Source organism: Phyllostomus hastatus, unplaced genomic scaffold (genome assembly GCF_019186645.2).
Source record: "Phyllostomus hastatus isolate PE091 unplaced genomic scaffold, TTU_PhHast_1.1 phas_contig_551, whole genome shotgun sequence".
NCBI classification, from domain to species: Eukaryota; Metazoa; Chordata; class Mammalia; order Chiroptera; family Phyllostomidae; genus Phyllostomus; species Phyllostomus hastatus.
Window position 1 is genome coordinate 662,878 of NW_025333909.1, and position 121,896 is coordinate 784,773.

At 37.6% G+C, this 121,896-nt stretch overlaps 1 protein-coding gene, 1 non-coding gene and 1 pseudogene across 2 annotated transcripts; 1 reads left to right on the forward strand and 2 right to left on the reverse strand.

Annotated features, from left to right (window-relative positions):
- Nucleotides 1-3,714: 3,714 nt before the first annotated feature.
- On the reverse strand, nucleotides 3,715-3,818 carry LOC123824412. The gene has a single exon (XR_006786691.1). It is a non-coding gene; the product is annotated as a U6 spliceosomal RNA (small nuclear RNA).
- Nucleotides 3,819-9,971: 6,153 nt separating this feature from the next.
- On the forward strand, nucleotides 9,972-120,988 carry TEX11 (testis expressed 11). The gene is made up of 29 exons (XM_045847378.1): nucleotides 9,972-10,029; nucleotides 10,530-10,651; nucleotides 13,149-13,233; nucleotides 17,354-17,433; nucleotides 19,236-19,316; nucleotides 19,409-19,528; nucleotides 26,468-26,548; nucleotides 38,189-38,274; nucleotides 51,778-51,832; nucleotides 53,221-53,316; nucleotides 58,033-58,114; nucleotides 60,257-60,335; nucleotides 65,866-66,017; nucleotides 68,066-68,151; nucleotides 71,716-71,853; nucleotides 78,911-79,013; nucleotides 86,000-86,124; nucleotides 89,102-89,187; nucleotides 91,869-91,925; nucleotides 95,210-95,250; nucleotides 96,397-96,483; nucleotides 98,023-98,093; nucleotides 99,524-99,640; nucleotides 105,150-105,222; nucleotides 109,816-109,965; nucleotides 111,207-111,315; nucleotides 112,215-112,335; nucleotides 119,869-120,033; nucleotides 120,911-120,988. Exons 1-29 carry the CDS (start codon nucleotides 9,972-9,974, stop codon nucleotides 120,986-120,988), a joined length of 2,784 nt encoding a protein of 927 aa, XP_045703334.1.
- LOC123824226 lies at nucleotides 114,532-115,258 on the reverse strand (annotated as a pseudogene).
- Nucleotides 120,989-121,896: the final 908 nt, after the last annotated feature.

The window sequence follows — 121,896 nt, forward strand, 5'->3', positions numbered from 1 at the left end:
TGGCTAGTGGCTACCTATAGTAGCAGTGCTGCTGTCGGGCATACATTTAGGTTGAACTGCTGAGTGTGCAACTGACAGTTCCAAAGCTGTCAGCGTCTTTAACTTTATAAATATTGCCAAATTGCTGTCCAAAGTAGTTTTAACAACTTATATTCTCTCTCTTTTTCCCCATAATCTTGCTAATATTTGGTATTGTCACACTTAAAAAGATTTGCAGATATGAAAGGTGTCATTGTTTTTAATTAACATTTTATTTTGGAATAATTTTATATTTACAGAAAAGTTGCAAAGATAGTACAGCATTCACATATACCCTCCAGCCAGTTTTATTTTCCCTGATGTTATCATCTTACATGGATGTTGTTTTAATTTCTATTTCCCTGATAACTATTGAAGTTGAATATATTTTCTTTTTAAGAATTTTTAAATCCTCACTGAAGGACATTTTTTCATTGCTTTAGAGAGAAACATTGATGTGAGAGAAAAACGTTGATGGGTTGTCTCCATCCAGTATGTGCCAGACAGGATCCTACTCGCCCTAACTGGGAATCAGGCCCGCAACATTTTGGTTACAGGACAGCGCCCCTGTAACCACTGAGTCATACTGGCCAGGGTGAAGTTGGGTGTATTTTCATAGGTTTGTTGGCCATTTGAGTTTTCTTTTTTGTATACATAACCTTTAGTCACGTTTTATAAAAATGAACCACAAAAGGCACGTGTGATGGCCCTAGGTCATTTTTTTATTTTTCTTCGTAGGGAGAATTGACATAACGTCCATCTTCTTGTACCAACAATTCCAATCAGTTTCATGGGCAAGAAGGAATAGAAATTGATTTAAGTTTTACCCACTGGGGCTAAATAAGTGTACCTCTTTTTCTGCATGTCAAACCTTCCACTATTTAAAGGTACTTACGTCCCCTGGAAAGTCTCCTCTTCAAATGAACCATTCTCAGTTTGCTTACCTATTCCTCATATTACATGGTTTCTAGTCCCCTCATCATGTTGTGTGCTGTTCTCCAAACATGCTCTTTTCTTTTCATGTTATTCCTTAAAGTGTGGTACCCAGAACAGAACACAGTTCTCTAGGTTTGTTATGATCATCACAAAATAATCTTTCTCTTCAGATTTGGGAGTGATCATCATTCTTGTGAGATGACGATGTAGCTAAGATTGAAATTTTTGGAAGAGGGCATTCATAACACACTGATGACTTATTTTGACCATTTTGCTTCTAAAACACTCTCATTTTTACAAAATACATTCTGCTGTTAAGCTACATCTTGCCTGGCATATATTGGTGCAGTTAGTTTTAAAGACTTAAATATAGGACTAAGATTTTTTATTATGTTAATCCCATTGCTGTGACTAGAGATTTAACTTTTGCTCCTGGTTATATCTTTGTTCTCTCTCAGCTTCTTCATCCAAATCATCGATAATACAGTTAAATAGGACAGGGCCAAGGACAGAATGTTATGCCATTAAAAATCTCACTTCAGATTGGCATCGATCCATTAAGCAGCATGTTTGGGTATGCTTGCTCAACCTGTTTTTTTTAAAGTTTTTATTTATTTATTTTTAGAGAGGGGAAGGGGAGGGAGAAAGAGATGGAGAGAAACACCAACATGTAGTTGCCTCTCGTGCACCCCCAGCTGGGGACCCAGCCCCTAACCCAGGCATGTGCCCTGACCAGGAATCAAACCAGCAACCCTTTGCTTTGCAGGCTGGCTCTCAACCCACTGAGCCACACCAGCCAGGGCTCTGGTTTATCTCTTTGAAAGGCTCTTGGGGTTCTATGTATATGCACTTCTGTTACCAACTCTCCTGTTCACCCCACCTCCAGCTTTTTTGAGATATAATTGACATGTAACACTCTGTAAATTTAAGGTATATGGTGTAGTGATTTTATATATGTATATATTATAAAGTGATTACTACAAGAATGTCAATGAACACATCCATTACCTCACATAGTTACAGGATTTTTGCAGTGGGGGTGAGGAAAATGGGTGAAGGTGGCTCAGTTGGTTAGAGTATTTCCAATATGCCAAGGTTGCAGGTTTGATTCCTGGTCAGGGCACATATAGGAATCAATTAATGAATGCATAAATGAGGAGAAAACAAATCTATGTTTCTCTTTTCCTCCATTATTCTCTCTCTCCAAAAGCAATACATTTTTTTAAAATTAAAAAAATTCCCTGGCTGGCATAGCTCAGTGGATTGAGCACGGGCTGGGAACCAAAGTGTCGCAGGTTCGATTCCCAGTCAGGGCACATGCCTGAGTTGCAGGCCATGACCCCCAGCAACCGCACATTGATATTTCTCTCTCTCTCTCTATCTCCCTCCCTTCTCTCTCTAAAAAAATAAATAAATAAAATCTTTAAAAAAAAATCATCCCGAGATAATTTAGCCCAGTTTTCCTTCTCAACATAAGGGCTATTTCTTCTTAAAGTATGGCAACAGTTTATTAAGCTTTGGAATCCCCTTTCCTATGATTAATTTGGAGATAATTCTCCTTTTTCTAGATTTCTAATATCTTTGTATTTGCTGTTATATAAATACTCTTATGGTCTATCAAAATATTCAATTTATACTTTCTTTTTTTAAAAAAGATTTTATTTATTTATTTTTAGAGAGAGGGGAAGGGAGGGAGAAGGAGAGGGAGAGAAACCAAAGTGTGGTTGCCTTTCACATGGGCCCCCACTGGGGACCTGGCCTGCCACCCATGCATGTGCCCTGACTGGGAATTGAACTAGCAACCCTTTGCTTTGCAGCAATGCTTAATCCACTGAGCCACACCAGCCAGGCACTTTCTTTTTCCTTTCAATCTATGATGACTGTTAGGGAGGTAGATATTCTCTAATTGGTGTCATTGAATCTTCAGCATTCAGTCACAATATATACTCTAGATAAGAGGTCCCTAAACTTACTGGCATCAGAGACTGGTTTCATGGAAGACAATTTTTCCACCGATCTGGGAGTGTATTTATAGTCTGCCACCAGATACAGCCTAATTGTCACTTGCTACTCACTGATAGGGTTTTAATATGAGTCTGCTAGCAGTTGATTTATTATGATCTCTGTGCAGTCAAACCTCTCTGTTAGTGATAATCTGTATTTGCAGTCACACTTCCCAGTGCTAGCATCGCTGCCTCAGCTCCACTTCAGATCATCAGGCATTCGGGTCTCATAAGGAGCTTCAACCTAGATCCTTTGCATGTGCACTTCACAGTAGGGTTCGTGCTCCTATGAGAATCTAATGCCTCCGCTGGTCTGACAGGAGGTAGAGCTCAGGCAATAATGCGAGCACAGGGAGTGACTGTAAATACAGATGTAGCTTCACTTGCTCACCCACCACTCACCTCCTGCTGTGCAGCCCAGTTCCTAATGGGTTGGGACCCCTGCTCTAGACCAGCCCTGTCCAGTAGAAATATAATGTGAGCCACAAATGTATTTTGTCAAAGAATTCTTTTGAAAAATAATGCTTTTTTTTTTTTTAGAGAGAGATGGGAAGGGAGGGAGAAAGAGAGGAAGAGAAAGATTGAGGTGACAGAGAAAACACTGATCATTTTCCTCTCGAAAGCCCTCAACTGGGAGGACCTGGCTGGCAATCCAGGGACGTGCCCTGACCGAGAATTGAACTGGCAACATTAAAGTTTGCAGGCTGTTGCTTAATCCACGGAGCCACACCAACCAGGGCTAAAGTGTTCTTAAAAGAAACAAACAGAATGCTTCATGAATTTGTATGTCATCCTTGCTCAGGGCCCATGCTAATATCTGTGTTGTCCCAATTTTAGTAAATGTGCTGCCTAAGTGAGCACCAGAACTGTAATTTATAAATAATTTCTAATAGCCACATTTTAAAACTAAAGAGAAACAGGTGCAATTATTTTTAATAATAATAACTATAATAATTCTAATACTATATTTTAACCCCACATATCAAAAATACTATTTCAACATATCATTATACAAAATTACCAATATTTTGAGTTATAAACTTATGGTTATTAACAATTACTGAGATATTTTACATGCTTTTTTCTTACTACATCTTTGAAATCCGGTATTTTACAATGATAACACATCTCAATTGGGACTAACCATACTTCAGGTGCTAAATAGCCACACATGGCTGACATGTTCAACTGCAAATGTAGGCTAAAACCTTTAGTAGAAAACCTCACTCAAGATAATAGATTTTCAACCCTGGCAGGTGTGGCTCAGTTGGTTGGAGTGTGGTCTCATAATCAAAAAGTTGCATATTCAATTCCTGGTCAGGGCACATACCTGAGTTGTGAGTTTAGTATCCTGTTCTGGTGCATGTGGTTCCCGAGTCCGAGGGTGGGATCACCAGTCCTCACACATAGTGGGTAGAGGAGGCAATTAATTGATGCTTCTCTCTCACATCTGTCTTTCTCATTCTCCCTTCTTCTCTTCTTTCCTCTCTCTAAAAAACCAATGAAGAAGTGTCCTCAGGTGAGGATTAAGAAAAGAAAAGATAATAGACTTTCATTGAATCTCAAAGAACTTTATTTGGAAGCCTCCCTGAACTATTTTTTCCCATGCCTTTAAATGCCATGATGGGATCCTCAGAGTAAGAATAGCAGAGTTGTTAGGAAATGTCCCAAGAGGGGGCCACCTAGTTCAAAGTCATAGCATAGTTTCTGTATGGCCTGTGCAGAAATCTCATTGAGATACGTGGTAGGGTCACCCGGTATGCACATATTAGGTAGCTATGATGCAGTTTATGAAATAAAGAGGTGGAATAACTAACTGAATTTAACCTTCATAGTATATCATACAATATATTTCAAGCTCTGACCTCTATGTACCTTTCCAATGGTGCTTTCCTGTAACCTTCCTTTACCCTTTTCTCCAGTCATACATAACTGTTTATGGTTATTTGAACCTGCTATGCTTTTCCACACCTCTCTGCTTTTTCCCTCTGGTATGTTGCTTGACAAATCTCTAACTTACCCTTCAAGATCCACCTCAAATAGGACCCCAGTGAAGCCTATCCATTATCCCTTTATCCCAAGTCTCAAATGGGAAGATTTACTCAATTCTTCCTTTATATTCCTGTAGCGTCTTGTATTCATAGCACTTACTACATTATAGTGCAAGTTTTTAAAATTTAAGTTCCTGAACTGTGTGGTCCACTAGATGGCATAGACTGCCTCACTTATCTTAGCATTCCTAGCAAGATACCCTGTATGTGCCTAATAGCAGGCATCAAATAAATGTGTGTTGAGGCCCTGCCTGGTGTGGCTCAGTGGATTGACTGTGGGCCTGAGAAGTAAAAGGTCACCGTTTCTATTCCCAGTCAGGGCACATGCCTGGGTTGCTGGCCAGGTCCCCAGTAGTGGGTGCACGAGATGCAACCACACATTGATGTTTCCTCTTTCTCCTTCCCTTCCCCTCTCTCTGGAAATAAATAAATAAAATCTTAAAAACTGTTGAATTACCTTTTATAAGAAGAAATGTAGACACCTGCCAGAGCAAAAATAATGCAGTTGTCTTGGATTCTGTTCATGCTGTGCTACCAATAACTTTGATCTTCGGCAAGACAGTTAACTTATTGAGGCTTTATTTTATTTTTTATTATTTTCTAAAAAATTTTTTAAAGATTTTTATTTATTTATTTTTAGAGAGGGAAGGGAAGGAGAAAGAGAGGGAGAGAGAAACATCAATGTGCGGTTGCTGGGGGCCATGGCCTACAACCCAGGCATGTGCCCTGACTGGAAATCGAACCTGCGATGCTTTGGTTCGCAGCCCGTGCTCAATCCACTGAGCTACGCCAGCCAGGGCTAAAATTTTTTAAATTATTTTTTCTTTACTTAAGTGATCATCCCAATAAATCTCACACCCATCTGACACCATACGTACTTATTAGAATATTATTGATTATATTCCCTATACTGTACATCTCCATGTCTATTCTATTACTACCAATTTGTATCTATTAATCTTTTCAACTTTTTCACCCAACTGTTCCACCCCCCTCCCATCTGGCAACCATCAAAATATTCTATGTATTTTTTTTTTTTAGAATTAAAAAAAAAAGGTTTTATTTATTTATTTTTAGAGAGAGGTAAGGGAAGGAGAAAGAGAAGGAGAGAAACAATCAATGTGTGGTTGCCTCTTGCACACCCCCAGCTGGGGAACCTGGCCTGCAACCCAGGCATGTGACCTGACTGGGAATCGAAGTGGTGACCCTTTGGTTTGCAGGCCCACGCTACACTGAGCTACACCAGCCAGGGCTATTCTCTGTATTTATGAGTCTATTTCTGTTCATCTTGTTCATTTATTTTGTTTTTAGCTTCAACTGGTGCATGTCACTTGTTCTAGGTTTTTCCCGATTGCATAGTATAAGTTTCAAATGAGGAAGCATCAGTTCAAGTCCTAGTTGCTACTTTCTTTATGTCACCTTTGAGAAGTCACTACTCTTTGTTAAATATCAGTTTCCATATCTTATAAAATAAAAATATCTCCCTCACAGAGTAGATTGATAAATGAAGATGCATATGAAAAGCTTTGAGAGTATAAACCACTATGCAAATGTTAATTTTATTGTCATTTTTTGGTTCTTTTCTCACTGAGGAAGTTGCAGATAATTGTTGTGACTGGAATGCAAATCTCGAATTGACCCTGGTAGGTCTTTGAGCTGCTTTGGCCTTTGAAATGACTGGTTGAGCTGATGGAAGTCACAGGGAGAGACTTGGCAGGACTGTTGATAGATTTTTTTTTGCCATGTTGTAGCAGAAGCGTACTTCCTCAAGGACAGGGAAAATGTTTATTTTTTTATTAATACTGCATCTACAATGCTGTGTGCCTAGTCACAATTAATTGGTATTGATTAACACAGTTGTCTTAATGGTGTGACTGCCCCCCACCCCCCGTTTTAACTAGGATGGATCTCATTTAAATTATACTGACTGAAGTCATGTTGTAAATCATAGTTCATTTCAGTAGCCAGGAAGATGATTTGATCATTTTCTTTCGGAATGTACAACCTTGCTTGATATAACCTTAATATAGCATGTTATCTTCAAATCTCAAGAATAGGCTGTATTTATAGAAACTCCTTTCTTAGCTTCTCCCAGAAACAAGTCTCCTGCATAGTGTAACTCAACCATTTAGCTATGTGATCTGTACTAGTTACCCAGCTTTGCTGACTGCATTTTACCCTAAAGATCTGCAGTGCTGTCATTGCCTCAGCTGGTGTCAATCAAATTGCTCAAGTAAATGACATTGAAAATATGTTTTGAAACTCCCGGAATTATTTTGACAAAGAATGAATTATATTAAACACTAAGAGAACATGCACAAATCAAAATTAATGTCTTCACAGTCTCATACTATGTGACCACAAGTTATAATTGGTATTCTACTAAACTATTTTTGGAATTTTTTGAAGCAACTCAAATTAAATATTTATATATGTTTTCTTTTCAAAATCATTTTCAGACATCTTTTTTTTTACACAATAGTTGGGTTTCAAAAAACATTTCAAAGCTTTCCTAATTTCTTAAAATTGAGGTGTAATTGCCATGCAACATTACATCACTTTCAGGTGTACAACATAATGATTTGATATTTGTATATATTGTGAAATGATCACCATACCAAGTCTAGTTAACATCCATCACCATACATGTTTACAAAGTTTTTTTTTCTTGCAATGAGAACTTTTTAAGATTTACTTTCTTAGCAACTTTCAAATATACAGTACAGTATTAACTATAGTTGCCATTTTGTACATTACGTCCAATGAATTATTTATTTTATTCCTGGAGGTTTGTACCTTTGACTCCCTTCACCCATCTTGTCTATCACCTAACCCTGGCCCTTGGCTACAATCAATCTATTCTCTGTCTCTATGAGTTGGTGTTTGTTTACTTGTTTTAAGATTCCACATATAGTTGAGATCATACAGTATTTGTTTTTCTCTGACTCATTTCACTAGCGTAACCTTTAAGGTCCATTATATTGTCACAAATGGCAAGATTTCATTTTTTTTTATGGCTGAATAATATCCTGTTAGATATATTCACCACATTTCTTTTATAATTAAATTTATTGGGGTGACATTGGTTAGTACATGATATAAGTTTCAAGTGTACAATCTTGTAATATATAACATGTGTATATTACATTGTGTGCTTACCACTGAAAGTATAGCCTTTTTCTGTTGCCATATCTTTGGCCCCCTTTATGCTCTTCTCCCTCTCCCCATTCCCCTACCCCTTTGGTAACTACCATACTTTTGTCCATATCTGTGAGTTTGTTTTGTTTGTTTATTTGTTGCTTTCACTTTTATATCCTACATATGAGTGAAATCATATGGTTCTTGTCCTTTTCCATTTGACTTATTTTGGTTAGTATGATAGTCTTAAAAGAGTCATCCATGTTGTCACAAATGAAACTATTTCATATTTTCTTATGTCTGAGTTGTATTCCATTATATATAGAAAGAGTATACCACATCTTCTTTATCCATTTGAAGGGCACTTAGGTTGATTCCATGTCTTGGCTACCATGAATAATGAATGCTGCAGTGAACATAGGGGAGCATCTATCTTGATGAATAAATGTTTTCAAAATTTTTAGGTAGATACCCAGAAGAAGAGTTGCTGGGTCATATGTAGCTCTATTCTTACTTTTTTGAGGAAGCTCCATAGTGTTTTCCATAGTGGCTGTGCTCATCGACAGTGCACAAGGGTTCCCTTTGCTCCACATTCTCTCCCACATTTGTGTTATTTCTCATCTTTTTGGTAATAGTCATTCTAACCAGTGTGAGGTGAAATCTTGTTTTGATTTGCATTTCTCTGATGATTAGTAATGTTGAGCATCCTTTCATGTACCTGTTGGCCTTCTGTATTTCTTCTTTGGAAAAATGTCTAGAGAGATCCTCTGCTCATTTTTTAAATTGGATTTTTAAAAATTTTGCTATCCCTGGCTGGCGTAGCTCAGTGGATTGAGCGTGGGCTGGGAACCAAAGTGTCCTAGGTTCGACTCCCAGCCAGGGTACATTCCTGGGTTGCAGGCCATAACCCCCAGCAACTGCACATTGATGTTTCTCTCTCTCTCTCTCCCTCCCTCCCTTCTCTCCCTAAAAATAAATAAATAAAATCTTTAAAAAAAATTTTTGCTATTGAGTCGTATGAGTTCTTTATATATTTTGGATATTATCCCCTTACCAGGCAGATGATTTACAAGTATTTTCCCCATTCTAAACTTTCTTAATTCTATTATCGATACAGGATAGGGCAAAAGTAAGTTTATAATTGTGAGTACGTGAAACAATTTATTCCTGTGTTATTTATTAATTATTGTATTATTTTCTATACGAACAAACTGTAAACCTACTTTTTGTTCCACCCTGTGTTTTGAGCAAGGGCTATAATATATATGCCTTTCAGCCTACTGCTTAGCTAATCTTAGAAGAATCAAGATATAGTATGTCTTTTCACAAAGTTATGGGAGTAAGGAAGCTAGAGATTTTTCTTTTTGTATATGTCTTATCACTTGAGGTGTATAAGTTGTTGGTGGTATGTTTTCCCTAATACTGCTGCTCATGGGTAATAAAGATTCCATGAGCTGTAAAACATTTTTGAGTATATTTTAACATAATTTGTTTTGTGAAATCTTTATGTGAATATATTTTTTGATGCTTAACTGAAAAATTTTCACTTAGTAGATTTATTGTTAACTCTAGCAGGTTAAATAGCAACTTAAAATAGCTTTCAGAAGTTGCTCTTATAGTATTTTTATGAATTTATGAACATTAACATCTTGCTAGTTGATGCTCAGATATATTTCAAAAATTACAGACATCTAGGTTGTGAACACTTCTGTTACATGAGTTTGGAAAACCCTCAATTTTGATAATATGAAAGATATTAATTATAATTCTATATCATGCTTGCATTTAAGGAATTCCATGTCTGAGTAAGATTCAGTACTATAGAATGTTGAGCTCAGACTGTTTAGAGAATGGTGACGTCATTTGTACAGATTCAGTAGCTGGCTAATGTTGTCACTAATTGGACATGTCATTTTTTTTTTCCACAGCATTAGGTCGAGACTTCAGAGACAGGATAAGTTAGCTATGTCTACCAAATGCTTGCAAGTATTAATAAGTATTTCAGTTTTACAGGGCACGCATCTAACTCTCCCTTCAGAATTTCTACATTTTCTAGTTTTGCAGACATTATTTCTATTTTATAGTTTTAAGATGACCTATAATAACATTATTGTTTGTGAAGGTAGTGCATTTTACTTATTGAGAATGAAAGTGATGATAGTTATAAACAAATGACTCCCAGAGAATATAAATTTTATTTGAAAATTATACTCTACCTTTAGCTAAAAGAAACTTTTTCTTTGGTTTTACTCTGAGGATCGTTCACAGTTTCTTCATGTTATATTCATTTGACCAAATATATAGGGACAGATTTTAAAGTGATTTGCTACTTGTAGCCAATGATGATAGCTCACAGTACTTTCACCATTCATTGTTATTTCAGAAACTGTCCAACTCCTGGTGAAAAGAGATAATTCACCTGACATACCTGAAGCAATTGAGAAAATCTTCATGGACATTGGAAATATCAACAGAAACTCAATGGCTGACCTACCGGATGCTCAGGTTGGTATACAAATAATTTTTTTCAGAGCTGGGTGGTGTAGCTTGGTGGGTTGAGCACTGGCATCCCAGTCAGGGCATACAGCTGGGTTGGGGGCCAGGTTCTCAGTTGAGAGTGTGTGATAGGCAACCAGTTAATGTATCTCTCACACATTGATATTTCTCTCCCTCTCTCTCCCTCCCTTCCCTTCTCTCTAAAAGTAAGTAAATAAAATCCTTAAAAATTTTGAAAAAATACTTTTGTTTGATAGCTTTTGATGATATTTAAATTAACATATAAGTAAAAAATGACTCTTGCTAAATACAAAGAAATCGAGGGAAAATAGTTTTAGAAACCAATGGAAAAATATATGCTTAAGTTTAATATTTAATGTGTGACCTCTCCAGGCTTCAGTTTTCTCATCTATTAAAGGAGAATAACAAAACCCACCTCCCAGTGTTGTGAACAGTAAACAAAATAACATATTTAAGGTCCTGGCTGCATAGCACTTAGTCACTAAATAATAGTTCTCTTTTCCTTTCCTTTGCAGTATAGTAATAAACTACCTGGTAGTGGGGAACTCAGTTAAATATAAGCCTTCAGGGGTGCTTTTGTTTGGGATATTTTTTATGGTGTTTAAATGAGGGCCTGTCATTTAATTTGGAAATTGTCTTGAGGTTGTGGGACACTTTTGGGAATGTTTACTTTGGGCTAATTCTTCCACTTTGGTGATTGCACATATGGATAGGGGAGAGTAAAGTTTATTCTAAATCTCTCTTTATCTTTATACATATAATAGCTTTATTTAGATATAATCACAAACCATATAATTGACCCATTTCAGGTGTACAGTTCAGTGATTTTTAGTATTTCACAGAGTTGTGTACCCATCACCACAATGAATTTTAGAACCTTTTCATCACCTCCAAAAGAAATCTTGCATCTGTTCAGAGACACTCTCCATTTCCTCCCCTTCCCAGTCCTAGACAACCTCTAATCTACAATGTGTGTCTATGGGTTTGTCTAGCCAGGACTTTTTCTATAAATGGAGCAATACAGTATTTGGTCTTTTGTGACTGAATTATTTCACTTACTGTGTTTTCAAGGTTCTTCAATGTTATAGCATGTGTATCTGTACTTCATTACTTTTTAAAAAATATTTTAAAATTTATTTTTAGAGAGGGGAAGGGAGGGATAAAGAGAGGGAGAGAAACATTGATGTGTGAGAGAAACATTGATTGGTTGCCTCTCATACACCTGCAACTGGGGACCTGGCCCAAAACCCAGGCATGTGCCCTGGCTGGGAATTGAACTGGCCACCTATTGGTTTGTGGGTCGATGCCCAACCCACTGAGTAACACCAGTCAGTGCATGTACTTCATTACTTATTTTTCTTTTAATTATATTTTATTGATTATGCAATTACAGTTGTCCCAATATTTCCCCTTTTGCCCCCTCCACCCAGCAACCCCCCCTCCCTCAGGCAATCCCACCACCATTGTTCATGTCCATGAGTTATGCATGTAAGTTCTTTGGCTACCCCATTTCCTATACTGTACTTTACATCTCCATGGCTATTCTGTAACTACTTATTTGTGGTTCTTAATTCCTTCACCTATTCACACATCCCTCCACACCCCCCTCCCATCTGGCAACCATCAAAATGCTCTCTGTATCCATGATTCTGCCTCTATTCTTGCTTCCTTTTTAGATTCAATTGTTGATAGATATGTACTTATTGCCAATTTATTGTTCACAGTTTTGATCTTCTTTTTCTTAAACAAGTCCCTTTAACATTTCATATAATAATGGTTTGGTAATGATGAACTCCTTTAACTTGACGTTATCTGGGAAGCTCTTTATCTGCCCTTCCATTTTAAATGATAGCTTTGCTGGGTAGAGCAATCTTGGCTGTAGGTCCCTGCTTTTCATCACTTTGAATACTTCTTTCCAGGTGTGTGCCCTGATTGAGGCTGGAACTTACAACCTCTGGTGTACGGCATGATGCTCTGACCAACTGAGTCACCTAGCTAGGGTTCAGACAGGATCTTTGATATCAAGGAGCCTGGTTTGGAAATAAGACTAACAACTAAAATAAAGAATACATTATACAAAACAGTATAATTAATTGCTTAATTATGTGAAACTCAATGAATATAGGAATTCAAGGAAGAGAGAGATCAATGTAAACTGTAGTGGTTGGCTGAAAGCATCACGGATATTCCTGGTGAGGCTGAACTGGATTCCAGTTATGTAAAGAGAATGGAGGGAGTTCTATCAGGTGAAGTCAATGGCATGAATAAAAGTGAATAAATAGGAACGAAGACGTTGTGTTCATGGGACAGTGAGACAATTACTGTAACAGTGGGCAAATTTGGGGGGTGGGAAAGGCAAATATGATTAGATTATGAGGGGCCTATAAATGACTCACAGTAGTCACATAAGTCTAAAACATGCAAGAAAAAAATATTGGAGGTGAACAGTATTTTGACTGGCTAAGAAAATGTTTCTCTTGTCTAGATTGAAGAAATGGCAATGAATCTGTGGAACTGGGCCATTTCCAGGAAAGTCGGATTGGATGTGACTGGAGAGCAGAGAGCTAAGTGTACGTATATATTTTGTGACTCATTGTGAGGAGTATTTTTATCAGATTGTGTTCCTGTAGTTTAAATAAAATTTTGACCAGTTCTTAGATGGAAATTTGTTAAAAGACAACTTAGCAAAACAACCCATAAACAGAAGTTTCTCTGTTTATGGCAAAGACCCTTCCTCAGTTTTATGATTTTTCAGAAATTAGCTCATATTAATAAAAATTTAAAAGCACTACTGCAAGAAATTGTCTGGTGGTGAACAACAAAGATGATTAAAGGGTGGGAAAATGAGAACTTGAGGAAGCGTTAAAAGACACGGATTATTTTCCTTGGAGAAGATATGATCTGGATTCTGAAGTACCATCAAATGGTAGTTTCCTCTCTCCAGTAAAAATAGAAAGGAAAATGTTGCTATGTGAGGGATTTAGATGGAAAACTCTGTAATGGTTAGTTTCCTCATGAGGTTGGTTGATGAACATTGGACTGAGTTACTGAGAAACACTAGACAAGTTTTTTTCTACCTGTGAGAGCAAACAACAACAGCAACAGCAAAGCAGAAACCCACGACCAGACTCATCTGCTTGGGTGCATTAAATGTGGTTCACTGGCAAAGTTCTAGTGCTTAAGCTAAATGGGTAGAGTCTAATGTGCTCACAGGTGCTGATTGCTAGCAAGGATGGTGACAGTTAATGCAGTTTTGGAAATGCTATTGCCCAATTATAAAGGATACATTGAGGGAAGAACCCAAAAGGGGAATCTCTGGACTGGTTTACTTCGTAAAGACAAATTTTATCGGTATGTGACAAATAGAGTTTATTACCAAGTATTTACCTTTATGAATATAAACCAAACTGTATACAGCTTGAGTATAGGTATAGGGTAATTAGTGGTTAATAAAGTCAATTATATACTTACTCATTAGTCCACTCCTCTATTAGGATGTTTTTAGAGAACAATTTCTACCTCTTTAACTCAGATAAATTGTTCAGATCATTGCTCCTAGGAGCCTTAGATCCTGTCGTTATGGTTATGGGGAGGGAAGAGTTAGAAATTTATCCGTGGAGAAACTTTTTACACAGGTGAACTGTGTAATATCAAAATGCATTAATTCTAAACTCCCACCATTCTGCATATTAAGGAATGTTGCTGTGGCTGATTTTCACTGCTTGTCATGTAGTAGGGATTTGGTAGATGAAGTGGGAACTGTAGGCCTAGGACCTCTCTCAATGTACTGACTCTGTGCGTGTTGCAGTTCTTAGTTCAGATACTTGGGTATATATACAAACACACACACATACATACACATATGTATGTATATACATAGTACTTTTAAGATACAGTGGAAAACAGCATGTAATGCAGGAAGCCTCTGATTTAAAAGTTTTATTTCAAAAGTATTATGTTGGAAGATATTTTGTCTCCTTAAAAACAAATTCAGTGTGCCTGGTTTATGTTATATGATGAAAAAAAAGTCATCAAGATTTATGGACTACCATTTTTATTACTGGGAAGACTTACAGAACAATGACAAGAAAGAGGAAAGCCAGAATAAAGGAATGACTTATAAATTTTCATTTTAGATGTGTTGCATTTGAGGTTACAGTGAGGTTGGAGATATGAGAAAGGTCAGGCTGCCTATATATTTGGTTGTTATTCACATGGAGGTGATTATTGAAGCCGCAGGTGTAGTTGAATTATCTAAGGGACAAAATAAAGAGCAACAGTTCTTTTTTATTTTTTTAAGATTTTATTTATTTATTTTTAGAGAGGGAAGGGAGAGGGAGAGAGAGACAGACAGGCACATCAATGTGTGGTTGCTGGGGGCTGTGGCCTGCAACCCAGGCATGTGCCCTGACTGGAAATCGAACCTGCGATGCTTTGGTTTGCAGCCTGCGCTCAATCCACTGAGCTACGCCAGCCAGGCAACAGTTCTTTTTTAAAATTGATTTTTAAAGAGAGAGGGAGACAGAGAGAGAGCACGTGAGAAATCCATTTGTTGTTCCACTTATTTATGCATTTGTTGGTTGATTTGTGTCCTGACCAGGGATTGAACCTGCAAACTTGGTGTATTGGGATAGTGCTCTAACCAACTGAGCTACCCAGCCAGGGAAGAGCATCGATTCCTAAATATTGGTATAATTAAAGATCACCTGTGGAGCTTATTTACCTATAGATGCCTGGGCCCTGCCATTGTCGAAAAAAATTCTCAGGAATTCTCATGCCTGTCAAATTTTCAGAACCAATGGTGTTGATAGAACAGAGTAGTGAGATTTTTAACCTTGAGTCTTTCGAGTCTTGGAAGAAAAAGAACAAGGGTATGAGACCAAAAGATAGGCAAAACATTCTCACTACCCATTCTCTAGAGGAGACTCACTACCCATTTATTGAATACATAGTTCCGATAGGGTTGTCATACCATGTTATGGGAGGCCATAGGTGAAAGGGAAAAGGTAAGACTCCAGAACAAAACTACCGGGCATACATTATGCTTGAGGATCTGGGAAGGAATGGGTCAATGAACAAGAAAAACAAAGAATTCACAAATGCCAGAGGAGACAACACATGTTGTCTCAAGTCAATTCAAATGTCAAGCTGTGGGCACTGATGGAGCAGAGTAAGGCAGATGTAAGGAGTCAATCAGCAGGCACCTATCCAAGATGTATAGAGGGGCCAAGAACGGGCTGAGAAGAAGACAAAGATAGAGCAACAGCAACAAAGAACACATCTTTATACTGAAGGAGCATTCTGTCTCAGCTTTAGCTGCCTTTGGCTGAAGGCTGGTTGGTGATAACTATAAAGAGCTGGCTCAAAAATGTGGGGATGGGAGCAAAGTTCTTAGGCTAAGACATTTCCCACAGAGGGACACTGCTCAAAGCTGTGAGGTCAAGGAAGTAGTATTTTTCAGAAGGGTTCTGATCACTGTGAAATGTTGCTTGTGAAGTCAGGGAAGGCAATCTGTGGGAGTGCAGTTTTAAGCAAAGTGGTACAGCTGCAAAAACATTGCAGGGGCTTAAGGAGATGAGCGAGTAGCAAGAAAATAGAGGTAGTAGATAGACCATTCAATTCAAGAAGCTTGGCAATGAAAGGAAGAGGAGAAATGGGATGGAAGCTTGAAGCCCTGTGGGGTTGATTTTTTTCAAGGAATGCAGATGGATATGTTTGAACGTAGAAAGGAATGCACTGAGAGGGAGGTGCTGACGGTATTTTGGGAGATGGGAAATAATGAAGAGATCAGGGTCCTTAAGAATACTGGCGAATTAGTGAACTTTGGGGAAAATAAAGGAAACATTTTAAAAACTGGAAATGCAAGACAGTGTACATATGATCATTAGTTATTATACTGCAAGATTTTTTTCAGGAATAAATTAACCTCGTTAAGGGGTGAATACATTTTACATTTCATGATGGATCATAAAACAATCTTTCTACTTCAGTTACCCTGTAATTTTAGCTGGAAATCTCTTTTCAACTGAATATGAATTAAAAATGGTTTTAGCATAGGTAGTGTGGCTGCTGAGACCTAACATCAAGGCAGCTAGTTCACTTATATGTGAAGACATCCTTTTAAAAAATTGATTATGTTCTGTGGTAAAAGAAACTACACAAATAAGGAGGTTACAGTTATTCAACCTTTCTATTTTCAGAGGAACTGAACTGTATCATGAAGATATCTGTGTTTTTTAAATTATATTCTAAGAACTTTTACGTCATCTACAGTGAAGAATATATTTAGAAAGTTTCAGTTTTAGGAGAATAATCCACAATTACCCTGTTGTTCAGAAATTTTGTGAGATGTTGAACAGTTTTAGATTCCAGTTCCACTGAGGATTATTTTGCTGCCCATACACAGAAGGGCATCATGTGGAACCAGCTGTTGTCAGTGAGTCTTTGGGCTTAAGACCTGCAGAAATTGAACTTTGAAAATTCAGTCTCTGTCTGACTACAGCCTTAAGTGAACGATTCATCTGATAAATTTCAGATCATTTGCTTTTGATAACTGATTTTTAAAAAGCCTTTCAAGTTCTTTTTTAACAACAGTACTTGTTTCACTTCACATCTCCTTTCTCTCTGTAGGTTTAGATAAGAGGAGAATGAATGCTTTGTGTTCATGGGTGTCTAATTACTGTTTTGCAGTACGGCACGTGGCTTGCAAGATGATGTGCATGTGTGAAGACGCAGATGCTCCACCGGAAATCATTCACAGACGGATTTTGGTAAGTCCTAATAAAGTGAGGTCAACGTGTAGATGCAGTGAGATAGTCACTACTCCTGTGAAGATGGTTGAAGTTGGGGTGAACCTGGAAGCAGGTTATATAGCCTTTAGTGTATCCATGTTCCATTTACGATAATTCTGTGTATTAAAATGAAAGGTCTAAGCAGGGCTATCAGTGTTATTAGAGTGATTCAGTGGACTAAATGTTGACCTTATAATTCAGGATTTGGGAAAAGTAATGAAAAGTCATAGTTTTCTGATCCATTCCTCCCTACCCTCTATTTCGCTCCCTGGAGGCAAGTATGTATTTTCAGTGGAAAGTATTTTTCCAGTGTTTTAAAACAATATTTTATTGAAAATATCAAATGTACACACAAAATTGACTGATTGCCCATTTACTCATTCAACTAGAGGAATCATCAGCACATGACCACTTTTGTTTCTTCTATATCTCCTCCAACAACAACCCCCCATGGATTATTTTGAAACAAATCCAAAATATATCATTTCACCCATAATTATTTCAATATATGTCTCCAAAGGATAAGGCATCTTTTTTATTCAAACTAACCCAATACCCATTGTCACATCTGATAAAATTTAACAGAGATTTTCTGAAATTATAAATATTCAGTATCCCCTACCCTGCCTGCCTTCTCCTTCTCCCCACCTCCACTTTGTTTCTTAGAATCAGGATTAAAGAAAGTCCACATCATATATTTTATTAATAGCTCTCTTTTATTTCTTTCTTTATTTATTATTTTATTTTTAAAAAGATTTTATTTATTTACCTTTTAGAGAGAGGGAAAGGGAAGGAGAAAGAGAGGGAGAGAAACAACAATGTGTTGTTGCCTCTCTTGTGCCCCAAACTGGGGACCTGGCCCTCAATCCAAGCATGTACCCTGACTGGGAATCAAACTGGCGACCCTGTGGTTCACAGGCCAATGCTCAATCCACTGAGCTACACCAGGCAGGGCTCTTTTTTTAAATCTACATCTCCCCCCGCCACACACACACTTAAAAAAATCTGTTGAATAAATATATTTGTTGAAGTAACCAGGTTCTTGGAGTTTCCTAAATTCTGTATTCTGATGACTGCATCCTCAGCATTATATAATGTAGTCCTCTATATCCTGTTTTTCCTGTACTGGTAGATTTAGAAGCTTGATCTGATTCAGGTTCAATTTTGTCAAGAACAATTCATAGACTGTATGGTATACTTCCATCAGAGCACTAATGTCTGCTTCTCCCTTCTTTCTTGTCTTGGTGCCCTTTGATAATTTTCGTTCCCAGATCCAGTATTTCTGTAAGGGTTCGCATATTCTGAATTCTGTATTTCTTTGTTTATTAACTGAAATAGAGAGAAACTTCTCCTCATCAACTATGTGGTTGCTCTGAAATATACTTTTACAGGAAAGACAGTCTTGATTCTTTCCTTTTATTTAGCATCTTCCAACTTTCTTCAAGTATGTGAGGCATTAATTTTTCAGAATTTTCATATCTAAATTATCCCAGTATTTTCTTTTAATATTTCCTTCGAAGATGCGTTTTCAAAACTGTAAATTTTTTATTATTGCTTTTCTCAAGACAATTTCTCTTAAATTACAGAGTTCAAAGCAGAACACAAAACTCTAATAAATACTGATTGTTGCCTTTTTGTTTCCTGTGGATTATACCACTGAATATGGACAGAAAATTAAATATTTTCTCCGTTACCCTCCTCAGCCAGTCTGGAGAAGGTGTGATTGAAAAATTTTTCTTTAACAAAATAAAAAATAAAAACTTCTAATTTCTCTTTTCCAGATGAATATGAAAACAGGAAAGGAATGGGTAGATGTTGGAAATGGTGTGATGGCTGATGATTTTTTTGAAGTTGCCATAAATGTAAGTTACCACTGATTTTTAAGCCATAGCAATTATTAATAACAGTTGTGGTGTTTCACATTATTACATAATATTGTGGTTTTATTTTTCAGGGTCTGGAGCAAATGTATGCCAAAATAATAGAAAATGGCCCTACTGATCCCTCAGTGGATATGCAGAAGTGTGCTGTGGACAAGGATCTTTTCAAAGTGCTTTCTTACCAAGCAGAGTCAGTAAGTATCATAGTCTCCATGACCTCACAGTGTGGCATTTTGTATATGTAAATGAAAAAATGATGATGTGTAACCTATTAGAAGAAGGTGAGGTGTCATTGGCCTTTCATAAGAATATATTTGACCTTTTTTTTCTCTGTTTTGTATCTGAAGGTAACATTACTGATGGTGATTGGTATCTGTGTCAGGGTAGATGAGGAGGGAAAGACTGGTATATAACTAAGCAGCATTTTAACCACTGTATGTATATCTATCATTTATTTATGGCAGTTGCCTCTACTTGAAACACCTAACTCTGTGACTCTTTTACATCCAGAGTGTGCCTACAATATGTGCCTAGTAACAGCCTTCTCATTTGTGATTGTTCTGGGGTTTTTTTGCTGATGTTTTTGAAAAGTCCGCTGCTATCACTTTGGCTGGTGTGACTCAGTGAGTGAGTGCCGGACTGCAAACCAAAAGGTTGCTGGTTTGATTCCTGGTTTGGGTCATGTTCCTGGGCTGCAGACCATGTTGCAGGTCCCTAGTTGCTGGTGTGCAAGAGGCAACTGATCGATGTTCCTCTAGCACATCAATGTTTCTCTCCCTTTCTCCCTCCTTTCCTCTCACTCTAAGAAGTAATTAAAATCTTTAAAAAGTACTAAAGTCTGCTGTTATCAGTGTTCGAAGTTGTACTTTGTGTCTGTTTGGCTTCTGGTTCCCTCCTTTAGTCACCATCAGTTAGGTGTGCATTTTCAGTTGACAAAATATAAGCCAGGATGAGTTTGTGCTCTGTAATTATGTAATTCTAGAAATGAAAGAGACCTTAAATATCATCTAGCATAATCCTCTTATTTTATTTTTAACATATTTATTGAGATACAATTCATATGCTATAAAATTCACACATTCAGAATGTACAGTTGAATGGATTTAGTAGATTCACAGAATTATACAGTCTTTGTCATAATCTAAGATTGAAGCATTTTTATCACCCCAAAATGCAACTCCCTATCTATTACCAGTTACTCCCCATTCCTCCTGATCCCAGTCTAGCAATCACTAATCTACTGTCTCTATAGATTTACCTCTTACGGACATTTCATATAAATGAAATCATACTATAAGTACGCTTTTGTGATTAGATCCTTCCACTTAGCATGTTTTCAAGGTTAATCCATGTTGTAACATTTATTAGTATTTCATCTTCTTATTACCAAATAATGTTCCATTCTATGGTCATACCATGTTTTGTTTACCCATTCATCCATTGATGAACATTTGGGTTGTTTTCAATTTTGAGCTATCGTGAACAAGTCTACTGTGAACATTCATGTACAGATTTTTGTGTGTACATGTTTTCATTTCTTTTGGACACATACCCAGGAGTAGAATTGCTGAATAACACAATAACTCTGTGTTTAACTTTTTATGAAACTTGATGACTATTTTCCATAGTGGCTGTACCATTTTACACTTCCACCAGTAGTATATGAAGGTTCCAGCTTCTCCATACCTGAGAACTTCATAGTTTCAGCACTTACATTTAGATCTATGATCAATTTCAAGATAATTTTCAGGTATAGTATGAGGTGGGGGTTCAGCTTCATTCTTTTGCTTGTGGTTATCCATTTGTCTCAGCACCATTTTATTGAAAAGACTATTCTTTTCCCATTGAATGGCCTTGGCACCCTTGTCAAAAATCAGTTTATCATACATAAATGTGAGTTTATTTCTTGACTCTTGATTCTATTCCATTTTGATCTTATGCTAATACCTCATTGTGTTGATTCTAGCAGCTGTGTAGTAAGTTTTGAAATCAGAAAGTGTGAGTTCTCCAACTGTTATTTTTCATGATTTTTTTTACACTATTGATTTTTAAATTTTATTTATTTACTTACTTTTAGAAAGAGGGAAGGGAGTGGGGAGAGAGGGAGAGAAACATCAGTTGGTTGCCTCTCGCATGTGACCAACCTGGCCCGAAACCCAGGCACGTGCCCTGACCAGGAATCAAACTGGTGACCTTTCAGTTTGCAGGCTGGCGCTCAATCTACTTGGACCACATCAGCCAGGGCTTTCATGATTGTTTTGATTATTTTGGGTCACTTACATTTGCAAATGAATTTTAGGATAAGCTTGTCGATTTATGCAAAGAAGCCAGCTGGGATTTTGATAGGAATAGTGCTTGAATCTATTGGTCAGTTTGAAGAGTTTTGCTATCGTAAAAATGTTAAGTATTTTGATTTATGAATATAGGTGGCTTCCAATTTATTTAGGTTTTGTTTAATTCCTTCAATATTTTTAATTTTTTAATTTTTTAAAAATATTTTATTTATTTTTATGGAGAGGGGAAGGGAGGGAGAAAGCAAAGGAGAGGAACATCAATGTGTGGTTGCCTCTTGCACAGCCCCAGCTGGGCAGCCTGGCCTGCAACCCAGGCATGTGCCCTGACTGGGAATCGAAGTGGCGACCCTTTGGTTCACAGGCTGGCACTCAATCCACTGAGCCACACCAGCCAGGGCAGAATCTGTTCTCCTATTATGTCTCTCTGACATCCTGGTCCCCCCCCACCCAAAAAAGTGATAACATGATATTTCATACAAGATATGAAATATTGGGAGGTACTGGTTTAGACAAGTGGTCTAAGAGTGTAGAAAGCTGAAGGAGATTATTGTGGACTGGGTTCGTCAGGGAAGACACATAAAAATGATATAGGATATGATTTGGACTTTGGAGGAAGGAGCAGATTTAGAAAAGTCAAGAAGGGGCACAGGGTATTCCAGGCAAAGCAAAGTCTTGAGCAGGAGCAAAGTTTATAGGCAGAAATGTGCATGTCTTACTTAAGGTATATTGAATGACCAGTGTATCTGAAGGAAGGTATTTGTACAAGGACTAAGCTTGGAGAAATAAGTTGGGCTAAATTGAGAAGCCCCAATATACCTCTTGGGAAAAAAGTGCTTTTTCTGTTTTCTTAAAGGCCCTGGGGCGATTGAAGGTTTTAGGGAAGAGGTAAGGTGGCATGAATTGAAGAGTAATCTGGCCATAGTGATTAGGATGGGTGGAAAAAGTGAATAGATTGGAGGCACGGTCTAAGTGTGAAATAATGAGAGCCTGGACTACAGTAGTAGCAATAACAATGGGAAGGAAGGGAGTAGATGTAGAAGAAACTGTAACGGAAGCAAGCAAGCATTTACACTCCGTGAGAAGGTCTGAATCACTCTGTCCTTGGAGGCAGGAAAGGGAGGATAATAAGAAAGCTGATTCATTCTGCAGTTACACATTGGGGAGGGTATAGTAAAAAGTAGAGCAAACAAAAAGGACAAGATGACATGAGAGACGAAGGAGGGCTAGAACAGTGAGAAGAGAAAAACATTTCAAAGAAAATGGGATGATCGGCAGTGGCCACTGTATCAGAGAAATAAAGGAAAATGAGGTGGAAGAAAGGGCTATTGGAAGTGGCATTTATGAAGATGATAGTGGCCACACAAAGCAGTTTTAGTAGCAAAATAAAATTGGAAGACAGACTGTAGGGAGTTTAAGGCTCAGTGGATGGTGAAGCAATTGAAAAAATTAGTACTCTCCTGATCCATTCATGTTGTCGCTGTGAGGTCAAAACTATTTTTCTTAATAATTCTAAGACATTATTTGCCTTTTTTTTTTGCTATGTTGGCATTTGTACTAGGGGTGCAAAAGCAATGGTAGGTAAAATTTCTGGCCCTTTTAACATGAACAAAGACAGTGGCACACTCTTTCCTAGTAATCATTGTGTTCTTCACTGCTACACACTTACAGCAAAAAGAACACCAGTTTTAACTTAAAAATATCCTTTGTGATTTAGTAAAATAATTGATTTTATTAAATCTTGAAATTTCAGTACATATTGTTTTAATATTCTACGTAAAGAAAAGGGAAGAGAGCACTTTGGCATAGTGAAGTCTGATGGTTGTCTTCCCTTATGTGATTGTTTGACATGTGAGCTGAATTAACTACTTCTGTTTTCACAGAATACCATTTTTACTGGAAAGAATGACAGGTAAATTTGTTCATTCAGACTTGGGTATCTAGCAGACATTTTCACAAAAATGAATAGAGTGAGAATGTGATGTCAAGGAAAGCACTGACAGTGTTTCTTGTCAGCAATAAAATTTAATTGTTAAGTAACAATTAGAATTTTGGAAAATTTGCATCTCCACCATGAACTTGACAGCCTCCAGGTATTTTTTTTAAAGATTTTATTTATTTATTTATTTTTAGAGAGAGGGGAGGGGAGGGGAGGGAGAAAGAGAGGGAGAGAAACATCAGTGTGTGGTTATCTCTCACATGCCCCCGACTGGAAAGCTGGCCTGCAACCCAGGCATGTGCCTTGACTAGGAATTGAACTGGTGACCCTTTGGTTCGCAGCCCGTGCTCAATCCACTGAGCTACACAAGCCAGGTCCAGATACTTAAACTTTTATGATAACAGCAATGGCGATATTAACTAATGTGATTTTTTAAATATTTTTTATTTTGAAAAAATTAGAGATTCACAGGAAGTTGCAGACATAGTAAAGAGAAGTCTGGTATACCTGTTGCCCAGTTTTGCTCAGTGGTAACATCTTGTATAAATATAGTGCATTGTCAAACTAGTAAATTGACATTGGTACAGTCCATGAACCTTATTCATATTTCACCAGTTTTACATGGCCTTGTGTGCGTTTCTATAGTTCTATGCAGCTTCATCACCTGGATAGATTCATGTAACCACCACAATCGAGACACAGAACAGTTCCCTTACCAAAAAGACCCCTTGTGCTTTCCCTTTGTAGTTATACGCATTCCCCTAACGCCAGTAGCAGGCAACCAATAACCTATTCTCCACCTCTATAAATTTTGTCGCATGGGAATGTTACATAAATGTAATGTATGTAACCTTTTGGTATTGGCCTTTTTAACGTGGCATGATTCCTTCGACAGTCACCCAAGTTTTGCATATCAATAGTTCTGTATTTGTAAGTAATATTCTATAGTGGTATAGATTTACCACAGTTTGTTAGCCATTCACTATTGAAAGAATTTGGGTTGTTTGAAGTTTTTGCCTATTGCAAATAGAGTTGGCATGAACATTTGTATACAGGATTTTTTGTGTGGACATAAAATTTCATATTGTGAATTCCACTGTGTGAATTCCACATAATAACATTGAGCATTTTTTCATGTATCTACTGGCCATCTCTATGTCTTCTTTGGAGAAATGTCTAATCAGGTCCTCTGCCCATTTTAAAATTAGGTTATTTTTGGTATTGAGTTTTGTGAGTTCTTCATGAATTTTGGATATTAACCTTATCAGATGTATTGGTGAATATATTCTCCCATTCAGTGGATTGTCTTTTTATTTTGTTGGTCTCCTTTGCTGTGCAAGACCTTTTTAGTTTGATGTAGTTCCGTTTATTTACTTATTCTTTTGTTCCTTTGCCTGAGGAGATATGTCAGAAAAATATTGCTACAAGCCATGTCTGATATTTTACTGCCTATATTTTCTTCTAGGATTTTTATGGTTTGGGGTCTAATATTTAAGTCTTTAATCCATTTTGAAGTTATTCTTGTGTACAGTATAAGAAGGTGATCTAGTTTCATTTTTCTGCACATATCTGTCCAATTTTCCTATCACCATTTATTGAATAAAATATCTTTAGCCCATTGTATGTACTTGCTTCCTCTGTCAAAGATTGACTATGAAGGTGTAGGTTTATTTCTGGGCTCTCTATTCTGTTCTATTGATCTATGTGTCAGTACCACAGGTTTGATTACTCTAGCTTTGTAGTGAGTTTCCAAATAGGAAAGTATGAGCCCTGCATCCTTGTTCTTTTCAAAATGGTTTTGCCTATTCTGCGTCCCTTCAATTTCCACATGAATTTTAAGATCAGCAAATCAATTTCTGCAAGGAAAGCCAGCTAGAATTTTGATGGCAGTTGTATTGAATCTGTAGTTCAATTTAGGGAGTATTGCCATCTTAAGAGTATTAAGTCTTCTGATCTGTGAACATGGGATGTGTTTCCATTTATTTAGGTCTTCTTTAATCTCTTCCAACAGTTTTTTGTTGGTGTACAAGCCCTAGTAGTTCTTTTGTTAAGTTTATTCCCAATTATTTTGGCTTTTGATGCTAATTTAAGTGGAATTAAGTTCTTAATATCACTTTTGGTTTACTCATTGCTAATGGAGAGACATACAATAGATTTTTGTATATCATACCCTGTAACCTGGTTGAACTTGTTTATTCGAGTTTTGTGGACTTCTTTGGATATTTTATATACAAGATCATTGTCATTTGAAAATAGGGATAATTTTATTTAGAAATTATACTTATAAATAAATTTCACAGAAGAGGTGCAAGACTAGTGCACTCAAAATTACAAAAATGTTGAAAGAATTTAGAGATAAGCTAGTACAGTGTCCTCATTTTATAGATGAGGAAATTGAAGCCATGAGAGCATAAGGTTCAAGGCTGTGCATAATAAATATCAGAGTAACTCTTCTAGCTCCAAGATTAGGTTGTACTAAACTGCCTTTATGGTAATAGCAGACATTCAGAGCAATTTAGACTGTGAGGTTATTGTGAGCCTGTTTTAGGACAAAAGACTGTTATTTAACATTAAAAATTCTTCTAATATAAGACCTATTCAATTCCAGGAAGTATCTGTTAGATGTGGCATTATATTGTAATAACATAGAGTTGTACACCAATTTTGACATTTCCACAAAAAGTAAATGACTTCCAGTCATTCAGTGTCAATTTTGTGTTACCTAAGACTCTTGCCTCTTATTTCTCTGTATTTTGAGCCAGTTATTAATGTTTAGCTAGACTAAAGAATTAGAAAACAAATTAAGACTTTTAAATAACAGTTAAAATATGTTAACATTGACTTGTAGACAAATAGCTTGTTATTTCATTTGAACTAATTATTGACATTTTTCACGTTCCCAGGCAGTTATTCAAGGGGATTTTCAAAGAGCATCTACATGTATACTGCGCTGCAAAGATATGCTGGTGAGAGTCCCTAAAATGGTGAGTGAAATTTCTGCATTTAATCTTGAAGAGTCTGAAAATATGTCAAGTTTTAGGAAGAATTATTGCTATTTTATGCAACCCTTTAGAGATTATACTGAAATCAGTTCTACTTAGCTGATCTTTGAACTATTTTGCTTCACTTGTTGCATGAGAGGACCCCCCCAAACCAGAATTCATTTATAAAAAGTTGTATATTCATTCTTACATGTTTAAACTTCAGGCACCTTCAGAGTGCTCTCCATTTGTTGCAGTACACCTATTAAGACATTTTTTTCTCTGCTCAAAACAGTTTTTGAACTCATCAATTTTGATGCCTTTTAGTGCTTCTGCTCTTTCTTGTTGTACCTCTTCCACATTGGCAAAACGTTTCCCTTTGAGGACTTTTTTCATCTGGGGAGCCAAAAAAAGGTTGCTCGGGTGAGATTGGGTGAATAGGGAGGGTGGGGCACAGGGATCATGTTGTTTTTGGTCAAAAACTGCTGAACGCTCAGCAGTGTGGGCAGGTGTGCTCGTAAATAACCCATCATGAAACGGGCAAAAGTGTTGAGTCTTCAAAAAAAATTTCACAGAAGCCTCTCATGATAACACCAGCTGGTGCACTGATACAGATGGGTCCCTAGAACACTCGCCTGGTGGGGGAAGTCTGTACTACAAGGGGCCTGCCCTCTAGAAGATAATTCTGTTTTTTTGCGGGGGGGGGGGGGTCCTTCTTATACTAGAAAAGGTGTTTAAAAATAAATATGGGTTATTTTTTAAAATTTCTTTGCTTTCCCTGTTATTATCAAACCATTTTGATAGTATTTCCTCCATATTTTGTGCTGTGTGATAAAAGAAAGAAAAAAGTTTATTTCTCTGCTGGCAAGTTTAACAAGCAGTTGACAATATCACTGCTATAGTATTTTACTATACTGGGATTTGGAGGTGTGAGATATTTGATAGGATAAATAAAACCTGCTTCCCAGACTGTATCTCATCAAATTTCCAGAGTTAGTAAGTTTTTATTTTTCCACTTTATCTGCCTTTTCTATTCTTTCTCCCTTATTTCAGTGCCTATGCCTACTTCATGTTTAGTATCACAGAGGGAATTGGTAACAAAGATTTATTTGGATGTTAAGGAGAATGTTCCCAGGGCTCCATAAATTGTACTTGCTTGTGAGACTGGTCTTATTTTACCCTTAATTCCATGTTATCATGTAGAACTTAATTCAGTAAATATTTATATATTGCCAGTTAGATGCTAGGTGTTCTTCTCAGTTGTAAATTTTTTAAAGCAATTTCATATTTACAAAAAATGTTCCAAGAATAGTTTAAGGAACTGCTGTATACCCTTTGCCCAGAGAACCCATCCCAGTTTCCCAGTACTGTCCTTTATACAGAATGGCGTCAATCTGGGATTGTACCTGGTCCCTAGTTTCTTTTTATCTGGAACACTTCCTCACTCCTGGATTCACTTTTATAACCTTGGCAGTTTAGAAGATTAGAGACCAGACATTTTATAGAACGTGACTTAATTTTATTTTTAATTAAAAATTTTTTTATCGAGATATAATTGGCCATATAACATTGTGTAAGGTTGAGGTGTATGATGTCTTGGTTTGATACAGTTATATACTGCAATATGATCACTGCAGTGGCATTAGCTAACTAACACCTTTACCAGGTCACAGGTCATTTTCTGGTATGTATTGACAGCAGTTAATCTCTGGTTTCTCAGCAATTTTGAAATTTATAATACAGGACTGTGGACTGTGTTATGCATTAGATCTCCATAACTTATTTATCTACTAGTTTCACATTTGTACCCTTAAATAATATTTCTTCAACCTCGCCACCCTTAATTTGGGTGTTTAGAGTTTCCTCCATGCAGTTGCCAATGGCCAGGCACAGACAGTGTCTGACATGGGTCTGTGCCGGAGTCCATCCCAAGGGGTCCAAAACCAACACGCCAAATGGCAAGATTCAGACAACATTAGATTAGCATCCAACAAACTTCACAGACAAGTCCTTCTACTTTGTTCTTCTTCAATATTGTCTTACTTAGCTCTTCTCGGCCTTTTATTCTTTCATATTAATTTTTTGAGTTAGCTTGTCAAGTTTGGTGAAAAACTATTAGGATATTGTTGAATTGCCATTGGATTTATTGATTAATTTGGAGAGGTTCATTATCTTCATAATATTGAGTACTACCCATGAGTTCGATACATCTTAATTTATATAACCTTTAAAGTATTTCAACATAGTTTTGTAATTTTCACACTCGATTGTTAGCATAAGTGATATATTAAAGATTATATATTTTTTAACTTTTCAAAAAATCTGTACTTAAGGATATGTTTTTTATTGATTTTAGAGAGACAGGAAAGGAGGAAGAGAGAGAGAAAGAAATATCACTCGGTTGCCTCCCACATGTGCCCCAACTGGGGACCAAACTCGCAAACTTTTTGGTGCACAGGACAATGCTCCAACCACCTGAGCCACCCGGCCAGAGCATAAAGATTATATTTTTGATTTTTTTGGTCATTGGTATATAAGGATGCAGTTTTTATAAATGCTTATTTAATATCCAGTAATTTCTCTGAGTTGTCTTACTAATTCTAATAATTTTATCTTACAGTTCTTTAGATTGTTTGCACTTGATGTTTCTACCATCTTCTTTTATCTCTGTTGCTATTTCACATTATAACTTACTAGAGGACAGATAACTTTCTTTAATATGCTTTGTAAAGTTAATAGACATTGAATTGTGTATTGAAAGATATGACAGGAGATTCTTAGATGGTGTGTAGGGAAAGAAAACTTGCTATCTTGTGCAGTGTTAGAGCTGATGAAAGGAAAAAAATGTACAGAGAGAAGAAAGATGAATTAGAGAACATAACATATATAACAGAAGAGTAATTATGCCTTCATCAAGATGGGGCTACTAGCAAAAGACCTTTAAGTCCAGAGAGTTAATAGTTATTTTATTTGGTTGGTAGGATTAAACTATTAGCAAAGTTATTTCAATTCTAAAGGTCAGTGAAAGTATTTAGGGTTTTTTTTAATGTGCTTAAGGTTTAGACAAGGGACCTGAAAACCTAGAACAAAATCTGATAATGAAAGGAAATGATTAGGTAAAGGTTGGGGAAGAGCTAACATAGTGAGGTTTTTTAAGAGAGAGAGAGAGACATGGCTTTTGTTGTTCCACTTATCTATGCATTCATTGGTTGCTTCTTGTATGTGCCCTGACCAGGGATCAGATCTGCAACCTTGGAGTATGGGACGGCACTCTAACCAACTGAGCTACCCAGCCAGGGCCTAACACAGTGTTTTAAAAGGAATTAATTAGTTAAGTAAACCAGCTCTTTTTTTTTTCCTGAGACATCCTTCCTGTATCCCAAGACTAGATGAGGAATTACTGTGTGTTCACTTGAAGGCAGAGGTGATGCTTATTGTTTGCAGGCAAATAAAGTGTTTTGAAAATTGTATTTTAAAGTATCAGGAAAAATAACTAATGGCCTGTTGTTGATTATTACTGAGATAATCTGAGAATTAGAGAAAGCTGAATGAATAATGGAGGGATTAGAAGGTAAATGTCTTAAAGCCATTAAGAAAGAAAGCCAGGCAATTATCACTCAATTATTACTACACTACTGTAATTGAACCTATAAATGTTTAAAAGACAACAAAATCACACAAAAATAGTTTAGAGTTTGGAACTAGAAAAATAATAGCAGGTTGGTTTTTACTGAATTTAAAAAACCCAAGTTACAAAATAATTTGCTGAAAATGAAGTTATCTAGTTAATTAAAAATAAAAAGCCTTGTAACACAGTGGAAAGTTAGTGATCAATCTTCTATATAATCTCATTTTGGCATTGTAAAGTAGGTATTTAGTTGGAGCTGAAATTTCTGGGCCTGGAGATGTAGCAGTAGCGGGATGTTCTAGAGATCCCATGGGTCCTGGGGATCCCATAATGCATTAGTAAAAAACCAATATAAAATAGACTTAGAGATCTACCTTTGTATTTTTTAAAATATATTTTATTGATTATGCTACTACAGTTGTCCCATTTTCCCCCTTAACTCCCCTCCACCCTGCCCACCCCTTCCCACCCACGTTCCCCCCCTTTAGTCCATGTGTCATAAGTTCTTTAGCTTCTACATTTCCCACACTATTCCTGCCCTCCCCTTGTCTATTTTCTACCTATTGTCCGTGCTACTTATTCTCTATATCTTTTCCCCCTCTCTCCTCCTCCCACTTCCCTGTTGCTAACCTTCCATGTGATCTCCATTTCTGTGGTTCCACTCCTGTTCTATTTGTTTGCTTAGTTTGCTTTTGTTTTAGGTATGGTTGTTACTAACTGTGAGTTTGATGTCTTTTTTTACTATTCATATTTTTGTCTTCTTTTTCTTAGATAAGTCCCTGTAACATTTCATATAATAAGGGCTTGGTGATGATGAAATCCTTTAACTTGGCCTTATCTGAGAAGCACTTTATCTGTCCTTCCATTCTAAATGAAAGCTTTGCTGGATAGAGCAATCTTGGATGGAGGTCCTTGCCTTTCATGACTTGGAATACTTCTTTCCAGCCCCTTCTTGCCTGCGAGGTCACTTTTGAGAAATCAGCTGACATTCTGATGGGAACTCTTTTGTAGGTAACTGTCCCCTTATCTCTTGCTGCTTCTAGAATTCTCTCCTTCATTTTTACCTTGGGGATTGTAATTATGATGTGCCTTGGTGTGTGCTCCTTGGGTCCAAGCTCTTTGGGACTCTCTGAGCTTCATGGACTTCCTGGAAGTCTATTTCCTTTGCCAGATTGGGGAAGTTCTCCTTTATTATTTATTCAAATAACTTTTCCACTTGTTGTGTTTCCTCTTCCCCTTCTGGTACCCCTATAATTCGGATGTTGGAACGTTTAAAGATGTCCTGGAGGTCCCTAAGCCTCTCCTCATTTTTTTGAATTCTTGTTTCTTCATTCTTTTCTGTTAGGTTGTCCTTTCCTCCTTCTGGTCCCTTCCATTGATTTGAAACCCAGTTTTCTTTCCATCACTATTGGTTCCCTGTGCATTTTCCTTCATTTCTCTTATTGTAGTCTGCATTTTTTTCATCTAATTTGCAACCAAATTCAACCAATTCTGTGATTATCCTGATCACCAGTGCTTTGAACTGTGCATCTGATAGGTTGGCTATTTCTCGGTCGCTTAAAAAAACTGGCTCTGGGGCTTTTAACTCTGTTTGAGCCATCTTTTTTATTTTATTTTATCTTTTTCCTTTGGTCTGGTCGCGCCTATTACGTATGAGGGGCAGAGCCTTAGGTGTTCACCAGGGCGGGGCACCTCAGTCGCTGGGTTGTGATGTTGTGTGTGGGGGCGGGGTCCAAGAGGGAACAATGGTGCCCGCTCTGCTCTCTGTAGGACTTCAGTCCCCTTTGCCAATTGCCACAAGCAGATTGGGTCCTTCTGGTGCTGGCTCCTGGACAGGTGGGTTTGTGTACTTTCTCGGACTCTGTGAGTTTCCCCAAGGGGCCTCCTGTGAGGCTGAGAGACTCTCCCGGCCTCAACTCCCACAGGTGTTTTCAGTTGGTGCCTTTAGGCTCTGTTTCCGGTGCTGGGTCTCTGGGTTGCTCGGTCTGTGTCGCTGCCCGTTTTCACTTATTTTGTCTGCACTCGAAAGTGTGGCTGCGGACAGACAGCTGCCTTGCACACCTCACTGGGTCTGCTTGTTGCCTCCTGTGCCCAGGGTCTGCCACCGGTCTGTCAGCTGCCCCTGTGCTTCTGGGGTCCGCCAACTGCCGTCTGCGCCCTGCGCGCCCGCGTCTGCCAGCCACCGATTTTTCCTGCCGGGACCCCTTGACCCCTCTCTGTAGGCCTCTGTCTCCACCCCTCCTTACTGGTCTGGATGTATGGGAGTCAGACTTCTGTTTGGTTCATTTCTCTCTGTTCTGGTTGTTTTTTTGTTTGTAAATTCTTGTTGTCCTTAGTTTTGGTTGTGCGAGGAGGCACAGTGCGACCACCTATGCCTCCATCTTGGCCGGGGTTCTACCTTTGTATTTTTATTTCCATTGTATATTGCTTGCAAAATGAGATGTTAGAACTCTATAGAAGACTCGGAACATACATTTGAAAGAGATATTTTTATGGATCTTAGTACTTCATACCTCATTAGAAATGTTTCACGAGGACAGATTTTTGTTTTGTTTACTGATGTATCTCTGATGCCTAATAGTTAGGAAGTGCTTAGTAAATATTTATTATTGAATGTATACATGAATGAGTGAATGGGTAATATTAGTAGTCAAAAGATTATTTTTGTCATTATATTAAAAATATGCCGTGGGTCTCTTGAAATGTATTTTAGGGTTTTGTAGGTTCTCATAAGTTTATTATTGTGTATCGTTTTCTACCCTAGGAAGTAGCATTTAATGTAAGTACACTTGTAGGGATTGTGAGGGCAGAGACAAATACTGAGGAAATTGAATAAAAATGCAGTACACTTAAATGTTCATCAAAAGCTTTATTTTCCATTTCACTATGTACAATTAGTTGCAGCCTCTCTGCAGCAAGTGGGTGTTGGCTGCATAATTCCAGTATAACTACATAATTGGTGTGTCCCTGTGTGAACCTATGGGTTCTGGGGCATACAATGAGTTCAGCTTTTTCCACTGAAATGCCAAGAATGCGTTTAAGTACTTCTGGGGTTTTGGCAGACATCACTACCAAGACTGTCCTTTATTTTGGATTTAAATATACAGTAGGTCCGATAGGCTCAGTCATGCATACTGGACTTCTGAATGTACTGTAATTCAAAGGGGAACTTTTTTTTTTGAAGCAAGACAGATATTTACATATTAGTTATGAATAACTGGGCTCAGAATTCAGAATCCTAATGGTGATCTGCTTCTGTAGTCTTACTGAGGTAAAACTTACAAAGGACTCCTTTATATGTGTGTAATCAGATTCTGGATAGGTGGTTCCTGGAGGGGATACTTAGATAAATTATTAGAATTAAATTTTTTTTTGTATGCCATTTGCTGGTATTTTGACAGATGAAAACTCTGAAAGATACGGCATTGAGGCAGAGACTGAGATACTGATTAACTCATAAAGGAGTATTTCCCTGTGGCATCATTCGCATACTTATTCCTAGTTTTATCTCAATGGTAATTTATGTAAAGAAAATGTTTGTTGTTAAAGAGGGTCCATTAAACTAATTCTTTTTAAATAAGTCTTATGACTAAAAAAGTGCTTTGATCACATTTCAGAACTTTAGAATTTTTTGAAGTTGTCTTAAATTTTGGGAAAAAATCATTTTTTCCTCTCAAGGTAAACTTTTTTTGGCTTTGAATATACTCGCTAATCTAAATCCTTTTTCTGAATCTGACAACCTAAGAACCATTTTAGCCTGTCCTTTTGCTGGGAAATGATTAGACTTTCCATTTCCTGTTATTAAAGGACCTTTCAGTTTATTAGTAATATATCATATTACTTTTTCATACATAACTAATGTCCCATCCTGGATATTTTGTAGCTCCTCTTTAAATAGATTGAGACAGCTTGATAAGGAAGAATGGGTTATTGTGATGTAACAGAACACTTGAAGTATGTCTTAAAGACTGAACTGCCATTATAATTGGTCACACTAATTATGTAGCCATACTGGATTTCTTTTTGCTTAAAAAAATAGAAATTTATTCTCTCTCAGTTCTGGAGGCTTGCAGACTGAAGTCAAGGTGTCCACAGGGCCATGCACCCTCTAATGGCTTTAGGAAAGAATTATTCTTTACCTCTCACAGCATCTGGGCAATCTTTGGCATTCCTTGGTTTGCAGATGCATCACTCCAGTCTCTGCCTCTGTCTTCACAAGGCAATCTCCCCTGTGTGTCTGAGTGTCTCCATGTGATTTCTTTTTGGCTTCTCTTTTCTTTATTGGATGCTTTGTAGATGTCATGTCACATGGCTTTATTAATAAGGACACCAGTCATGGGACTTGGGGCCACCCTAACCCCGTATGATCTCATCTTTTTTAATTAATATTTTTTATTTTTTCATTACAGGTGATGCACAATATTATATTAGTTTCAGGAGTACAACTCAGTGATTAGACATTTATATAACTTATGAAGTGATCACCCTGATAAATCTAGTACCCATGTGACACCATACATAGTTATTACAATATTACTGACTACATTCCCTATGCCGTACTTTCCATCCCCATGACTATTCCGTAACTACCAATCTGTATTTCTCAATCTTTTCACCTATTTCTCCCATCTCCCTAAGCCTCCTCAGATCTGGCAACTGTCAAAGTGTTCTCTGTATTTATGAGTCAGTTTATGGTCTGCTTGTTTGTTTATTTTCTTTCTTGATTCCACATATAAGTGAAATTATATGGCATTTATCTTCCTCTGTTTGACTTATTTCACTCAGCAAAATACCCTCTAGGTCCATCCATGTTGTTGCAGATGGCAAGGTTTCGTTCTTTTTTATGACTGAGTCATATTCCCCTGTATACTACTTCTTTATCCATTCATCTATTGATGGACACTTGGGCTACTTCCATATCTTGGCTATTGTAAATAGTGCTGCAGTGAACATATGTATGCATAATGTGTTTTCAATATAGTGTTTTGGGTTTCTTCAGATAAATGCCCAGAAGTGAAATTGCTGGGTCCTTCATTGTCTCTTGTTACAGCTTTTATTTTAAAGTCTATTTTGTCTGGTATAAATATTATTGCTACCCCAGCTTTTTTTTTTTTTTTTTTTCATTTTCATGAATATCTTTTCCTATACCTTCACTTTCAGTCTTTGTCTTTTGATCTGAAGTGAATCTCCTGTAGACCGAGTATGTAAGGATCTTCTTTTCTTACCCATTCAGCTACTGTTTGTCTTTTGATTGGAGCATTTAATCCATTTGCCTTTCAAGTAATTCTTGGCTGATATGTATTTGTTGCCATTTTATTATTCATATATTTTTAAAATACTCACCTGAGGATATGTTTACTGATTTTAGAAAGAGAGGAATGGTGAGAGAGAGGGGGGAGGCAGAGAGAAAGGAAAGGAAGGAGAGAGAGAGAAAAACATTGATGTGAGAGAGAAACACCAATTGGTTGCCTCCTGTATATCCTGACCAGGGATCAAACCCACAACCTTTTGGTGTGTGGGATGATGCTTCAACAAACTGAACCACCTGGCTGGGGCTTATTATTCATATTTTTATTCTTTTTTTCCTTGTTCTTAAAGGTGATCCTTTCACATTTATTGTAATACTGGTTTGGTGGTGATAAATTCCTAGCTTTTTCTTGGGAAGTTCTTTATCCTTCCGTTCTAAATGATAGCTTTGCTGGCTAGAGCAATCTGGGCTGTAGGTCCCTGCTTTTCATCACTTGGAACACTTCTTGCCAATCCCTTCTAGTCTGCAAAGTTTCTGTTGAGAGATTAGCTGATAGTCTTATGGGAACTCCCTGGTAGGTAACTAACTGCGTTTCTCTTGCTGCTTTAAAGTTTCTCTCTTTGTCTTTTAACCTGCAGCATTTTAATTATGACCTGTCTTGGTGTAGGCCTCTTTGGGTCCATCTTGTTTGGGGCTCTCTGTGCTTCCTGGATTTGTATATTTATATCCTTCACCAGGTGAGGGAAATTTTTCATTATTATTTTTTTCAAATACGTTTTCAATTTCTTGCTCTCTCTCTTTGCCTTTTGGTACCCCCATGATACAAATGTTGGTATTCTTGAAGCTTTCCCAGAGGCTCCTTATTTAAACTATCCTTATTTTTTAGGTTCTTTTTTCTTTTTGCTGTTGTGCTGGGGTGTTTTCTGCTTCCTTACTTTCCAAATGCTGATTTGATCCTCTGCTTCATCTACTCTGCTGTTGATCCCCTGTAATGTATTCTTTATTTCAGTTATTGTATTCTTTATTTCTGGCTTTTTTGTGTTTCCTGCCTCTTTGTTACAGTCCTAAGTTCCTCTACTTTTCTTTTAGGTTCACTGAGCAGTCTTATAACCAGCGTTTTGAACTGTGCATCTGGTAGATTGCTTGTCTCCATTTTATTTAGTTCTTCTTCTTGAGTTTTGTTCTGTTCTTTTATTCAGGATTTGTTTCTTTGTCTCCTCATGTTAGTTGTCTCCATGTGCTTATTTTTATGTATTAGGTAGAGTTGCTATTTCTCCCAGTCTTGGTTGAGTGGCCATATGTATAGTAGGTGTCCTGTAGGGCCCAGTGGCACAGCCTCCTTAATCACCCCAGTGGGCATTCCAGGTGCATTCCTCCACGTGGGCTATGTGCATACTCCTGTTGCAGTTGAGCCTTGATTGCCATTGGCATGTCAATAAGAGAGATTTGCCCTGCCCTCCTGATCAATCAGTTGCAAGGACTTGCCCTGACTATACCTGCTGTGTAGGTGCTGACCCCAGGGAGCAGAATCCTTCAGTGAGACTCTGATGCCCACTGAGTGTGTCCCTTGGGTGTGTTGCTCGTGGAGGTGGTTTGGTGGTTCTCTGGCATGGTCTGAAGCTGTCTACCAGGCGTGCTGGCTCTGGCATCTCCCAGGTGGTACAGGCAAAGATCAGCTACCACCTGTGCCCTGCCTGGAGCAACCTGGCATGACCTAAAGAGTGATATGCAGAAGGCTGCTGTTTGTGCTGGACTTGAAGGTGCCCAGGGGAAGCCAAGTTGTGAACCAAGGCTGGCTGCTACTAGTGCTGGGCTTGGGGCTGCTTAGCAAGAGGTATGGGTAACACTGAGGCCAGATGCTGTTGTTTGGGGTTTTGGACCTTTGAGAGATGTTCGGAAAGTCTGCAGCATGCGCTAATACAGGCTGTTTGTATGGCACAGTCATTGGAAATGGCTTGGGAGAGCCTGAAAGTTGAGTGGGGCGAGGTGTCAGGGAATCACCAGGGCTGTGTGGACAGTGTAAGCCAGCTTGATGGAGATGCAGGTAGTGTGCCTGCCTGCTGGCTCTGTGGGGGGAAGAATAAGCAAAGGAATCCCCACTGGTTTTCACAGCCAGAAGATGTGGGGAGTTCTCTTCTTGGCACTGGAGCCCTGGCCACGGGGGCCTGGAGCGGGGCTGAGATGCCTCCCTCCTCTAGGAGGACCTCAGCAGCCAAGATATTCCTCCCAATTTGCAACTGCCGCACGTGGCTGTGGGACGAGCCTGTTCATGACTCTGCCCCAACCACCAGATTCAGTGTGGCTTCTTTTGTACGTCTTTAGTTATAGGACTTCTGTTCAGCTAGATATCAGGTGATTCTGAATGATGGTTGTTCTGCAGTTAAATTGTAATTTTGGTACAGTTGTAGAAGGACGTGAGTACTGCATTTCATTACCTTTGCCGCTGTCTTTACCAGAAGCCCACTATGACCTCTGTAGGTATATTTTTTAAAGATTTTATTTATTTATTTTTAGAGTCCAAGGAAGGGAAGGAGAAAGAGAGGGCAAGAAACATTGATGTGTGAGAGAAACAATGATTGGTTGCCTCTCGAATGCGCCCCCAACCGGGGACCTGGCTTGCAACCCTGGCATGTATCCTGACTAGGAATTGAACCAGCTTCTTTCAGTTTGCAGGACAGCATCCAACCCACTAAGCCACACCATTCAGGGCTTTATAGGTATTTTAATGTTAAGGGAATCATAAATCTGACATTTTTTTTTATTGCAGGTCAACTATCTTCTTGTTCTCTGTTACAACTTTGGAGTAGAATCCCACATGGTGCATAAATATGAAGAAAGTTGCTTCTGGCTCAGGTAATAAAACCAAAAATAATGTAATTTCAAGAACATTATCATAAAGTTTAGTTAATACTTACTATATGGTCCATTGGCAGTTTAAACATTCTCTGACTTCAAAAGCCAGCATGCTAAATTAATTTTACTCCTTTAACATGTATTGTTTATTTTTATTATATGTTGCCAGTGACAGAAAAATGTATTATACTTATAATATAACATAAGAGCATGTTCTCTTTCCATTCTTCCTTTGTATCTTCATCAAGAATATAGATTTTTTTTATTTTATTTTATTTTATTTTTTGCTTTGGAACATATTACTCTCTGCTAATCCCACAATATAAGGCTAGGAGGGGTGGGCAAGAGTGGAATCAGCTAAAATTATTAGTTTTAAATGAATTTTGGTATTTTACTATTAGTCAAGTAAGTATATATTTAGCACGTACTGTATGCTCAGTACTGTGCTAAAATTTGTTCTGTTGTGTTGACTATGGAAATATCAGGGGAATGGTACAAAAATGTATCAGCTATATACACAAACTGTCTTTTACTGAATACCTGGGCACAGCACAGACTGACACACAGTAGGTGCTCATTTATTTCTATTTCTATTTCTATAATTTTATGTGAATGTATTCTTCTGGAGATGCTACATAAGGCACTATGAATATCAGGGGATCACAGAGTAGAATACATCAGATGAATTCACCAAATATTTTCTCTTTCTTAGTACAGTGTTATTTCTGGTTGCTTGGATACCTCCATGATTAGTTTAACTATTGTGGAATTTGTATTTGCCATTAATGAAATAAATACAAAGATGGTCATTTAGATTACAGTACTCATAAGCATATATCTCTCTAAGAAACTCCCTGGCTGGTGTAGCTCAGTGGATTGAGCACGGGCTGTGAACCAAAGCATCTCAGGTTCGATTCCCAGTCAGGGCACATGCCTGGGTTGCAGGCCACAGCCCCCAGCAACCGCACATTGATGTTTCTCTCTCTCTTTCTCCTTCCCTTCCCTCTCTAAAAATAAAATACAAATAAAATCTAAAAAAAAAAGAAACTATTTATGCAAATAACTTATTTATGTAAAAGACTTTAGAGCTCAAAGATTGCTCAGACTCTGTAAAGAACTATGCTTCCATTTTATTGTACATCTGAAACTGGTACAGGATGGTATTGAATGTAGATCGTGGTCGACAGAACAGGCATATGCAGTTATAAGGGCTATAATTGTCTTAATTTAGAATGCTTCATGCAAGTGTAATATACCTGAAATTTTTATCAATCACATTTTTATAACTTGAATTACTTAACATATACCAAAGGACTTGAGTAGTTTAACATAGGTTTTACAACAGTTTTCCTTTAAAGAGACATCTTTTTTTTTTTCTTTTTGCTATTCTGTTAACATTTGTCCCAAATTTTCCCCCTCTGCCCTCCTCCGCCCAGCCCACCCCCTGCTCCCACAGTCAGTTCCCACCCTATTGTCCATGTCCATGGGTCATTCATACATGTCCTTCAACTAGTCCCTTCCCCTTCTTTCCATCCTTATCCCCCTTCCCCTCCCCTCTGGTCACCATCAGTCTCCTTTTTAAAAAGCAAATGATCTGTGAGTCCTATTTGGCAGGCTTTCGCAGGATTTAAGGGTAGTGCACTCACAAAGTTTATGGCACACACTTACCAAAACACTAGTATGCCAAGAAAACAGGAATGGGAAGGATAAAAGCAGCCTGTTGGCACCATAGATGGCTTAAGACAATGGAGATGAACTCAAAGTTTATGCTAAGAATGAGGGAGATGGTTCTCTGGGAACTGGTCATAAGAGTAGGCTGAGGCGTGAGGTGGTAAGGCGTGTAGGTTATTTTCATCTATACCATGGATTGTTGACTGCTTATTTTTTATTGTTGCTCAGTTAGAGTTGTCCCGCTTTTTTTCCTGTTGCTCTCCCCTGCCCCGTCCCCCACTTCTCACCTGTCATTATTTTTTAGAAGACCTTTCAGGAAAAAATGACAATGACAGGATATGACTGACATCCATATCATAAGCTAACTACATCAGATTTTTACTATATATTTCATGAGTGTATTTTTAAAAATACAATTTTAGCCCTGGCTGGCGTAGCTCAGTGGATTGAGCGCGGGCTGCGAACCAAAGCATCACGTGTTCGATTCCCAGTCAGGGCACATGCCTGGGTTACAGGCCATGGCCCCCAGCAACCGCACATTGATGTTTCTCTCTCTCTCTCTCTCTTTCCCCCTCCCTTCCCTCTCTAAAAATAAATAAATAAAATCTTTAAAAATATATATAATTTGACCTGCAGTCATATTTTCATCAAAATCTTTGTAGAGCAGCACTATATTTTGAGTCTCTTGTGTTTTTTCTTTTCCTTTCAATTTGATTTTGTATTGGTTCCAGATGTACAGCTTAGTAGTTAGACAATCATATTTTACATAGTGTTCCCCTCAATATTTCCAGTGCGCAACTTGTACCATAATACATTGTTATCACAGTATTGCTGATTATATTCCCTGTGCTGTACTTTATGTCCCTGGGACTGTTCTGTAACTACCAATCTGTAGTTCTTAATTTCTTCACCTCTTTCACCCAGGGCCCCAAACCCTCTCCCCTCGGGGAACTGCCAGTCCCCTCTCTGTGTGAGTATTTTGTGTTCTTACTAGAGTGGGCTTGGGGAACACAAGGCAGCACTTGAATTCTAGCCCTAGTTATTATATACAATTTTAATTTCTTTGCCTGATTATTTTTTCCACATTTTTTGAGATATAAAAATAACTTGGTGAATTATTTTCAAATACTTTGAAAGAATTACATTTTAATGTGTTTTAGAAAGTCAAAATAATCATCAATATATTTTTAAAAGTATATTTTGTTGGTTATGCTATTACAGTTGTCCCGTTTTTTCTTCCCTTTATTCCCCTGTACCCTGTACCCCTCCTCCCACCAGCATTCCTCCCCCTTAGTTCATATCCATGGGTCGTACATATAAGTTCTTTGCCTTCTACATTTCCTATACTATTCTTAACCTCCCCCTGTCTATTCTGTACCTACCATTTACGCTTCTTATACCCTGTACCTTTCCCCCCACTTCCTACTCCCCCTCCCCACTGATAACCCTGCATGTGATCTCCATTTCCATGATTCTGTTCCTGTTCTAGTTGTTTGGTTAGTTTGTTTTTGTTTCTCAGGTTCAGTTGTTGACAATTGTGAATTTGTTGTCATTTTAATGTTCATATTTTTGGTCATTTTTTTTTTTAGATAAGTCCCTTTAACATTTCATATAATAAGGGCTTAGTGATGCTGAGCTCCTTTAACTTGACCTTATCTGGGAAGTACTGTATCTGCCCTTCTATTCTAAATGAAAGCTTTGCTGGATAGAGTCATCTGGGATGTAGGTCCTTGCCTTTCATGACTTGGAATACTTCTTTCCAGCCCCCTCTTGCCTGCAAGTTTTCTTTTGACAAATCAGCCGATAGTATAATGGGAACTTCTTTGTAGGTAACTCTCTTCTTTCCTTTTGCTGCTTTTAAGATTCTCTCCTTATCTTTCATCTTATATTTTTGAATTCTTATTTCTTCATTCTGTTCTGATTGAATGTTAATTTCTTCCTTCTGGTCCAAACCATTGATCTGAATTCCGGTTTCCTTCCCTTCACTGTTGGTTCCCTGCATGTTTTTCTTTATTTCACTTTGCATGGCCTTCACTTTTTCCTCTGTTTTGCAACCATAGTCAACCATTTCTGTGAGCATCCTGATTATCAATGTTTTGACTTTGTATGTGATAGGTTGGCTATCTCTTCATCGCTTAGTTCCATTTTTGGAGTTTCGATCTGTTCTTTCATTTGGGCCATATTTCTTTGTCTCATTGTACCTGTTACATAGTAAGGGGCGGAGCCTTAGGTATTTACCAGGGCGGGGCAACCTACATGGCTGTTGTGCTGAATGTGGGGAAGGGTTCAAGAGGAAGCACTACTGCTTGCTCAGCTGTCTACCAGCTTTCAGTCACTTCCCCTACTACCCACAATCAGATTGTGTCCTTATGGTCCTGATTCCCGGGTGGGTGGTTTGTGTACATTCTAGGATCCTGTGGGTCTCCAACAAACTCCTCCATGAGGCTGGGAGTTTATCCCACCGCTGCAACCCCCACAGGCTTTTTCAGAGTTTCAAGGCTTTATGTCCCCACACTGGAACCCTGGGTTGTGCAGTCTGTCTTGTTCCCTAGTTGTTCCTCCTGGTTCATCTGCATGCAGATGTGTGACCACCTGGTCTGCCAGCCCCTGTCTTGCCATGAGTCCTCTCTGCCTCAGCTGCTGTCTCTGCCCCTCTTACTAGTCTGAATGAATGTTTCTTCTTTAACTCCTTGGTTGTCGGACTTCAATACAGTTTGATTTCCTGGCAGTTCTGGTTGGTTTTTTTTGTTTGTTTGTTTTTAAATTTTTAGTTGTCCTTCTTTGGGTTGTGCAAGGAGGCAAAGTATATCTACTTACTACACCTCTATCTTGGCCAGAAGTCTCAATTATCAATATTATTAACAATAGGAATCTAGCAAATGGATAGCTTTTCTAGTATTAGATCAACTTCCAGTTAAAACCTAAATCATCTATGACATCACTGTGTAAATTGTGAATATTGTGATACCTCCATATTAGAATGATTTTAGAGCTTAAATACTATGATACAAGTATTGTAGAGTATTCAGTAACATGAATGGGAAAATAGAAACTGCTCTAGGTAATGTGTTTGCTATTGGAAGTTCCACTAATGTGGTTAGTTCACTAGTTTGTTCTAAAATTTATCACAGTCAAGTCAAACGTGAATTACTTGTTGAATTCCCAAGTAAAACTATCATAAGGACTATCACCCACATCTTCTATGATATACTGCTAATCTTGGGGACAATTTTTTCATCATGCTTTAATTATCCATGTGTTGAGAAACTGTTGAGAGCAGTTGGTGATACAAGCAGGAATGAATAGCTGCTAATTAAGCACCCTTCTCTGTAAATTTTATAGCAGAAGGAGGCTATGCAAAGTGAGTGTACTTTCTATAGGCTTAACTCTTTTGGGAACAGTGAATATCTAAAGCTAGAGGTTATATACAATTTGGAAGTACCCAGTCATCCTAAGAGGAAAAACCCTGTTTTTACACTAATGCTAAGATATGAAAATTGCTGTTATAGTTTAGAATTTTGTTGAAATAAGAGCCTAGCATAAAGGGTGATAGTGAGTATTGTTTAAAAAGCTCTTTTCTTCCCCACAGTGTTTGTTAACAAATCTCAGTTTGGGACTTTTCTCAGTTTCTGTCTTTTCCCTGCCTAAGAAAAGTTCAAGAACAGCTGCTGCTCTCCTTGCTTTTTGCCACACTCTTTTGACCATGTCCCCTTAATAGAGACGTCACAGATTAAGAGAAGACCCCTGTACTTGTGAATGAAAGTGGGAGTCCTTCAGCTCACTTTACTGTGGGTGTCCAGGTACCTGCTTTGATGTATTTAGTGACAAATTGAGTTAGGACTCTATACATATACAATTTCAGATCTTTGAAATCAGAATGCCAGCTTTGGAAATATGTTTAAGAGGGTTTTATTTTATATGATGTATTTTTTTCTCCTATTCCTTCTCTTTTGTGATTCCTGCTATATTGAGCCCCTCTGTTTGCTCTTGGCAGAAGGGAAGGAGAAGTAAATGGGAAAAAACTTGATATAGAACTTTCTCCCACAGTCTAGGAGAGTTACTAGGGACCTCCCAGTTGCCCTAGTGGAAGTTAAATTTGGTGCTTATCTTTCAAAGTCTTATCTAATAATTTGAACATATATTATCCTGAACTTGACTTTTTAGAGAAGGTGTACAGAAATGACGCTGTAACTAACTAGTATTCTACAAGAAGCACTGTAGACCAAACAAATACCAATAAATCCAACTCCAATGGCTTTGGGGTTACATTGATTTACTGCAAAGATTTTGCATATTTTTCCGCTGGGAAGAAAGTGCCCCAATCCCAAACCTTAGTTATATTCTTAATCATTGATGACTTTTTAAAAGTTTCTAGTAGTTCTTTGTAATTCACTCAGCTGGAGCTACTGGCTGGTAAACAATTGGAAGGCTTACTTTTTTCCTTTTGCTTTAACAAGATCTATTTTCTAATGATGGCAAATTAAATTTAAGGGAGAACATTCAAAATGAAAAGGCAATACCCATGGACATAGTAAAAAATACTGTTTAAAACTCATTTACTGATTAAGGAAATTATATATGCTATTTTAAAAAGTTAAATATCGCAAAAGTACATAATATGGAAAGAGAAAATTCTCCATAACTCCACACTCGTAAATGCTCAGTATTAACAGTTTTCTTTATGTTCTTTATTTTTCTTTGAAAAACCATTTTTAAAAGCTCTTTTAATATATTAAGTGACAAGGAAAACATGAGGATCATTGCAATGCATTTGGAGGATTTAAGGAGTGAGGACTTTTTAAAATGGACTGTAAATAGAGAAGATCAATGGAACAAAGCCAAGACAAAGAGTATATAAAGGAAACTCTCAAATTTGTAATCTCTTGTTATGTTAGAGAAAATGAGCTCAAGTGGGAAAAGGACAGAAGATACCTGAGTTGGACAAAGTCCTGGAGAGTTGGCTAAAACCCTGAAGGTGTTCTGCAAAAAAATAATCTAACATGGATCTTAATGAATGCGATTGAAATGACCCTACTTCTTTAACCTACGTGTTGGAGACTGAGTGCTTATAAATTCCTGAAGATGAGAGTTTTTTGTAGTTTAACAAAAATGAGAGTATTTCTCAACCCCTTCTGTGGGCTTTCTGACTGTGCTGCCTTTCTTTTCTCGGGATCCAAAGAAAGCATGATTCTGTCAGCATCCTTTTGAGACCATGGTTAGAGTTTATGTTATCTTAAAAGAAACAACAACCTAAACTTAGAATTGCTAGATTTTTGGGATGTGAATAAATAATTGGATTGTCTGGCAATCTGTCAGAGGAAGAGTAATTTTTGAGCTCCCTTTCTAACATTATTTTTAATTTCTCTAAAACTAATTTAAACCTTTCTCAGTTGGTAGCTAATGTGAATTGCTTTTCTATTAGTTGGGAATAGTTCTTACTCTGGCTGTAGTATCCTCAAATGGAAGGGAAGTATGTCTCTTTCCTGCTTCTATAAAACTTTTTATCTCTCTCATGGCATCAGAAGAGAAGAATTCAGCAAAAATTACACTTTGGTTTTCTGAATTCATAGCGCTTAGTGTTAGTGAACCCAGATTATGTAATTTCCATGCTGGATTTAAAAATAGCTATTATATTTACAATAAGGAGAGTATTTATGAGATTTTTTAAATTTATCAATGTTTAGCCTTTACTAGGGTTATATAGGAATGTACAGGGTCCATCAGAAGGAAGGCCTGCTTGAGTGTGGTTGGCAGGGTAGTAATATGGGTGCAATAATTTATAGTTTTAATTTGAACATTTCACCTAAAATGTCATATGGTGTGCTTGAGTGTGATAATGTTATGTTACAGAATTACATGCTTATGATTTTGTAATAAAAGAAGGGGCGTTATTTGTGCCAGACAGTGTATATCCCCAGATGTCTTCTAATAAGAAGTAAAGGAAATAACAAATATAAATGTATTTATGTGCATAAATATTAATCATTCAATACATGGGCCCAAGAGAAGTTCATGTCTGTTTTAATGTTACTTCATGTTCATTCCTTTATTTTCCCTTCTGCTTCCTTGAGAATTTGACAATATTATTCATAGGCAGTGAGATTTAGGGAAAGATTACAGAGCTAGTAGTAGGAAATCTGTTACTAGTCAACTGTGTGACTTTGTGTCACTCACCTAACTACTGCTGCGTTCTGGGATGTCCGTTATCTGTGTCACAGGCTTGTAATGAAGATAACATAAGTAACATAATAGTACTTGGAGTAATTAAGGGTATTATCTAATCATAGACTATGATAAGGTTATTAACTGTAAAGTGATCATATGCAACACCTGTTTTAAGGAAAAATGGAAGTATTAGCACCATCTTGTGGAAATAGAATGAATTGTGTACTGGCCATTTTAATAAGTTAATTTACTATAATAACACTTTAGAGCGACAAGAATCCTTACAGATCATCTAGTTCAGTAATTTAGAACCTATGTTCTGTAATACCCTAGGTTTTTCTAAAAGGCAAAAGATTTATATGATCTGAAGAGAAACCAGAGTATGATACCCTAGGTTTTTGCCAGAAGAGCTTCAGAGTCTCCTTTAAGAGGATGAGGACACTTACCCACAATTCTCTAAGATCCCCATCTTGCTGCAGAGAAGTTAGGCTTTTATCAATTTTCTGTGTAGTGTGTCCCTTGTAAGATTTTGCTTCAGAAAAAAATGACTCTCCTGCTTTATAGTAAGAAAATGATAACCCATCAACTTCATTTTGTACAGATAAGGAAATGGAAATTTAGAGAGATTAAGAGATTTATACGAGGGCACCTAGCTGTGGCACTAGATCTCCAGTGTTTCAGGTATAGTCTTTTTCCAAATGTTAGCAGTGATGTCCCGTCTTTGATTGCTGATTTTAGTAATTTCAGTCTTCTTTTCTTGGTCAATCTAGCCAAAGGTCCATCAACTTGTTGGATCTTTTTTTTTTAAATCATTTTATTTATTTTTAGAGAGAGGGGAAGGGAGGGAGAAAGAGAGGGAGAGAAACATCAATTTGTGGTTGCCTCTCACATGGCCCCTACTGGGGACCTGACCTGTAACCCAGGTGTGTGCCCTGACTGGGAATTGAACTGGTGACCCTTTGGTTCACAGCCCGTGCTCAATTCACTGACCTATACCAGCCAGGGCCAATTTGTTGGATCTTTCAAAGCACCAACTTTTGGTTTTCTTGATTTTCTCTGTAGTCTTCCAGTTATCTATTTAATTTATTTCCACTGTAATATTTGATTCCCTCTGTACTTGCTTTGTTTGGTTTGCTCTTTTATTTTCCTAAGGTGGAAGGTTGAGGATATGTTTATTGATTTTAGAGACAGACAGACATCTGTTGCCTCCCATATGAGCTCTGACTGGGGATTACACCCACAATTTAGGTGTGTGCCCTGGTCTGGAATTGAGCCTCTTTTCAATGTACAGATGATACTCCAACCAGCTGAACCACCTGGCCAGGGCACCACTTCTATGCCTTTGCTTATCTGAAGTATATCTGAGTTTCTGACCTTTGTTATTTTCTTTTCTCTAAAGAACTTCTTTCTGTAAGGCTGGTCTACTGGAAACAAATTCCCTCAACACGAGAAAGTCTTTATTTCTTTACTTTTGAATATTTTCACCAGGTACAGAATTTTAGGTTGGTGGTATTCTTCTGTTAACACTTTAAATATTTCACTGCACTCTCTTCTTGTACAGTTTCTGAAGTGTTGAATTGAGTTCTTGGCACCTTTATTGGTTAAGTTCCCCGCCCCCCCCCCGGATTGCTTCAGGATTTTTTCATTTATCTTTGATTTTCTATTGTTTGAAAATGATATGCCTAGGTGTACTTAATAGGGAACACAAAGCAGGATAAATACCAAAGTTTCTCAGATATATGGCTTGGTATTGGACATTCATCTTGGGGGGAATTCTTAGTCATTCTTTCAAGTATTTCTTCTGTTCCTTTCTCACTTTTTCCATTCCACTTATTTTACTCCTTTTGTTCGTTGTCCCACAGTCCTTGGCTATTCTGCTCACCTTTTTAGTCTTTGTTTTCTTTGCTTTTCAAGGGTGCTGTCGACATAGTCTCCAGCTCATAGTAGATTGTTTCCTCAGCCATGTCCAGTTTATTAAAAAGCCCATGAGAGACATTCCCTGTGTCTGTTATAGTTTTTTTTTTTTAATCTCTAGCATTTCTTTCTCTTTCTCTCTCTCTCTTTTTTTTTTTTTTTTGTTCTTTCTTGGGATTTCCATCTCTTTGTTTACATTGCCCATTTGTCTACTTTATGCATTAGAGCCCTTATAATGTTAACTAGAGCTATTTTATATTCCCAGCCTGATAATCTCAACATCTCTGCCATGTCGGGTGCTGATGCTTGCTCTGTCTCTTCAAATTGTAGGGGAGGGGTGGCCTTTTGTTATGTCTTGTAATGTTTCTTTATAGGTGAACAGGATGCACTGAGTAAAAGTAACTGTTGTAAATAGGCCTTTAGTTATGTGGTGGTTAGGTTTGTGGGGGATGGAAGCGTTCTATAGTCCTATGAATATTTCTCCGTTTTTTGGTGAGCCTATGCCTCTGAACTATGAACTTCACAAGTGTTTCTCAGTTTTTTTCTCCCCTCTTAGGTGGTACAGAATGGCTAGAGTAGGGCGGGGGTGAGTATTTCTCTTCCCCAGGTCAGTTAGGCTTTGACAAATACCTTAAGAGGTGAGGCTAAGGTTAACTGTTTTCCCGTCAGGGCAGACTTTACTAAGATGAAGAGTGCTCTGGGTCATTTGAACATAGTTTCCTTTAGCATCCTCCTGCCAAGGCCCCAGGGGATATTTTTCTGTGGGAATCTGGTTGAGCTCCTGTAGGTCAACCTGACAGTATTGTGGGTTCCCCTCTATGGCTTTGTTCCTCTGGAGTTTTTAACTCTCACACATCCACACTGAGCTTTCAGCAGTGTATCAGTTTCATAGTTCACAATTTCCTGTTCCAGCACCAGTTCCCTTGGCAGTTTCTGCTTTTGGGTCTTTCTTGCGGTAAGCCACAACTCCTTATGTTTGCCTGTTTGCTCTCCAGTCTAGAGGGCAGTGGTTTACCCTGTGTCTTCCCTTCTCTACTGGATCCAAAAAGAGTTGTTGTTTGAGTCTGTTCAGCTTTTTACTTGTTGATAGAATGGGGTAGTGACTTCAAGCTCCTTACAGGTGGAACCTAAAGCCAAAAGTATGATTTGCTTTTTAAGCTCAGCTTCCTTACCTTTGTAAACCAACATTAATTTTAGACTATAATAGAGAATAAAAGGTATTTATTTCAGCAAAAAAGGGGCTGCTGCCTCGGAGACACAGATTCAGGTAGCAACTTAAATTGTGTTTCGTCGAGATAAAGGGGGAGGTCCTTTTTTATAGCAAAACTTCTTACCCAGGGGACGGAGAGAGACTTTGCTTTGGGTGATGGGCGCATGATGGTGTGCAGTTAATGTTTTGTTGAGTTGTACACTGGAAACTTGTGTGGTTTTGTGAACCAGTGTCACCCCAATAAATTCAATGAAAAAAGTTTTGGCCCAGCTTCTGTTTTTGTGTAAGTTGAGTCAGACGTTGTAAACACATGGGCATGGTGCCAGAAGCTGAGATTTCAGTCTGAGGTTCTTCCAGGAATATAGATACTCCAGAAGCCCCTGTCATTAGTGGCCATTTCCTAATGGAAACTAATTAGTATTTGCTAATGGCCACTAGGCTCTTGTTATTTCTAGTGTTTGGGCCCTTAGTTGACCATGTAGAGTCCATCTCAGAAGATTAATTCCTTCTTGAGGTACATCAAATGAATCATTTTTTCCTTTGGGTTCATACCATCACCCCTGGATCAGAATACCTTAATTTTTTGTTATTGTATTGTAAGAGGTTCTCCTGGAGCCAATTTAGCCATTGTGGCCCTTGGATCTTTGCTGATAGATCTATGTATTTCTTGAATAATGCTTTTTAGTCTTCCTCAGACCACCCTCTGATTACTCCCGAGTGGGTGTAGCCAAGCACATATGCATAACATTCTGTATCCTCAGGGATGAGTGTGTGACCCCAGGATTGTTGTTGGCCATGTCTCTGTCAAACTGGTGTTTATTTTTCATTTCACTTGTTGCTACTATTATCGTGGAGCTACTCGTCCCCTCTTAATTACTCACCACCAAGAAGATCTCCATTGTTTTTGACAATGCCCCTTAGGCAGGAACATCTCCTCCTGTGTTCTAAATAAACTCAGTCCCTTCATGCAGAGATGCTGAACTTTCCCACTTTATTGCATGCTTTCCCCCTGGGAAGAACCCCTGTGCCACACTACAGGAGTTGGGGGCTGGAAATGTCATGCTTCTGGAGCGACACCCCTGCTGTCTGAGTGGATACTGTGGAGATGGTTGCCCCACAGCTTATTAGCATGCTCTCCAGGCGTGGAAGCTCTGCCCCACGAGCCAGCCGGGTGAAGACAATTAGGGTCTAGTATTCTTAATCTGTCACACCTGAGGTAGAGCCCTTACCCTAAGAGTGAGAATTGGGTGGAGAAAGACCCAGTTCTTTCACTGTGGCCCCTCCCAAGGTGAAACCATAGCCTAGGAGGCTAGGAGCTGGAGGAAGAGCGAATTCCCACCTTCTCTACAGCACTCATCTGTGTAGCTTCTATCACATGGATCTGGTTTGGAGCGCAGCAGTTGTGGATAGGAGAGGAGACAGAAGCTCAAATACCACAGACTCGCACTGTTTTGAGATTTAGTTGTTTTGGATAAATGTTTTTTCATTTGCTATAGACTCTTAAGACAATTTTCAGAGACTTTAAATGGTCATTTATTTTAACGATTTCCCCAGGAAAGTGGTTGTTTCACTGGAGAGAGGGTCTGAGAACTCCATTACAAAAGTTCCATCCTCATTGGTTATTTTAAAAACTGGATATAGAAGGTTTAATGTACCAAAAGAGACATCTACGATATAGACTTACAGTGACTAGGCCAGCATTATAGTATCCTTGTTAGCAAGAGGAAAACTCAGTTTGGTAGTTCTGGGTCTTTTTAGAGTTTTAAAAAAGGAATATTTCAAAGTAATGTCTTCAATTTAATTCAGTTTAACAAAATTTTATTGACATCCTCCCTTGGAATATCAATTTTATGGTGAGTGATCTTTGTTTTGTGTTTTTTAAGTTTTAGGTTTTGAAACCCTGATGCTAATATTAATATATTATTTGTGATTATCAGCATGTCCCATAGATAACATGGTTTGGTAATTAAAGCAGAAAACTGAAAGTCAAATTTCTCTACTCCCCATCCCCTCATTCTCATTTTCAATATCAATCCAGGAAATATTAGAAATCACTTAACTGCTAAATTGGTTCTTTCAGCTACAAAATGGAACTAATAGTGCTTCACAAGGGTGTTGTGAAGCTTAATAAATATTGCTAAGCATTTTTTAATGGAAATGCTATATTTGTTTTATTTTAAGATATATTTCTATTTCTTAGACTTTAAAATATGCCTATTAAGAGCTTGTATGCATATGTAAGCTAGTTCAATGCAGTATGTGTGTGTGTGTATATATATATATATAACCAAGTGGAGAAGAACACTAATACAATTATAGCATTGATTTATTTCATAAATATCCTCAGAAAATTGTGGCTTTTTGTAGTTACAAAGTAATGCTTTATAAAATTGATTTTCATGTGTTAATTGTCCAATAATCTCTTACAGTGCAAAACAGTTGGAATAAAATATAATTATACCATCTGTGCTTAGTAATATATAATCTTGAAAAATATAATCTAAAATGAATATATATTCTTTTCCTTTCTTTTTGATGATTAGCCAAAGCCATGATATTGCGAGGATGGATGAGGTTTCCATTGACCCCGAAATGAAGGTAAGGATCATGTTATATATTGCAGAATTGGGTAGAAGAAATGCAGTTTATATTATTATAAAATTATAATAATTTATACCCCCAGTTGTGAATAGATTATCTATAGGGCACATCATTCAATACCTTATTACATTATTTTCTATAAAATTGATATACTAATACCTGTAGGGTAGATTCCTGCACCCATTAGTTAATATATGTAAACTGCTTAAACGAAGTTTGCCTGTGTAAATTTCAGCTTTCATTATTGCATATTAAAAAAATTCTGGGTTTTCCCCTAGCCACACAGATAGAACATGCTTGGTATGGGAGTTAATTTTAATATTTAATCAAGCAAAATGTGATATGTAAACAAATCTGACGTAAAACTAGTTTAATACACACTACAGCAAAATGGAATGTTTTGAGTATCCATTTCTGCTTCTTACCATTATTGTATATCAGTCAAAATGTGACCGAACACCACCCTTGGCTGGTGTGGCTCAGTGATTTATAAGTTGAGAGTTGTTCCACAATAATAATACTGATATTAAGTACATATATACACCTTATTTGGTCCATATTAGTTATTGAATTAAAAAAACTCAAAGATACGACACCCTAAATGTCATTTCTTTAGTTTCACAGAGCTTTAATGTGCTTAACATATATATCTTAAATGTTAGAACATAATTTTTGCCCTGTCCTACTGTACTTATTATACTTAGAGGCAGATTCTTCATTGAAATAGGAGTCCTTCTTTCAAAATGTGAATCGGTAGTTAAATATATTCATACTGTATAGAGTTACTCCCCTTATCAATGTAGAACTGGCTGGAAAAAACTGACTTAATTCAGTAATGCATTATTAATTTGAAAACTTAGCTGAGTTGGGAGAAGTCGTCTCCCTATGAAAGTATATCTGTCCCTACTGAAATGGTGGTATGTGCCTAGGTGCAATTGGTTGTTCTCAACTAAGCTATAAAATCTGAGAGAGGAATTATGTCTTCTTATAGATTTATCTCTTTATACAGACTTAGTACAATGCTACCTATGCAGTAGGTGGTAAGATGATTAAATTAAATATTTCTGTGACTTAGCCTTAGTTTCCTTTATTTGTAAAGTGGGGATGATACAGTACTCAAATGCTAAAACGCTGTTAAGAAAACAATTAGATTAATATAACTATATTAAATTAGAATAAGCTATTACTATAAAATCCTTAGACAGTATTTGGTATGGGTAGGTGTGGGTAGCATAATGAGGAGACATATCCCAAGACTATATGGTTACTTAAGGAAATGATGACTTACGTTTGAGAAGATGACTGTCACTGTGTAAGTGCTAATCAGCTGTTGTATTGCAATTTAACCCTTAGCCATGTGCTTTTTAAAATATTTTTAATTATAGGCTAAAATTCTACGCTTGCTAGCCATTGTTTATTTTGACTGGGAAAGAGGAGATAATTATGATAAGGCTCTCGACGCTATAACCCTAGCAAACAAGGTATGAGATGTTTTTACTTTTAAATATTAGATTAATGAACTTTTTAAAGCTTTAATTCACATTTTGAAATCTAGTTTATACACTTGCTTTAGTATCCCTAGGTTTTTTCTTAAAACAACAGATTGTAACAGTCTTTTTTACAGCACAGAAAGAAATAAAATATACCTCATTGACAACAGATATTTTTTGGGGAAAAAAAAAGGCTTTTGTATGAAACATAAAACCTTTTTCTGTCTGCTGTGAGTTTTTAGGATAAAGAAGAAAATAATGATCAAATAGGCAGACAATGGAATTTAGTTTAAAAACCAGCACCATGAGAGTGAAGGCAGGCAAGGAAGAAAGAATGAAGGAGGGAATCGTAGTTGAGTAAGCCAACCCACTGTGTGGACCACCACTTCGCATCAGGTTAAATATAATTTTTCATTTATTCATTCAACAAGTGAATATTGAACACCTCCTGTGCCCTGAGCTGAGTGTTGGAGATGATTGATAGGGAAAATCAGAGTTGGTGCTAGTGGGGTCGATGAATGCTTTATTGTAGGTGGTTGTGGGAGCAGCAATTAGGGGGAGGGGATAAAGAAGACTTCCTGAATGGGTGCTGGCAATGAGTAGGAGTAAGCTAGGTATTTGGAGTGTAGGGAGGTAGGGAGGCTGCCCATGTGGTGTTCCAGGCAGAGGGAACAGCATGTGCAAAGACTTAGCAGCAAGAGAGATCACAGGCATTTGGGGAATTGAAACAAATTCCCCAAGGCCACCAGAGTTTATTCAGACAAGAAAGATCAAAAGCAGAGCACACAAATGTGAAGTGAGTAGATTGGACTAGCAGGACCATTGTAAACAGTAGCCAGCCAGTCTCATACCATGGGAAAAAGAAGGCACTGGCAGGCTTCTTAAACACAGAGGCTGCAGAAGAAGCAGAAACTCTGGGGAGCTGCTGTAGGCAAACTCAGCTGCCTTGCTGGCAAGGTCATTTGAGAGAGGAAGGACTCTAGACCTGGCTAGCTGGGTCCTGCAGTCAGGGGCATCTCTACCCTCCATGAAATCCTTTATAGGAGGCCTTGGCACCTGCTGTGCCCTCTACCCCGAATTCTCATCCCCCGAGTGGGCGCGCTCCTCCTTCCCCACCCCCACCCTTCAGAATGCAGCTCTGGCCACACTTCCTCAGGATGCTCTTCTGAACAATACCTGCCCTGTAATTCATTAACTCAAGGACAGCCCAGGCACCAGGGACTTTACCTTGTAGCTATTATTATCACAGTTGTGATTTTATATCTGTTTGTGTGGATTTTAAAGAAAATGAATGACCATCTCTCCTGGTAGACTGTAAGCCCAATGAGGGCAGCAACCAAGGCTGGTTTTGCCCACTGCTACATCCCCAATACTTGGCATTGTGCCTGGCACATAAGAGGAGCTCAATAAATATAACGAGCTAGACTATATCCAAAGGACAATATTAATCATCTGTGACCTATAGAATGGTAATGTAATATGATTTGTTCTAATATTAATTGAATGAATGAATTAATTTTATTTTTTCTGAGCACTATTCACTGTAGCACTGAGTTCAGTATAAGGAGGGTACACCTTGGGCCTGTTCAAAGGGCAGATTTTTCTCGAAATTATAAAGAGCTGAGTATTTGGTCCCTGGTCATGGTCTAGACTTGAGCAACACTTCTCATACTTTATGGTGCATTGGGAATATTGTTCATGGACAGATTCTGACTCAGTGTCTTGGGACCTGAAATCCTGTATTTGTAACAGGCTCCCAGGTGATGCTCAGAGGAAGGCAGTCAGAGGGAGGGAGGCCAAAAGGCAGCCTTGGAGCTGGTTGGTGAAGGTCCTCTGTCTCCCAAAGGAGCTCCCCCTAAAGTTCCTTTCTCCTTCATTTCTCAGCCAATACAAAATTCAGAAATTCATTTGCAAAGAGATGGGACTCCAGGTCATTACCATAGTATCTGGGGGAAAGGCTGAGCAGCTGTCACATATAAATGGAAACTTTCCAGATCACTGAAACTTAGCCTTCCATGTACCTAAAACTGTTTTTTTCTTTGTTATTGGAAATATTTCAAATTAATGTTATGAACACTATCTTGCCTTCCTAAGCAGAGTAAATTGGACAGAACCTGAAAAAAAAAAAACACCACTGGCTTTCTTTCAGCTCATGCTCATACGAACATGGCATACGTACATATATACATATATATGAACATACATGCATATATACCCCTACACTCCCCGACGAGGAACATTTATAATCAGGCTGATGACCATTTAAAGAGACTCAGTTAAGATCATATGTTTTACTCAATAAGTGAATTAAATATACTGAATACTAGGAGAAATGTACATAAAGCAGATGCCAGGATTGTTCATAATAGCAATTGGGTTGAAAGCAATTCATGTGTCCAAAGTAGACCTGGTAAATAAACTGTCATACAATGGAACAGTATAGAATAGTCATTTGCAAACTTTAGTATTCATAAGTATTAACTAGAACATCTGTTAAAACACAATTTCCTTATTACCTTACTAAACAGGCACTGGAATTTATGTTTAAATGTAAACTTCATAATGCAAATCAATAATAATGATTTTACACATTTTTCTAAAACCACACACACACACTTTATTTGCTGGGCCCCACCTGCAGAGTTTCTTTTTTTCATTCTTTTTTAATTTTATTTCATCGTTATTGTATCTTTTCACATTGTCTTGTAGTCCCCTCATACCCCACTCCTCCCAGCAATCACCACACTGTTGATTCAGTAGGACTGGTGAGGTCTGCGTATCTAACATGTTTCCAGGTGATGTAGATGGAGGGAATACACTTTGAGGACCACATTACAGAGTCATGAAAACAAATACATTAGTTTCATGCATCAGCATAAATGAATCTTAAAACCAGGACACTGAATGAAAGGAGCAAGTCACAGAAGCATTTGTGTACATTGTGATTGTTTGAATGAAGTTCAAATGCAGGCAAAACTAAACAATATATTGAGTATATAAAGAAGAGCAAGGAAATTAACTGCACAAAATTCAAGATGGTGTCTGCCTCTGTGGGGAAGTGAGGAAGATGCGAATGGGCAAGCGTAGATTGGAGGCCGCTAATGTGCTGATAGTGTTCTGTTTCTTATGTGGTGAATAACATGGGTGTTTGTTTCATCATCATTCTATAAATTACATATACATATTTTCTATAATTGTGTGTGTTTGTGATATACTTCACACTAAAACATGGAAAAGTTCTCTTTAGAGCTTGCATGAGAACCAAACACTGTAGTGATGGGAAGGTCAAGGGCAGAAAGAGCTTCAAGGGAGGCAGCCGATTATGGTCTTTAGAGTCAGAGAGACCCAAATTCAAATTTCATCACTAGTGCTTAGCAACTGTGTGTCTATGGGTGAGTTACTCCATATGGGCCTAAGGTTTGTTATCTGCAAAACAACATTCATACCACTTGCCTTGAAATTTGTTATATCTGGATCCTGTTTTCCAGTAACTATTTGGTAAAAGAAAAAAAAAAAAACCCAAAAATCTAAGGAAGAAGAGTGAGAAACAATAGTGAGAAAAAATTAACGGATAGGACAAGGAGATTGATTGTAGGGAGAAAGCTAATGAATTTAATGGGTGCTTAGTCACGAGTTTTGAAAGCTTAGTTTCAAGACATAGTAAGGATAGACAACACAGTGTGAATGTCTATGGAAGTGAATAGATGATACAATAAAAGCCAAGCACTCTCCATTCTCTGGAGTTGTTTGATAATGAAATAAAAGAGAAAAACATACTGTTAACTTGTGGGAGTATCATAGACTGGAGGAAAACAGAGATCCTGCCAAGGTCTGGAAGACCTGTATATCTCTAAAGGTAAGGGGGAACTGAGCCTAAGACGTATTTCAATGTGCCCATTAGGAAAAGTAGTAATGGAATAGATTCACATTTGCAACCTTAGTTTATTCTTTGTATTAATGTCATCTGCATTTGCAAAACCTTTTAATACCAGTGTTTACTTTCTCTAACTTTCCATTCTTAAGACATCTCAAACATGAATAGCTATAATCATTTTCAGAGTTTGGATTTAATGAGTACAATGTTCATGTAGAGGATAATTGGCTTTGTAGAGAGAAAAGTTCTGTGGATCTACACTGCACTTTTAATCTTAGCCAGCTGTATAAAGATGTACCCTGTCAGGCAAAAGTGGAACCAGGCTACAGATCACAGATGGCTTAAGGCCAGCTAACAGGACTTGGAAAAACCATTCAGAGTACATTGTTATGAATAGTAAATATGACAGGCATGTCCTATAGGAAAGACAATATGTTTTCTGTTTTTTCAACCATTGTTTGCAGAGTATGGTAGCTCTTACTAAAATCTCAAAAACAAACCCAATTCTAATTGATGTTTAAGGTTTTGCTTACCAAGACAAGAATATGGCCTTATATTCACACAGTTTAAGTATTGACCTTGTCATTTAAATGCTTGCCACTCAGTGGAAATGTTTACATGTTCTTTTTCTTGTTTCATTTCATTTAGATTGAATAAAATATCAGAAAATGTCCTCAGGGATAGACTGGATGTTATGACCTGATCTTTTGTAATTTTGATTTCCTTTGATCATGAGTCATCCTGCTGTGGTTAAGTAAAACAGGCAATTACTTCAAAATTGTCTTTTACATTCCACAGTTTTAAAATAATCGTGATTTCTCTGTTTAAAATAGGCACATTTAAACTCAGCTGGGGTTTACTTGAAGATCAAAATCCTCATGAAGAGCCAAATAACTGATGAAGAACTCATGGAAGGTATTGTCTCTGTGTGTGAAATGCAGTTTTGAAACTTAACCACCAATTTGTTGAACATGACATCTTTCATAGTATAATTTGATGGTGACCAAAAAGGAAATTGATTACATAAGTAAGGTAGAAGATTGTTGTCCAGGAAGCAAAAGAGAAAGGAGAGAATAATAGCAAATTTAATAGGTAGTAAAAAAGAAACTGAATAAAAGCTATCAGGCCCTGGCCAGGTAGCTCAGTTGGTTGGAGTATCATCCTGTACACTAAAAGGTTGCAGCTTCGATCCCCAGTTAGGTCACATACCGAGGTTGTGGGTTCAATCCCCAGTTGGGGCATTGAACCTACTCATGACAACAATTACAACCTACTTATTACAACAATTTGCAATAAGTAAGACAATAATCAGATTTGGATGTGTGTATCTCTAAATTTAGTGATAACTTAGTACTGTTGAAACTTTCTGTGATGTCTCGAATCTTACCCAGTCACCAAGAGACCTCAGAAGCTGAAATGTACAGAGGATTCTGCATCTCGAGGTTGTTACCATCTCTAGGTTGTCATCTTAGTATGCAAAGGTTTAAAAATGTTAGCAACGAGGAAGGCAACTCCACTTTTTTTTACACTAGGGGAATAAACTAACCAATTAAAGGAATAGACTTACTCAAATTAGTGCAATGTGGAAATACCAAAGTAATTATTGGAGTTACCTGGTGTAAAGATTCATTTTGGACTAGATTTCCCCATTACAGTTTTATCAAAATGCATATAAGAAGCTGAGTTTAAAATGAAATTATTCTTTATTCCCAGATTGTTTTACTTAATTCAATCTAGATATTGTTAATATTCAGAGTAATGAAGTTACAATGTCAGATTACAAATTAGGAGGCTTCCGTGGCTCTAAGTTTTTCATAGTTTTAAAATAATAAAATTATCTTTTACTTTGTCGCATTGAGAGAATGTACAAAACTTGCATTTTTATTGTCTTTATTCATTTCTTTGCTAGTGAAAGTACTTTATTCTTAGAATGAGCAACCTAAGTGCTGGCATTAGAATTTCACTGGTATTTCTTTATTGTAGATAAAAAAATTAAAAATACATACAATTCTTTAAATTATGAAAAAATAGCACATTCCCATTAAGGAAGTTTTTGTTAAATACTAAAAATATCTGTCGTCCGCCATTTACTGGAATATCAACACCTTGACAGCAGAGATTTTGTGTTTTGTCCACTGCTGGCCAGCACCAACTACACAGTTCCTGGCCCTATAGTGTGGACTCAATATATTTCCTTTTGTTATAATCTACACTGCTTTTAATATCTTTTCATAAACATTTTCCTATATTTATTCCAGATGACTTTTCAGAAATATAATCTCTGAGGTACAGGGAATAATAATAACAGCAGCTGTCCCTTATTGAATGCTTACTAAGTGCTAGGTGCTTTGCTGTGTAATTTATGTATATAATCTCATGTAACCCTCTCAATCACCCCAACAGATGAGTGATATAGTCCCCATTTTACAGATGACAGAACTAAGATGCAGCAAAATCTAAGTAACTTGCTTATGGCAATACGGGTTGCAAGTGATTTCAAGTATATGTTTTTCTGATTTCATATCCCAAGCTTTTAACCACTGTGTTCTTAAGTACTTACAGACCTCTTATAGTATTGCCAAATTGCTTTTCAAAAGGATGGTGCCAGGTTACTTTGTCATTTATTTAAGGGTGGCTGTTTCATCACACTGTAGCATTTTATTTTTTATGTCATAAAAAGATGTTGAGCTCTGGCTGGCGTAGCTCAGTGGATTGAGCGTGGACTGCAAACCAGGCATCGCAGGTTCGATTCCCAGTCAGGGCACATGCCTAGGTTGCAGGCCATGGCCCCCAGCAACCACACATTGATGTTTCTCTCTCTCTCTCTCTCTCTCTCTCTCTCTCTCTCTCTCTCTCTCTCTCTCTCTCTCTCTCCCCCTTTCCTCTCTAAAAATAAATAAATAAGTAATCTTTAAAAAAAGATGTTGATAAATTTTTAGGCAAGACATGGTATGTGGCAAACATTTAGAAAGTAGATTTTGAACAGAGAAAAATTATTGAAAATAGCTAAGCTTGCTCCAAAATGAAACTGACATGATTATTTTTTCTCTTTGTTAGCTGTCGAAAGCGTTCTGCATCTTGACATGTCTTTGGACTTCTGTCTGAGCCTTGCTAAACTGCTGATGGATCGTGGAAGGTACAGAAGAATTGATTTTCTTTAAAAACTAACATGTTTCTAAGGTTTCCATGTACACGTATTGAATCTCTGTCTGTCTATCTATCTATCTTCATCCATATCCACAGAGCACAATATTTTCCATTGTGCTGATCAAATTAGAAAATGGAACTGTTTGGTTGCTTTAAACAATTAATAGTCAGGTAATTCTAAAAATTTATTTTAAATTTTTAAAAAATAACATGAAAAAAAGAATAAGATAGTTATGACTTTATCAAACAGGAGTTAGACGAGGTTAACCTGCAGGTCAGTGTCAGGTGGAACAGGAAGGCGTGAGCAAAGTATAGTCCTCAAGTGATATACCTCTCCAGCACTATCATTATGGGATCATTAATGTCAAAAGGGGCCTTAAAGTACTTACAGACCTCTTAATGCTTCTCAAACATCAGCCTGCGTCAGAATTTCTGGGAAGTAAGCACTTCAAAAGATGCTCAACATCATTAGCCATCAGGGAAATGCAAATCAAAACCACAATGAGAAACCACTTCATACCTGCTAGGATGGCTGGAATCAACGAGATAGGTAATAACAGATGCTAGCAAGGATATGGAGAAATTGGAACCCTCATACACTGCTGGTAGGAATGTAAAATGGTGCAGCGGCTTTGGAAACAGTTTGTTAGTTCATCAATAAGTTAAATAGAGAGTTACTTACCACATGGCTCTTAGCAATATTATTCTTAATACTAAAATGTGGAATCCACCAAAATTTTGATTAACTGATGAATAGATAACAGTTTATCCATACCATGGAATACTAGTTGGCAATAAAAATAAACAGTACTGACAGTGGTGTCCAACCTTCTGGTGTCTCTGGGCCACGCTAGAAGAAGAAGAGTTGCCTTGGGCCACACATTAAATACATTTCAACAGGTAATCACAAAAGAAGTCTCATGATGATTGATGTAAATTTATGATTTTGTGTTGGGCCACATTCATAGCCATCCTGAGCTGCATGCAGCCCATGGGCCACAGGTTGGACACCCCTGTAACATGGATGAACCTTAAAAACATTATGCTAAGTGGAAGAAATCAGCTACAAAGACCCTATATTAAAGCATTTCACTTATGTGATATTTTTAGAATAGGCACATTTATACAAACAAGCTAGATTAGTGCTTGCCTAGGACTGTGAGAGATTGGGGGAAATGGGGAGTGACTGCTAATGGGCTTACGGTTTCTTTTTGGTGTGATGGAAATGTTCTAAAATTGATTGGGTGGTGGTTGCATAACTCTGTGGATATACTAAAAATCAATGAATTGTACACTTTAAATGGATGAATTATATGATATGTGGATTATACCTCAATAAAGCTGTTAAAAATATAATCACTGAGGAACTTGATAAAAATAAAGAGGCCAGGCTCTACCTTATTCCAACAAGCCTGGGTCTCTGTATTCCTACTAGATCTCCAGGTAGTTCTGAAAGCCACTATTTTAGACCAGGGATCAGTAAACATTTTCTGTAAAGGGCAAGGTAGTAAATATTGTCAAGTCTGTCACACCTACTTAATCTGTTGTTGTAATGTGAAAGCAGCCATAAACAATCTATAAATGAATGAAAGTGGCTTTATTTACAAAAGAAAACTTTGTTTATAAAAACAGATGGCTGGTTGAATTAGGTCTGCAGGCTATAGCTTGCCAACCATTGTTGTAGACCAGCCTCCTACTTGTACATGGCTTCTTGGGTGAAAAGTCACTCGGCCTCTTCTGGAATACCTGTGGAAGGGAAGATTTTCATTATTATATTTTTACAAAGCTGGAATACAAAATTCTTCCTCACATAGAATTTATACATATTTCCAGTAATCTCTACATGTTTATACATATTACACAATAGGGGAAAACCTAGTTCTTCCCTACTGTGTGTTTTTCTCCTTTATACATATTTTCCCCTGTGAGTCTCCTTTACTACTTACACAAAATGTTTCACTTCTGGTCACCAAATGTGTGGAGGTTTTTGCCCACACTGAGCAATTCTCTGTGACACCAACTGGGTATTCTACAATTTGACTCTATTCTGACACTGTCTACCTGGATATAATGTCAGATCCACAGGTTAAAAGCTCAGTCCCACAAGACTGTCTCCCTACCACCCCAACATACTTCAGACACCAGTTGCAAGCCCAGGTTTCTGGCCTGCTGGTTATTATTAGATCAGAGGTTCCAACAACCCCCTGCTTGGGTTCGAGTAATTTGCTAGAGTGACTCACAGAACTTAAGGAAACACATTTACCAGTTCATTAAAGAACATGATAAAGGATTCAGGTGAACAGCCAGATGAAGACATACATAGGGTGAGGTCTGGGAGGGTTCCAAATGCAGGAACTTCTGCCCTCATGGACTTGGGGTGTGTAGTCCTCCCAGTGTGAATGTGTTAACTAGCCTGGAAGTTCTTTGAACCCCACACTATTGGGATTTATGGAGGCTTCCTTACGTAGGTGTGAGCAATTGTTAATTCCATTTCCAGTCCTTCTCTCTGGAGGATGTGGGGGTGGAGTTGAAAATTCCCAGTTTCTCCTTACATCTTGGTCTTTCTGGTGACTAGCCTCCACACAGGAGCCACCAGAGTCACCTCAGTAGGAAAAAAGATGTTCCTAGTGTTCTTATCACTTTGGAATTTACAAGGGTTTCAGGAGCTCTGTGCCAGGACCCACGGGGTAGAGACCAATATGTTTTTTATTATCTCACACATATTTTTAAGCTATTAAGTTTCAACCTAATTTTGCAGCTTATTTTTTCAGATGCCCTGATCTTTGTGAATTTTAGTTCTATTGTGCAATGTGTTAACTACTCCTTTTAGTTCATCTCATCTTCAGACTTTGTAGGCCTGCCACCTGTCTTCATCTAATTCACAGTGACCAACTTTTTCTTAAAGGACAAGATAGTATATATTTTATTTTTTAAAGATGTTATTTATTTATTTTTAGACGGGGAAGGAAGGGAGAGAAACATGAATGTGTGGTTGTCTCTCGCACGCCCCCTACTGGACACCTAGCCCACACCCTAGGCATGTGCCCTGACTGGGAATCGAACCCGAGACCCTTTGGTTCACAGACCAGCACTCAATCCACTGAGCTACACCAGCCAGGGTGATAGTATATATTTTAGATTTGGGGACTGCACAGTTTCTGTCATAATTCCTCAGCTCTGCCATTATAGTGAAAAAGCAGCAGCCATAGATAATATATCAATAAACATGCTTGCCTGTTTTCCATTAAAACTTCTTTTCAGTTTTTTGGGGTTTTTTTGGTGGTAAAATACACACGATAAAATTTACTGTCTTAACCATTAAGTATATACTTCAGTGCTATTAAGTACATTCATATTCAGAAAACTTCACCACAATGCATTTCTGAAACTGTGTACCCATTATACAGTAACTCCCTATTTCTCCCTTCTTCCAGCCCTGGCAACTACCATTCTGCTTTCTGCCTCTATGAATTTGACTAGTCTAGGTACCTCATATAAGTGGAATCATACAGTATTTATGTTCTTGTGACTGGCTTATTTCACTTAGCATGATGTTTTCAAGGTTTATCCATGTTGTGGCATGTGTCAGAATTTCCTTTTAAAGTCTGAAGAACATCCACAACATATTGCTTATCCATTCAACTGCTGATGGATGATAATACAAGTGAATTTTAGCTATTGTGAATATGAGCTGGGTGTAAAAAAACTCTTTGCGAATCTGCTTTCGGTTGTGGTGGGTAAATACCTAGAAGTGGACTTTATAGATACCATGATAATTGTATTATTGATTTTTTCAGCAACTGTCCTACTGTTTTCACAGTGGATGTACCATTTTACATTCGTACTGACAGTGCACAAAGGTTCCAGTTTCTCCATGTCTTTGCCAACTCTTGTTTTTTTCTGGGTCTTTAAAAAAATTTTACATCCTAATGGGTGTGAGGTGGTAGCACAAGTAGTTTTGATATGTATTTCCCTAATGACTAGTGATGTTGGTCATCTTTGCATGTGAGTTTTGGCCATTTGTATAGCTTATTTGGGGAGATGTCTATTCATATCCCCTGCCCATTTTTAAATTGAATTACTTGCCTTCTTTTTGTTGAGTTTATATGGTTCTCTATGTATCCTGGGTATTAATCTCTTATCACATATATGATTTACAGCTATTTTATCCAATATTGTGGACTGCCTTCTTACTTTGTTGATGGTGTCTTCTGGTGCACATTTAAAATTTTTTCAGGAAATCCAGTTTATGTATTTTTTCTTTTGTTTTCTGTTCTTTTGGTGTCACATCTAAGAAATCATTGCCAAGTCTAATTTCCTGAAGATTTCCCCCTTTTTCTTCTAGGTGTTTTATAGTTTTAGGTCTTATGTTTGGGTTATGGACCATTTTGAGTTAGTTTTTTTTATATATGGTGTAAAGGTGGAAGTCCAACTTCATTCTTTTGTGTGTGATATCTTGTTTTCGTAGCATTATTTGTTGAGAATACTGTCTTTTCCCATTGAAGGTCTTGATATTCTTGTCAAAAATCATTTGACTGTATATGCAAGAGTTTATGACTGGGTTCTCCAGTTCACTGCCCTGTATGTCTTTCTTTGTGCTAGTACCCCATTGTTTTGATTACTATGCCTTTATAGTAAGTTTTGGAATAAGGTAGTGTGAGTCCTCCAGCTTTGTTGTTCTTTTTTTAGAACCATTTTAGCTATTTAGAGTCCCTGGAGATTCTACGTAAATTTTAGAATGAATTTTTCTATTTCTGCAGAAAACATCATTGGGATTTTGATAAGGATTGCATGAAATCTGTAGATCACTTTTTGTAGTATTGGCATCTTAATAATTTTAAGTCTTCCAATCCATGAGTATGAAATGAAATGTCTTTCCATTTTTTATATGTTTAATTTTGTTGAAAACTGTCTTAACAGTTTTTACTGTCTAAGTCCTTCAGCTCCTTGGTTAAATATTTTTGATGCCATTTTAAGTGAATTGTTTTTCTTAATTTTCTTTTCATGACTTGAGAAGGTGGTCAAAAGGTACAAACTTCGAGTTACAAGATAAATAAATACTAGAGATGTAATGTACAACGTGGTGACTATAATTAATACAGCTGTATGGTGTATTTGAAAGTTGCTAAAATCTATTTGAATAGATTCTAAAAGTTCTCATCACAAAGTGACTGGTGAATTTCTAATGTTAGTTCTTGTGTTTGTACATTGTTCATAAAGCAATTTTTATAAATTAGCATCATTTTTTGTGAAAAAACAAATAAGACATTAGGAAAGAGATAATTACCTGACTATAGATGTTCATGAAAAGAAAATATTTGTGGCTTAATAAATTAAACAAATTGAATTAAAAGGTTCATTTTGACAAGTAGGCTTATTTAGACATTTAGTGATACTACCTAAGCTCAGTTATAATTTTCTCTTGCCTCTTTTACTCATATTCAAATAAACTTTAGCTCTACTGATTAAAAAACTAGCTATTCTATTCACACCACTTATAATTTTGTTTCATTGAACAGAGAATTTGTTGGATTTAATTTCCTGAAGATGATCTGTGAACACTTCAGAACATCGGAAAATGCTGGAAAAGCTTTACTGGTCCAGATTGAAATACTTTTTGAAAGGCGGGAAGACGTGCTTGCCAAGGAGAAGATTGAAGAAATCATTCTAGGTCAGTGAGATTTCTACAGATGTTTTAGAAAGGTGTTAATATGCATGTAATTCCAAGGAATAGTAGCAAAATACTTAGGTCAACAGATTTTTCCCCCTTTTTCTCACTCCTCTTTATTCTCCCTAATAACCTTTAACTATAATGCATCACCTATCCAGATGCCATTTGTTTGGCAAGCTAGAATGAGACAATCAGCAAAAATAACAAAGCATCAATAAAACCAAACTTTTGAACTTAAAACTCATGTATGGTGGAAAATTGTGATGTTAGAAACCTAATTTCATGTTGCCAGTTTGATCTCAAATCTGCTGTGTGCTTTTGGGCAAGTCAGTAGTATCACTGGATCTTGTTTTTTTCCAACTATGAAGAATGAAGGTTGTGAACGACGATTCCTGGTTTTTGACTTTTTTTTAGCAGCAGTATCGTTTTGTGATGCACTCTTACGTGAACCTGTCCCACATAAAATACTCTGGAGTTGCTCTGGCTAAAGCAGAGATGTAGAGCCAAATCTTAGCATTCCCCTATCCCCCACCTCTCTGTAGAACACTAGATCCTGAAGAGCACCAATGATCACAGTATGATCCCTTTCTTAGAAAATTCTCGCCCAAATCTTTTCCAACTCTGCAAATATATATATAGTCACTAAATGTTTTTTTTTTTTTAATTTTTATTGTTCTATTACAGTTGCCCAATTTTTCCCCCTTTGCTCTCCTCTGCCCAGCCCAGCCCTCACTCCCACAGTCAATCCCCACACCATTGTCCATGTCTATGGACACAATTTAATAAGCTTGGTCATCTGTTTTTTTCAACCCTTAGCATTTTAATGGTAGTATATTAAAAAGAGTGAAAGGGCATACAGGGAAATATACGGCTAAGCTGACAACAAGGTAAGAAGAAAAACTACAAATTTTATTTAAAAGTTTCAAACATTAAAAAAATATAATAATCTGTACTATACTCTACAATAGTTACCAAAGCCATCACTGTCATTTATTAATAATACAATAAAATGCAGTACTTGTTAGTGTTGTTGACTTTGAATGATTAAGCAAAGGTTAAAATGTGCTTCAGAAAACTAGAAAGTATATTTAGAAAAATATAATTGATAAAGCATAATTTTAGAAAAATTAAGAACTTAATGGAATAATTTAGACTTTTTAAAAGAAAAATGTTTTATGTTTAATTAAAGTAAACACTCAGTCAGCTAGAAAACTTGGTTATCCAGAATAACTAATTTCCTCAGATTATAGTTAGGGAATCTTAGTTTCATTGTGATACCTGATTATTATACTCTCAAAATATTATAATATTTTAAGTAGATACATTAAGTAGCTTTTTACTCTCCTGTGGGTATTTTTAACTAAATCCTGGAACAAACTACATCTGCTGACTAGGCTTGAGAGTTGGATACTCTCAGTCTCCTAATCAAGTCTTTGTGGAAATTGATAGTGCTAAAGGGGTGAAAGAGAAGTGGATATAGAATTATATTATTGTTTTAAACTTTTCCTTAATGTGTGCTAATATATTTGAACTCTGTAAATGTCTAGACCAAAAACAATCAGACACAAGTTACAATTTAAAGTAATAAAGTTTATGTGTAAAGATTGTCTTCAAGTATTCTACAAAGGCTTTAAGGTATAATTGGCCTTTCTTGTGAACTTGATCTGATCTGGTTAGTACACAATAAACATTTCTTAGTAATGATTTCTAGCATTGCTGCCTGTTCATTCACAATAACATTAAGGCACCAGATGATGGTCAAATTTGGAACATGGGAAAGATGTTAAAGAGAGGCTAGGCTGGAAAACTATCACAGATTGATCGGTGAATCACTGTAATTCTACCAAACTCTGACTGTATCGTATAATCAATTTTGCTAGTAAGCCTAAAATTGATGATGACAAGTTGTCTGAGTGTGATTGTGTTTGTAGCCATTACTTAAATATTATAGGTTCTGAATATACTTAGCTGTTTTATTTAATGTAATATATCTTGATTCTTGCTTCTAGATCTTGAGGGTTTTTTGGTTTTTTTTTTTCTTTTTTCAGGTCAGCAGACTGGAAAAAAATTGTCAAAAGAATTAATAAGCTATTTACACAACCTTCTGTGGAAGAAAGGTTGCCATTCTTTTCAGGTTTGGGAATAATGTCTTTTTATTCTTTATATTCTCCCTCAACCCCAACAAAGAAAACAGTGTGTCAACTATAAAAATCATAGAGCATCAAATATTTTAATAACCTATTTATTAAATATTCATAATGTAGAGTGTTAATGAGCATTGGACAAAAATTTATTTTATGTTTTTTATAAATTATATTTTATTGATTATGCTATTACAGTTGTCCCAATTTCCTCCCTTTGCCCCCCTCCACCCAGCACCCTCTATTCCCTCAGGCAACCCCCTCACCATTGTGCATGTCCATGGGTCATACGTGTAAGTTCTTTGGCTACTCCATTTCCTAATACTGTACTTTAAAGACAAGAATTTTTAAAAATTCTAACACATGATTCGTCCCCATTGAGGCATTACAATGTAGGGAAATGACACCATGATATTAAACTATAGGAAAGTAATTTATTTTAGCATGGGGAATGAGAAATTCCGAGGGGGTTTAATTCCCTTCAAAAATTGTGGTATGAAGCACAGTATTTTTAGGATAGTGAAAATACTTGGAATAATATTATAATGGTGGATACATGTCATTGCACATTTGTCTAAATCTACAGAAAATGCAACACCAGGTGTGAACCCTGATGAAAACTAGAGACTTCGGGTGATTGTGATGTGTCAATATAAGTTCCAATGTACTGCTCCAGTGGAGGGTTTTGATAATGGGACAGGCTATGCACGTGTAGGAGCAGGGGGTTCATAGCAGATCTCTGTACATTCCTCTCAATTTTGCTGTGAATCTAAAACTGCTCCATAGAAAACCTTCCAAAACTTGTGGTACAATTAAAAAGATACAAAAAATAGTAATATATTTTCTCTTTCCAAACCAATCTAGGTTTACAGTAGAAAAAATTTAAAATGACAGATAAGTTTTTTTAAGTATAGTTATTTGTAATCTAATCACTTGTAAAATTTTCATATACTCCCTTCTACTCTTTGTGTGCATTTGTGTGTGTGTGGAAAAAAAGGAATGTATTGTTTTTTAAAAGTTATATCAGATTTGCACTTCCAATCAGGAAGTAACAGAGACCAGATTTATGTCTTTGCCTAAACACCCACCCCCACAATTTGAAAAAAAGAAAAAGTTTTTAAAGACATTGGCTATCCAACAGCAGACAGTGCTTTCTGGGAGATAGGAAACAAACACGCTGAGCACTGTAATTGCGCAGCTTACTACCTTGAGTTTCCAGACTGTAGTATAAGAAGAGGAACTGAAAGGGGTTCTGGCAGGCTTTCTAATTTGAGGAGATGTCACTGAGAGTCTGGGAAACGAAAGCAGCTAAAGCTCAGAACAGAATTGCAGAGGGGAGAGCATAGCACAGAAAGAGAACCCTGGCAATCCACAAGTCCTCCTCCAGTGTTTAGCAGAGTACTCATCTGGAAAACATTGTAGTCAGTGGTAAAAAGCTGAAAGCTTTTGCTGAAAGATTGAGAACAAGACAAGGATGCTTTTTCTCACCCGTCTAGTCAACAAAAGTACTGAACATTCTAACCAGAGCAATTAGGCATCCGGATTGGAAAGGAAGCAGTAACAGAATGGTCTCCATTTGCAGATGACATGATCGTATGTATAGAACACCGTCAGACCCCACCAAAAAACTTGTTAGAGCAAACATACAAATTCAGTCAAGTTATAGGATACAAAATCAACATACAGAAATCAGTTGTATTTTTATATGCTAATAGTGAACTATCCAAAAAAGAAACTAAGTAAACAATTCCATTTATAATAGTATCTAAAACAACTATTTAGGAATAAACTTAACCCAGAAGATAAAATGTCTGTACAATGAAAATTATGACATTAATGAGAGAAGTTGAAGAAGGCACACAAAGTGGAAAGATATCCCATGTGGCTCGATTGGAAAAGTTAGTGTTGTTAAAAAGACCATACTACCCACAATAATGTACAGGAACACCTGCCATGTGTAACAACATGAATGAACCTGGAAGACATGCTAAGTGAGGTAAGCCAGACACAGGAAGACAAATATTGCATGATCGCAGGTCTACATGGAATTTGCAAGAGTCAAACTCATAGAAACAGAGTGTAGAATGGTCGTTACCAGGATTTGGAGGCTGGGGGAATTGGGGACATATTGGTCCAAGAATACAAACTTTAAAGTTCATGAAAAATTTTCAGAGACTTAATATAATGTATGGCACCTCTAGTTATATAATGTATTATATAATTGAAGTTTGCTCAGGGAGTAAATCTTGTGTTTTGACCACAAAAAAGGTAACTAGGTGAGATGATATGTTAATTTAGCTTGATTGTGGTGAACATTTCACAATGTATATGTATATCAAAATGTCTTACTTTATACCTTAAGGTTAGCTACTGCAAAATAGAATAGTATTCTTGCTTTTCTTTGATAGGCCCTGTATTTCCTTACTGAGTTGATGAAAAAAGTACTTCAGAATTCCTTCTCCTATTGAGTCTTTTTCTTTTCCCTCATTTTCCAGTCTTGCAGAATAATTTGTAAACTCTCACTTTCAACAGCCGGAGTAGAATGTAATCTTAATTCTAAATAGTCAAAGGCACTGCTGTACTTACTAGCATAGTAAGGCACAGCATAGTTGTTTCTAGTTGAAGAGTGTCTTATTTCTTTTAGATCCTAATGACGCCTGTTATTCCCTGAAAAATGTGAAGCTTCTTGTTTCACATTTACAAGGGACTCATTCTATATCTTACCTTGGTGTGCACGAGCAACCTGAATTTTCTTAGCTTAAAAAAGTCATCCTGCCCTGACTGGGGTAGCTCAGTGGATTGAGTTCGGGCTGCGAACCAAACTGTCGCAGGTTCAATTCCCAGTCAGGGTACATGCCTGGGTTGCGGGCCATAACCCCCAGCAACCACACATTGATGTTTCTCTCTCTCTCTCTTTCTCCCTTCCTTCCCTCTCTAAAAATAAAATCTAAAAAAAAAAAAGTCATCCAGATTATTTCTATTAGATTTTTCCCATTAGCGTGTTATCATTAAAAATTTTAAAGTACCTTAAGAGTAAAAACAGCCATTGCTGGTGCTGCTCAGTGGATTGAACCACACCAGCCAGTCAGAGAAAGACAAATACCATATGATCTCACTTATGTGTGAAATCTAATGAGCAAAATAAACTTATGAACAAAATAGAAACAGAGGCATGGACAGTCCATGGAACAGACGTCACAGCTGTCAGAGGTGAGGGAGACTGGATGAAAGCAGAGGAAGGGATCAGCCAAAGAACATACATTTATGACCCACAGGCACAGACAATAGTGTGAGGATGGCCACAGGGAACGGGGTTGGGGGCTGGTGGGGGTGGACAAAGCAGGGGGGCAAGGATTGGGGACATATGTAATAGTATCAACAATGAAAATTTAAAATAAATGAAAAGTATTTAAATGGTAAATGATAGAAGTTTCTTAGGTTTTTCCATTAAAAGAAAGAAAACAATACCATTTCTCTGTTTCTAGAGGTAACTTGGAAATATTAGAGCCAAATGTAGAGATATCTGTGTGATTTTGTTATTTCTTTTTAAACTTTAGATCCAAGATTATCTTGAGGCCCTAAACTGGTACTACTATTCCTTGAGAATCTATGAAGCGGATCAAATGGATGAGGAATTTCCTAAGCTGAAGAGGAACATCGCTTCCTGTTACCTGCATATGAAACAAGTTGAAGAGGTCTTTAGATTTATCTGTTTTTCTTTTTTCTTTTTTTGTGGGAGTGAGTTAAATGTCTATGTATTTTCCAGAAGTTAGGCTACATTAATATATTTATTATTTTTTCTTTGCTTAATCCCTTTAGCCTTCTCACCCAGCCCCCAACCCCCTCTCCACTGACAGCTGCCAGCCTGTTCTTTATACCCATGAGTCTGTCTCCACTTTGTTTGGAGAGTATTGTGCTAAGTGAAAGAAGCCAGTCAGAGAAAGACAAAGTACCGTATGCTGTCACTTATAACTGGAATCAAATGATCATCTATTTTTCGAAGGCCACAAATAGTGTCATGCTCAGTGGCAGAGAGAGAGGTGTAGTGGTGTAACTTCTTTGCTGTTAGGTCAGGATATCTGAGAGTTCCATAATACAAGACAAAGTCAAATTGATATTTTCCTGATTTGCACACTCTACACATTAATTAGTGGAATTTCCAAAAGGAGTTAGAATTTGGAAGACCATTAATTCTACCACTTACTCTTTACTTTTTGTACCCTGTTCTGTAAAAGTAATATATCACTGGAATTCCTGAACAAAGTTATCTGCTACTAACCATCTGCAGTGTTTTCCTTTGAAGTATACTAAATTTTAAGGTATATTTTTTTATAAGGATTCAATGAGAACAAATGTTTGGACAAAATAGTCATTCTTTTACTTTCTGGATTATCTCTTGCCTTTCCATCTACCCTAGAAAATGTTCAGAGACTGACTTTTTTATTTAATCAGGACAAAAATCTAAATGGTAAAAGATAAAAACTTATTTAAAGATAGAACCATTCATAATTTCCAAAGCAACTGGGACATTTCTTCGTCTTGGTATTGTATGGTATGCACATATGGGGGGTGGTATTGGCTCATGAAAAAGCAAAGAAAAGGAAGGATAAGTGTGGACCCAGATGAAATATGATGGTTTTTGTTGCCTTTCAAGTTTAATGACAAGTTTGGGAGAAGATATGTGATTAAGGGTTGCAATTCCAGACATTTTCTTTGAAGATTTGTTTACTTTGAAGGGTTGTTTATCTGACTAAATACTTCAGATTGTCTTTCAAAGGAATATGTACCATTTAATTTATATGTTATAAGCTTATAGTCCTGGAAGAGAAGTAGGAATTTAATGCAATTCATCATAGTTCTGCACAGGCTAGCGTTTAACTGCTTCATAAAGATAGTTGACTACTGTTTACTTAAAGACCTGAAAAGGAGGTTATCATACAGATTTTGTTCCCTAATTCATTATGTCTGCACAGGATATCATTAACTATTTCATAAAGATAGTTGCCTGCTACTTACTGAAAGCTTTGTGACTTCCATGCTATATGTTGGCCTGGCAGATTGGGAAGGACCTGGATCTGGAGGTAGAAAGGTCAGTTGCAAGGATGGATGCATCTTCTGCAGGCCAAAGAAGTATATCTACTCGAGTCAACAAAGTGGCAAGAACATAGTATGAGGCACTGTGCTTGTCTTTGAATTTACAGAGATGACTAAGACATAGTTGCCTTCAACTCAGCCAAGCAGCTGGCATCAGGTTATCCTAATGGGCAGATAAACAGATCATGGTAATGAGGAAATCTAAATACTGGAAGTATTTCATAAGTTAGAAACACAGGTCATTGGCATCACATAAGCATATCAGCAGGGAATAGGTTTTCAATCATAGAGATTTGGACTCAGAGGCAGGATTGAAATCTTTGGGGCGTTGGGGGTTTGTATAGATAGATAGACAAGAAAGAGAAGGTAGAGCTCCAAACTGGAATATGAGGCTATTTTTAAGAGTGAAACTCAGACATAGGGAGCCAGGCTGGAATGAATTACCAGAAGAACTAGATACAGTCTTCCAAGCGTTAAAGCGGTGCTTCTTAAATCTCCTTAAACTAATGTCAAGTTTGGTCCTGGAGCCTAGTATAGACCTGACCCTATAACTGGAAGTTCAAATGCTGCTAATAGTGAGGAGAGCAGGAAATGAGGCAGGTCCTAATGGTATGTATTTAGTATGTGATTATGCCATTTAAGGCCAGATTGGAGTTGAAGCCAAAGGTTGTTTTGAATATGTTCAGGGTACTCTTGTTGATTACTGTTAGTGTATTTCTCCATTTCATTCTTCCTTTCTTAAACTTAACTGACGCTGATTTGATACCCTCCATATGTAAGGAATACTCTCCTATGTACTAGGGCAGATAGAAAGGTGAAAAAAAATCACACAATTCATGTTTTACTGATCCCACCTTGTTAATTTTCATTATCTGCTGGTTTTTTTTTTTTTACTTTTTCCCTTGAGCTACTTACCATTGCTCAGAAAATTTATGCAATTATGTTTATTAGATATGCTAAAATTTCATGGTTTTTCAGCTAGGCACTCAATAAAACTCATTCTTATTGACTATCATATTCCTTGCAAAGGTGATTCCAAAACATTTTTTGTCCTTAAGCCCCCATGCTTTAACCTTTCTTTTACCAGAAAACCTTGCCTTGAAATTTCCTGAGTTTGTAGCCTGTGACACTAACTTCAACTTTTCTCCTCTTTACTTATCCTTTATTCTCCAAAAAAACCTGAGAAAGAAGTAACTTTTTCTGGGGACCTTCTCTACAAATCTCAACCCCAGCTCTTTAAACTTTTTTTGTTTATTGTTTTTTCCCCTGTCACTACAATATTTTTTGAGGTCTTCTTCAACCTTGTCATGGTCTTCAAATTGTAGTTCTTTCTCTGTCCTTTCTTTTATCACCAAACTTTCTAACCTAAAATTACTACCTGTATTTTTTCAATAATCATTCATTTGAAAATATTTATTGACTATCTACCACATGTTAAGTACTACTATAGCCCCTAGTCATCTGGGGCTATAGTAATGAACAAAATAGACAAAACTCCTACACCCATGGGTTTATACTGTACTATAGGGGTATCAAACTCATTTTCACTGGGGGCCACATCAGCCTCACGGTTGCCTTCAAAGGGCCAAATGCAGAGCTCCTTTCCCCTAGTTAAGGAGTAGTTGCATTTATACAGGCCTAAAATTACAGTCGGCCCTGTGAAGGCAACCACGAAGCTGATGTGACCCAAAGGCGAAAACTGAGCAGGAAAAAGTATTATTAAATGTTTTAGAAGAGGACTGAAGGGTAGAAGTTTTAGGGAGGGTGTCCCGGGAAGAACTGAGTGAGAAGATGTTTTGTTTTGGTTTTTTAGTAGGGACCTAAAGAAATAAAGAATCTGGCTGTATGGTTATCTGAAAAGAAAAGAACATTCCAGACAGAGGGAATAGTGAGTGCAAAGATGGGACTATACCTGAGGAACAGCACAGATAGTAGTGTGGGAATATTAGGGAAGGTCAGAGATGTGATCAGGGAAACAGTGTTACTAAGTGTAAGTGCAATGGGGAGCCATTGGGAGGCTTGGGCAGAGGGGGTGACATTATCTGACTTGTGTTTCAGTAAGTTCACTCTGGCCACTGTGTTGAACAGACTGGGGTGGGTACAAGGGCGGAAGCAGGGAGCAGGCCATTGAAATAATCTAGGCAAGAGATGGTGGTGTTGTGGACAAGAGCGGAAGAAGTGTGGATGGTAAGAAGTGGTCAGCATCTAGATAGATTAAATAAGTAAAGGTGACAGAATTCTGATATAACCAGACGTAGGACAGGAGAGAAAGAAGTCACAAAGGAGACTCTAAGCTTTTGGCCTCATTACCAACTCCCCTCCTGGTGATTTTTGCATCTATGATTCTATAAACTACTCTTATGAAGATCACCAACAGCCTTTTAATGATCAAGTCTGATGATCTTTTCTCAGTCCTCCATGTACAAAACAGTGTAACACTGTCAACTGCTTCTTTCTTCTGGAAACTTTCTCTTTGGCTTCTGTGACATCTTCTCTTAATCCTATTGCTTTGACTATTCCTTTTCTATTTCTGTTACTGGTTAGTCTCTTTTCACCAAATAAACATTGGGTGAGGGCAGGTAGTATGTTCATCTTTTTCACCGTTTTATCCCTAATATCCATGACCATGCTTGGTACATGGTAAGTTTTCCATAAAAAATTTGTTGAGTGAATTTGTTCTCTGGTTCCCCTTTTTCCTCCTTTGGTACTCTCTCCTTTCAGTAATACTTCAAATGTTTTCTTAGCTTCAGCTCTTCATTCCCAGGTCTGTATCTCTGGCCCTGATCTGTCTAATAGCCCACATTCACTCCTCTACTGTCTGTCGATATATATCCAGCTATCTATGACTGAGACCTTAGATTCATGGATTCCTTCTTCTCCCCCTATATTCATTCATATGTCAAGTCTGGTCAGTTCTACCTCCGTAGTATTTTTACCAGCTATCTCCTCTTCCATTTTCACCTCACTACCCTAGTTCAGGCCTTCGTTATCTCTAGGACTGTTGGAACGATCTTATGATTATTGTGTCTTGCTCTATAATCTTTAGTGGCTCCCTGTAAATAAAGACCAAATTCCTTAGTACTTAACGTCCTCCATAATCTATAAATAAAATAATTTTATGGTTTTTCTTTATATGTGTACTGTGTTTGACTTCAACTGGGTTCCTGCTGCCTTTCCTGCTTTTCCACTGTGAATGACCTTTTCCCCGGCATCCCTACCTTTTAAAATTATTTTTTTCAAACCTTACCTCTTAATTACAGTCTTAGCTTTCTAAGGAAACTTCTGAGACTTGCTCTTCCTTTAAGACTTTGCAATACTTCTGTTTATATCTAGGTACTTAAGTTCTGCCTTGTATTCTAGTTAATTGTATACCTGCCTTAGCCCCTATCAGAGTGCCATCTCCTTGAGGACAGGGACTGTATCTTTATTTTCCTTGATATCTAGTATAGAGCCTGATGCGTAGAGAAATAGATGCATTAAGATGCATTAAGAAATAGTCATAGATACTCAATAAATACCTGTCTATTTCCGCTGATACAAGAATTCCATTTGTTCATGCTATTTCTGTACTTGCTGCTACTCTGGATACTTGGAAATTAATTGCAAGTGATCAAGAACCTGTGAGTGCCCTTGATTATCAGAACTGAACAAGATTATATTACTTAAAAATTACCCACCCTGGCTGGTGTAGCTCAGTAAATTGAGTGCTGGCTTATGAACCAAAGGGTCACTGGTTCGATTCCCAGTCAGAACTTATGCCTAGGTTGTGGGCTGGGTCCCCATTGGGGCGTGCTCCAGAGGCAACCACACATTGTTGTTTCTCTCCCTCACTTTCTCCCTCCCTTCCCCTCTCTAAAAATAAATAAATAAAATCTTTTAAAAAATTGCCCCATTATTTTTTTATCTAGCTTAGTTCCTTTCTCTTTGAGAAAGGAGAAACACATTCTATCTTATTTTGTTTTAAAGTGAAATAGTGAATCATAGGTCACAAGTTAGTTTGGGCAGGTCAAAGGAGTTGGAGAATAAATTCCTCTGAATTCGTAGTAGATTATGTTATAGATTCATTAGTTTATACATTTAGCAGCATTGTTTTGAGCTAGCAATGTATTAAATATAGGTAATTTCTTTGTTTTTCTCTAAATTGTATAAATGTGAATTTTTAATTGCCATTATCCATTGAATATCTCCAGCACTTTATATGAGACAATATTAAACTATATATATTTTTTAATTTATTCATTTTTAGATAAAATAAAGTACTTTATTTTATTTTAAACACCAGTGTATGGTTGCCTCTTGCGCACCCCCTGCTGGGGACCCAGCCCGCAACCCAGGCATGTCCCCTGACTTGGGAATCGAACCAGTGACCCTTTGGTTTGCAGGCCAGCACTTAATCCACTGGGCCACATCAGCCAGGGCTCACTGTGGTGAAATATACTTAATTTTCATGTCTTCTTAACTTTGTTTTACTTCTTTTTGTCATATATTCTCTTATGGCATGTTTCCATTTGGGTTATTGCACTGTTCATGTAGTTCCTTTTTTCAGTTCAACAAGGTCACATTTTATAATTTGTTTCCTACAATCTTCTGTGATATTCAAAGTGTTTAACAAGGGATACGGTATAGGCAACAAATCAAAATGGATACCAGTGGGGGAAAACCCCTATAACCGTATCAATATGTACTGTTGATTATCAACCTACTTGTATATATTTTATTTCTATAAACCTGAAAACATAGGTATTTCATAGCCAGTTTTCGATAATTCTGGTATCTGCATCTTGAGAATCTATTTCTGCTATTTGTTGTTTCTGTTGATTCTCCCCTATGGTGCCTTGTTTTGTTGTGTGCTTGATTCTTTTAATGTTTTCTAATCATGATTCGTGGAAAAAATATTTACAGAAATATTTTGAAGCCTAAGGTGAAGGTGTCTTCCTCCATAGAGGATTTACACTTGCTTCTTCAGGTATTTGGGACCAATGTAAACTAAATTTATAGCTTGAGGTCTTTTGGCCTCCCGTATAATGTCATTTGGGGCTGTAAGTACATACAGAGTCTGTTAGTCTTATACCTCAGGGATTGGGTCTTCGCAAGTATTTTGCTGTATTCTTCTCATAGCCAAGGTCACTTTTTGGCAGTTTCATGGGGAGTGTGGAGTTGGTGGAATGTGTTTACTTCTGGCTTGCTCTTAGCTTAAGATTGTAATGCTTGGACTTTGATGTCTGTTTCTCTGACCTCCTGAGGTCCAGTAAAGCTAAAGTTAACATTTTCCTGCATTGACTAATGCCCACCGGAAAAAAAGTGGCTTTCAGTCCCTTCTTATTTCTTTGAGAACTCACTTTTTCTTAGATTTTGCTTGGTAATAAATTTACATATATTGTCAGTTGCTTCTGGAATTAAAAACATGTTACCCAACATGTTTGGTTGTTTTCAGCAGGAGTGTTGGTCTGACACATATAATGCACCCTGTTTTCAGAAGCAGAACTCACTGTGCCTTTAGGATTTTAGGAAAATAGTTCTTTAAAGACTTTTCTTACATTCATGTCTTTTCATTATGAGTACAAGTTAGCCATTGTGATTATGTTAATAATATTAGCAAAATACAATAAGATCTTCCTTAAAGCTTTTGTAAAAGAGACCCAACATTTTTTTTTTCAGGCTAAAGTAGCAATGGCAGAAGCTGAAGAACTTGATCCTGGACATATTTTCACTCAGTTTTACGTATTCAAGATTGCAGTCCTGGAAGGCAACTGCAAAGCAGGTATGAATGTTATTTATGAGATGCATTTGACTGTTAACACAAAGAATACAAATAATCCTCTTTGACCATAATAGGGAAAAATATTTTTTGCAAGACAATGAAATATATATATTCCAGCTTTTCTACATAAAGATAATACAACCATGCAAAAAGAGACTATGAACAGTTACATGAGAATAAAAAGTACAGGGGCTACCTCAAGGGGTAGGATCTAGGCAGGTGTGGGACAAAAATAGGGGGAAAGTCTTTTCACATTATACTTTTGTATATGTTGTTATTTGGACTGACCTATTCAAAAATTAAGTTTACAAAGCTGTGGAGGCAGGGGATAGCATACTGCAAACATCTGTGAGTGTAAAATTGTCTTTATTGAAAGGAAGTCTCCAGGATACCTTTGGACCATTTTCACTTATTTGGGAAATAATTGGTGAGAGATCAAGCTTTGAAAAGGAGTTTCCATAAAGTTGACAGTATTGGAATTACTCACATGAACCTCATCCCATTAGTGCTCTGTCCTTTCATTAAGATAAGCATAGTTTCCTAGCCCGTGTGCCTGCAAACGCATGTATCTTGACTTGGTTACGATATGCTGTGATATTATTCCTGTTCAGCTCTCCGAGTAGCTGAGCATATCCTGGAGCAGCGTGAGCTCCAATTTGGTTGCTCTTTATGAAGGGCACAGGTTGACAAGTTGAGAAACTTGAATCCAAACAGAATTTACACTAATTCAATCAAGTAACTATTTATGAATACCTATTATGTGCACTGGGACTCCGTTACTCAATCCATAAGAGAAAGGAAGATGACTTATTCTACACTGAAAAAGAAATTGTCTAGAATAGTAACAATACCTGTATATTAATTAAGCAGTAGCAAATTGAAGTCAACTCTTTATCAGGGTTAATACTGGTATCATGTTCACATAGATGTTTTCATTAGACACTTCTGGGCATTTGCTTTATTTGATGTATTATGTTGAAGCATAAAAGAACTTGAAAATTTTTGCCAGCAGAAATTGCAAAAAAAACCCCCAGATTTCCTGTTAAACCTTTTATTTTAACATTCTATTAAAATAATTTTACTTTTAAACATAGCATCAGCTCAGTATTTTTAAAGTCATATTTATTGAAGATATATAGAATTTAATCTTGCTAGTAGTAAATGAATCTATGAGGTTTATATTAATAATTCTATGAGTTTTGACAAATGCATATAGTATTTTGTTTGTTTCATTAATCCCTTCACCTTTTCTCCCATTGCCCCAACCCCCTCCCATCTGGCAACCATCAAAATGTTCTTGTATCTATGAGTCTGTTTCTGTTCTACTTGTTTATTTTGTTTTTTAGATTCCACATATAAATGAAATCATGGTATTTATCTTTCTCTGACTTATTTAACTTAGCAAAATACCCTCTAGGTCCATCCATGTCACTGCAGATGACAGGATTTCATTATTTTTTATGGCTGAGTCATATTCCATTTTATACATGCAGCACTTCTTTATTAGTTCATATATTGATGGACACTTAGGCTGCTTCCATATCTTGGCTAATGTAAATAATGTTGGCAATGACAATGTGGATGTATATGTCTTTTCAATTTAGTGTTTTGGGATTTCCAAAAAAGGAATTGCTAGGTCCCTCTTTGTATCTTTTTGTAGCCTTTCTTTAAAGTCTGTTTTGTTTGGACTAAGTATTTCTACCCAGCTTTTTGTTTTGTTTTCTTTCCATCCCTCTGCTTTCAGTCTATGTGTCTTTCCATCTGAAGTGAGTCTCTTATAGACGGCCCATGTAAGGGTCTTGTTTTGTTATCCATTCAGCCACCCCTATACTTTTTGATTGGAGCATATAATCCTTTTGCATTTCAAGTAATTGTTGATAGATATATATTTATTGCCACTCATGGTTCATATTTTTAATCTCTTTTATCTTCTTGAAGAAGACCCTTTAACATTTCATGTAATACTGATTTGGTGGTGATGAACTCCTTTAGCTTTTTCTTGTCTAAGAAGGCCTTCCTTTATCCTTTTAGGTTCAAGAATAGGGTTAGGTCTGTGATTCATTTTGCATTAATTTTTTATTCAATTTAAGGTACGGATTCAAGTTCATTCTTTTACATATATCTGTCCAGTCATTCCAGCATCATTTATTTTAAAACTATCCTTTCTGAACAGAATTGCATTTGCACCTTTCTTGAAAAATCACTTACCGTATGTGTATGGGTCTCTTTCTGGACTCTTCATTCTGTTCTGTTAAACTATTCGTCCACATTTACATCATTCCCACACTGTATTGATTACTATAGTTATGTAATAAATTTGAAATCATGCAGTGTTAGTCCTTCAACTTTGTTTTTGTCTTTCAAATTATTTTGGCTATACTAAGTCTTTTGTATATCTCTCTGAATTTTATAATTAGTTTTTCAATTTCTACAAAACACTATGGAATGGGATCATACTGAACCTATATATTGGTTTGGAGAGAATTGTCATGTTCCAATCCATGAACTAGTTATAAAACTCCATTTATTTAAATCTTTAATTTCTCTCAGAGATCTCTTCTTTCAGTGTATAGGTCTTGTGCATCTTTTGTCAGATTTCTTCCTAAGAATATAATATTTTATGCTATTTGGGATAGCATCATAAAAAACTTTAGTTTCTGATTGCTCATTGCTACTATGTAGAAATACAAATGATTTTATATATTGACCTTATATCTTACCAATTTGCTAAATTCACTTACTAGTTCCAGTAGCTTACTTGTATATTCTCTCAGATTTTTCTACTGAGATGATCATGGTATCTGTGTATAAAAATAATCTTTCTTGTTCTTGTCTAATCTGGGTACAATTTTTTTTTTGGTTTTATTGTATTTGTTAATATCTCCCGTTCAGCGTTGAGTAAAATTGGTGAGAACAGACATCCTTGGCTGAGAGGGAAGGTATTTATTGAGTCTTTATCTATGAAGTTATATGATGTTAGGTATAGGCTTTTCACAGATACCTTTTGTCAGGTTGAGGAAGTTCCCTTCTATTTCCAGTTTTCTGGGAGTTGGTTTAGTTGTTTTTTTTTTTTTTTAATGGGAATGAATGTTGAGTTTGATCATATGATTTTTCTGCATCGACTGAAGTAATCAATATTTTAAGTTTCTTAATATGATCAGTTACATTGCTTTTCAACTGTTAAACAAACCTACACTCTTGGAATAAACACTTGCTCATAATATATTCTTTTTTAGATTTGGGAGCGGAATCGCTGGGTCAAAAAGCAGTTTCATTTTTAGTTCTGGTTTGTTTTTTTCTTTTTATGAAATTCCATACTGTTTTCCACAGTGGGTGCACCAGTCTATATTCCCACTAACAGTGCACTAGGGTTCCCTTTTCTAGCACTTACTGTTTGTTGATTTGTTTATGATGGACATTCTGACTGGCGTGAAGTGATATCTCAATGTGGTTTTAATTTGCATCTCTCTGATGGCTAGTGATGGTCAAGTTGATTAATATTGTTAAATGTACTATATCTTTGCTGAGTTTCCATTTGTTCTATTAATTATTGAAGGAGAGTTTTGAAATCTTGAACTATAGTTGTGGATTTGTTCATTTCTCCTTGCAGTTCAATCAGTTTTTGCTTCTCATGTTTTGAAATTTTGTTACTGGGTACATAAATATTTAAGATTGCTATGCCCTCATAATAAATTGATTCTTTTAGCATCGTGAAATAATCTTCTATCACTGTTAATATTCTTTGCTCTGGAATTTATTTTGTCTGATATTAATATAACTCTCCAGCTTTCTTTTTAGTACCTTTAACAGTATTTTTTATCCTATCCTTTTTCTTTTAACCAGTTTTATCTTTAGATTTAAAGTGTGTTTTTCGTCCATCAGTAGATGAGTGGATAAAAGAGCTATGGTACAGTTACACAATGGAATACTACTCGCTGTAAAAAAAGAAAATCTACCCTTTGCAACAGTATGGATGGACCTGGAGAGTATTATGCTAAGTGAAAAAGCCAGTCAGAGAAAGGCAAATACCATATGATTTCACTCATATGTGGAATCTAATAAACAACAAACTGAACTGACAAGCAAAGTAGAGATAGATTCACAGGGAGCAGGCTAACAGGTCTGGGCAGGGCAGTTGAGGGTGGCAGGATCAAACAAAAAAGAAAAAACTCATGGACACGAACAACAGTGTGGTGGTTGCAGGCAGAGGGGTGGGTGGGAGTTGGAAGAGGGTATAAGGGGGATAAATGGTAATGGAAAAATACAATAAAAAATAAGCAAACAAAAAAACAAAGTGTGCTTCTTGTAGATAGCATATAGTTGAAATTTGTTTTCTTTAATCCTTACTTTGTCTTTTAATTGGGTCATCTAGACCATTATATTTAATGTGATTATTGATATAATTGGGTTTAAATTTAACATGATGTGATTTGTCTATTTGTCCCATCTGCTCTTTGATGCCATTTTACTTTTACCTTTTTCTGTCTTCTTGTGGATGAATTGAATTTTTATGATTATATTTTTCTTATTTTGGCTTATTAGCTATAATTTTTTGTTTCGTTATTTTTATTTATTTACCTTTATTTCTATTTGCAGTACTATAGATGTCCCCATCCCCCCATTTTTCTGACCATCACCACACAGTTGTCTGTGTCTGTGGGTCATACATATAAGTTCTTTGCTAATCCCTTCACTTTATTTCATACAGTCCCTACCTCCTACCTACCATTTATGCTTATTCCCTGTACCTTTTCCCCCTCTTTTTCCCTCCCACTCCCCCACTGATAACCCTCATGTGATCTCCATTTCTATGGTTCTGTTCCTGTTCTAGTTGTTTGCTTAGTTAGGTTCATTTGTTAATAGTTGTGAGTTTGTTGTCATTTTACTATTCATATTTTTATCTTCTTTTTCTTAGATAAGTCCCTTTAACATTTCATATAATAAGGGCTTGGTGATGATGAAATCCTTTAACTTGGCCTTATCTGAGAAGCACTTTATCTGTCCTTGCATTCTAAATGAAAGCTTTGCTGGATAGAGCAATCTTAGATGGAGGTCCTTGGCCTTTCATGACTTGGAATACTTCTTTCTAGCCCCTTCTTGCCTGCAAGGTCTCTTTTGAGAAATCAGCTGAATAGTCTGGTGGGAAGTCCTTTGTAGGTAACTGTCTCCTTTTCTCTTGCTGCTTTTAAGATTCTCTCCTTATCTTTAATCTTGGGTAATGTAATTATGATGTGCCTTGGTGTGTTCTTCCTTGGGTCCAACTTCTTTAGGACTCTGTGAGCTTCCTGGACTTCCTGGAAGTCTATTTCCTTCACCAGATTGGGGAAGTTCTCCTTCATTATGTTTTCAAATAAGTTTTCAATTTCCTGCTCTTCCTCTTCTCCTTCTGGCATTCCTGTGATTCGGATGTTGGAACGTTTAAAGTTGTCCGGGAAGTTCCTAAGCCTCTCCTCATATTTTTGAGTTCTTGTTTCCTCATTCTGTTCTGGTTCAATGTTTCTTTCTTCCTTCTGCTCCAAACTGTTGATTTGAGTCCCAGTTCTCTTCCCATCACTATTGGTTCCTTGTACATTTTCCTTTACTTCACTTTTCATACCCTTCATTTTTTTCCTCTATTTTGTGACCATACTTAACGAATTCTGTGAACATTCTGATTACTAGTGTTTTGAACTCTGCATCTTATAGATTGGTTATCTCTTCATTGCTAAGTTGTATTTTTTCTGAAGCTTTGATCTGTTCTTTCATTTGGGCCATGTTTTTTTTTTGTCTTGGCACACCTGTTATGTATTAAGGGGCAGAGCCTTAGGTGTTCACTAGGGCGGGGCAATCACGTCACTACATTGTGACGCTATGTGTGGGGGAGGGGTCTGAGAGAATAATGGTGCTTGCTTGGCTCTCTGCTGGATTTTAGTCACTTCCCCTGCTACCCACAAGCAAATTGGTCCTTACTGGTGCTGATTCCTGGGTAGGTGGGTTTGTTTATGTTTTAGGGCCCTGTGGGTCTCTCCAATGAACTCTCCTGTGAGGCTGGGAGTTTCTCCTGCTGCTTCAACCCTCACAGGATTTTTCAGTCAGAGCTTTGAGGCTTTATTTCCCACGCTGGGACCATAGGTTGCACTGTTTCTCTTGCTCCCTGGTTGTTCCTCATGGTTTATCTGCACACAGATGTGGGACCGTTCGCTCTGCCAGCCACCGCCTTTCCCACCTGGGTCCACCAGACACCACCTTGCCCCGAGTCCTCTCTGCCCCTCCTACCGGTCTGGATGAATGTTTTTTCTTTAAGTTCATGGTTGTTGGACTTCCATACAGTTCAATTTCTGTCATTTCTAGTTGTTTTTGTTTTTAAATTTGTTGTTGTCCTTCTTTTGGTTGTGTGAAGAAGCACAGTGTGTCTAGCTACGCCTCCAGTTTGGCTGGAAGTCTCTGTTAATTAGTTTATTTTGTTCATTAGATTCTGCATATTAGTGAGATCCTCTTTCACTGACTGACTTATTTCACTTAGCATAATAGTCTCCAGGTCTATCCATGCTGTCTTTACTACATATATTTGACTTATCATAGTCTACCTTTAAGACATAATGGAATATAATACTATCATTCATTTATTTTACTTCATTCTATATTATATTCCATTTTATGGATATACCAAAATGCATTTAGCCTATCCATTGTTGGTGGGATTTAGGTTGCTTCCATATTTTACTCTTATGAATATTGCTGGATGAACATATTTGTATGTTTTTGCTTGCTTTTGCATATATATCTATGAGATAAATTCACAGAGGTGAATTGTTCAGTTGGGCATTTTTCTGACATTTAAGTCCTCCTTGAAAGTTTAGCAGTTTAGATGACTATGAAAATTAATATTTTAAAGATATTAGTGCTCATAAAATGTGTTCCAAAGTCATTGTGATATAATTAACCATTGATAACTATTATCTTTTATAAGAGTATCTGATGTTTTGAATTGTTTTCTTGTTTTTCAGCTCTGGAAGCAATTACTGCTTTCAAGAATACACTAATATCTGATGAGATAGGAGAGACTGACTTATTTACGGATGCTCATTTACATGGCAAACTTTTAGGCTTAGCTGCCCAGTTTGCTCTAGAGGTAACTCTTATGTATCATTTATGAAATTTTTACCTGTTTTTCATTTTGAGAGACAGTTTAGGCACAAGAGAGACCTGTGCTTACTCCTTTTACTATTTGGTCTCATATTTTCACAACAAGCTTGATTGCAGAATTGTTTTATTTCTCTTCATTTCTTTACACTGTAAATGAAACAAAATGAGGTAACAGGTTTGTGCTTAAGACTACAGAAAAAATAAATATAACAAAACATTAAGTTTAGAAAGAAACACTCAATTTAAAATGCTATGTCATGCAAACAAATACAGTGGTTATCTATTAAGAAATTTATTTTTCTCATCAATTTGAAAAAAATAAAACCAGTTTAAATTTCTATGGACCTCTTCAGTTCTTGACCACAAAGCACTTTTGCTTCAGAAGTAATAAGTATTTGCACCCTGGTTTTCACTCACAGAATTCTAGTCCTTAGTAATATATAGGATTAGGAAAAGCATCATAGCAACTGTGGAGCTCTTAGACCCAATGATGGACTAGATTCTTAATTTCATCATTTGTGAAAAATAAAGGTAATACCTACAGAATTGTGGAAATTAACTGAGAAGGTAGCTAAAAATGTGATTTGAAGCTTGGTCTACATATATAGTAATTATGTTATTATTAACACACATACATCCTGGCCACAGCAGCTATTTCTTCTGCTTCATCTCATGTTACTCCCCTATGTCATCATCATATGTTCAGTGCTGGGGTGAGTGAGAAGGTATCTTAAAACTGAAAAATGAAGCAGGCAACCCCATAGAATACAACAGAACTTATTATAAAGCAGTTTACTCATGGGAAGATTGGGTCAGAGTGGAGCAGATGACCCAGCTATTGTGCACAGATTATTCACCACTACCAGACCCCTGTTACAGTTTTATAATATAACTTTGGTGCTAGTGGCTGACAGAACAAAGGGACAAAATGCAGTAGTGCCACGGGTCATATCCCCTAGTGGTCTGCTGACAGATGATTGTTTATAATTGATACTATTGCCACTTTGATATTTATCTCATTTGATGCCATTCTGGGTATTATAACGACAATGTTTATGGCTATGTTTTAAGGAATACAGATAACCATCAATTAGAAGGCTTTGATATGCTTTTTAAGAGCAATGATGTTGGTCAAAGATCACAGCATGAAACTTCAAATGAAATCTGGGACATAAAGATGGGGTTGGTTTTGTTCACATCTACGTCCATGTATCATAATAATATAAGCTACCATTACATTAGCCACAAGATCTAGGATGGTGGAGACATAAGCCCTCTATCACTCCAACCAAACATAGTGTCTTTCAAACAGGCCAATCACATTCCTTTTTACATGTCTTGTTTATACCATCTTTTAAAAAGTGTTCTTGCCCTAGCTGCCGTAGCTCAGTGGATTGAGCACAGGCTGTGAACCAAAGTGTCGCAGGTTCGATTCCCAGTCAGGGTACATGCCTAGGTTGCAGGCCATGACCCCCAGCAACCCCACATTGATGTTTCTCTCTGTCTCTCTCTCTGTCTCTCTCTGTCTCTCTCTCTCTCTCCCTCTCCCTCCCTTCCCTCTCTAAAAAAAAATAAAATAAAAAATAAAATAGAATCTTAAAAAAAAAGAATACAGAGATTCTGTATAACTCAAAAAAAAAAAAGTGTTCTTGCTTATTTAAATGCTACCCTTTTCAAAGCTCAACCTAAGCTTTCCCTCTACTATGGAGACTTCCCAAATCAATTCCATTTTCATGTTCTCTTGCTATTCTGAATTTCAGTAATTTGTAACGTATATGCTAGTTACGGCCTTATATTGCTCATGCATGGCTTGTCTATCCAAATTAACTTATGAAATCTTTGAGGACCATATTTTTAGCACCTAGCCCAATATCTCACCCATAGTAGTTACTAAATATGGTTTGAATGATCTATGTCTTAATAAAACAGGGTAACAGAACTCTTAGAGGGGGAAAATATTTGGCAGATGCAGGTACAGGATATGTTTGTGTAGGATGGGAAAGAGGAAATGAGAGAAATTTGGTAGTGGGGAAGTCAAAGGCAAATACCTTTTTAAATGAAGGTTTATAAATTTATATTTGATATAGAAAGCAGAAGAATTATGGAACTGTACTTCTGAAAAGGAAAATGGCTTTAATGAGGAAGAAAAAAGTCAGAAAAAATAGCTAAAAGTAGTTTGAATTAGAGGATGGATGACCAAACCCAAGATATTGAATATATACCCACAAAGGAATAAGTGTAGTATCCAGTTTTCACTCACTACAGTTGCTTTACAAATTGCATTTGAAATGCTAGTGAGAATATCATTCACTTGGCAAATGTTTGTTGAGTAGCTCCTATGTGCCAGGCACTATTCTAGTGTCTTGGGATAACTAAGTAAATGAAACAGTGATAGGCTTTCTTGGAGCTTACAGTCAAGCAGAAGGAAAGCAGATAATAAATAAGCAAGTTTGTATAATATGTTAGAAATTGATGGGTCATATAAAAAATAGAGCAGAATAAAAAGGATCAGGAGTGAGAACGGGCTGGATTGGTGTGAGTTATTTAAAATAGGGTAGTGAGGGTAGGTCTCATTGTGAAGATGACATTTGTGCAAAGACTTGAAATTGGTAAGGCAGTTAGCCTTGCACATGTGCAGGGATGGGAAGTAAAGACGGAGTATTCTAGGCAGAATTGAAAGCCAGTACAGAGTCCCCAAGGTAAGGTACCAAGTACAGCAAGGTTGGCAAGGCTCTTAAGTGTTTCTGTATAGGGAAGAGTGGGTTTCTGACACCAATACGAACCTCTTCTGTTTCTGTCAATGAGCCATATCTTCATTCTACCATCTTGCAGGGCTTCTTTTGAGAATACAAAATGAGCAAATTGCTATCTTTTTCTTGTTCTTAACGGGCAGGAATATAGATAACATTTTGTAAACATGACTTTGAGATGTAATTTAACATACTCTATTTTGTCCTTTTTAGAATGGACAACAAGATGCTGGAGAAAAGGCTTTGGAATATTTAGCCGTATGTTCAGAAGACACAGAACAAGTCCTGACAGCTATCAAGTAAGTAATTTATATCCTATAGATAGCAAAGGATTTCCTGCATGTGTGCATACCACATTTTCTTTATCTGTTCATCCAGACACTTAGATTGTTTTCATATCTTGACTGCTGTGAATAATGCTGCAGTGAACATGAGAGCGCAGATTATCTCCTCAAGGCAGTGATTGCCTTTCGTTCGGATATATAACCAGAAGTGGAGACTGCTGTCTCATGTGCTAGTTATGTTTTTAATTTTTGAGAAACCTCCTTACTGCTTTCTGTAGTGGCTGTACCAATTTATAATCCCACTAACAGTGCAAAAGTTCCCCTTTTTTTTCACATCCTCACAAACACTTAGCACTTATATTTTTTGTGATAGCCATTCTAACAGGTGTGAGGAGATATCTCACTGTGGTTTTGATTTGCATTTCTCTGATGATTAGTGATGTTGAGCATCTTTTCGTGTACCACTTGGCCATCTGTGTCTTCTTTAGAAAAATGTCTATTCAGGTCCTTTGCCCATTTGAAAATCAGATTGATTGGGTTTTTGTGCCTTTGTTTTGCTATTGAGTCATATGAGTTTCTTTATTTAAAGATTTATTTCTTTTTAGAGAGAGGGGAGAGAGGGAAAGAAACATCAGTGTGTGAGAGAAACATCAGTCAGTAGGTTGTCTCTCACACACCTCCAACTGGGGACCTGGCCTGCAACCCAGGCATGTTCCCTGACTGGGAATTGAACCAGTGACCTTTTGGTTTGTGGGATGATGCCTAACCCACTGAGCCACACTAGTCAAGGCATATAAGTTTCTTATATGTTGTGGATATTTACCCTTATCAGATACATGGTTTGCAAATATTTTCTCCCATTCTGTAGGTTGCATTTTCATTTTGTTGATATTTTTTCTTTTTTGCTATATAGAAGCTTTTTAGTTTGATGTAGTCCTACTTATTGATTTGTGCTTTTTTTGTTTATGCTTTGGGTGCCATATCCAAAAAATCATTGTCAAGGAACTCTTTTCCTGTGTTTTCTTCTAGGGGTTTTGTGGTTTCAGGTCTTATATTTAAGTCTTTAGTCCATTTCAAGTTAATTTTTTGAGAGTAATATAAGATATGGGACCCAGTTTCCTTTTTTTTGCATGTGAATATCCAGTTTTCCCAACACCATTTATTGAAAAACAAAACAAAACAAAACTGTCTTTCGTCTATTCAGTATTCTTGGCTCCCTTGTCCAATATTAGCTGATTGTGTATACGTGGATTTATTTCTGGACTCTCTTATTTTATTACCTTGGTCTATATGACTATTTTTATGCTAGTACCATGCTGATTACTATAGCTTTGTAGTATAACTTTAAGTCAGGATGAGTGATCCCTTCAGCTTTGCTGTTTCTCAAGATTGCTTTGGCTACTTGGGGTCTTTTGTAGTTCCATAGAAATTTTAGGATTTTCTATTCCTGTAAAAAAAATACCATCAGAAATTTGATAGGGATGCTTAATTAAAAAAAAAAAATCCCTGGCTGGTGTGGCTCAGTTGATTGGAGTGTTGTCTCATACACTGAAAGGTTGTGGGTTTGATTCCCAGTCAGGGAACATAGGTTGGGGGTTCAACCTAGATATGTTTCTTTCTCTCTCTGTCTGTCTCTGTCTCTCTCTATCTCTACCTCTGAGCCTACTTTTTTCTCTAAAAACAATGAAAAGATGTTCTCGGGTAAGGATTTAAAAAAAGATAACTGTTGAACCTGATTTTCCCCCTGATTTTTCTCTTTATGAGGGAAAATGGTTTGTTAAAAGAGAACTTCTACAATAGTGAGGCAGAGGAAAGTGAGGTTAGGAAAGTGATGTGACTGAGAATATGCCAGCGGGAAAAATTGGAAAGCAGAAGGGCTACTTGAGGCCATGGTGCCAAAGGAAAGTGGAGTCCCAGAAATACAAGTATCAGAAGGTGTCTTGAGATAACTTGCATTCCTTCAGTCAGATAAATATCTAAAATCATTCAGGATAGATGGTATTTTTGAAAGATTTTTAGGGTTTGGCCCTGGTTGGCATGGCTCAGAAGACTGAGTGCCCACCTGTGAACCAAAAGGACAACGGTTCGATTCCTGGTCAGGGCGCATGCCTATGTTGCACACCAGGTCCTTGGTTGGGGACCTGTGAGAGGCAGCTGATCAGTATTTCTCCCACATTTCTGTTTCTCTCCTTCTCTTTCTCCCTCCCTTCCCCTCTCTCTAAAAATAAAGAAAAGCTTTTTAAAAAGATTTTTAGGGTTTGAAACTTTACAAACTGACATTATTTTGTCCATGTACCATTGCACTGCCAGATTTGTTCAAAGAATAGTTATCCTAGTTTATGTGGAACCCAAATGCCGTTCCAGGTTCCTTTATGGGAAGAAAAACACATGAACACTGTTCGCATATGATACTTGATGTTCTAGCGGGTGATTTGGAACAATGATATATACTGTGGAACAATTTGGAATTTGTCATAAACATTGCTTTTGTTCTTAAATTATTTTATCTAATTTACCCTTCCAAAATTACAAATTGGTATATTTTCATTACAACCATTAAAAACAATACAAAGTTCCATAAGTAAAATAGAATTAATCTCCTTTCTGCCTCCTGGGGTAATCAAGGTTAATAATTTGGTATGTATTCTTTCACATGTCTCTTCCTAAGTATCGCTGTATATTACTTTATCATACAGGTGCTTGTGCCGTCTTATTGCTCCAAAAGTTTCTGATGAGCAGGAATCTGCAAACCAGTAAGTTCTTTCAATGGAAGCAATGTATTCATCATTAGAAAAATCATAGTAGTAGCTTTCAATAGAAACTTTATATCGAGAGAGGTATAGTACAGTGGATAAGATCTATATAGGCTGTGGGGCTAGTCTTCTAGCTTTATATCCTGGCTCTGCCACTTATTAGATGTGTGGCCTCGGCTTGTGTCCCCATCCGTACAAAGGGAATAATAGTAGCGCCTACTCTGTGGGGCTGCTGTGATAACTGGATGAATAAATTGTAAAACATTTAGAAGAAGAGTACCAGGCACTTACTAAGCCCTCAACAATGTTAGCTATGATTTCATTATGATATTGCATCTGTTTCCTTCTTTCTTAAGAGGAGACTTAAATATTGATATACCCCTTACTTTTTCCCACAGAAACATATGACCTTGTTGGCTTGTTCATTCTGATGCTGATCCTCTATCAGCTCAGCTGAGAGTATTCAAATACGTCTCTGCTCATAGTTTCCATGGCATAAGATATTAAGAAATTAACAGTTTGTGGAAGAATTGGGTCACTGATATTTTCCATTCACAAAATTCACTACAGCCTAATGATTTGAAGGAAAACTCTATTCAAGGCCTTGATTGGTTACAGCTTTCAGAGAACAATTACCATCTCTACATTCTCTAATCAGACAGAATTCTGCTTTTTTGTGTACCTCTACTTCCCTTTTGCTTTATACATTTGTACCTGGAGACAATATAATTTTCAGCAAAATTGTTTGGGAAATATCTGTGACTGAGATAATATTGCATTGATGACAAGTGTTTTCATAATACAAATTTTACCCAAGCATGTATGATAAAAATTTTACCTCTTCACATGCCCTGTGAATCCATTACAAGGCAACTCAATCAAGAACAACAACAAAAGATATTGAGACAATTGGAAATTTGAATAATGACCAAATAATTATATTAAGAAATTATTAATTTTTAGGCATATAATGGTTTTGTGGTTAAATTTCTTTTAAAAAATCCTTGGCTGTTAAAGACATATCCTAAAATATTTATGGATGAAATGGTGTAATGTCTGGAATTTGCTCCAAAATAATATGGGAGGAGAAGGAGTGGGTGGAGCACATCATTGAAGTAAGATCGATGATGAGTTAATAATTATTGAAGTTGAATGATGGATATGTGGGAATTCACATGTATATTAACATATAAGTATCTTTCAAATTTTATGCAAAAAAAGTTAGATGAACAAAATAGAAACAGACTCATAGATACAGAGAAAAGACTAACAGCTATCAGAGGGGAGGGGAGTTGGGGGGCTGGGTGAAAAGGTGAAGGGATTAAGCAAAAAAACAACACTTACAGACACAGCAGTATGGTGATGACCAGAGGGAAAGGGGGGTGAGGAGAGGTAGAAGGGGGTATTAGAGGATAAACAGTGATGGAAGGAAACTTGACTTGAGGTGGTGAGCACAGAATACAATATGCAGATGATATATTATAGAATTGTAAACAGGAAACCTATATAATTGTATTAACCAATGTCACTTAGTAAATTCAATTTAAAAGGTTAAAAAATAAAAAAAGGAAACTGAGAGACTAACCTTGATAATTACTAGATTGTAAGAGCTCCTAGAAGGCTAGGAATATTTGTATTTACCTGGAACCTCGGGTAGTATTTGACACATAATAGACACTCAATTTTTTTAAATTACTGAATATTGATTCTTTAAAAGAAGATCTTTATCACTAGACTTACAAGATGCTTCATAGCCCATGTAATTGTAGCATACTGTCAAATCCCACTGATTGAAACCAGTTTGGAGACGGGGGAAAGGAAAGGGCTCCTGTTTGAATTAATGATAAACTTAAATTGCAGAAGAATTTATACCCTTATTGTTTTCCAAAAATATAGTAAGAAAGAACATTTGCTAGCAGTGATTTCAGGTAGAGGTCAGGACCTGATTTAACAAATTGATTATACTAACTTTTTTTAAAAGCTTAATTCAATGGGAAGAGACAGAGAATTGAATTCTAGTTTCAGCTGTTTCCCTAACTTCTGGTTTACCTTAGGCAATAGCAACTTATTTAGTTCTCTAAGCTGTATTTTCTTCATCTGTTAATTAGTGAAAAGCTGAACTTTATAATGACTAAAGTTTCTTTCTCTTCTCAAAATCCTGTTTTTTTAATTAGCAGTATGTACCTAAGTATTAATAAATTTGTGTGCTAAAATTTTAAAAGTACTTTGTCTCTTAAATAAACCACACATCCCCTTTTCATATCCTCATACTTATTTGCATTATTTATTTGCATTAATGGACCCTTCCTAGATTATTTTATATGGTCGCTGAATTAAATAGGAAAGAAGGTAACTAGCTCAGCTGTAATTCAAATTAATAAAATTTACTGGAAGAAGTTACTTTATGTAAACCAGAATTCTAATTTTTATCCCTGAGAAAGCCTCTACCATTCTTGAAGAACAGTATTTATTGTATAATACTAGACCTTCTCCTGATGAAGCCAGTCTTATAGTATGCTCTACTCTGCTTCCTTTAACCTTTCTTTATTGAATTTGCCAATACTTCCATATACATTCCTTTAAGTGGAACGTTTTCCTCTGTTAAAAATTATATACCCCTTAAAGAAGCTTGACTGGCAGTCAAGAGGCCTGGGTACTAGTCTTGACATTGTCATTATTTTTATGACTTTGGACACATCATCCCCTATTTCCAGATCTGTTTTCTCTGGGCGGGACAAGTGGTTTTTAAACTAGATTCCTCAGAACCCTGAGAATTCCAGGGTACGGACTCGGACTTTCAGGAAGCTGAGGCTCTAGGCCTCCATCCATCCACCACTAGTTTAACCAGAGCCAGCTATGCTTTGATCTCTTCTAATATACTTAGACTTTATAAAAGTATATTAGACTTTTATAAAGTTTTCTTTGAAACAAAGGTTTTAATTTCCCCTTTTCCAAAAAAAAAAAAAAACACTTGAAAATCACAACGATCACTATCTACTATTATATTCTATGACCCTGTCATGTACAACCTTATCAGTCACTGAAATTCTTTGCTGAAAGTAGGTGTAGAAGAAGAGAGAAAAATCAAGAGGGCACTGCGGATAAGAAACAGGATTCCGTGGTGGGGGAAATAGTATTGAAATGACATGTTGGAGGTTTGAACAGTGAACTTCACAATTTTGCACTTTTGCACAGCTCTCAGGCACAAATAGGATCTCACTGTGGTACTTTTCTATAGTAAAGCCTTGGAACAGTAAAAAAATACTTTTTTCTTTATTTTTTAGAAGAAAGGAAATTGAAAGACTTTTGGGTGCCTTGAACATAGGTAAGTATCTCCTGCCATTTTCAGTCCTTCATCTTGCCTCTATCCTCTGTTAAATTCTCTGATTACGTTGAGCACACTGACTCAAACTTCATGTGTTAGTTAAGTTTCATGCTTTTGTTAACACTGGTCACAGCAGTCTGTCTACCTTGGTTTCCTTTTTCACAGCAAAGAGAAGTTTGTCGTCCCCACCATTCATCTCCAAATGTGGTTCAGCTTGTTTCTATTCCAATGTGTGTGAAGAGCATTTCCTCCCTTCCTCCCCTGCTAGTGTTCATGTCCTCTGAGTCAAATTCAGATCGCTTATTGTCATTTTGAAGCCATCCCTCTCTCTACCCGAGTCTATGTTATCTCCCCTGCCTACTAGTAATTCCTCTGTCTACTTCATTCAAGCTACACTTCTAGCTCCATCTCATTCTTTTTCCAACTCCATGCTTTCTTACGTGGTGTCTCCCTTTTGCCTACCAGGTCTTCCCACATCGGCTGCTCACATACCTGTTTCCTTATGTTCAAAACATACCATTTCCACCTCTTAGAAACTCTATTGCAGTAGTTCGATTTTATACCTCAGATACCTGTCAGCAAGGTGTTAAATGTGGCAAGGTGGTTTAGAAACCAAAGCTTTTCAAAAGAGAATGACTCTGCTGGTTGGTACCCTTGTCTCTCAGAAGGGCGTGTGAGTGTGTAGTAAATGCTTTCTGATGGCATCATGTTCTTGGTTCTGTAACGTGCTTGTGGTGGGAGCTCAGTAAATATTATACCGGCCTATCGATAATCTTCCAATTCTCACTCTCCACTTCAGTTTTCTTTCTAACTTTGTTTTTATTGTGTACACTATATGATTGTTCCAATTCTTTATTTCCTTACATGCAAATCATATCTTTCTACCTCAGGTGGTGACTGATTGCTTTAATTAAAATTATAAATCTCTCCATAGACGTGTTTGTTCCTCAAAGTTTGAATTAGCAGCCTCTTGGAGCTTGGTAATGCTTTTTGTCACTTTAGTTGCTTTTGGTATGCACCACTGTGCGCGCGTGCACACAGAAAGAACTCTCTAAATTCAAACTCATGTTCCACTGTTTTTAAAGCAGGATTAACAACTTTGCTAGAGTAAAAGACCTTCATATCAAATTTTCTTGTTTCATGCAGCACTCGTGAAATTTTCCCAGGCTTCTGTTACAAGAACTTCAATCTCAGAAGCAAGGATTAGTGAAGCTCACTGGTTTAGAAAAACAGGTAAAAGAAAATTCTATGGCTGTGGGCAACATTGTGGGGCAGTAGAGTCAACAGACGTGGATTCAAATGCTAGCTCTTTCGTTTGTATCTATGGGTACAAGGGTAACCTGCTTAACCTCAGGTTAATTATTTATAAGATGAGAACAATTATATATACTTTGCAGGATTATTAGTGAAACATTGTATGTACCTGGAACATCATAGGTATTCACTCAATCAATATTAGTTTTCTTCCTTTTCTATAAAAATGGGTCTAAACATAAAATGATGAATTATAACTGCACATCTCCAAGGTTATGCTCCTAAACCTGGTCTAGAATGCCCAATTTAGCTCTGAACATGATTCATCAAAATAAACTATATGCAACAATATGGATGAATCTTACATAGTGTTGAGTACATAATGTATGTACTCAAAGAAGCTAGGCATTGAGTACATATTGTATGATTCTGTTTATGGTAAAAAAATAACAATAGGCAAAACTAACTTATGATGTTAGAACTCAGGGTAGTGTTTACCCCTGAGGGGAGTTGAACTTTGAAGAGGGTTGATGGGGTTGCTTCTGGGTGTCTGGTTAAGATCAAGATTGTTCTTGATCTGTATTGGTTACATGGATATATATTCACTTTGTGAAAATCCATCAATCTGTACAATTATTAATTTTGTGGAGGCAGATACTACAGTAATAAGTAAACAGGAGCAATTCAGCAGTAATATCACAAAGTGGACCGATTCTACATGGACCTTTTTCTGCTTTATGGAGTTTACTGGGGCTCTAATGTAGGAGAAAGGGGAATAAATACAGCAGTCTGGCTTCTGAGAAACTTACGCAAATAAAGGTTTACTGATTTTCATTCTGCGAAAGTTTGAAAAGTTACTTTCCAATACTTTTTTTAATGAATTTTCATTTTGAAATGTCAAGGTGAAGATCATGCTAAACATTGCCTAATGGGGTCTTCCACTGCTCTGTGGACGATGTCAAACTTTACAGCAGTTTTCTTCAACCCTTGCTTGTAGTATACCATGTTCTTTGCTAAATTTTAACTTCTTTTCACCAATGCCAATTGCTGAGCTCCTTGGTGAGCCTCATTTTTTTTAGATGGATTTGTGCTAAGAATTTATTGTATATCCTCCAATTTTTAAAAGATTTTATTTATTTACTTTTAGACAGAGGGGAAGGGAGAGAGATAGAGAAGGAGAGAAACAGCAATGTGTGGCTGCCTCTCACTGCTCCTCCATGGGGGACTTGGCCTACAGCCCAGGCATGTGCCCTGACTGGGAATCGAACCAGTGACGCTTTGATTTGCAGGCCAGCAGTCAATCCATTGAGCTACACCAGCCAGGGCCCTCCATTTTTTTCTGAAAGCACTACTTCCATTGGTCATTGGCCTAGAATTGAAGATTGGAAGTAGTAGAAGTTTCTAAATTTACCTGGAAAATTTTCTCTAAAAGCTGCAGTTAGCTTTATTTTAACCCTGGTAATAGTACATATTAAAGAGTAGATCTCCGTAACCATATTATTTCACGTTAACTTTTAGCTTGGAATTTGGCTGTGCAATCCAATCAAGAGCCAGTGATAATGAGAGAATTTTTCATGCTTTCTTACAAGGTGAGTCTCTTCTGATAACTATCTCATGAATGTAACACAACAAGGATATAACCATTATGGCTAAATATAGAGTGGGATTGGCTTTAATGTAGGAACACTTGATACATGTCTAAGCAGGCATGACCTAGAGAGAATGTGAACCCTATAGGGTATAATGTGAGAACATGACTCAGGTCTCGCCATCATTAACAACCATCATGGAGCCTGAAGTTCTACCATAAGAGACTTACTTCCTTGCCTTTGAAAGAATTTCAGTCTCCCTGAGGCCTATATTAAAATATAACCATCTTTAAGAGGGGGAATCCTCTAAAAAATGATCAGTTATCAACATTAAGAAGGTTTATGGGTGTAAGTCTAGAGGAATATAGAATAGGTATCTGGGGACAACAGGGAGTAAAAAGGATGCTGAGAAGCCTGGGCCTACTTCATAATTTTTCCTAGAGCAGGTTCTGTGTGTAAAGATTTGTGAGCTTGTTTTGTAATTATAAGCATTTGTACATAGTCGTTAGCCTCCAAGGTAAAGGTTAAATGCCAGAAAGAAAACCAATATAGTATTCATGAAAAATAAAAGGAGAAGGGCTAAAGAATATTGTTCACACATTCAGGAAAATACAGTTTGATATAGTGAGATAGATTAAATGGTAAGAGTTTTGAAACTGAAAAGAACTATAGAGATAATCTAGCACCACTGCCTCATCTTCTATACCAGTAACCTGATACTGAGAGAGACTGGGTATCTTGAAATGCTATTAATTCAGTGATGGTGATGGTTATAATCACTAAACATTTGGAAAGATTAAGAAATAGTCTTTGGAAGTTTAGGTATAATTTTAATTAATTTAAGTGAAATAAATTACTTTTCATTTCGACATTTGTGATAGCACAAGTAGGATTCCATGTGGAAATCCCAAGTGGCCCAGAGTTTTATTTTAATACAAAGCAGGGAGTATTTTTCCCCCAAAGCTAGAGAACAAGTTTTAGTGATGAGGTTATGTCTAATGCCTGTCAAGATTTGGCATTGTCTCTTTCAGCCATGACAATATATGTACTAATTTCAGCTCTATTCAGTGCAAAGGGGAAATCTATTTGCCAGGAGGGAAAACAACTTAGAAATTACAACATAAACCAAGAAGTAGATCACTAGATAGAAATACAGGGCCGAAAGGATAGTACTTGTCATGGGGAAGGCTAGGAAAACTGTGAAGAAATGAAACATTTATCTCTAGAAAGGTGCTTAAAAAACAACGGAAAGTAATATAAAATTGAAACCATAAATTAATGTTATAGTCTATATCATTTGTAAGGTGAGATGTGCTTTGCCAGCTGAATTTTCTCATTCAGACAGAATATTGCTGATTTTCATTCTGCTTGTTTGTGTTCACCTGGCAGAATTCTCACTATTCATTGGTGTTTTGGTTATTTCTTACCAGCTGTCCCTGTTTTGTCCTTCTGATGAAGTAGTTATGATTTCACAGAAAACATGCTTACTGATGGCAACTTCAGTTGATCTGGAGCAAGCGAGACGCGCTCTAACATCTTTTGAACAGGTAATGTGTAACCTTCAAATAAGACAAAAGAGTTCAGTGTACTGTTTGGTACGTTTGCCTTCCCTGATGCAGTTCTTTTGATTCTCTTTAGAGAATTCTTTCTTCCCTTCCAGCAAGCATCTTGATTTGCAAAGGTTTATAATGGCTAATTCCTTCCTACGGAAAGGTTACCTTTGGCTTGGCCTCTTCTTTCAAAAGGATTGAATGTCTGTCTAAAATGCCCCTTCCCATGGACCACTCTTTCTGAATCTCCTTTTAAATATTCTCTGTCTTCATCATCTCCCTGTGATCATATGTGGTCCATAGGAGTTTCTTCTCTTGCTTCCTTTCACATATTTTCTAAGGAAGAATTCGTCTACTCCCAGAACTTTGATAAGCCATCTGAAATTATTTACGTGGCCTGTTGTTATTCACTCAATTGCATTTGCTTTTTTTGGCCCATGTCTTTAAATACGTTATCATTAACTCAATTTTAACAAAAAGACAGAATTCCTACCTTTGCCTGAATTTCACTCTGAGCTTCTTAAACTTTACCCTCTTGGGGAGATACCAGCGTCAACATCTCAGTCTCCCATACACCAGAGTATCAGTTTGCCTGTAGTTCTTTACCACCTTCCTTTCAAGCTATGAAAATTATCTCCAAGTTCGACCGCTAGTGTTTTTTGTATGATTTTAAGGTCTAGATACCTACCATTTTTCTCTTCTCTAGGGGGGAAAAACCTTCCCAATTTCACATATTTATCAGCTTCTTTCTTTTTTCCTCTGCTTGATGTACATCCTTCTTGCTGGTTATTCACTTCCTTCCATTAATCTCTTTTTTCATAGGATTCTTCAGGTCTGCAACAAACTCTCACAGATCTCTGCTGACGCATTTTCTTTCCTTTCTCTTCCCTTACTGAGTACAACTCAAAAATCATATGAGCACCAAGCACTCTGCTAAGTCCTGGGGGTCAAGAAGACAAAGTCCTCATCTGTAAGGAGCAAAGTGTCCTCTTTTTAAAAATCTTTACATTGTACAAAATGAGAAAAGAATCTGTGTGGCCCAGAGCAAAATAAAAAAAAACAAACCATTTTTGCTTCTTAACAAGCAAGGGCAAATGCAATTTTATTTTCGATAACATTTTTATGCCTTACTAAAGAATAATTATAGCATCTTGTTTTTGCATTGTGCTTTTAACTTTTTTAAAAAGTTTTCCTTTTAAGTTAGTAGTCCTAACTTTGTTAAATTTTTGTCTCAGTGAATAGAGACCAAATTGACCTGAGAGCAATTTCACAAACTCTTAAGCACTATTCTTAATTATTTCCTTTGTTTCTAACAGCTATTCTTTTTTCTTCCTGTTCTTTCTCTTACACACCCTTATGTTTCATAAGAACTCTCTAACTTAGTAACCCTTATGTAACTAACTTTCTTTGCCTTTGAAAGGATATCTATGTAGATAATTGAAGATGCACTTCTGCCTTTTACCATCTAAATTCAGTCCCTATGAATGATGCTCTGTCTCTCTAATGAGGACTTGTTGAATTCTACAAATACATTTCCTTATTCTCTAAGTCCTCATAAATTGAAATATTTTTAAATAAACGGATAATGAAGGACTACAGATATCCTTCATAATCTTATCAACATTGTCTCTACTCTCTAGAGCATGAGGTCAGGGGAAGTGAAGGATGCTTTAAAAAGTATACAAGTGTAGTAAGTGGAATTTATCAAGGAACCACATCTTTTTCCTAGAACAGGGGTGGATAACTTATTGCTAACTGGCCAAATCAGGCCTGTGGACTGTTTTTCTATACCCTGAGAGTTAAGAATGGTTTTTACATTTGTAAAAGGTTATAAATTAAAATACAGAAAAATACACGAGAGTTTATGTGGCTAGGAAAACCTAAAATATTTACTGTGTGGCCTTTTACAGAAAAGTATCCTGACCCCTGTTCTAGAATATTTTTTAACAGGCTTATTGTGCTAAAATTCATATACCTTATAATTCACTCATTTAAAGTATACAATTTAATGTTTTTCAGAATATTGACAGAGTTGTGCAACTGTCAACACAATCTAATTTTAGAACTTTTCCTTCACTATAAAAATCCCTAACCAATTAGCAGTGACTTTCCATCCCTATCACCAGCTGTAAACAACCATCTACTTTCTGTCTATTGATTTTTGGATATTTCATGCAAATGTCATCATACTATTTATAGTCTTTTATAACTGGCCACTTTTATAATTTTTCAGTAATGTTTTTTAGGTTCTCTATGTTGTAGGTTGGATCAATACTTCATTTCTTTTTAATGGCTGAATAATATTGCATCGTATGAATTCATCACAGTTTGTTTGACCACTCATTCATTGATGGGTACTGAGGTTTTTCGAGTGTTCAGATATTATGAATAATGCTGCATGTCCAAATTCTGTGTGGACATGTGTTTTCATTTCTCTTGAGTATATATACCTAGAAGTGGAATTGCTTGGCCATATGGTAACTCTATGTTTAATCATTGGAGGAACTACCAGACTGTTTTCCAAAGCAACTGTGCCATTTTACATTCCCACCAGCAATGAATGATGGTTCCACTTTCTCTGCCTCCCTGCCACCACTTGCTATTATATCCTTTAGATTATGGTCATCCTAGTGAGTATGAAGTACTATCTCGTTACAGTTTTGATGTGCATTTCCCTAATGATGTCATTACTAGTGATGTTATGACTAATGACAGAAGTATGCTGAGCATCTTTTCATGTGCTCATTTGCCATTTATATATCTTCTTTGGAAAATGTCTATTTGGATTTTTAAAAACTATTTACTTTAGGGTGGGGAGGGAGAAGGAGAGGGACAGATACACCGATGTGCAAGAGAAACATAGATCAGCGGCCTCTCGCATGCCCCCAACCAGGGACCTGCCCCACAACCCAGGCATGTGCCCTGACCAGAAATCAAACCAGTTGGATGACGCCCAACCCACTGAGTCACACCAGCCAGGGCATAGAGATCTCTTACAAAATCCACTAACCCAATTCATGACCTACCAATACCTTCACCTTTGGGGGCTATAATTTTAACATATCCATTTGGGAGGGACACATTCAGACCATAGCACAGTGCGTGAGCAGCATCTCATTAGTTTTGGCATGTTGCATTTTCTCATTTTATTCATCTCAAAGTATTTTATAATTTTCATTTTAATTGTTTGACTTGTTTATTTTAGAATCTATTGTTTATTCTCTTCTTGTTCTAATCTCCCCCACCCACCCCACCCCCCATAGTCAGAGTGCATACTTTGTGAGACTTGAAGATATTTTAAGTTTACTTGAAGTTTCTTTGGTGGCCTAGCATGTGGTCTATCCTGAAGAAAGTGCTCTATGTGCTTTAGAAGAATGTGTATTCTTCTTGGGTTGGTGGAAGCCTGTGGATATATCTATTAGGTGTAAAACCCTATGTATAGTTTTATACAATTGCCTTTTAAAAGCTAAGAGAGGACAGAAGAAATATATCTTTATATTGTCTTTTAGAGTTATGCAATTACTTTTACCGGTGGACTTTTTTTTTGTTGTTCAAATTACTATCTGACGTCATTTGCTTTCAGGCTGAAGAACTTCTCTTAGGTTTTTTTGTAAAAATGGTTCTGCTAACAACAAATTCTCTAAGCTTTTGTTTATCTGGGAATTTCCTGATTTTGCTTTTAGTTCTGAAAGATAGCTTTGCTGGACATTAGATTCTTGCTTACTGTTATTTTCTTTAATCACATTAAATGTGTTATCCCATTACCTTCCTTATTAAGACAGTGTATTTGCTGAGGCAATGTCATCAGACCTTCTTTGTGTGGTTTCCTTTAGTTGTTTGAACATATTTCAAATAAATTCTTTGAAAAATAAAGTGAAATAGATTCTTTGAAATCTGTGTCTGCTATGTTCAACATCTGCATCTTTTCAAAGTAAGTTCCTATTGCCTGTTTTTTGTCCCTGCATATGAGTCATACGTTCCTGTTTCTTTGCATATCTCATCATTTTTGTTAAAAACTGGACATTTTAGATGATATATGGGAACATCTTTGAACACTGATTCCCCTCTAGGGCTTGTCGTTGTTAATATTTGCTTGTTAACTTGTTTAGTGACTTGTCTGAGCTAGTCCATTAAAGTCTGTTTTCCCCACAGCCATATCACTCCTCAGAGGGCACAGTCTCTGCCTGCACAGTCACCCTGGCCCCTCTTCCCCAAAAGGATGAAAGTGGTTTTTAGCAAGGACATTTTTTACTGTCTCTTTCCCTAACCTGCCTGTTAAGCTTCTAAATGGCTTTCTTCCACTGGTAGCATGCCCAGATATTAGTCCTGACTCTGTGTGTGTTTGAAAATGCTCTTCAGCAGAAATTGAAGAAGAAGGGATCTTCTTAGCTTTTTTTTTTTCTTCCCCTGGTTCTCTCTGTAAACTGCGAGCTGGTCTAGTATTCTGCTTGTTGATATCATTGAGCTATCAGCCACCTCTTAAATGTTCAACACTAAGATCTCTATGGATTTTTTTTAGTGCCCTTAGACTTGAACATTTCCATGCTCTGTTCCAATTAAAGTCAGTGTTTTTAGGGAGAACTACAAAACTCACTCTTCTAATGGCTGGCCCTGCCTCCTGAGCAGAAACTCTGTGCCTCTTACTTTGTCACTGGAGGCAGGGACCGTGACTCATTTCTATCAGAGTTCCAGTCCAGCTCTGTGAGTGGAAGACTGGGCAGGAGTCATAGTCCCTGGCATTCTCGGCTTACCTTTCCCAGCATGGAAACCCTATCCTATAAGCAAGCTGAGGTAAAGGGCAGTTGAGACCTAGTATTCTCAGGATGCTGTGCCTGGTATGTAGTAGGCACTGGGTAGAGGAACAGAGCTCCAGGCCTCTCAGTTGGGCTTGTTTTATAATAGAGTTTCTGCAATATAGACCTGGGGAAGAGAGATGAGAAGTAATGGCAGTGTGTTCCTTCTGGGAATTCCTAGCATGGAGTCTGAGGATAGAGGGAGCCCCATCTTCTTGGCCACACCCACTTAAAGTAGTACTTACTTCACACTGAGCCAGGGGTCTGGTGAGCAGATCATGACTAAACTGCCACAGGCGCTCACTGTTCTTACTGAGACTTACAGATTCTTGGAATAGATTTGCTATATGCCCTTAGGCCAATTTCTTGAGATTTTTCATGATCGCGTCTTGTCATTTTCAGTTATGGTTGCTTTGTTGGGGAGAGGCTTCATGGAGCTCCTCACACCACCATCCCAGTAGTGCTTCTCTTCTCTCCTAGATTATTAAAAAAATTGACAATGCTCAGATTTTCTATTTAATCCTCATTTTCCTGGGACATTAAGAAAAAGTACAAGTAGAGGCTAATGTTTCTATATAAATCCTAAAATGTTCAGTTTAAACGATCATTTTATTTTTAGCTGTTTTTCATGAAAATGATATCAAGATAATATTAATTTGGTTAAAGTTTTGTTTAGTTGAAACTAATTTTTTTTGTTCATTTTTGGTAAATAGGCCCGTTTTCTGAATCGTGCTCTTGAGCAGATCCATGAATGCAGAGAGATCTGGACTGTCCTGAAGCAAACAGGTATAGTGGGAACTGGGAGTTTGGTGGTGCAGTTACAAAGCATGTTTGAAACCCGAAAAACTTAGTCTTTTGTCAGCAGAAATTTGTGCCAGAGCTTGATAAACAGTCAAAATGATTCTTTTAGAACTAATTTTTCCCCAACGTATGTCTGTATTTTGACTCCCTGGCACACTGCTTGAAGTAAAAATATTTTTTACTTTGCTTTTTATACAAATATGGTATTGAGTATATATGACATTATTGCTCTCATTGTCTGTCTAATTTAATCAACTTTTAATGTCGACTAAATATAGGCTAAACAGTCTTCTAAACCACAACCCCGACATCAGATACTGGTAACATTTTGTGGTGAAATAGTAATAAAAATAGTAGTAAACAGAACAACAATTAAAATTTAAAAATAAATTTAAAAAATAGTGGTGAACATTTTGAAGTTACATAGTATCTTGTTCCTGTTTCTTCACTGAGGTTGGTACTGGCTTTTATTTTTAGATAGACTTTTAAATATTGTGTCCATCTGTTCCTGTTTTAGTTAGAATTTTTAAAAAATCAATAGATAATGAATTACATGTCTTTTCAGATTCTATAATCATTTTTTTCTCTTTTTAAGTATTAATATTTTGAATTATAATAGATGTCCTAAAATTAACTAATCATTGCATTTCTTGAACAAACTCTATTTAGTCATAGTGTCTTTATTTTTTAAATGTCAATGAATTTTGTTCCCTAATAATCCTAAATTATTGGTCTGTCATTCTATTTTTTTAATAGTTCATTTTTTATTGTGTTTTTCTCCATTACCGTTTATCCCTCTTCCACCTCCACCCCTCCCCACCACAGTCAACACACTGTTGTCCGTGTCCATGAGCTCTTTTTCTTTTTTGCTCAATCCCTCCATTCTTTCAGCCCCGGCCACCATCCACAGCTGTCAGCTTGCTCTCTCTGAGTCTGTCTCTATTTTGCTTGTTAGTTCAGTTTGTTCATTAGATTCCACATATGAGTGAAATCATATGGTATTTGTCTTTCTCTGACTAGCTTATTTCTCCTAGCATAATTTTCCCCAGGATCATCAATACTGTCACAAAAGATAAAATTTTCTTCTTTTTTACAGCCAAATAGGATTACTTTGGGTAAATGTACCACAGCTTTTATATCTACTCATCTACTGATAGACACTTGGGCTGCTTCCATATCTTGGCTGTTGTAAATAACACTGCAATGAACATAGGGGTGCATATATTTTTTTGAATTAACGTTTTGGGTTTCTTTGGATAAATTTCCAGAAGTGAGATCACTGAGTTAAAAAAGCAGTTCCATTTTTACTTTTCTGAAGAAATTCCATACTGTTTTCCATAGTAGCTGCACCAGTCTGCATCCCCACCAACAGTGCACTAGGTTTTCCCCACAACCTTGCCAGCACTTGCTTGTTGATTTATTGATGACAGGTATTCTGACAGCTCTAAGATGGTATCTCTTTGTGTTTTTAATTTGTATCTCTGATGATTAGTGACATTGAGCATCTTTTCATATGTCTATTGGCCATCTGTATGTCCTCTTTGGAGAGTGTCTATTCAGATCCTTTGCCCATTTTTTTTAATTGGATTGTTTGTTTTCCTGGTGTTGAGTTGTATAAGTTCTTTATATATTTTGGAGATTAACCCCTTTCACTAGCCTTATTTACAGTAGCCACCAGGACCTGGAAATGGCCCAGGTAAGTACCCATTAGTAGATGAGTGGATAAAACAGCTATGGTATGCTTATACAATACAATACTACACAGCCATAAAAAGGAAGAAAATATTTCCTTTTGCCACAGCATGGATGGACCTGGAGATTATTATGCTAAGTGAAGTAAGTTAGGTGGTGAAAGACAAGTGCCATGTGATCTCACTTATATGTGGAATCTAATGACCAAAATAAAAACAGAGGCATGAGTACATGGAACAGACTGACAGATCTCAGTGGGAAGAAGGGAGTGGGGGTGAAAGAAGGTAAAGGGATTAGCCAAAGAACTTATATGCAGAATGACCCGTAGACACAGACAGTAGCGTGAGGATGGCCACAAGGAAGGGGTAGAGGGGCCTGGGTAGAGGTGGGCAAACATGGGCGGGAAATGGAGACATCTGTAATAGTGTCAGCAATAAATTTTTTTTAAAAGTAACTTCTCATTCCCTTTCTCTCAGCCCCTGTTAACCTGTAATGTACTTTTTTTGTCTCTATGATTTTGCCTGTCCTAGATATTTCACTTAAGCGGAACCACACAATATTAGTCCTTGGGTGACTGGCTTATTTCACTTAGCATAATGTTCTCAAGGTGTATCCATGTTGTGACATATCAGTACCTCATTCCTTTTTATGGCTGAATAATATTTCATTGTATATACCACATTTTGCTTGCTTATCGATTCATCTGTTGATAAATACTTGGTCTGCTTCCACCTTTTTGCTATTGTGAAAAATGCTGCTGTGAACATTGGTGTACAAGTGTCTGCTTGAGTCCCTGCTTTCAATCTTTTGGGTCTATGTGTAGGGATAGAATTACTGGGTCATACGATAATTGTACATTTCACTTATTGCAGAAATGTGCACTGTTTCCCACAGCAGCTGCACCATTTTACATTCCCACAGGCACCGAATGCGAGTTCTCATTTCTCCACCTCCTTGCCACCACTTGCCACATAATTGTCTTTTGGACTATAGCCATCCTAGTGAGAATAAAGTGCTATTTTATCGTGGTTTCATTTACATTTCCCTAATGACTGATGATGTTGAGTATCTTTTCACGTGTTTATCGGTCATTTATGTATCTTCTTTGGAAAAAAAGGACTTGTCTGTCAAGCCCTATCCCCATTTCATTGGGTTGTTTGTCCTTTTTATTGTTAGGTTATATCAAACCTAAAGAAGAAAAACGTAAAAGTGTTTTTTCTACTCCTGTGTCTGTCTTGTCTGCCTCCTTTGCCTTCATGGATAATACTTCACTTCTGACATTTCTGGTCACCAAATGTGTGGAAACTTTTTTCCCACACCAAGCAATTCCTTGCAACACCAGCTGGGTGCCCAACAATTCAACTCAATTCTGACACTGTCTACCCAAAGACAGCATTAGATCCCGCAGTTCACGGGTTCATTCCCACTTCAGATGCCAGTAGCAAGTCCAGATTGTCTCCTGGGCTTCTGACCAACCAGCTATAGATTGGAGGCTCCAACAACTCTCACTTTGGGTTCGATCAATTTGCTAAGAGTGGCTCTCAGAATTCAGGGAAACATTTTCTTATGTTTACTAGTTTATTATAAAAGGATGTGATGAAGGATACAGATGAACATCCAGATGGAAGAGAGGCACAGGGAGAGGTATGTGGGAAGGGGTATGGAGTTTCGATGCTCTCTCCTGGCATCACCCTCCCAGCACTTCCATGAGTTCACCAATCCAGAAACTTTCCAGACCCTGTATGTGTGGTATTTTCTTGGAGGCTTCATCATATAGGCATGATAGATCATTAAATCCATTTCCAGCCCTTCTTTCTTCTCAAGAGAATGGGGTGTGGGGATGAAAATTTTAATCACAGTTTGATATTTGCGGTGACTAGTCCTCATGTAGGAGCCATCCAGGAGCCCACTCAGAGTGACCTCATTAGAATAGAAAACATTTCTATCACCCAGGAAATTACAAGAATTTTAAGAGCTGTGTGCTAGGAACCAAGGAACAACATTGTTTTTCTCAGGAAAAGATGTTGGATTCTTGTCAGATGCTCTCTTGGCTCTATCGAGATCATCATTTAGTTTCTGTTTCTTATTATATTGATATGACGTGTGACATTAATTGATTTTCAGTTGTTAAAGCGAAGTGCAATAATATATCTATGTACTAGCAATGAAGTTCAGGAACAGGTAACAATCAATAGTGATAAACGTCAAAATAGTTGTTACTTCTGCTAAGGTAGTGTTGACTGGAAAGAAACAAAATTTTGAAGTACTCTATATCACGATCTGGGTAGCAGTTATATGGATTGAAACATACATAAAAAATTATCAGGCTGTTTAAGATCAATGCACCTCATTCAGCTTATTGCATATATGCTAGGCCTCAGCCCTTTTTTTGAAAGTTCAGTGTAACAGGGTGAATGAAAACCATCCTACATAGTATGGTACATGCCACCTGATACAAAATTCTGTCCATGGTGATACCCAGGAAATATTGTTAACTGACTAAATGGAACAATTTGGAAATTTTCCTTCGCTTAAAATAAAGCCACAGTTAGTTTATACAGCTCTGTATCTTCTGGTTACTTCAGTCATCAAAGTGAGACAGGTAAACAATGGATTTGAATTAGACAACAGCAGGACATTTTCAGGCTGTTTAAGAATATCATGGCAATAATTTTGGGAAATATGGGCAATGCTAATGATCACAATACAGGGTGTGTAAAGTATTGATGAGTTTATGCACTTAAAAATATAAAAAAAATATGTCCACAGAAGTCAGAATAAGGTTCAAATTGTAAGTCAAATTAATTTTCCTCAACAAGGAAATCTTCCCAGAGGAGAGATTAGAATAGGAGAGAATAATGAAATGCATTTTTGCCTCTTTTGTAGGGGACTTCTCCAATGATCCATGTGAGACATTGCTTCTGCTATATGAATTTGAAATTAAAGCCAAAAGGAATGATCCATTACTGGAAAGCTTCCTGGAACCAGTGTGGGAACTGCCTCATTTGGGAAGCAAAACACTGGAAACGATTGCAGGTAAGGCTTATATTTATGATTTTGGAAGGCTAGTACCCCTTTAAATTGCACTAATTTTTTATCTCTCTTCTCTGTTCTCTCCACATTTCCTCATAGCACTCTGCTTTTCTTCCCCTAATGGCATTCTTGAACCATTTTGTATTATAATCATTTGAGCATTTACCTTTTTCTTTATATAAGATTATAAGCTCCTCAGGATCATAAAGAATAATTACTTAGATTTGTTGTACAATACTTATTATAAACCCTCACTAAGTGCATTGCTCACAATAGGTGCTCCTATTTATTCTACGTGGGGAATTGAGGTCTATAACCACACAACGGCGGGGGTAGGGGCTCAAACTTAGTTCTGCTCAGCTAGCTAGAAATGATAAATGACTGCTTCGTTGATCAGAGGTGTTGGAATCTAAGCAATTTATTCAAGTGTACTGAGAAATATTGGTAATATTGTTAATACAATTGCCACTCCCAAATTTCTGGTTGGGCTGTAAGTGGTATTTGGGGACCTCAAACCTCTGTAGGAATAGAGTGCAAGAATTATCTCCTCCTAATTATCTCCTCTTTTTATCTCTCACCCTCTCCGGGAGCCTGTGTATGGTTCATAAAAGTATTAGGTAGCTCCGAATGAACAAGAGTCACATTTGTCTTTCCTTGTCTTCCGAAGGCAGAAGTCCTAGAGACCTGGAGCAGATGGTATATTCTTTATGGGCATGTGATGGTTGCCACTGCTCATTGTAGAAAGGAATTCCAATTCTAGAGGCCTGGTAAATGCATCTGGAAGTTTTAGGGTCTGTTATCTTGAATGCTCACTCTCATGTCAACTGTTTCCTGTTTTTGGTATCAGACAAAAAACAGTAGATTGTAGTATAAATCCATTTTTGATTAGTGCCCTTTTACTCATCTGCTTTCTGTTTCTGTCTTACTGTGCCCCTCCTTGACTCTGGTTCATGAGATTATTGCTTCACCTGTATTACTATGGGGAGGGTCAGAGAAACAGTAGATTTTCTGGTGATGTTTGCTGAATGAAAGATATAACCTGGTCATCCCTACTATGTTACTCTGTCCAGAAAGCAGAAGCTATTTCTGAAAACCACCACAGACTCATAATTTTATAAAAAAAAAATTTTGTGTGTGTTTGTATGTTTTGTTAATTTGTTAGACAAAGACAGTTGTAGCCTGGGATGGACACTGTAATGGATGGGATTATTGTACTCACAACCTTCTTTCTTCCCTTCCTGTAGCTTTAGCGCTGGAAACACCTGCCTACTATCCTTCCATTGCTGTAAATGCCTTGAAGCGGGCTTTGTGGATTTACAGAAAGAAGGAATCACTGGATGTTCTGAAATACAGGTTAGTAATTGTAATTCAGCACTGTATGGCAGGCCTTCTGATAGCCAAATGAGCGGTAGTCATCGATCATACTCCACTGGCCCATTTTAAAAAGTGATTGGGGCACCCCTGTAACTCCTGAACTGAAAAGCCTTCAGAACAGCTCCGTATTCAGGGTTGCATTATGGACTAAGACTTAATTAGCCAAGGCAAGGAGTCTGGTTTTCCCAAAGGAGAAAAAGAGACAGAAAGTTGCTTCTTGGTGTGAGGATATATATACTAAAATTACTTAAATATGCCAAATGCAGACAGAGATTAATATGACAGACAACAATGCATCCCCCACTAAAGTTTAACAGATGTTAACATTTTGCTATATTTGCCACAGATTTTTTTAAAGCACTTTTCTTTAAGGGCCAGTAAGTGCTATATATAATATGACCTATTATTTATTGGAGATTTTGTGTTTTCTATGCCTAGGAATGGGGAAAAATAGATTTTATGTGATTTTTCTCTGGAAAATATCATTAAAGTCTTCCTTTTCTGAGATTTGTGAGACAGTTCTCCTGGAATTATTTCCAATTTCAATCCCAGTGTCCTTGCCTATTTGAAGATGTAACAAAATACTTTAAAGTGCTTGTAGATTTAACCAGCTCATAAAATACAGTAAATAGCCACAACTCCATAGTGTAGCAAACTCAAAAAAAGTGAAGGACAGTCATAATAAAAGGAAAGCTTGGTCAGCCCCCTTTATAGCTTCAAAAATCTGTCTTCTGAGGTTGGAGGCCGGATCAAATTAGGTGAAGAACAGACATGTTTTAAAGCTCTTAGTCTGGGATGGGATCCATATTTTACTTACCTTAGCCATGAAACCAATGATTTCTTTCCTTACGGGATGAATTTTCTCTTTTTGATTTCAGCAACTGCATGCGCAAGTTGGTTAACCTGCTGGTGCCAGACGGGATGCCAAAGGAAGAAATCTGTTCCCTGGAAGAACTGTGGAGCTTTTTTGATGACACTTTGAGCTTTCTTAGCCACACCGTAAGTCAAGCAGTAATATTACACTTTCGTCTAATTTTAAGGATATGAACTGTATTATGTTTTAAAAATTACAGAGAGGCTACAGGGTCAAGACGGAGGTATAAGTAGACACGCTTCGCCTTCTCACATATCCACAAAAAGAATTACAACTAAATCTCAAAACAAATAACACCCAGAACTGTTAGAAAACCTAACTGTATGGACATCTGACAACCAAAGATTTAAGTAAAGAAGCTGCAAACATCGCAGATGGATAGGAAGGGCAGAGACATGGAGACAGGTGGAGAGGCAAGGGGACAGAGTGTGGCACAGAGAGGTGGCAGCGGTGGTGAAACGGCCTTGGTTGTTCTCACATCCACATGTGGTGGATAATAATCAGGAGGGATGTTTTGGGAGCAGGTGATCCCAGGCCAGACCGCACAGCCCAGGGTCCAGTGCCAGGAAGATAAATTCCCGTAACTTCTGGTGAAAACCAGTGGGGGTTGGAGCGGTGGAAGAAACTGCTAGATTTTCAGGAAACAGTTCATTCATTATATTCCACATATGAGTGAAGTCATATGGTATTTGTCTTTCTCTGACTAGCTTATTTCACTTAGCGTAATGTTCTCCAGCTCCATCCATACTGTTGCAAAGGGTAAAATTTTCTTCTTTTTTATGGCAGAGTAGAATTGCAATGTGTAAATGTCCCATAGTTGTTTTATCCACTCACCTACTGATGGGTCATCTTGGTCCCTCGCTTTCTTCTCCTACGGGCATTCCCATGATATGGAGGTTGTTACACTTCATGTTGTCCAAGACGTTTCTTAAGCTCTCCTCGTTTTTTCTAATTCTTTTTTCTTTTTCTGCCCTGCCTGATTGTTTTTTTTTTTTTCTACCTTGTCTTCCAAAACACTGATTCAATCCTCTGCTTCATGTAATGTACTGTTTATTCCTTCCAGTGTATTATTTATCTCAGATATTGCATTCTCTATTTCTGGGAGAAATAATAGGTCCCAGGGTTTCCTTTCAGGGAGATGGTAATGTTCTAAAACTGATTGCAGTGATGGTCGCAGAACTGTTGAATATATGAAAACCACTGAATTGTACACTTTAACTAGGTAAAGGGTATGGTGTGTGAATTATATCTCAGTAAAGCTGATGTACACAATATTCACTTCAGGAACCCTAAGAAGAGCCTAATAGGACAGTCATCTGTGTTCCAGGACACCTGCAGTTTTGTTGGAGATATGTATGACTGCCATATTTATTAAGATGTTGAGGACAGAGAAAACTGGCTTCAATTAGGAGCTCCAGAAAATCTTCAGAGCAAACACCTCCATTTGCTGGCACTGATTTGTATCTCATAGAGGCAAATCAATGTCAGTCTGGGCTGAGTAGCTACATGGATGTATTTTTTAATTTAAGATTAATTGATTTGTGTGAGCAGTGCTGGACAGGAGGACAGCTAATGCAAATGAAAATATAACTCCTGCAGTGTTCCCTAACTTATTCAATGGCATTACCATTCTTCTAGTTGCCCAAGCCAGACATCTAGGAGTTACCTTCAACTCCCCTCACTCCCATTCCTAACCTGTCAGCAAGTCCTGTCAATTCTACCTCCGAAGTATCTCAAATTCATTCACTTCTTCCCATCTTCCACCATTACCAAACTAGTTCAAGTTACTGTCTCTTACCCCAGCTACTGTGGGAGCCTTTTCGCTGGTCTCCTTGAATCTCTTGCTTTCTTCTATGGCTTTCTTCATCTGGCAACCAGAGTGAGCTTTTACATTTTTCAGTGTGTGGCCTTGCTTAATCTTCTTCAGTAGCTTTCCCATTGTTCGTACAGACCAGAATCCTGAGTGTGGCCTCCAAGGCTATGTCTACCTGTCTGACCTCATCTTGAGCTGCTCTTTTCCCCTCATTCTCTGCACTGTTAGCCACACTGTTCTCTGCAGGGCCACGAATTACCACCTCCTAGACAAATTTGATGGCCTCTTTCTTCACCCTGGCCTTCATTATTGACCACTGATTGCCTTGTTATTGAAATTCGCTTTTCCAGTTAGTCCAAAGGTTGTGGGTTATTCTTAAGCTGATTCTCTTTTCCCTTTTTTCTTTCTTTTCTTTTCTTTTCTTTTCTCTTTTTTTTTTTTTGGCTCCAAAGAAGATCCTTTACTGAGACTTATTTAAAACATTTCAGTCCTTGGTGTCAGTAAAGTTCTACTTGGTTGACAGGCTGATGGCTGAGCTAGGTAAAGATTTCTTCATTTTGTGGTTGATGACAAGAAGCTGGATCTGGAACTCTTGCCCAGTGAGGTCCGGGAAGCCAGCCAGCTTGGCCACAGGCATGGTGGTGTAGAGCTTAAGGAAGCTGCGGATGGTGGAGAGCTGGGCCTGCTGCTACACTTCATCAGAAAGCATCTTTAGTTGCTGCAAGAAGGGCCCCTTGTGGTAGCTGGGGCGCACATTATCATAGTTGGGAGATATAGGGGACAGGAATTTAGGGCAGGAATAGCTGAAAAGTTCCTCGTAGACCTGTGGGTCACCTTTCTGTATGCGTAGCATCTTATCCCTGTATCTCTCCTGCAGCTGGAGGTAAATACTCTTGTCAATACACATGGGGTACATGGTGAGGGCGATGGCCAGCAGCGCGTGCATCTGCTCGTTCTGCTTTTTAATCATCTCATACTTGTATGTGGCCCTCTGGAACATGCTCTTGGTCCTCTGGACGTAGAGGAGGTTGTTGGCAAAGACCTAGATGGCATCCTGGTAGCAACGCATCATCAGATATGCAAAACCATAATAATAGTATATGGTGCCCTGGCACACAAGAGTACATGCTCCTCTTGTTCAGTTTGATATTCCCCAGCACCCTGATGGCCTGGTAGTAATCCTCCAATAGGGAGTGCAGACACCGAAGCTCCACCAGGCTGAAGGAGCCTAGCATCTTTTTAAAAAGATTTTTATTTATTTATTTAGAGAGGGGGAAAGGGAAGGAAAAAGAGAGGGAGAGAAATATCAATGTGTGGTTGCCCCTCACGTGTCCCCAACTGGGGACCTGGCCTGCAGCCCAAACATGTGCCCCAACTGGGAATTGAACCAGCAGCCCTTTGGTTTGCAGGCCAGCACTCAGTCTACTGAGTCACACCAGCCAGGGCTATACTCTGTTCTTTAAGTGAATTAATACACTTCAAACATTACTGAGTTGTAGTCCATATCTGCAACAGCCTATGTGGTATCTCCAGAGTTATCTCAATTCCAACTTATTCCAAGTTAAAATAGAACTTATCATTAGCTTGAACCTATATCCCCAGAAACATTGCTCTCCAATTTCTTCTTTCACCAGGATCAACATTCTCTCAGCCATTCGAACTATGTACTTTAAAGCCATTTTCTTTTTTATTTATTGTTCATGCTAATACAGATGTCCCCATCCGTCCCCTTTGCCCACCCCCCCCAGCCCCCACCCGCCTTCCCTCTGGCCATCCCCACAGTGCTGTCTGTGCCTGTGGGTCATAAATGTATGTTCTTTGGCTGATCCCTTCCTCTGCTTTCATCCAGTCCCCCTCCCCTATGACAGCTGTCAGTCTGTTCTATGGACTGTCCATGCCTCTGTTTCTATTTTATTTGTCAGTTTATGTTGTTCATGAGACTCCACATATAAGCGAGATCATATGGTGTTTGTCATTGACCTACCTTACATTCTTCATATCGAATAAGTTACCAGGTTGTCTTGTTTCTTGCGTGTTTCACTTTCCATTGTCACTGTTTTAGCTCAGACCCTCATCACATCATCTTTAAACAGATCTTGCTGCCTGTGTTTTCTCTCACCTGGATGTGCTCTAAACACCACTGGCATTTTAATCTCATTAAAGCTTCAATTTCATTGTATTGCTTACCTTCTCATAAAGTTTCAGTGACTTCTCATTACCAGCAGAAGAAATTCCAAGATCTGTGACTTATAAAAAAAACACCCTTTATATTCCAGCCCAATATTTCACAAATTAAATTATACAAGATGTCAGTAAAAATCTACATACCCTGGATTAAACAAAGTTATATAGTTTCTTTGCTGTAATATATCCCAAAAGTTTTCATGAACTAACATGCATTACAATGCTCCAAAGGAGTATATACAGAATGCAGTATTTCCAAAACATAATTTAACTCAAGAATCCTAATTTTATGACCATCTGTTAGCATTTTACGTAATGCTAATGTTGTGAGAAAAAGCATTTAGGAAATGCTGAGGTCACCCTCTCTTACGTTTCCAGTCCTATTTCCACTTAACTTCCCTACATAAATTGTCTGTTTAGGCCAAATTACTGTTAGTCTCCCTGAGATATGCTCAGTCTCAGGCACAATCTAAGTTTTAATTTCTTCTGTTCTGCCTGTATGGAATGCCCTTCTCTTTCTCTGTATGTCCATGTATTTGTAATTTTCATCGACAGAATTCATATGCCATAAATTTTACAATGTTAAAGTATACAAGTCCATTCAGTAGATTCACAAAATTGTGCAACTCTCACTAGTATCTAACTCCAGAACATTTTCATAAGCCCCAAAAGAAACCGCATGACCATTAATAGTGATTCTCCATTACTCCCTCCCCCAACCCCTGGCAAGCACCAGTCTGCTTTCTGTGTCTATCTGTTTGCCAATTCTGGACATTTCCTATAACCTCTGTATATCTAGATCTCATTTACCAAAAAACCATGTTTGTTTGTTCAGTTGTTTGTTCATTCATTCTGTCAAAATCGCATTGCCAGACACTGCGCCTGCCTGTGAGTATACAAAGGTAGGTGACACTGTGCTGTGAAGGAACCCCCAGCCCTAGTGGAGGAGACAGGCAGCACAGTGTTATAAGCGCTGTTGTACTGTAGTGCCATGAGCAAAGCACCAGAGGAACAAAGCAGTGGGAATAATAAATTGCAGAGAGTCAGGGAAAGACTCACCGAGTAGGTTGTATTTGACTAGCTATCGATTCATTTGTTCATTCATTGATTCATGCATTCAGCAAACAGGTACTGTGCTCCTGTCATGTGCCAGGAACAGTGTTAGGTTCTGAGGATACAAAGATGAACATGCAAAATTCCTGCGCCTCAAGGAGATCAACAGTCTGCAGGAGATAAATATATAAACAGTTTCAAAACAACCTGACAAGTTGTGCCCTGGCCAGTGTGACTGGTTGGAGCATCATCCCATACACCAAAAGGCTGCGGGTTGGATTTCTGGTCCGGGCACATACCTCAGTTGTGGGTTCCCACCCTGGTTGTGGCACATATGAGAGGCAACTGATCAATGTTTCTCCCTCACAATTGATGTTTCTCTCCCTCTCTGCCTCCCTTCCTCTGTCTCTAAAATCAGTAAAGCACAGCCTCGGATGAGGATAAAAAAAACAACCTGCTAAATTGTGTTAGGAGAACGTAACACTTGCTATGGGAACAGAGACAAGAGTTAAGTAACTCTGCTTATAAGTTCGAAGAAAAAATAGAAGTTTGCCAAGTGGATAGGTATGGGGGCGGCATTTCGCGTAGAGAAACTAGACGTCTTCTGACCATGCTGGCCTAATGCCCGTTTCTTTTACTGAATGGGAACACCTGATGCTTGTGTTGCTCTGACTGGCCCTTAGTCACACACCCCATGTGGTCCTCTTCACACGTGGATATCTCGTCTCCCTCCCCGAAGGTACTATGTGTCCTTTAGGATAAGAGCTTTGTCTTGCCCTCTTAGCTCCCTTATTCTCATAGTGTTTTCTGCATAGGAATTTTTTATACATCCCAACGAGTGAGTTACAGCTGAGACACCAAGTCGCCTATTGCACTTCCTCTCCCAGGGACCTGAGACCTAGAGTGTAGACGAAGGACTTAGCATGGAATGAGCACATGGGTGTTCCCTTTGCGTCCATCTCCTGTACAAGAACTGAGAAAGTTGCTCCCTATACTAATCCTTCTCACTAGTGCAAAATCTTTTGATCAGCCATATTAAAGACACTCATAAGGCAAAGGGACCATATTAGAAATGTACCCTCTGTTCACAGCCAGGTATATTTTATCACCAGCAAAGATTAATATTTATTAAAATGTACAATCAGCCCTGGCTGGTGTGGGTCAGTGGATTGAGCACAAGCCTGTGAACCAAAGGACTGCTGGTTCAATTCCCAGTCAGAGGACATGCTTGGGTTGCAGTCCAGGTCCCCAGTAGGGGGTGCACAAGATACAACCACACATTGATGTTTCTCTTTTATCCCTTCCTCTCTGTCTAAAATAAATAAATAAAATCTTTTTAAAAATTACAATCAGCCCTGGCTGGCGTAGCTCAGTGGATTGAGCATGGGCTGCGAACCAGGCATCGCAGGTTCGATTCCCAGTCTGGGGAACATTCCTAGGTTGCAGGCCATGGCCCCCAGCAACTGCACATTGATGTTTCTCTCTCTCTCTCCTTCTCTCTCTCTCTCCCCTCTCTAAAAATAAGTAAATAAAATCTTTTAAAAAATTACAATCAGTTGATATTAGCAAAGCAGATTACCCTCCATAACCAATTTTTGCCTTAAGGGCAAGAACTGAGTTTTCCTGGAGAAGGAAATCTGCCTCCAGACTGTAACGGCGAGCCCCGACCAGTGTGGCTCAATTGGTTGGGCATCATCCCACAAGGTGAAGGGTCACCCAGTCATGGTGCATGCTTGGGTTGTGGGTTTGGTCCCTGCTTGGGCCACATGCAAGAGGCAGCCCATCCATGTTTTTCTCCTTTTCTTTCTCCCTCTCTTTCTCCTTCCCTTCCCCTCAAATAAATAACTTCTTTAGAAAAATTATAACGTAGAAACCCTACCCTACAAATTTCAAACTTGCCAGCCTCCACAATTGTGTGAACCAGTTCCTTAAAATAAATCTCTGTCTCTCTGTTCAAAAAATAAACATTAAAACCTGACCGGCATGTCTCATGGTCATCGTCCTGCAAAGCAAAAGGTCACAGGTTTGATTCCTGGTCAGGGCACATGCCTGGGCTGTGGGTCCATTGGGCTTATAGGAGAGCAACCTATCAATGTTTCTCTTGCACATGAATATTTCTCTTCCTCTCTCTCTCTCCCTCTGCCTCCCTCTCTCTAAAAAAAGTAAAAATAAAGGTTAATATAATTTCTATTCCAAACACAGACTGATTCAGGTCAAGGAAATTAAGAGATTCAATAAAAGTACCTCTTGACAGCCTTCTTTGAAAATCAGAGGCAAGGTACTGGGGACATCATTGATTGAGGACAGCGCCAAGGGAAGCCCCAAACAGGACACAGGTTTTTCTCCTGCTCAGGGAGAGCAGGACTCAGTCCAGGAAGGCCTCATGGCTTCTTCGGCTTATGTTGCTTCATGAGGTCTGATCCAGATCATTCTACAGCTGACAAAGCTTCTAGGTGCTCTTTTCTGTGCTCCAGGAGCACAGGATTGCTTGTGGAGGCTGTGGCTCCCTCCTTGGTGTTAGTGGAGCGCCCATTATTTCCTGACAATGGGATGCAGTACCCATATAGTCCCTGATTGTGACAGTAAAGATGCTTTTCTTGGATTTCAGGAAGGCTACCCGGAAATGGAGGTTCTCTGGCTGATGATCATGTCTTGGAATACTGGAATATTCCTCTACAGCAACGGAAAGTATCTGCCTGCTGAAAAGTGGTGTGGCCTGTCACTGCGTTTTGTTGACCACCTTGGCTCTCTCAAAAGAGTCTACGGAACTCAGGTAAGGAAGGAGAAGGCTGGAAGGGGGGCAGGATGACCCAGGGCAGAGAGCTTCTCTCTGGGCTCCCAGTAAGACCTTGATGCTACCTTCCTGGGCTGGAAAAGGATCTTGATCTTTGTTCCCCTCAGTGGTTCCGTGGGACTGCAAGAGTTAGGGGACTTTAGACAATAATTTCTTAGCGTGGAAACCAGGAAGGATGGAGAACGGTCAGAAGCTTAGGGACAGCGGATAGAGTCTAATTAAGATGAATACCCAGAGTGAGCACCAGAAAGATGCATCCCTGTCGGTGCCAGTGCGCACAGGGGACTGCTGGCCTCTTTGACTGTGTGAAAAGGTATTTTCTCCAGGAGCTCCACTAAGTTGCAGGCTTCTGGGCCATTAAGCTAACCAGGAGAGGCTTGGTGGAGAAAAAGACTTGTTGCCAAATAGGAGCAAAGGATCATTTATGTGCCCTGGCTGGTGTTTCTCAGTGGATTGAGCATCGGCCTGCGAACCAAAAGGTCGTTGGTTTCATTCCCAGTCAGGGCACATGCCTGGGTTGCACGCCAGGTTCCCAGTTAGGGGCACAGGAGAGGCAACCACACATTGATATTTCTCTTTCTTTCTCCCTCCCTTCCCCTCTCTCTAAAAATAAATAAATAAAATCTTTTTTTAAAAAAATCATTTATGCTTTAGGTAGCTTCTCCCATGTGATAGCTGCCTGTCCCTAAAAAACGAACCTAGTGTGATGGGGTCCCCCTTCCCCAAGAGAGTACTGTATTTTCGCCCCAGTGTGGCTTGGGTATAGGTTAGACTCCCGTGCCATCACCATGGGTTGGGGAGGCTTTCCCACATATCCTTTCCCCTGAAGAAATCTATTTGCTCATCTCTTTCCCAGATTCATGTTCTGTATGGAGAGCTGGTGCAGGCACTGGAGAAAAAGAAAAGGTCTCACTATTTCATGAAGAAGAACTGAAGACTGCTGGAAGAAGCAGCAGCTCAGAGGAGGAGCATCGCCTGAGACGTTCAATGTTTCAATGATAGTTAAACTTTTAGTTGTTGTATCTGTTTTCTCAGGCCCTGTTTTCCTGTAGTTAAATTGCATGTTCTAGAATAAAAGCATCAGAAATAACTTACCGTTGTGACCAGCTCATTTTCCAAAGTGCTGAGAATTATAAATGGAAGTAGCCCATGGGAGAGCAAGATGATTGTCTAGGAAAGGATCTTGCACATTGGTCCTCTGTAGTTCCATAGAACTGCAAGAACTAGGGAGCCCTCAGCTAGCTGGTGTGGTTCAGTGGACTGAGTGCCAGCCTGTGAACTGAAAGGTTGCTGGTTCGATTCCCAATCCGGGCACATGCCTGGGCTGTGGGCTAGGTCCCCAGTTGGGGGCATGTAGTAGGCAACCGACTAATTCGATGTTTCTCTCCCTCTCTTTCTACCTTCCCCTCTCCCTAAAAATAAATAAAATAGTTTAAAAAAAGAGTTAGGAGACTCTTGCCCCATGTGAACAAAAAAGAATGTTCATCCCAGTCCAACACAGGTTGCATTTTATCCTAGAAGTGCTTGATTCCCAATACCTAAAGACCACAGAGAACCATACTCTTTCATGGGAAAGCCCTTAGTGGTCCCTGGGCCCAGCATTGACTGGATTCATGAAATGTCTTCATGATGCTCTTGAGAATTGATTGTCCAGTCTCTGTTAGAACACATCCTGTGACAGGAAACTCCCAAGATTGCTCAGTGCACATTATTACCTGTCTCGTGGGCAAAAAGCCCTTCCTCATACTGAATAGAAATTTGTCTTCCTCTACCAAGTCTGCTTCCCTGTCCCAGATGCCCTTTGGAGAACTGAAGACAGAAGTTGGACCCTTCAGCTGTTTC

Bases quoted from the DNA above. Each gene is read 5' to 3' on its own strand.
- TEX11 (XM_045847378.1), top strand. From the start codon at position 9,972: ATGTTGAGCTCAGACTGTTTAGAGAATGGTGACGTCATTTGTACAGAT. The intron at 60,336-65,865 runs GTACAGAAGAAT...TTCATTGAACAG, and splicing joins CTGCTGATGGATCGTGGAAG to AGAATTTGTTGGATTTAATT. The intron at 95,251-96,396 runs GTAAGTATCTCC...TGTTTCATGCAG, and splicing joins TTTGGGTGCCTTGAACATAG to CACTCGTGAAATTTTCCCAG.